At 43.3% G+C, this 144,179-nt stretch overlaps 3 protein-coding genes across 9 annotated transcripts; 1 reads left to right on the forward strand and 2 right to left on the reverse strand.

The window, feature by feature from the left end:
• Positions 1-1,357: 1,357 nt before the first annotated feature.
• Positions 1,358-22,494, reverse strand: LOC141154667 (uncharacterized). Of its 7 annotated transcripts, none has more exons than XM_073640972.1 (8): positions 22,328-22,494; positions 15,465-18,701; positions 13,816-13,987; positions 13,642-13,731; positions 10,147-10,407; positions 8,264-8,307; positions 7,726-7,795; positions 1,358-2,237 (listed from the first exon to the last, which is right to left on the reverse strand). In XM_073640972.1, the coding sequence occupies exons 2-8, from the start codon at positions 18,576-18,578 to the stop codon at positions 2,188-2,190; spliced, it is 3,801 nt and encodes a 1,266-aa protein (XP_073497073.1). In that variant the 5' UTR covers positions 18,579-18,701; positions 22,328-22,494; the 3' UTR covers positions 1,358-2,187. The 7 variants fall into 7 exon arrangements, with proteins under 7 accessions (XP_073497073.1, XP_073497072.1, XP_073497071.1 ...); XM_073640971.1 differs by having other exon boundaries at positions 13,642-13,725; positions 13,840-13,987; positions 15,357-18,701; XM_073640970.1 differs by having other exon boundaries at positions 13,840-13,987; positions 15,357-18,701.
• Positions 22,495-62,302: 39,808 nt separating this feature from the next.
• On the reverse strand, positions 62,303-84,625 carry SNX12 (sorting nexin 12). Its single transcript, XM_073640974.1, has 4 exons — positions 84,355-84,625; positions 65,186-65,281; positions 64,915-65,039; positions 62,303-63,576 (listed from the first exon to the last, which is right to left on the reverse strand). The coding sequence occupies exons 1-4, from the start codon at positions 84,517-84,519 to the stop codon at positions 63,474-63,476; spliced, it is 489 nt and encodes a 162-aa protein (XP_073497075.1). The 5' UTR covers positions 84,520-84,625; the 3' UTR covers positions 62,303-63,473.
• A 9,805-nt stretch (positions 84,626-94,430) lies between these two features.
• On the forward strand, positions 94,431-115,770 carry FOXO4 (forkhead box O4). The gene is made up of 3 exons (XM_073640973.1): positions 94,431-95,168; positions 102,708-103,766; positions 104,043-115,770. Exons 1-2 carry the CDS (start codon positions 94,764-94,766, stop codon positions 103,758-103,760), a joined length of 1,458 nt encoding a protein of 485 aa, XP_073497074.1. The 5' UTR covers positions 94,431-94,763; the 3' UTR covers positions 103,761-103,766; positions 104,043-115,770.
• The last annotated feature ends 28,409 nt before the right edge of the window (positions 115,771-144,179 follow it).

Raw genomic sequence — 144,179 nt, forward strand, 5'->3', positions numbered from 1 at the left:
CTTCTGTACAATAAATGTAATGTCCAATAAAGTATTTATAGATGTGGTGATCCCCGTTTCCATGCAGGTTTCTCTCTTGTTTGATTTGGCATGCCAAAAAGACCAAGCGGTCACGTGACTGCAAGTATGTGATTAGTATACTCCCGGCCACATTCCAACTAGACTTGTTCAGCCTCACTCAATTCACTTGTAATGAGTGAGGCAGATCCTGTCTATTCACCACATGTGCCACGTGACCCCTTGTCTCGGCAGAGACACTGGAGAATCCCGACAGCTTGCGATGCGCACACTGTAAAGATTCAGAGGTCTGCAGGCACATAGTGGTTGTCTGATTGTGTTGTTAAAAGTTTGCATTCACCAACTCTTCAGGACCGAAATGGAGATTTCAGTTGTGTGCAAATTGTAAATTCATGTACCTGACTAGGACTAACATCTTTTAAAAACTCCACACAGGATCAGGAATTTAAAGTTGTACATTTTATTAATTGCAAGTCATTTACAGTTATTTACTTTGCCCTTGTCTACATTGGCATGACCTTCCACAAATTAAGTGTAGGAATTTTATAGCACCTCAGATATTATGCAGCAGAGGGGCCTATCAGATTTAGAATCATTGACATTTTGCAAAGCCAAACCATTGCTAGTCATTTCTGGGAGTTTCACCCAGGTAAATGGGGCGATCAGGAGGTATTGATCGGATTCACCGGGGACATTATAACGAATCTGGCACAGTGCGAGTGTAAGGATTACACTACTGGATACAATTGTTCCAAAAAGGATAGACTGAGCAGTGGGGCTTTTTTTTTTTTTTATATAATAAATCACTTTTCTGTTACAGATAGAAGAAAAAAAACAAAACAAAAGATAATGCATTTCCTCTGCTTCTTCCAATTTTTAATTTAAAGAAATTGTCCAGTACTTTATATTAACACCCCCCCTCCCCCCCCCCCGGGGCCCCTAATACTTTTTGTAAATACCTTGTGTTGCTGATAATGCCTGCGAGTGGTGCTATCGGTGGCCGCTCACAGGCATCACGTGACCCCGCGCTGACATCACAACAAGTGAGGCGTGACTCAGCGCTGGGGTCCACACAGTGGCTGCTGGTTTGTGGGTGAGGTTACCCCCCGCATCACACCCAGCATCCACTGCGCGCTTTCCCAATGAATGGGGAGAGGTAGAGCGCACGGTGGATGCTAAGTGTGACGGGGGTGGGGGGTAATAAACACCACCCACAGCCTGGCATCCACTGTGGAATGCAGAAGACAGACACCCCCCCCCCCCCCCCACCTGCTGCCAGCACTTACCGTGACATCAGCGGCTGCAGCTGGGGGTCACGTGATGCCTGTGAGCGGCCAGTGATAGAAGAGTAATATAAAGTAGTGTACAACGCCTTTAATTTGGGTGGGAGTAGTCAAATAGCTCAGTAATGTCTTCTTGGGGGCATTTTTTTTTACTTTACTAATTGTGCCACAGTATTTTACAAAATTTTAATTTGTCTTTTTCAAAGCTTTTACATCCGATTTGGACAATCCTTTACATGTTGACTGCAATTTGATTACCAACATAGAAGAGAAAAAAAAAAAAAAAAAGTGTAGGTGCTTATGTTCGGCTTTTCTTTATTTTCACTATATTTGGTAAAGATAAAAACACTTACTAGACCAAAAGTTAAGAAAATCTAGTACACTGGAAAATTAAATCAGTGATTTATTTTTTGTACATATTAGAATAAAATAAACATTAATTACAATATTACAGAAGACAGTATATATAATCTTATGTGGATAAGTATGACTGGGGGGAGAAGGGGGCACTCTGTGCATATATAACATAGCAGCTTTTCTCCTAATGCTCATTAGGCAGCTTTGCAAATACAGTTATGTAACAAACTTGTGAACCCGTGCAATGGCGCCTCCACATTGCATTCAGACACCCGTTTGTTAGTCCCGTTGGGTAGCAGACTGTCTTAGTGTTCGCCTCCAGTAGGCAAATATGCCCGAAAACGATGCACGTTTGCTCTGTCGGCACCATTATCGTCTATGGCCCCTTCGGAGCATGACAGAATCCCGTTTTCCGAGAGGGATGCAGACAAGCCCTGACGGGACCAACAAACGGGTGCCTGAACGCAACGTGAAAGCGTGATTATCCTTCATCTAGAGCCGCACTCCCATGTTCTTCCAAGCCTTCATGTTATGTAGCAGCCATATGGGTCACTTCCACTTGAGTATGACATACTTTACCTAAAAGTAATAAGCAGCAATTAATTACAATATCACATGCCTGTGATCTTCAGACAGTTGTAGGTTTGATTTTCAACCATGATACTGATTATAAAAATTCAAAATATAAGACTTTTTAACAATGACTTATTAGCCTAATCCCCATGCAGTCAAACTATATTGCCATATTTAGTTAAGATATTCCATTGTTGAATTATGCAGCTGAAATATAACTTTTTACTGTACTTTCATTTGTGAGGATGAGACGGGAATGGGGCGGATAGGTTGGGAGGGCTAAATTAATCTTATAAGTTATTAGGTTCTTCAGCTACCGTTAGTGGTGTCCGTTTCTGGGAAGGCTGGGTCCTTGAGAAAGTTGTTCCAGGTTAAGTTGATACCCAGCTTTCCCAGGGACCTATACAAGCTCAATGCCAAAAAAGTTGGGATGCTGCATTAAAAACAAATCAGAAGGGGGAGTTATTCTTTTCAAATGATATGGAAACATTTCTAATGTAGAAATTTATGACAGCAACACATTTCAGAAGAGTTGGGACAGGGTTTACAAGTGTCACATGTATTGGCCTCTGGAGAGACTGCTTCTCGAACATGCTCATATACAAAGATGGTCAGAGGGTCACCAATTTGAACACCTGCATCAAAAAAAAATAGTGGGACAATTTTAGAAAAATGGTCTTCATCCAAATACGGCAAGAAGATCCAGGACATTTGAGTAGAGAGAAGCCTACAGACAGACAACATTTCTCTCCCAGACATCAACAATTGGTGTTGCCATTTCCCAGACTGTTGTATAAAGAGGAGATGCTACACAATGGTAGACATGGTCCTGTCCCAACTTTAAGATGGGTTGTTGCCATTTCTAATTTTTTTTTTTTTCTCCCCTTCAAACGAAATTAAGCATTTCTAAACGGTCACCTTCTGATCTGTGTTCCATTGTGAATAAAACATGGCTATAAAGCTTTCTAAAGCAGTGCATTCTTTACATATTGTTTTAACTTTTTTTTTTTTTTTTTTTTAGAATTTAGGTTTTACAAATAACAGCAGTTTAACATAAGTTATATGAGAGGTAAGCTATAGGTTTGTGGCTCCCAGATGCTAACCCTGGTCACCACTACTTTTAACTGATCAGAGTGGTGCAGTCAGTAATAAGACTGCACCACTCTGGACCTTTACCAGTCACTGGTAATTACTGTGATCATAGAACAGAGCTATGGTAGCCACTTCAATGAGTGACCTGTTCTCAATGGTGACAATTGCCGGTGAGTGCATGGTGACATCAGGTCTGGGAACCAGCGCTGCAGCAATCACTGATGAGAGTGCTGCAGCCAGCAGTGATTTGACTGCTCCACTCTGATCACAGTAAGTAGCAGTGTGAGAAAAACTGTAGCCCAGAGTTACAATAAAAGAACACCGGGCTCCACCCATAGCTGTGGACTGGGCATGAAAGATGGCGTACACAGCTCGCATCAGAGACAGCCACAAGCATGGGAGATTACAGTCAAATGACGAACAGTCTCATATGCCCTATATCTACCAGAAATCCACTGAGTGCCCGCAAATATCGTACGCTGACGATTAGACACATTCAAATAAAAATAGCAGCCCACAGTTGCTGAAATATTAAAAAAAATACATACACTAAGTTTTTTAAGCAGCAGCCCTCCCTTTCAGTTAATCATCCAGATGCTGCTGTCCTAATTGACAGTGGCATCTAGGGAAGTTAAAAGGCCATGATCAGTGCCAAAATAGATTGTGGCTAATGCAATTCACCATGTGGCATGAATAAGGTTAAGTTTAAAAAAGTAAAAAACAAGTAGACTTGCCGTTTTGTTTTTTTTTTCCTTCTATGCCTTCCCATAAGAGACTGTTGTTAAGTCACCTGTAACCCAAATGGTGCGCTTGATAAATAAAACAAGCTATCTTATGGTTACATTTAATGACCACTCTATGCAAGTGAAAAAAAAAAAAAAAAAAAACTTTGCGAGAAAGACAAGCCCAAGAAATTCACACTATAGGAGCTCAATTTGCATGTTAGAAGACGTGACATTTTAACCATAGCTGAAAAAGTTCATGATTTATATTATTATACCTGAAAAAAATAAAAATCTTTTCATAAAAAGTTAATTTTCATAATCAGAGTTCTTAACCCCTTAGCGAGAGTCAACTTTCAACCTTAATAACCAAGCCCCATTTTTTTCAAATCTAGCCTGCGTCACTTTATGTGGCAACTCTGGAACACTTCTACATATCCTGATTCTGAGATTGTTAGTGGTAAATAAGTCGATTTTAATTTGTGAATACATCTGAAGTTTGAGGAAAACTTAATGATTTTCAAGCTTTGAATGCTTATATCCTTAAACCAGGTAGTCATACCACACAAAATAACATTTTCGATAGGTTTACTTCTTGTCAGAAATTTTCAAAGTCTTATTTTGTTACCATGTTAAAAAGGTGGAGATCAATTGAAAATAAGCAGGTCGGAAAATGTATTTAATTGATTGGCGGGACTTGGGTTGAACACTTGGTGCCTCATGGTGGAACCAGTCATTCTGCACTGACAGTCCATTTAACATTTGGTTGTGAAAATGAAGAATTATATTTTTTCTCAATACATTTTTTTTACCCCCCCCCCCCCCCAAGCTTGCATTTCTCCGCAAAGAGTAACAGGAGAAAATGGACCCCATAATTTGTTACGCAATTTCTCCTAGATGTGGTAATATCCCATACGTGATCTAAAACTGCTGTTTGGCTCATGGCAGAGTTCGGAATGTAAAGAACGCCATGTGATTTTTGGAACGCAAGTTTGGGTGCACGCCATGTTGCATTTGCAGAGTCTTTTACATGCCAAGATAGTAGAAACCCACAAATGACCAACATTCTGGAAACTAGACCCCTCAAGGAATTTATCTAGGGGTGTACTGAGCATTTATAACCCGCAGGTTACATTAATTTTTTTCTTCACTAAAATAATGTTTTAGCACCAAATATATAAATTCCATGACGTACAGCAAGGCTGTGTGCCCACGATGCGTTTTTAATGCGTTTCTGCAGTGGTTTTGCAGCTGCGGAAAAGCAGTGAAAACACATGGTAGAAGGTCTGCCATGTTCCCCAATGATAATCCACATATGCTGTGCACATGCTGCGGAAATTTCCGCTGCGGATTATCATTGCGGAAAAAAACGCAGCACTACCAATTATTTTGCGGAAGTGCTGCGTTTTCGCCGCCATTGACTTGCATTAGAACGCGCCAATTCCGCATCTGTACTTTTGTAATTGGCGCGTTCTAATGTGCGGATGTACCCGGGTGGAGAGGAGAGTCTCCTCTGGACCCAGGTACCATTAAAAAAAAAAAAATCTGTAAAAAAAATAAAAATGTATACTTACCTTCTGGCGGCCCGAGCTGCGCTCCTCCTTCCTTCCAGGCACTTTGCGGTGGATTGAAGGACCTGCGGTGACGTCAGAGTCATGTGACAGGTCACGCGACGCTGACGTCGGCAGGTCTTTCAATCCAGCGTTGCCGGCAAGGGAGAACGGAGTGCAAAGCAGGACACGGGGGCCATCGGAGGGCAAGTATACATTTATTTATTTTAAACATTCTCTCGGGCCACACTATATAAATCCATGCCGCTTGTCAATCCGCATGCGGAAAGGTCAGTGAATAACGCTCCATTTCCGCATGTCCCTGGCAGGAAAAAACATGTACAATCCGCATGCGTTTTTTTCTGCCAGGGAGATGCAGAAACGCTCAGGAAAAAATCCTGAGCATTTCTGCATCGTGGGCACATAGCCTAAGAGAAAATGGACGCCATAATTTATGAGATTTCTCAAAACACAGCAATACCCCGTGTGGTAAAAAAAAAAATAATGTTTGGGCACGTGGCAAAACTTGGAAAGCAAAGGCCATTTCATTTTTTGGAACGCAAATTTGGAGACCGTGTTGCATTTGAAGAGCCCCAGAGGTGCCAAAAATAGTAGAACCCTCCACAAGTGACTCCATTTTGGCAACTCACTGCTTAAGGATTATCTAGGTGTGTAGTGCGCATTTTGAACTTACAGTTCAAATTTTAAATTTGCAGAGCCATTAAAGTCCTACAATAGCAGAAAACCCAGAAAGTGACCCAGCTTTAGAAACTGCATCCATCAATGAATAGTTTGTAACATCCACGTAAGGTTTTTTTTTCTTTTTTTTTTATTGTGAATTGCAAATTTGTTAGTTCAGTGCCCATACATTTTGTCTCCATACAGTGTAGAGCCCCTACTTAGTTCTAACAGTTCCCTGTACCCTGGGGTCATCAGATGACCACTATCGGAACCCGCGATTACCATCTTGGGTGGCAGATGGTGTTAAAGGGGTTGTTTTAATCCCTTTAATGTTGCTGTTGTGATTGATAGGGGCATTTAGGGGATTAATCGGCCCAGACTGGTTCCAAAGCCAATACCTCAATATGTCAGCTGTCATCAACGGTATTTTTGCCCGCTAAGGGGCAGGCACGATACACCAAATCCTCAGTGCTGTGAAAAAGCGGTTAAGGCCCCCTAATGACTGTTGTAGAAAGTCATATCAGCAGCAGTTAAGGGGTTAAAGCATCTCATTCAGGAGAAAAATCTCACAATACATTTTTCATTTTCAGCTGTCTCTAGTAGTGTTGCCCAACAAATTTGCTCATTTTAAATTCGGGTTAGTGTTTGGGGTTCCGGCTTGTTCGCGCGCAAAAAACCCCCCACAAAGCTCCAGCCGCGAACATCCCCGATTTTCCACGCAGATGTTATTAGGGATGTTAGAGAACGGAGCTGATTTCTTTTTGGCGTGAACAAGCCGGAACCCCGAACACCAATTTGAAATGCCGAACAAATTTGCTCAACACAAGTCTCTAGCATTCTCAGAAGCAACAAAAGAGGCAAAAACAGTCACTAGAAAGCAACAGGACTGTCTGTGTCTGCCCTCCATCACTCTGCTCCTCCCCACTCCATAGATTTCAGTAGGCAGCTGTAATCTGATCCCTCAGTCAGCATGCATTCCAAGGTTTGTGCAAAATGGATTTTAGCTGCATTTCTGATTAAATGACACTAAAGAAGTTGGGTGGGAGGGGGCAGGGATGTGGCTCATAAGTGGAGAAAGAAGCATTTTCTCTGATAAGATATTACAATATTTCCTTGTACTGTTGATTTATGCAAAGTATGATGAAACGGCAGTGACCATTTCACTTCATTTCAGTATAGCATGTACGAGCCTCTGTCAGATGTGGCACATTTACCAAACAAGGTGCAGAAGAGCAAGTTTGAAAATGTTGGAATTGCATAATTTCTCCATCTTATTTTGGAACTTAAGACTTACAATTTTGTACAATTATAGAGGTCCAATCATTTTTTTGGCACAAAATACTTGTTCCCTTGTCTGTTTATTATGAGCTCAGTATTTTACTGAGCATATTTTCTAGCTTTTGCTTTACTGATTCAAAATGACTGAAAAGAATATAGAAGAATACTCACCAATAAGTTTTTTTAGGTTTTCAACCTCCTGCAGAAGCTGAAGATGCCTCTCTTGACAGCATTTACACATCTAAGTATAAAAAAAAAAAAAAAAAAAAAAAAAATATTCAATGCTACGCCTAAACCACGTTCCCAAAAGTTTGTTTTTTTTTTAATAAAAGGAAGAAAAAGCACCACACTTTCCCAGCACTGGGGTGGTTCTACTAAACTAAGGTCCCACCACTTCATGCTTACCTGCCAATGTCTTCACTATTTTTCGGTGCCGCGCAGCGCCATCTTGTGACAGTAGCTTCTGACTGGCCGGAAGTCCAAAGCTACATCACAAGCTCTTAATGTAAGTATATCTATATATATTATACACACACACAGAAGTATGTTGTGTGCACATATACTAAAAAGGGAGACCAGCTAGCAGTGCAATGAGAAACACTGCGGTCATTACAGAAAACACCCAAATGTTTACCAGTCTATAACCATACACACACACACACGTTTGCCAGAGTAATAAACCCTAAAACAAGAGGAGTCAGCTAAATACCTCTAGGTGCCGGCATTGGTCAAGTTCAGAGTCGGCCAACTCTACTAGAGAAAACAAATAGATAGATTTGATTGTTAGACAAATATATAAAAAAAAAAAAAAAAATGCAAATAGTTTAGTTCCCTTTAATACGACACCAATGACTCCCAAGCTAAATAGTGGAAAAGTGCAAGCCTAAAGCGCACCTGTCAACAGGATTGTGCTCAGTAAGCTACATACACTGTCAGGTGGGAGACATTACTCTGATTAAAATGATACCTTAGCTGATGAAATCCATCCTGTGATTCTTGTCTAAACTTTACTTTGTTTGGAGATAATGATATGCATGTGCTTCAGGGAGGCTTTATCTGGTGCTCTGCTTATATATTCCACTGTATGCCTTCTGACAGCTCACTGTGCCTTCACTCACCAGTGTCTCCTATTTTACATACTGCATATAGTATTTTGGGCTTCTAAAAAAAAAAAAAAGTAAATAAATAAATTTTTTTTTCATCCATCAAAAAATGGCACCCCCACCCGTGCAGTACCATCTATTGCTTGCCAATAGGTGTTACTGCGCAAGCACAGCTGATGCAATAGCATCTACTGGCAATCGATAGATGCTACTGTGCAAACGAGCGCCATGTTTCTTGGACCAAAAAAAAAAAAAAAAAAATTTGGCTGCAGCAAAATGGCGCCGTCGGCAGCGCTTGCGAGAGATGCTACTGCGCGGGAGCCATTTTGATGTATGAAATTTTATTTTTTTATTAGAAACCCACAATACTATATGCAGTATGCAAAATAGGAGGCAGGTCACTGAAGGAATACAGTTGAAGCCCACCCCACAGGCCGCCCCGGAGCACAAGCATATTATTATCTCAAAACTGAAAATAAAGATTACACAAGAACCACAGGACGGTTTCATCAAAGGTATCATTTTAATCAGTGTAAAGTCACCCACCTGACAGTGTATGTGGCTTACTAAGCACAATCCTGCTGGCAGGTGCACTTTAAAGTCTACTATTAAAAGGCACTGCATGCAGAGAGCCTTGATGACAGCAGGGCCGCTGAAGATTGCTACCTATAGGACAGACTTAGGGGTGGTTGCCCTAGCAGTGGACAACCTCTTTTCTTGATCTAAATGTTTGGCCCTGAAAAAAAAGCAGTGTCTGCACTCGCTGTCCCACGGCTCCGGTGCTGTTGTAACATGTGACCCCGGCATCCAATCAGTGCTGATGTCACTGTCCCCCGCCTTGTGTTGAATTGAACATGGAGGGAAGGGTGGGTATTGGAGGGAGGGTGGGCTGCAGTTGATCTCCACCTTCCTCTTCATGTTCAATTTGTCCAAATGCGGAGTCAGTGTCGCCAGGGCTGACTGGGCGCTAGACAGCTCACCTGTCACAACAACCACACGGAAGACCCCAGACTGCGCGTGCTGAAATGGGAGGAGAGTATAAGCTTTAATATTTTATCAGTGCCAAGCTGGTGAATGAGAAGGAGTTGTCCAAGTTGTGGACAACTTCTTTTAGACATGCCCACACTTTTTGATGTGCATTTTTTCAGCCAGAAAAATCAACATCTAAAAAACAAATTTGTTTTTGGATCATCCCCTCCCTCTCCCCCTTCCTGACAGAGCAGTAACTTTTTTTAAAGAATGTGCATTAATTAGAATGCAACATCTGCACTATAGGAGTGTTCTCATTCAATTGAATGTTGCAAGCAGATTGTAAGTTGGATCTGATAGTTGGTCTGCTGAGCAGAAAAGGATACACCACTTGTCCTGATTTTTTTTTTTTTTTTTTACCATGTGCATTTCTAGCTGGGCATCGAGGGGATACACGGGGATCAACAATTTACTACTCATACGTGAATCTGAAGTTTGGGCTGAAATCCTCATTACTTACCAGTAGAAATAGAAGGAACACCTGCAACATCAGCTTTTGTGGACAGTGAGCATTGTTCCTTCTCGTGGTTCTCTGCTTTGGTTTGCACGGTCTGGTTTAGAGAAGAACTAGGTTGACTACTCGCTTCAGTAGCGGAGCCTAGAGCAGGAGGGGGCCGTTTTGCAGAGGATCTTACAGCAGATGTGCCTTCGGCTTTGGATCCAATTTCTCTCTGACACCCAAGTGTAGGGATTTCTCTAGGATTTTTCTTGGCAGCTAATCCTGTGATAAAGAATTATGATAAATGAAGTGCATCAGTCCTGATTTGTATAGTGACTAAAATACCATCCAGCAGTGATGGACCACCCTGGCACGTGAGAATTACAAACAGTAAAGACCTTTATTAACCCCCTTCCTAAGTTAGTTTTGAATGAAATTCATGTTACCATTCCATGTACTGGAAAACAAGGCAGAATGGGGAAAAACACCCCTTCCAAAAGTGTGGATACAGAAAAAAGACCCAAACCACGCAATTCTGGAGTTAGAGTTGTTTTTAAGACATTGAGGTTAGATTTTTCCTTTGTATATTTAACTAGTTCCGGACCACCCATAGACAAACAACCGGCCAATCCACGTTCTACTCCGCAGCAGCATTCTAAAACATTATTGTATATAGTAATAAGTGCAGCTGTTGAGTGCAGGCATCCTGCTTTCAGACATAGCCAGACCCCCATAAAGAATGCAGAGACTGTTTATTACCGTCTCTGCCTTCACAATAACTGTATACACAGCTCTAAACAGATACAGCTTCTCTACCAGTGAATATTTTTGAAATTAGAAAGACAAAAAAATTTTTAACTTAATTTGTCACCGCACGGAGGGAGATTTGAATGATTTATTTATTTTTTTTAAAGGGAGCCTGTCAAAAAAAAAAAAAAAAAACACTATTAACCTGCAGATATGGGGTTCATAGCGTTAAAGAAATTGTCCACTATTAACAATGCTCCATCGATTTAAATTGTGGAAACAAGTCTTCGTAAATACCTTGCATGGTCTTTATTGCCTGTGAGCCGTGCCATCACTGGCCGTTAATAGTGGACAATTTCTTTAACCCCTTCACGCCACGGCAATTTTCCATTTTTATTTTTTTGCATTTTTTTTCCTTCCCTTCTTCCAAAGAGCCATAACGTTATTTTTCCGTCAATATGGCAGTGTAAGGGCTTTTTTTTTGTTCTTTTTTGCAATACGAGTTGTACTTTGACACCAATGCCTTTACCATATAGTGTACTGAAAGACTGGAGGGGGAGGCAGTTTCACACTTGTTTTTTTTATTTACCATGTTACTCATATGGTAAAACTGACCGGGCAATAGGATTCCACAGGTCAGTACGAGTACGCAGATAGCAAACATGTATAGTTTATTTTTCTTTAAATAAGTGATGAAGAAAAAAAAAAAAAAAAAAAAAAAAAATTTACTTCTGGCATTTAGATTTTTTTTCTCGGTACATTGTTTATCTATCGGATTAATTTACTTTATACTTTGAGAGATTGGACATTTCTGAATGCAGTGATACCGAATGTGTGTATTTAATGGTTTTATTTTCAATAGGGAAAAAGAGGGGTGATTTGAACTTTGTTTTTTTCTACACTTTTTACTTTAATAGTCCCCTTGACATGAAGCTGCGATCGTCCAATCACCTATGAACACCAGCCACAGGGGTCTTCTGCAGACCACCAGGTGTCATGACAACCCAAAGCGGCGCCTGTCACACGATTGGGATTTGTGATGCGCTTCCGGCTGGCGTGTGAAAAAAATCCTGCTGTCAAATTGACAGCGGGATTTAACTGGTTTACATATAGTCTCACGAAGGATGAAAGGTGGCACTCTCCATCCCATAAAAAACAACTTTATTGAAAGTGTGGATGCAGACAACAAGGACCTTCATGATGCCCACACCCCTCTGTAGCCGATTTGTATGATGTTTGGATAAAGTCATTTTTATGGGACGGAGAGTGCCACCTTTCATCCATCGAGAGACTATATGGACACTGCTTTGTGTGGTGAAGCACCTGATGCTCCCATCAGTCGCAAGGTGCATGAAAACAGTCCTGCATAAGGTTTTTTGTTTTGTTTTTTAATCGTGTCGGTTTATCCCTTTGTATTTTAACTGGTTAACATCCATGGGTAGAGCTCCAAATCATCCACGGCTGTTAAGGCACATGACAGCTGATTAAGGCAGCTCGCATCAAAGTCAGGGACATGACGTAAGTCTACATAATATGTCCTGAAGGGGGGGGGGGGTTAACCTGCCAGGAGAAAATTAACTTTATTTCCCTCAGCAACATTCGGGTTTCAGCCACCGTGCTGACGCGGGGTTCTGTCACCGCTTTGAGTATACGGAGAGGTTGCAACCGGCCCCGACTGACACTCCCTCTGCATTGGGGCCACGGTTACAGAGGCCGCTCTGTATTCTCAGAGCAATTACTGAACCCGCGACAGAACAGTGACTGAAGCCCAAATGCTGCTGAGAGAAATAGCCAAACCCTACTGGGAGAAATTTAATTCTAAGTACAGGAGCCGGGCAGGTTAGTAATGCTATTAAACAGAATTTTTTGGGGTGACCGATTCCCTTTCAAACTTTTTTTTTTTTTTAAGTCCACAGCAGACTTATTGCAGTGTACATAGTATAAGCAATCGGAAAATTGCAGATACTACTGTAAAGCAGTATATAGTAAAAAACATGGTCTCCTGTGAAGGCCAGCCAGCCACTGGTCTTCACAGAAGTAGTCATTGCAGACACTGAGGATTTCAGCAGGTCCCCAGATGCTAAAGCAACCTGTCAACGCATTGCTAGGGGTGGGGCGATGGGCATGTAGTGGCACAACCCCCAGATCACACACTTTAAAACCTGTAGTCTAAGACGGACAGCGGCATTTGAGTAGTAAATAGCAGCAGGTGAAGCTCGACTTGCTGCACTTTGATGCAGGCTTAGTATCTGTTACACAGCCGGCATCTGCCTCTAAGACAGGGACCGAACACAAGACGCATCAATATGTCCAATACCAGGAAGGGTTTAACCAACCTGTGCATGACTTTAAGGAACACTAGGTAAAAAAAATACTCTGTACTTGAGTTAGTGAAGTGCCTGAAGAGCTTAAGTGTAACACATACAATTAAAGAAAATAACTTGTGTGTCGTGCAGCCGTCTGTACTAAAGAAGCTAAATATAGAAGGGCTTGGACAATCTTTGTGCAGCTTTCCTCACACACACTGACTGATGGCTGCTGGAGGAGCATGTGGCCAGACGGGTCCATCAGTCGCCTTTAACATTGAAACATCTCATAGGAAAGCTGCTTTTCTATTGGAGGAGGCAGCTGGACCAGTTGGGTCACATGACCTCCGCCAGCAGCAATTATATGGATAGAAGAGCAAGTCAGCGTGTGGGGAAAGCTGCACTAACATGAAAAAGTAGCAGACCCCTTCAAAACACTACATTTTTTTTTTTTTAGGCTCACCTTGGACTTGAGATTTACGTTTTGGAGAAGTCTTTTGAGATTGTGGAAGAGGGGGGCGTACTGATGTTCCCGGTCTTAGAAGGCCTGTTCCTATTCAAGAAAAATTAAGTTAGAGATGTTGCACTAACATACAAAGTACCATTAATATCAGCTTTGGAAATGCTGTGTTGTCACCTGTTGAGGCTGGTGGACGCACACCTGAAAAAGTCTTGGCACTTGGAGCATCATGCACATTCTGGCCTCCAATAGACAGTTGTCTAGTAGGACCTGGGACCCCCAATCGTGATTGTGGTTTATCAGAAGAGGGGGCAGGTGGTAGTTGTGAATGTGTCATAGTTGGCTTTACCTATAAAGAAAAACTGAAATGATGGGGGGGGAAAAAAAAAAAAAAAAAAAAAAAAAAAACCACACACACACAACAATGGGCAGTCCCATTTACTGATTGAAATTTTTTTTCTAATAGCGTTCCATATATCAGCAAGCACACAGTCATGGAGAGACTGTCCACTGTACCAAAACCCATCAATACTTCATGTGAATGCAGACTTGTGGACACTGCAAGGATTCGCCAGTGTCTGCACCAGGAACGGTAGTAAAGTACAAGATTGCATACTTCCAATCCAGAACCTGTCTAGTGTGTGGCCTCGTTCCATACAAGTGTATTGAGTGAGTCTGAGCCTGTTATGCATACTCCTGGCTAGAACCTGTATCACATACTTAACTGCCGTTCCCAGTGCAGAAACCGTCAAATCCTCAAAGTGGACAGTGCGAGCGCTGGGAGGATTCACAAGTCTGCACTCAGAGTGACTGCAAACTTGTCATTCCAGACCAGACAACCCCTTTAACCCTGGGCCATTTTCTGTTTTTTTGCTCCCCTTCTTCCCAGCGCCATAACCTTTTGATTTTTCAGTCAATATGGCCATGTGAGGGCTTACTTTTTTTGTGGGATGAGTTGCACTTTTGAATGACACCATTAATTTTACCATATCATGTACTGGAAAACAATCCAAGTGTGGTGAAATTACAAAAAAAAAAAAAAAAAAGTGTAATAGTTGCATAATAGTTTCAATAGTTTCCATGGGAGACTAAAAGCTGCGATCAGATCGCTTCCGCTACATACAGCCGATGATCAGATCCCCTGTGTGTAGCAGAAATGCGTCGGCACTCATAGCAACCTGGCAATGACAACCACAGGAGTCTCTTGCAGACCCCAGGTTGTCATGCCAACCCATCGGCGACCTGCGGTCGTGTGACACTGGCACCAATGGGCAGGGTTAGTGCCGCGCTTCCAGTAAGCACGAGTTAAATGCTGCTGTCAGAGATTGACAGTGGCATTTAACAGCCTCGGGTGGTTCGCGATTCTGCCCACGGCTGTTAGGGGTATATGACGGCTGTACAGATAAGCTGTCATGTCCTTGGAAAGGTGTGGGCTCATCGCCCGAGAATGCACCAAAGAGAAACACGACATGTGGAAAGGGGTTAAAGAGTGACGGTCATAACAATCATGTCATAAATCAATAGTGCACAAGAAAATAATCCAGTGAGATTCTATGTAGGGAAAAATTCCAGGAGAAAGAAGCAGACTTCTCGGATATGAAAATAAGACTTTGTAATGTATCTTCTTGTACTATTGATTTAGGAAATAAAGTTATACGGTTGTGCCAAGTGAGCCGGGCAAGTTAGGCATTGCCTACTTATTAATAAATCCTACAAACCTTTACAGCAGCGGCTTTTGGAGTTCTGAGTCGGCTTCCAGCAGAAGATTTGCTTATCATACCACTTCCTGCGCCCTCCATGGCTAGTTTTAAGTTTCCCGGGCTTACCCTTGGCATACTTTGGCGGACCGTAGGGGGGCGGATAACACCTCTTCCTGGTATTCCACTCTTCTGTGCAATTTTAGAGACAGCAGTTTCCCTTGCCGGATTCTGACACAGCGCTAGTGAACGGCGTGCTGATGGGATGCCAGATGTTAAAGCCATTGGTTTCGGCATGGCCTCTGATGGAGGAAACAAGCCCCTCTGCAATCTGAGAGGGATAGATGATCCATGTGACATTTCTAGTTGGTCTTTACAGTTCAATCCCTGTGCATTATGTGGGGTGTTCATTTGCTGTCCTCTCGAGACCTTATTTGCAGACTCATCCAATACAGAGCAAAGGGACAAACTAGGGTTTTGTTGGACAGAATCCACAACAGTTTTTTGATATTGAAAATCATTTAATCCAGGAACAGGCGTTGAGGTGACAAAAGAAAGAGATCCAACAGAAAAGACACTGATATCATGAGCATTTTCTTCCTCCTGGATCATACTACAGGATTCAGAGAGCAATGGTTGATTACCAGATTCTTTGCAGATGTCCACCCCTGTCTGGGAGGCCATCATTCCTGGGCCATAGTTGCTGCCACTTTTCGCAGATCCTTCCAATTTCTGCCCTTCTGTAACAATAGGATTGGCCTGGACAGGTGGACTCACCAGTATACTGGGACCAGTAGCAACACAAGTTACAACAACTGAGGTTTGTGCATTTGGTGCTACTGACAGCAAGTCATTCCCATCATTGCCCACTAAAGCTTCTTGCTTAAGGGCTTGATGATACAGGTTTCCAAACTTGACCCTATTTTCTGCATTTAGGCTATAGTCAGAGTTTGAAATAGACATTTCTGCTTTTGTTCCTGTAGCACCATGGAGGCTTAGGTCACCGATCACATCACTGTGCCGAGCTGGTGCATCCAGAGTCATATTTAAGGAAGGTTGGATCTCCTCTTTAAAGAGGTCACTATGATTATCTGTTTGCTCACAACTTTCTTTAGCATTACAAAGTGCTTTGGGATTAGTGTCAGCACATAGGGTAGCGGTTGCTTCACCCGCTCCTGGAACGAGCACAAAAGACTTCTGCATTCCTCCAGCATCTTGAGTGCAACAGGTTGGAATTGAGTCACCACAACTTGCAGTTGTACCTGGTACTCTATTGGCAGAAGCTTTGGGAATCTCGATGGCTTGGATTATATTGGTTGGTGTTGCTGCCATGTAAACTGGTGCAATGTCCTGTGCATTTACACACAACTGTGGCACCACTTCAATTTCGTGAGTAGTATTGGCCGCTTTGCTCTCATTCGTGAACGGGAGGTCTTGTGTGGTGTTTGCCAAAATTTGTGGTACCACTTCAATTACCTGTGTTGTGATGGCAGCAGTAACTCCCTCATGCACAGGTGTGAGGTCCTGTGTGGTATTGGTAGAGAGCGGCACTGCATCCATTACCTGCGTAGTATTGCCAGAAATTGCATCATCGTGCACTGAGGCAATGTCCAGAGTCGTGTTAGCAGGTGGCGGACATACCATCTCATTAACCTGCGTGGTATTTGCTAGATTCATTTCCTCCTGAATAAATGGTATATCATGTGTTGTATTAGAGGTAGGTGGCAAAATTTCAATCACATGAGTGGCATTTTCTATAGTCATCTCATGTATAGATGTAATGCTCAGCCTCGGGTCAGTCAATGCCTTGCTCTTCTCAAGAAGATGAGTAGCATCAGTTGGTGTCAACGCATCATAGGTTACATCAATGTCCTGTGCTGTACTGGGGCACAGGTTATGCTCATCTGAGTTGCCCATCTGTTTAGTGCAGGTTGTAGAGGGCCCGGGATTATTCATAGTTAACACCAGAGTTTGAGGTGAAGCCTTCATCACTTGGTTGACAACCTGAGCAGAAGACATGCCCATTGTCATTACATTGTCAGAGAGCTCCTGTTCCGTATGTAGTATGTTGGAGAGAACTTGATTTCTCTTTTCACCACTGGCAGCAGCCAAAGGTGACAAGGTTTTCTTTTCAATTACCTTGCAGTCCTTTTTATCAAGTGGATCCGTCTTCTGCCTCTTAGCACATACACCATTTAGCCCATCAGTTAATAGAGAAAGCCCTTCAGCGTCACTCGCAGAACACCCAGTGTTATTTTTCATGTGACATTCAGATTGGTTCCAATCATCAAGTTGCAGATCAGTCTTCTCAAGATCCAGAAGACTCACTCCAAACAGTGACAACTCTTTGTTGACAGGGCTACTTTCCAGAGAGGATATCACTTTGGGCACTTCACAAGCCAGCATTGACTTCATTGGTGTACAGTCAAATGGAGGAGGTTCTGCATCAATGGTAGATGCATCAAGTTCTTCCACTTTACACTTGCCTTTGGTTCTCACATCTGTTTCTATGTTCACGATTTGATTAACTATTTCTTGGCACTCAGCAGCAAAGAAACTTCTATATAGTGGAGTCTTGGTGGGACTTTCATGTGACAAAACATCGGTAGGGTAAGATTTCTTGTGAAGCAGATCTATTCTTGATAGAATGTCTTGAGGTTGGAGTTCATCTGACATATTCGATTCAATATCCACTTCCATAACCGGAGTAAGCCGTTTCTTCACCCTTTCTTTTGACGGCATTGGAGTGCTAAAATATTTGTCTCCATTGATGGAGATCTCTGTAGGATCCTGCTCCTCACTTTCATTGGAAGTTGTACGGTCAGTAAAGTAGGATAGGGACATGTTGGAGACACCAGAAACCGTAGATGCAGAGTAGGAGTCAGGAGAAGAGAACAGATCATCATGTGGCAGGATCTCTTTACTCAGAACAGGAGAGACTACACCATCATTGTGCTTTAGGCCACTTAGTCGGGAGATTTCCATCTTACGAAGAACACTTGCATTTCCTTCTTTATCTTGAAGGGCCAGTGGAGCGTTTGTGCGAAAATTCAGGTTTTGTTCAGTCCTCAAAGCTGCAGAGGAACAATCTAGATCTTGTTCCACATCACCTTTTCCAAACTTTGAGCCACAGTGTAGTGAAGATGGACATCCAGATTCACTCAATCTCCTTTTGAGCCAATTTAATGGCCGCTTCAGTCCACTAGTCACACTAGGTTCATTTTTTATGTCTTTTAGCGCCATACGTCGCAGCTGATGTAAGGGGCTCTTTGTGCCTATTGGCACTTTTGTTTTTTGGGTAGATCCCTCCAGGTTTAAATATGAAAGTAAACGCCGTGTCAAAGATTATTATATTTCTCTTGCAATCTGAAAAAGAAGAAGATCACAATGAGGTGATAAAGGGCACAGGTTTAGTGCATGCCACACATTAAACTGCTATTAGATTGTTGTATTTACAGAAAGGTTATCCAGCTTATAGATTGTTAATTACTACTGCTAATACTGTAAAACAAGGGCATTTCTACTCACCCATTCCCTCCCCCAGCAATCACCCGCATGCAGTTCTCCTGGCATTAGTTATATGCAGTCCACAAGTGGCCATAGCACGTAAAAAGTGGCGGACTACAGACATCATTGTTCTCCCCGTAGCATGGCACATACATCAGGGGTGATTTGCTGCCTACAAGTAAGCAAGCACTTAAAGAGCTGCATAAGTGCGCCATGTACCACTGGGGGGAGAATAGTTATACTTTGGCTGTCCTTCCATATTGCCAGCCTTCTTTTTTTTGTTAAAGGGAAGCCATCATGTCTGATAATGCTATTAAAGTGCAAATATATGGTCAATAGTGTTATGAAGGCACTTGGCCAGCTAACGTACTGCTGAGCCGACTGTCAGTGCTGGTATGTGCTTACAGCCGCCACTCAGTACTGCGAGAATGGCGTACATCTGTATGAATGAAATCCTGTGGCTCCCGGTAGGAGGAAAGTTCATTTCCTCCTGGGTGCCACATTTTCAGTACAGCAGCCGGGCACCTTAACGCCATTAACCCAATATCTGCAGGTTACTAGCGCTATGACAAGATACCTTTAAAGGGAACCTGTCACGTCCTAGCTACTATCTACACAACCCCCATAGCATTGCTAGTGGTGCAATGTGCATCACCAACAAGCTTTTTTCATTAAAATTGTTGGTAGCATAATGATTTTATAACATTATACGAGGGTCAGTCAATAAGTAATGCCTATTTTTTTCCTCCTTAAATAAGGTAGTTATGTTAAATATTCAAATTTGGCACAATTCCTCAAACCTTCTCCAATCCATAGCAATTGCAACTTCCTGCACCAACAGGTGGCAGGACTGTATCCGTTTGCAAAATGTCTGACATCGATGTTCGTATTAGACAACGTTTTGTGATTGAATTCTTGCATGCAGAAGGTGAAACGCCCATTCAAATTCATGAGACACTGAAAAATGTGTACGGTGATGCAACAGTGGATGTCAGTACTGTTAGACGATGGGTTCCTCGCTGTAACACAGCTGAAGGGCCATCACCGTTGGCTGACAAAATGCAGAGTGGCATGCCAGTAACCACAGTGACTCCAAGCAACATTCAGCCAGTCAATGACATCATTCGTGGTGACCACCGGCTGACTGCAGATGAATTGTGTGGCATTATCTGCCTCAGTAAAGGCAGTGTGATGAAAATTATTGGACAACTGGGATACAGAAAAGTTTGTGCACGGTGGGTCCCAAGAATGCTTTTTACCATGCTGGAATACATGCCCTTGTGACAAACTAATCGTTAATGTTGTGGTTTTCAACCTATGTAATTGCATTTAATTTCTTGCCAATTAAAAGGAGAAAAAAAAAAAAATAGGGAGGCATTACTTATTGACTGACCCTCGTATATACTTTGTCCTACCTGCTCATATTCAGTCATAGGGGTGTGATTCTCTCAGTCACTGCTGGCGTCACCCATGTATTTGAGTATTGCTCCCGGCAAGTGCCATTATTGTGGGGCGCATGCACATTTCTACATGTACAGCCGCCTGTGCGGTTACAAGCTTCCGTGTGTGCGCAGTGAAGCTGCAAACTACACAGCCTCACGGCTCATGTGCAGGAACATAGCGTGTGCGCAGTGAAGCTGGTAATCACGAGCAGGCAGGACAAAGTATAGCAAAGGTTATAAGATTGTTGGTATTAGAATTTTAATGAAAAAAAAAGCTTGTTAGTGATGGACATTGCATCACTAACAAAGCAATGGAGGCTGTGTAGATAGTAGCTAGGACGTGACAGGTTCTCTTTAAGCAACTCTAAGTCCTGGATAACATCTTTAGGGTTGTTTCACAAAACATCAATGCAGGGTGTTTTTTTTTCCCCCCATCAAATATCACTAAACCCACCTTGTAGGTTTGGGGGCAAGAGGCAGAAAAAAGATAAAACAAAAAGAAAAAACACATATCCACCAACCAAAAAATAAAATTCTGCGAGTGAAACCACACTTAAAGTGTAACTTTTATTTTATTAATCAATAGTACACAGTACACATGAAAATAAGCAACTTCTGAAATGACAGTTGAGTTTCTCCATAGAACTTTATGAGCTCCAACTGTCATTCCCCATCTTAGTAACAGGAAAATTTTACCTGTAAAGTGAGAATGAAATATCAGTCCAGGAGAAGAAAGTGGATTTTCTATAAAACAAATATTTTGGAGGTGTACCAGTGTGTGTGTGTGTGTGTGTGTGTGTGTGTGTGTGTGTGTGTGTGTGTGTGTGTGTGTGTGTGTGTGATATATATATATATATATTAAAAAAACAGTTACTCTTTAAGGCTTGATTTACATGGTACAGTTATACTATTACACAAACCGTGATCTGACTGCATCCTGTCCATTAGATGGTTCACTAAAATAACATCAATATTTAGTACATGTAAAATTCATCAAAAAAAAAAAAATACACATTGATCTCACAACCCTTCGTGTGTAAACAGACAGCTGTGATGACAACGTGCAAACTGTATTGGAGAAAAGATTGCAGGGCTGTGGAGTTGGTAAGTCAAACCTCCGACTCCTCAATTTCCATGACTCCGACTCCCTCATACATGGCTCATGTTTAAGTGATAAATTTACTGTAGCACAGATTCATCTCAGCTAAAAGTCTAGACCCTTAGATCAGGAATAGGACATTTCATAACTTTCCCAAATTCTTTTGAAAATAATATTCCCCACAAACAGCATTGAACTATTGTACCCAATTTATTATATATTTTAGGAGTCAGAGTCGGTCCATTTTATACCGACTCCACAGCCCTGCCTGTGATCTCCATGACTTTCCCTCCTCGCTGCTGCAATCAGTGTTGTGTAGTTACACCATGTATACATACACTGATTGGAGGGAAGAGAAGACATTCTGTCCAGGCTAACAATACAGGGGCGCACATATCATTGGTGCAACCTGTGCAGTCGCTCAGGGACCCAAGAGTTAAGGGGGGACCATTTCTACCTCTAAAGCAGATGCAATTTAGCATCTTAGGAGCACTTCGGCTGCAAAGGGCCCATATACTGTTCTTGCACAGGGGCCCTTTTCTGTCTGTTTCCACAGGGTAACAATACATAAGAGATTGGCCAAACCTGCTGATGTTGGAGGGACCCGCTGATTGCACCAGGGGACAAGCTAGGGGGGGGGGGGGGGGGGGGGGCAGTGGCTATGTCCATGTTTATCGCCCCACAGCTGTGTTCCTCTGGGGGAGGTGGTACCCACCCTGTGTTCATACTGAGCCCCTCTGCTGCACTGTGACATTGAGGGACCATTACCAGTCACTGCCCGACCCCAACAGCTGTAGATGGGCTGTACTGGTGGTCTCCGCCATACTGGGAGCACCACTGCATTATGCACCCAAGTCACCCGGCCAGCGCCGCCGCTGCGCATTCTTCCTAACACGTGCTAACAGCGCTACAACCTCAAAAGCAGGAGTGCAGTGATAACTCACCAAAGACTGACTGTGAGGAGACGGCGGCTAAGAGGACAGAGCGAGGCACACACCTACACAAGCCGCTGACACCCAGCGATGGCTCCCGAGGCCCGACCTGCACCAACAGCTTCGAATGCCGCGCGCTCCGAAACTGATTGGTCTCTCATTACCATGTGACCAAGCTATAAAGAACGCCCATATAGAGAACAGCCAATCACAGTAGAGACAAACACTCAGCGCGCCAATTAGAATTGGAAGCGGCGGCATTCCCATAGTGGATGACATACGCTATGAAGGCGGAGCTCACAGTGGCGCAGTCTGATTGGTTGAGCTGTGTGATGAGACCTGCGCAGTCCGGCAGGAGTAGTGTATGGGGCGTCTTTTCTAGGTGTTTTGAGAGGCATGCGCAGTAGACCGAGCAGGAGAGTGGAGTTACTTCTGTGAGTAGACGGCTGAGTAGTGGGAGTGAGGAGTTCACCGGAGCCTCCACTGTAGATGCCTCAGTAGTGGGAGTGAGGAGTTCACCGGAGCCTCCACTGTAGATGCCTCAGTAGTGGGAGTGAGGAGTTCACCGGAGCCTCCACTGTAGATGCCTCAGTAGTGAGAGTGAGGAGGTCACCGGAGCCTCCACTGTAGATGCCTCAGTAGTGAGAGTGAGGAGGTCACCGGAGCCTCCACTGTAGATGCCTCAGTAGTGAGAGTGAGGAGGTCACCGGAGCCTCCACTGTAGATGCCTCAGTAGTGAGAGTGAGGAGGTCACCGGAGCCTCCACTGTAGATGCCTCAGTAGTGAGAGTGAGGAGGTCACCGGAGCCTCCACTGTAGATGCCTCAGTAGTGAGAGTGAGGAGGTCACCGGAGCCTCCACTGTAGATGCCTCAGTAGTGAGAGTGAGGAGGTCACCGGAGCCTCCACTGTAGATGCCTCAGTAGTGAGAGTGAGGAGGTCACCGGAGCCTCCACTGTAGATGCCTCAGTAGTGAGAGTGAGGAGGTCACCGGAGCCTCCACTGTAGATGCCTCAGTAGTGAGAGTGAGGAGGTCACCGGAGCCTCCACTGTAGATGCCTCAGTAGTGAGAGTGAGGAGGTCACCGGAGCCTCCACTGTAGATGCCTCAGTAGTGAGAGTGAGGAGGTCACCGGAGCCTCCACTGTAGATGCCTCAGTAGTGAGAGTGAGGAGGTCACCGGAGCCTCCACTGTAGATGCCTCAGTAGTGAGAGTGAGGAGGTCACCGGAGCCTCCACTGTAGATGCCTCAGTAGTGAGAGTGAGGAGGTCACCGGAGCCTCCACTGTAGATGCCTCAGTAGTGAGAGTGAGGAGGTCACCGGAGCCTCCACTGTAGATGCCTCAGTAGTGAGAGTGAGGAGGTCACCGGAGCCTCCACTGTAGATGCCTCAGTAGTGGGAGTGAGGAGTTCACCGGAGCCTCCACTGTAGATGCCTCAGTAGTGGGAGTGAGGAGTTCACCGGAGCCTCCACTGTAGATGCCTCAGTAGTGAGAGTGAGGAGTTCACCGGAGCCTCCACTGTAGATGCCTCAGTAGTGAGAGTGAGGAGGTCACCGGAGCCTCCACTGTAGATGCCTCAGTAGTGAGAGTGAGGAGGTCACCGGAGCCTCCACTGTAGATGCCTCAGTAGTGAGAGTGAGGAGGTCACCGGAGCCTCCACTGTAGATGCCTCAGTAGTGAGAGTGAGGAGGTCACCGGAGCCTCCACTGTAGATGCCTCAGTAGTGAGAGTGAGGAGGTCACCGGAGCCTCCACTGTAGATGCCTCAGTAGTGAGAGTGAGGAGGTCACCGGAGCCTCCACTGTAGATGCCTCAGTAGTGAGAGTGAGGAGGTCACCGGAGCCTCCACTGTAGATGCCTCAGTAGTGAGAGTGAGGAGGTCACCGGAGCCTCCACTGTAGATGCCTCAGTAGTGAGAGTGAGGAGGTCACCGGAGCCTCCACTGTAGATGCCTCAGTAGTGAGAGTGAGGAGGTCACCGGAGCCTCCACTGTAGATGCCTCAGTAGTGAGAGTGAGGAGGTCACCGGAGCCTCCACTGTAGATGCCTCAGTAGTGAGAGTGAGGAGGTCACCGGAGCCTCCACTGTAGATGCCTCAGTAGTGAGAGTGAGGAGGTCACCGGAGCCTCCACTGTAGATGCCTCAGTAGTGAGAGTGAGGTGGTCACCGGAGCCTCCACTGTAGATGCCTCAGTAGTGAGAGTGAGGAGTTCACCGGAGCCTCCACTGTAGATGCCTCAGTAGTGAGAGTGAGGAGGTCACCGGAGCCTCCACTGTAGATGCCTCAGTAGTGAGAGTGCGGAGGTCACCGGAGCCTCCACTGTAGATGCCTCAGTAGTGAGAGTGAGGAGGTCACCGGAGCCTCCACTGTAGATGCCTCAGTAGTGAGAGTGAGGAGGTCACCAGAGCCTCCACTGTAGATGCCTCAGTAGTGAGAGTGAGGAGGTCACCGGAGCTTCCACTGTAGACAGCTCAGTAGTGAGGAGGTCACCGGAGCCTCCACTGTAGATGCCTCAGTAGTGAGAGTGAGGAGGTCACCGGAGCTTCCACTGTAGATGCCTCAGTAGTGAGAGTGAGGAGGTCACCGGAGCTTCCACTGTAGACAGCTCAGTAGTGAGGAGGTCACCGGAGCTTCCACTGTAGACGGCTCAGTAGTGAGAGTGAGGAGGTCACCGGAGCTTCCACTGTAGATGCCTCAGTAGTGAGAGTGAGGAGGTCACCGGAGCTTCCACCGTAGACGGCTCAGTAGTGAGAGTGAGGAGGTCACCGGAGCTTCCACCGTAGACGGCTCAGTAGTGAGAGTGAGGAGGTCACCGGAGCCTCCACCGTAGACGGCTCAGTAGTGAGAGTGAGGAGGTCACCGGAGCCTCCAGTGTAGACGGCTCAGTAGTGAGAGTGAGGAGGTCACCGGAGCCTCCAGTGTAGACGGCTCAGTAGTGAGAGTGAGGAGGTCACCGGAGCCTCCACTGTAGATGCCTCAGTAGTGAGAGTGAGGAGGTCACCGGAGCTTCCACTGTAGACGGCTCAGTAGTGAGAGTGAGGAGGTCACCGGAGCCTCCAGTGTAGACGGCTCAGTAGTGAGAGTGAGGAGGTCACCGGAGCCTCCACTGTAGATGCCTCAGTAGTGAGAGTGAGGAGGTCACCGGAGCTTCCACTGTAGACGGCTCAGTAGTGAGAGTGAGGAGGTCACCGGAGCCTCCACTGTAGATGCCTCAGTAGTGAGAGTGAGGAGGTCACCGGAGCCTCCACTGTAGATGCCTCGGTAGTGAGAGTGAGGAGGTCACCGGAGCCTCCACTGTAGACGGCTCAGTAGTGGGAGTGAAGAGGTCACCGGAGCCTCCACTGTAGAAGGCTCAGTAGTGAGAGTGAGGCGGTCACCGGAACCTCTACTGTAGATGCCTCAGTAGTGAGGAGGTCACCGGAGCCTCCACTGTAGACGGCTCAGTAGTGAGAGTGAGGCGGTCACCGGAGCCTCTACTGTAGATGCCTCAGTAGTGAGAGTGAGGAGGTCACTGGAGCCTCCACTGTAGACGGCTCAGTGCTGAGGTGACCAGAGCTGCTGGAGCGCGGTCCTCACAGGAGCAACAATGGAGACTGCACAGCACTGACAGGACCAGAACGGCGGTGATTGCAGGAGCTCCTCATAGCCTCCAGTCTAGTCTCCTCACTACAGAACGGCCGGAGTACAGCAGTGAGGGGTATTGAGGTGCAGAACTATGACATTACAGGAGGGGGGAATTCTTGAACAGGAATTATACATATAAATGTAATGCTTTCATGGCTTTTAAATGCTTTATTTGGTTATTGCGCAAGTTTTTAATACAGTAAACATCAAAAAATGTACAGAAGGTTTTATTTTTTATACACTTTTATATATTTTATGTGTTTCTGTTCCGCCGACAAATTCTGCAAAATTCCAGATGTTTTTCCTGATTAATAAAACTTGCATTTTATCTTTTCATAATATAAATATTATTATTATTATAATATAATGTTAAGAAACATTCTTTCCAGGGTAATGACTTGTATATAAGGCAAAATAAATAACAGAAAAATAAATGCTCCTCCACACTTTGGGCTATGTTCACACGTAGTGTTTTTGCTGCGTTTTAGCATGTTCGCATTGCTTAATTTATGAGTACAGATCACCGTTAAAATTATGAATCGGTCAATGACTGTATGGAAAAAAGTCAATCTAGATATGGACTGTGGAAGAGATGTATGCTACCAGAATGAACACTCCTTTCCAGCAGATGTTACCATCTAGCACCTGTCACTATTGTAAATGCAGCTAATAGCGGTATTAATAAAGGTATAGAATAGATTTTTTTTTTTGCAGCACGGAGTATAAGGCAATAATTCCTGATTGGATGTGTGTAATACAATATCCATAGTGCGATAGCTCACCCATACACAAATTTCAGATAAGAGAGGTAATATTGTAGAATAAAAAATAGATTTTAACTGGCTCCGAAGAGGTTTTTTTGGTACGTACCAAAAGTTTGGACACACTTTCTCATTTAAAGATTTTTCTGTATTTTCATGACTATGAAAATTGTACATTCACACTGAAGGCATCAAAACTATGAATTAACACATGTGGAATTATATACTTAACAAAAAAAGTGTGAAACAACTGAAAATATGTCTTATATTCTAGGTTCTTCAAAGTAGCCACCTTTTGCTTTGATGACTGCTTTGCACACTCTTGGCATTCTCTTGATGAGCTTCAAGAGGTAGTCACCGGAAATTGTCTTCCAACAATCTTGAAGGAGTTCCCAGAGATGCTTAGCACTTGTTGGCCCTTTTGCCTTCACTCTGCGGTCCAGCTCACCCCAAACCATCTCGATTGGGTTCAGGTCTGGTGACTGTAGAGGCCAGGTCATCTGGCGTAGCACCCCATCACTCTCCTTCATGGTCAAATAGCCCTTACACAGCCTGGAGGTCTGTTTGGGTCATTGTCCTGTTGAAAAATAAATGATGGTCCAACTAAACGCTAACCGGATGGAATAGCATGCCGCTGCAAGATGCTGTGGTAGCCATGCTGGTTCAGTATGCCTTCAATTTTGAATAAATCCCCAACAGTGTCACCAGCAAAGCACCCCCACACCATCACACCTTTTGGCCTGTACTGTATGTCGGATCAACATGGCCATAATAGGACCTCTGTTATTGATGCACCTGCACCTTATTGACCAGTTTCCTTGTTCTTAGCTATATATATATTTATCTGGATATTGATTATTGTATATAATCTCTATTGTTTGATTATTATTACTGGTCCTGATATATATATATACTGCTCAAAAAATAAAGGGAACACTTAAACAACAGAATATAACTCCAAGTAAATCAAACTTCTGTGAAATCAAACTGTCCACTTAGGAAGCAACACTGATTGACAATCAATTTCACATGCTGTTCTGCAAATGGAATAGACAATACATGGAAATTATTGGAAATTATCAAGACCCACTCAATAAAGGAGTGGTTCTGTAGGTGGGGACCACAGACCACATCTCAGTACCAATGCTTTCTGGCTGATGTTTTGGTCACTTTTGAATGTTGGTTGTGCTTTCACACTCGTGGTAGCATGAGACGGACTCCCGGAGACAGGCCAGTACACAAGGAGACGTGGAGGGTGCCGTAGGAGGGCAACAACCCAGCAGCAGGACTGCTACGTCCGCCTTTGTGCATGGAGGAACAGGAGGAGCACTGCCAGAGTCCTGCAAAATGACCTCCAGCAGGCCACAAATGTGCATGTGTCTGCACAAACGGTAAGAAACTGACTCCATGAGGGTGTTATGAGGGCCCGACGTCCACAGATGGGGGTTGTGCTCACAGCCCAACACCGTGCAGGATGCTTGGCATTTGCCACAGAACTCCAGGATTGGCAAAGTCTGTGCCCTTCACAGATGAAAGCAGGTTCACACTGAGCACAAGTGACAGAGTCTGGAGACGCCGTGAAGAGCGATCTGCTGCCTGCAACATCCTTCAGCATGACCGGTTTGGCAGTGGGTCAGTAATGATGTGGGGTGGCATTTCTTTGGAGGGCCGCACAGCCCTCCTTGTGCTCGCCAGAGGTAGCCTGACTGCCATTAGGTACCGATATGAGATCCTCAGACCCCTTGTGGGACCATATGCTGGTGCGGTTAGCCCTGGGTTCCTCCTAATGCAGGACAATGCCTAACGTCATGTGGCTGGAGTGTGTCAGCAGTTCCTGCAAGATGGAGGCATTGAAGCTATGGACTGGCCCGCCCGTTCCCCAGACCTGAATCCGATTGAGCACATCTGGGACATCATGTCTCGCTCCATCCACCAACGTCACGTTGCACCACAGACTGTCCAGGAGTTGGCAGATGCTTTAGTCCAGGTCTGGGAGGAGATCCCACAGGAGACCATCTGCAACCTCATCAGGAACATGCTGTAACGGGTCTGGGAGGCGGAACCTCTGAGCAACTATACAAGGGGGCGGTCCTTGTAAGGAAACGGGTGGCTCCCAGGGAAGACGGGCAAGTAGACACGGCAAGTGACAGGGACAGTCTCTGGGTAGAAGGGCAGGTAGTCACGGCAAGTGACAGGGACAGTCTCTGGGTAGAAGGGCAGGTAGTCACAGCAAGTGACAGGGACAGTCTCTGGGTAGACTAGCAGACAGGTAGCAGGTGGACGCTCCCAGGTGAGCGGGCAAGAGTCTCTGGACGGGCAGGTGGTCACAGCAAGTGACGGCAGAGCCTCCAGGTAGGCTAGCAGGCAGGTAGCAGGTGAGCGCTCCCAGGTGAGCGGGCAAGAGTCTCTGGACAGGCAGGTGGTCACGGCAAGTGACGGCAGAGCCTCCAGGTAGGCTAGCAGGCAGGTAGCAGGTGAGCGGGCAAGAGTCTCTGGACAGGCAGGTGGTCATAGCAAGTGACGGCAGAGCCTCCAGGTAGGCTAGCAGGCAGGTAGGTGAGCGCTCCCAGGTGAGCGGGCAAGAGTCTCTGGACTGGCAGGTGGTCACGGCAAGTGACGGCAGAGCCTCCAGGTAGGCTAGCAGGCAGGTAGCAGGTGAGCGCTCCCAGGTGAGCGGGCAGGCTGGTCCATAGACAGACTGACAGGTGTCGGAAGGCAGACCGTCGGACCGCAGGCTTGCAAGCAGGTAAGCGGATATCAGGCAGGTATCAAGCAGGAATCTGGCAGGTGACTGGCAGGTAACAGGCAGGAATCTGGCAGGTGACTGGCAGGTAACAAGCAGGAATCTGGCAGGTAACAGGCAGGAATCTGGCAGGTGACTGTCAGGTAACAAGCAGGAATCTGGCAGGTAACTGGTAATGGGACCTGAGGGCTGAAGCAGAGTGAAGGTGTAGCGCCCCGAGGGTTCGGCCGCTACAGGGGTATTGCACCTCAGACCGGAGGTGTGATATTCCACTCCCAGGTAAGGATGGAGTATGGACCAAGGCTCAGTTAGCTGCATACAGCACACACACCCCATTTCCGAGGGACAGCTCAACGGTGCTTCCACTAGACATAAGTGCAGGCACGACCGACCGTGTCCCTGCTGGAGTGGGGAGGGAGGGGTGGAACACCCAGTGCTGTAGGGGCAGATAGGGGGCGGTTCCTGAGCGTAGGAAGGAGCCCATTGGTTGCTGGTCTCCTGGGCTCATGGCTAGAGGGAGGTATAAAAGGTGGGCACCATCTTAGATCTAGGTTCTGTGGAGAGGAGAAGACAGGGAGCAGCAGCTCAGGCTGAGTGCTGCTCCAGAGGCAGGCCTAGGGAAGAGGCCGGGGCCTGAGAGGAGAAGGAGAAATGGGCCTGGAGAAGAGGCCGAGGAGGAGGTGAAGGGGAGCTGAGATTCTGGCTCATCTCAGCTCCAAGAGAAAGGAACAGAAACAGAAAGGAACTGTAAAGAAGGAGAGACAGAGAAACAGAAGGGCTCAGGAACAAGAAGGTGGAAGGGACCCTAAGAACCCACGAGAATCCAGGGTGCAGGGTCAGGCAGATTAAGGGTACCGGATCCCAAGTTGGTGGAGGAGAAACAACCCTCAGCCAAAGACCGGTCGTCGTGATCATATATTGGTGCGACACCTCATCAAACCTGCTAGGAAGGCACCATATAGGACAGCGGAGGACGGGGCCCACGTTTAACCGCACAGGTCCGCGGCAGCTGGACAAAAGTGGGTCACTGGTGAGGCAGGCCAGAGAAAGGATAAAAGGGGGTCCTGTGCCATGCTCCTGAACTGCCTGGGAGTTGACCGAGCCCCTCACCTGGTGGACGCAGCACGGCTCGGGCGGTCACTGCTGGCCGAAGTGACCTGGAACAAACGAACTGTGAGTAAAGACCCTGGACTGTAACTTGTTGTCTGTGTGCTCCTTCGCGCCTCCAGCACTATCAGCACCGGGACCCGCACTACCATCACTCCCAACATCCACTACACTGCCCTGGGGCTGCACTCTTCCCGTGGGGAGTCACATCACCTCAGCTGCACCCATCATCAGCCCCAGCGGACTGCCTTGCAGCGGCGGTTCCTAATAACCGCAATCCACGGGTGGCGTAGTCGGACATTATTTGGAGCGCATAGCAGACTACCATTGGCCTGACCACCCTGAGCCACGGGACCGGGCCGCCACTACTACTACCCCCATCGTTCCCCTATCGCCCGGATCCGCGTGCCCCACGGCCCAGGGGGCGAGTCAAAGGCTTTGCAAAAACATTGCTCGGGCACCTCCATTTTGGAGGAGGTGCCTTATATATGGAGAGATCCTCCGGCCATTGGCCGGGGACTCCTTAGGACGGCGCGCGCGGCCCCTGTAAGAGAGGGGGAGCGCGCACGCACGCGCCCTAAGCACAGTGGCCGGGAAGGAGCGCGCGCTGCCAGCAGAGCGGAAGGAAGACGCCGGGCACGGAGCGGAGAGGTGAGGGGAACAGCGTCCCTGCCTAGCAGGAGGCAGGGACGCCGATGCTACACATGCCCAGGCGTTGTAGGGAGGTCATACACAATACTGAGCCTCATTTTGACCTGTTTTAAGGACATTACATCGAAGTTGGGTCAGCCTGTAGTGTGTTTTTCCGCTTTAATTTTGGGGTCGACTCCAAATCCAGGCCTCCATTGGTTAATAAATTTGATTTCCATTGATGATTTTTGTGTGATTTTGTTGTCAGCACATTCAACTTTGTACAGAACAAAGTATTCAATGAGAATATTTCATTCATTCAGATCTAGGATGTGTTATTTGAGTGTTCCTTTATTTTTTTGAGCAGTTTATATTTATTCATTTTCACTATACATTCATGCACAGCTGCACTTTCTTCCAATTTTGGTTATATGTACTATATTAATATATATATATATTTTTTTATACATTTTTTGCACCTATTTGTAGTAAATACTATATACAATATTTTTATATGTATATATATTTGCAACCTCATAGTTGAGGTCTACCTATGATGTCAATTACAGGCCTCGCTCATCTTTGGTGGGAGAACTTGCACAATTGGTAGCTGACTAAATACTTTTTTTCCCCACTGTAGCTCCATTCCATGGAAATTATTGTTCCAATATAGTCTAAACCAATATCACACTTATGTAATAATCAGTAAGATATTTACATCTTACAAGTATAGTGAGCACCATATTACAATACCGCTAATTACTAACCCTACTATCTAATGTTATTGAACCAAAACCAAACATAAATCTGTCATATAAAGATTATTTGTCAAGAATATAGACAAAAAGTGCTGTTGTATCTAGAGTAAGGTCCATGTCCCAGGATACCACTGCCACCAGGACAGCACTCCAGCCACAACAACATGATTCCAAAATAATCAAGTAATCACCCACTACTAGAAATAAAGTGATCAAACAAACCAAGCGTGTCACGGGTGTGTCAGAAGTGACAGACAGTCGCCCTGCAGTTGGTTGCAGGAGATCTCTACGTTTGGCATTACAGACATCTTTCTAGAAGCTGTCTCTTGGACCTAGTGGCTATCTTCCTCTGGCTAATAAAATCCCTGGTTTGGGTGTATAAATACCTGCTGTGTACAGAGGGAGGTGCCGGCGATATTCATTACTCCTTGTGAGACTTCAGCAAGAGCAGTACTTCATCTTCTCTGGTGTTTGAGGAAGTGTGCGCATTTGTCTGGAGTCGTCTAAAAGCTAAGCGATTTCCCCTGTTTGTCCTTCCTTTTTGTCTTTAGAGTTCAGTGGAGATCGACTAGTGCTCATATCGTTCCTTCCCTAGCCTGAGTCTAACGCCAGGGAAAGACAGGACAAGAAACGCGTTCGACGATTGGTTAAGAGCCAATATAGGGTCGATAGTTGAGACAGGGTGAAACTAGACCAGACTAGGAGGTTTCCACTCCCCCCTTTCCCTAGTATCTGGGCTTCCTTTCCCTCTGTGTTGCACTAAGTCTTTCCCACACCTTGCGTGACATTATTGCCGGCCATGCACATTTTGAAAAGGAAAAAGAAAAAAAAAAAAGGAAAACTTTGGGTTTTGTTTTTTTCTCTCTGTGTTTTTGGCATGGACCTTTTTTTTTCCTTTCTCCCTTGGTATTGGTTTAGTTGCAGAGCTCGCAGAGCGACTGCACAGGATGTCTCTGGATGTGAATGACCTCCGCGGTGAGGTACAGCAGCATCAGCGGCTACAGGTCGCCAATGTGTGGGTCTCTGCAGGTAGGCCTGTCCAGCCTGAATCCAAAGTTGCCCTCCCGGACTGGTTTTCAGGAGGTAGGAACAAGTTTTTTTGTATTCAAGGAGGCATGCAAATAGTATTTTAAACTTCGTCCTCATTCCTCCAGAAATGAGAAGCAACGGGTTGGAATTGTGATCTCTCTACTGCAAGGAGATCCTCAGTTGTGGGCGTTTTCGCTACGGCAGGACTCGATTTGTCTCCAATCTGTGGAGGGATTTTTCGGAGCTCTGGCCCTCATCTATGATGACCCTAACCGAGTCGCCTTGGCTGAGTCTAGGCTATGTCACCTTCAGCAGGGGAATCGGTCAGTGGAAAAGTACAGTTCGAAATTCCATAGTTGGGCAACGGATTCCAAATGAAATGACTCAGCCCTTAGAAGTCAATTTTGTGAGGGGCTTACTGAAAGGTTGAAAGATGCCTTGGCAGTATATGAAACGCCACTGTCCTTGGAAGCTGCCATGTCATTGGCCATACGTCTTGATAGACGCCTCTGGGATAGATGGATGAGACCACCTTCTCCGGGGCCTTCTTGCCGGGGTTGTGTACCTCTGCCGGGGGAGCGGTCTGGGGATGAACCAGTACTGGGGGAGGTGGAGGAACCCATGCAGTTAAGGGGGTGTCTCTGCATCATACATCTCCCTGGATATTCGCAAGAAAATAGGGGTATGTTTTTTTCGTGGGAAAAAAAAACATTTTGTTGGGACATGTCCTTTGATTCCTAAACAAAAGGAGACTCGATTAACTCTTGGTAGTCTGGAGTTAGATAAACAAGGGGTGTATTTGTGGCCAAACTGCAGTTCCTGCTTTGTCCTGACAGCAGAGGTGGTGCTAGAGAGCAAAACCGAGAAAATTTCTGTGTTTGTTGACAGTAGAGCCGGAGTCAGCATGGTTGATGCTGAGTTTGTGAAGACTCATGGTCGTGCTTGCGGTATTTTAGATAAACCTATTTCCATTTTTGCCATTGACTCGGTGCCACTTGCACAGAAAGAATTTACTCAGATTGTACATAATGTAAAACTGAGAGTGGGGTCAGTTCATTGTGAAATAATCTCTTGCTATGTCCTGGACAATCTTCCCACACCGATTGTTTTGCATATTCCATGGCTTGTTAAACATAACCCGTTGGTGGATTGGCAATCTGGGGAGATTATTGAATGGGGAGATTACTGCCATGAGAACTGTTTAGATATTTCCCTTGCTACTGTCCCCACGGAAATGTTACCTGCTTTTCTGTCTGGTTTTGAGGATGTTTTTTCTGAGAGGGGGTGTCAGGATTTGCCGCCTCATCGTGCTTATGACTGTCCTATTAACCTCACCCCCGGAGCTAAACTACCGAAGTCCAGATTGCATAATCTTTCTGGCCCCGAGAGACAAGCCATGAAGGATTTCATTGCGGAGAGTCTGGAGAAGGGACATATCAGACCCTCATCTTCGCCCGTGGTGGCAGGGTTTTTCTTTGTGAAGAAAAAAGATGGCGGTCTACATCCCTGTTTAGATTTCCGAGAATTAAATCAAATTACTATCCGCGATTCACACCCTCTTCCTCTGATTCCTCATTTGTTCAGCCAGGTTGTGGTAGCCAAGGTATTCTCCAAGTTGGATTTAAGGGGAGCTTACAATCTGGTTAGAATCAGAGAAGGGGACGAATGGAAAACAGCGTTCAATACCCCGGAAGGACATTTCGAGAGTTTGGTTATGCCTTTTGGTTTGACCAATGCACCGGCGGTATTCCAGCATTTCATAAATTATATTTTTCATCATTTGGTGGGGAGGTTTGTGGTGGTCTATCTGGATGATATTTTGGTTTACTCGCCTGATTTTGAGACACATATTAAGTGACAACAAACTTTATGCCAAGCTGGAAACATGTGTTTTTGTTGTTCAGGAGGTGCAGTTTTTGGGGTACTTGTTGTCATCTTCGGGTTTTTGGATGGATCCGGAGAAGATCCGTGCAGTCCTTGATTGGGAACGTCCCAAGAACCTGAAGGCTCTACAACGCTTTCTAGGCTTTACTAATTTTTACCGGAAATTCATCCAAAATTACTCTGTAATTGTGAAACCCCTTATTGACATGACTAAGAAGGGGTCTGATTTTTCCAAATGGTCGGATGCCTCCCTCCAGGCTTTTTCTTCCTTAAAGAATCATTTTGCCACTGCACCTATACTCAGTCAACCCGATATTTTCCAACCCTTTATTGTGAAGGTTGATGCGTCAGATGTCGGGGTTGGGGCTGTGGGGTCTCAGGGTCCATCCCATGGTAAATGGCGTCCATGCCTTTTCTTTTCTAAAAATTTGTCTTCAGCTGAGAGAAATTATGACGTGGGAAATAGGGAACTTTTGGCAATCAAATTGACATTCGAAGAATGGCGATATTAGTTGGAGGGGGCTGTCCATCCTATTACTGTTATTACTGGGTCAAAAATGTCAAGACTGATGCTTTGTCCTGGAGCTTCCCTCGTGGTGGTGACCATGAGAACCCTGCCCTGATATTACAGAAAGGGGTGGTCATTTCGGCACTTTATCCTCAACTGGAGGGTGAGGTGTTGGGGGCACAGGGGGACGCCCCAGTCTCCTGCCCTTCAGGAAAGTTATTTGTACCATCTAATCTGCACCGCAAAGTAATTAAGGAACATCATAACTCGGTGCTTGATGGGCATCCAGGTGGTAAGGCAACCGCAGACCTCCTCTCTCGTCGTTTTTGGTGGCCAGGGTTGCATCAGGATGTAATTGAACACGCAGCTGCTTGTAGTATTTGCGCGCGTTCTAAGGTTTTGCATATCCGTCCGTCTGTTACTTTTCTTCCGCTACCTATCCCTAGTAGGCCATGGACACACTTGTCCATGGATTTTTTTACTCAACTACTGATTTCTGCAGGCAAATTGGTGGTTTTGGTTGTTGTAGATAGGCTCAGTAAAATGGTTCACTTCGTCACATTACCTGCACTTCTAAATGCCAAGACACTTGCTCAGGTGTTCATAAATGAGATTGTGAAGCTTCATGGGGTTCCCTCCGATGTAGTGTCAGATCGGGGGACCCAGTTTGTTTCCAAGTTCTGGAAGGCATTCTCTTCTCGACTAGGGGTGCAGCTGTCCTTTTCCTCTGCCTTCCACCCTCAATCGAATGGACAGACCGAGCGTGTCAATCACAAGTTGGAGACCTCCCTCAGGTGTTTCGTCTCCGAAAATCAGGAGAATTGGGCATCCTACTTACCGCTGGCAGAATTTGCCATTAATAATCATCGTCAAGAATCCACTGGCAGGTCACCGTTCCTCAGTGCATACGGTTATCACCCACAGTTTGGTACCTTTAGTGGGGGAGGAGCTTGAGGAGTTCCCGAGGAGGAACAGTTTGCTTCGTTGCTCTCCTCGGTATGGCAGGGTGTGCTGAGTAATTTAAAGATTATGGGAGACAGGTATAAACGTATGGCTGACAGAAAACGCTTACCAGGTCCGGACCTGAATGTGAATGACTTTGTGTGGTTGTCTACCAGGAATATAAGATTGAAAGTTCCTTCTTGGAAGCTCTGACCTAGGTTTATTGGTCCCTATAAAATAACTGCCGTCATTAACCCAGCAGTGTTTCGTCTTGAACTTACTCAGACCCTTAAGGTTCACAGCGTGTTCCACAGGTCCTTACTCAAAAAGTATGTGGAACCTCCTGAGCCCTCACCTCTACCACCGCCCCCTGTAATGTTTGATGGTAATCTGGAGTTCCAGATTTCGAGGATTGTAGATTCTCATCTCCAACGTCGTTCTCTACAATACTTGGTGCACTGGAAAGGCTATTGTCCAGAGGAGAGGATGTGGGTTTCTGCATCAGAGGTGAACGCTCCCAGGTTGGTTTGTTCATTTCACGCCTCTTATCCAGAGGCTACTCGTAGAGGGGGGGGGTACTATCAAGGGTGTGTCAGACAGTCACCCTGCAGTTGGTTGCCGGAGAACTCTATGTTTGGCATTACAGACATCTTCTTAGAAGCTGTCTCTAGAACCTAGCAGCTACCTTCCTCTAGCTAATTCATTCCCTGGTCTGGGAGTATAAATAACTGCTGTGTACATGTAGTAGAGGCAAGAGAGCCTTTAAGGGAATTCTTGCAGGATGCTTCAAAGATGGAGAGAGATTGCCATCTGCTGGTCAGGCACAGTCAAGTGGAACCAAGATGTGCAAGGGAAGTTGAAGGGGGAGCAGATTTAGATGCTGGACCCAGTCAGGTGACTTCCAGGAAGGAGTTCTTGGCTATAAGAGGCCAGCGCGCCAAGCCTGAGGTGGTTTTGGCGCCAAGCAGCAGAGAGGAGCCGACGTGCTCCCTACGTGCTGAGAAGCCCTGCGTGGCAGGCCTAAGCCAGAGACCTGCGAGGTGCCACAGCCGGACATCGATGGATGAGCTCCAAATCCCTCGCAAATGTGCCCCGAGTGCTGTGTCTACTGAGGAGAGTCGGAACCTGCTTGCGGTGCTGAGTGAGTTCGCAGAAGCCGACGTTGCCCGCCAACAGATGAGGTCTCGATCCCCCTATCCACGGCTTCAGAGACTGCCTCCAACAGCCAGGAAGAGAGGAGTTGGGAGACGGCTGCGCCAGGAAAGTCACGCAAGTGAAAGCAGACGAGCTGCATACGTGAACAGGGCTGTCACTTCTACTGTTCACTCACGGTACCGGGGCCAGTTGGGTTTAGGTACTCAGGTTAGGAGGGGAACGGTTTAGGTGGAAGAAGCTAAACGTGATTTAATTGACTTTGTCCGGAAAAGACTTTCGGCCTAGAGGGAATAACTGGTGACCCCCGCTAGGGCCATATACAGAGTTAAAGAACTGACGTGGTGACTCCCATGTGTAACATCCCTGGCGGCGTGCTGGCATGGCTTACCACCTCCCACCATGCAAGACCGCCATCTTACCTATCCATCCAGGCTGCACACTTTGCTCCAGCACCTGCTGTGTCTCTTGTCTGATTGCTTAGGGCGGCGGCGCGGCTACTGCCTGATTCTTATAGTTACTGTGTGCGCACTCCTAATGCCTCCCCAGCCTATTGCTGTGAGTCACTGGATACTTAAACCCCCTCCACCCAGTAGGAGGTGCCTGAGCAACACTTTCATTCAGTGTGTTCTGTGCAACTGAGTTGCCAGGTCCTGTCCTGTATCTTGTCTGTTCCCGCCACCCTGGGGGCTGTATACCCAGGCCTGTTGCCTGTATCTGTGACTTCTAGTCTGTTTCCGCCACCCTGGGGGCTGAGTTCCCAGGCTCGTTCCTGTATCTTGTTCCTGGTTCAGTTCCTGTCTGAACAGTGTCCTAGCCTGTTGCCTGTTTGTCTCTGTGTCCATACCTTCCCTTTTCCTGCAGTGTCTGAACCTGCACCTAACTCCAACTCGTTGTCTCTGTACTTCTGTTTGTGAGTTTTGTGTCCACTCGCTACTTAATTGTAAGTACCTTGTGTGTATCTGGTTTTGCTTTCCTGCCTCCATATCTACCTCCTGTGTTCTAACTATCGTACTGTATTTTCCAGTCTGTTCCATGTGAACAGAGCCCTTTCCTGTCTGCCTGCACCTTCTTCTCTGCTTGTTCACCGCACCTGCGGTTCCGCTCTGCTCTGCTTGTTCACCTCACCTGCGGTTCTGCTCTGCTCTGCTTGTTCACCGCACCTGCGGTTCCGCTCTACTCTGCTTGTTCACCGAACCTGCGGTTTCTCTCCACTCTGCTTGTTCACCGCACCTGCGGTCTTGTTCTGCTCTGGTTCTTCACAGCACCTGCGGTTCCGCTCTGCTCTGCTTGTTCACCGCACCTGCGGTTCCGCTCTGCTCTGCTTGTTCACCGCACCTGCGGTTCTGCTCTGCTCTGCTTGTTCACCGCACCTGCGGTTTCGCTCCACTCTGCTTGTTCACCGCACCTACGGTCTTGTTCTCCTCTGCTCTGCCTTGTTCACCGCACCTGCGGTTCTGCTCTGCTCTGATTGTTCACCGCACCTGTGGTTCTGCTCTGCTCTGCTTGTTCACCGCTCCTGCGGTTTTGCTCCGCTCTGCTTGTTCACCGCACCGGCGGTTTCGCTCTGCTTGTTCACCGCACCTGCGGTTTCGCTCTGCTTGTTCACTGCACCGGCGGTTTCGCTCTGCTCTGCTTGTTCACCACATTGGTGGTTTTGCTCTGCTCTGCTTGTTCACCACATCTGCGGTTTCGCTCTGCTCTGCCTCGCTTGTCCTCCGCACCTGCGGTTCTGCTCTGCTAGTCCACCGCACCTGCGACTCCGTTCCTGTGTCCCAGTCTGTACTGGTCCCTATCCTGCCTGCGTTCCTACCTGCCAGTACCCGCCTGTCTGCACGCCAGCCGTGCCTGCCAGTGCCCACCTGTTTGCATGCCAGCCGTGCCTGCCAGTGCCCACCTGTCTGCATACCAGCCGTGCCTGCCAATACCCACCTGTCTTCATACCAGCCGTGCCTGCCAGTACCCACCTGTCTGGATGCCAGCCTAACCTGTCTGTTCCTGCATTCCCCGGTGTGGGTCAACAGCTGTGACCGGGGTCTGACCTGGAGTAGCACCTGGTCCCGCTGCTCGGTTCCTCCCTGGTTCACGGAGTCGACTGAGCCGCCATGTGACCTTGGTCGGACCGAGTTGATACTTAGTTACGCCCCTCCAGGCACTCCTCGGTTCATGGTCCAGTGGGATCACTAATCAAGCTCACGCCAGTCAGTCCAGGCGCGAACGTAACACCATGATTGGGTGTACCACACTACCTTGAGAGACTTCGCATCTTATTAATATTTCAAATTACCGTTAATTACCCCTGTTGCCATTCCCTTGTTCAGAATACCTGTTATATCTATATATAAACTGACTGTCCTCGCCTTGTGTCTCTGTGTGTTGCATTCCGGCACCTGCATTAGATACAGAGGGAGGCGCCGGCGTGCACACATGCTAGTCCGTGCACACATGTGTGAATTCAGGCTTATGCATATGATTACATATCAAAGTATATGAACACCATGAAGTGTATATAGAATAAAATGGGTAATTATATCATATGCATCCTTGTAATATCATAATACATGGTCTGTCCGGTTTAAAAGTGTACTGCTCCATAGGGTGGCATACCTATAAAATAATCACAGCTATTCTCACGCTCCAAAGATCCAGCTGCCTCTCCACCAGTCTTTATTAATAGATGAGTAATTGCAAGCGCACTGACATCTAGTGGTTAGTATAAATTTGTTCATGCAGCCCATAGCCACTATTTGCATGTTCTTTCACTCCTCAACATTGAAATTGCAACACCAAGAAGAAAAAGCGGTGGAATTATGGAACTTACAGGATGGATAGACACATTACTGATATGTAAATAATTAAAAAGTGGAATCAAAATTTTCACAACATCTCGATTTATTCAGTGTCGAGTATGAGGGTTACATGCAAAAATACCCTCATTTACACACCTTGGCTGCTATCAGTAAGGTCATTAATGGTTGTTTGAGGAATGTTCTGCCATGCTGAATGCACTTGGGCAAATCATCAATATCCGCTGCTGGCAGTTCCCATTTCATTTGCTGACCAATGACGTCCCAGATGTGCTCAATGGGAGACAAGTGCAGAGGCGCTGCAGGCCATGGTAGAATGTTTGGACGACGCAGGTCTTATTAAATGGTTAAGAACTAAATCTATTATTCTAAATTCAATATTAATATTTAATGGAAAGGGTGTAGGAAAAAAAATTATTTTAGACATATAAATAATAATAATTTTTATTTATATAGCGCCAACATATTCCGCAGCACTTTACAATTAAGCGGGGACATATACAGACAATAAATTCAATACAAGCTAAGACAGTTTAAACAGTTACATTAGGAGTGAGGGTCCTGCTCGGAAGCTTACAATCTATAAGGAAATAGGGGGGACACAATAGGTGAAAAGTGCTTGTTATTTCCGGTCTGGCAATTATAATAAATAGAGATTTTCATATAAAGTTGCATGATCCGGTCATCAGCCACTATTTTTAAGTGCAATACTCAAGTATCGAGTGCAGTTATTGTGTGCATGGAGGGTGTGGAGACAGATGAATAGGAGGGAGCAGATTCTGAATAATATTTAGAAGGAGGGGACGGGGAAGTTAGTTTACTGACTTGAGGTGGTAGGCTTGTTTAAAGAGATGGGTTTTTAAAGCGCGCTTGAAGACATGGGGGCTAGGCATCAGTCGGATCGTCTGGGGTAGTGCATTCCAGAGAACCGGCGCAGCACGAGAAAAGTCTTGGAGACAGAGGTGCGAGGTTCGGATTATGGGGGATGTTAGTCTTAGGTCATTTGTAGAATGGAGGGCACGTGTAGGGCGATAGAGATGAGAGAGGAGATATAAGGTGGTGCAGAACTGTGGAGAGCTTTGTGGGTGAGAGCGATGAGTTTATATTGGACCCTGTAGCGAATGGGCAAAATTGTGTAATTTTCATTACTGAAACTCTTTACTAATTGGTATCTCTCTAGCCAAATTTTCTCCTCTCCAGTCGGTCCTGAAAGCGATAGCCGGGGTCATATATTTGTCCAGCTGCTACACTAATGCCTACACCTTGTGCCAGTCATTGCACTGGTTACCCATCAACTACAGAGTACAATATAACTCATCTTCTCCCTCATCTCTATCCCCCTACCCGTGCTTTCCGTTCTGCAAAAGATCTAAGATTATCATCCTTCATAATCGGAACCTCGCACCTCTGTTTCCAAGACTTACCTCTTGCTGCTCCAGCTTTCTGGAATGCACTACCTCGGACTATCCAATTAATAACTAGCCCCCACATTTTTAAGCAAGCTTTAAAAACACATCTCTTTAGACAGACCTATCACCTCACTTCACTAATCTAACTCTCCCTTGTTCCACCTTCTAATTTTTCCTCAGAATCTGGTACCTCAAATTCATCTGTCCCCACATACTCAATGCACCCAATAGCACTTGGTAACTGTACTTGGACCTATACTGGCTGATGCCCGGATCATGCAGGTTTATATCATAACCTCTATTTATTATAATGATGGCTGGACCTTACATGACGAGCACTTTATACCTATTGTGTCCCCTCCCTATTTCCTTATAGATTGTAAGCTGGTGAGCAGGACCCTTACTGCTTCTGTAACTGTTGAGCTATGTGTTGCTTTGTATTGTCTTTATTGTCTGTAAATGCCCCCCTCAATTGTAAAGTGCTGCGGAATATGTTGGCGCTATATCAATACAATTATTATTATTATTGATGCTTTTTTGTTTAATCTATATACAGTTTATGCTTTACACTCACCTGATTTATTATACAGGATGGGCCATTTATATGGATACACCTAAATTAAACGGGAATGGTTGGTGATATCAGCTTCCTGTTTGTGGCACATTAGTATATGGGAGGGGGGAAACTTTTCCAGATGGGTGGTGACCATGGTGGCCATTTTGAAGTCGGTCATTTGGGATCCAACTTTATTTTTTTCAATGGGAAGAGGGTCATGTAACACATCAAACTTATTGAGAATTTTATAAGAAAAACAATGGTGTGCTTGGTTTTAATGTAACTTTATTCTTTCATGAGCTTTTTACAAGTTTATGACCACTTATAAAATGTGTTCAAAGTGCTGCCCATTGTGTTGGATTCTCCCACTCTTGACACACTGATAGCAACACCACAGCAGAAATGCTAGCACAGGCTTCCAGTATCCGTTGTTTCAGATGCTGCACATCTCGTATCTTGATGGTATGGTGTGGTATATGGGGTACAAAGAGAGTGGGGCCATTCTTCATCAATGGAAACCTCAATGTCACTGGATATCTGAAATTGCTGAAATGGCCCACCCTGTATATTCAGTTCAAACAGGTAGTTTAATACCTAATATGTGTGCTTTTTTCTTTCTTTCATGTATTAAAAGTGCCAGTGTTTATTTTATACTACATACAAGACAAACCAACTTAGAATACATGCATAAAAGTGCCGCACAACAGAACTTATACATTTAGAAAAAAATCTTTATTATTCACTGATTCCTATACATGAGTAATATTCACACAACATAGACTAGGTTAAAAAAAATAATGTTCCCAATTGGAAACAGTTCCACACACCACATATAAGGGAAATTCCTCGTATCACCAATACCCCCGATGAAGCCAATGTAGTAGCGATATGTGGGGGAACTCCAACACACACACATGGAAAAGGGCATCCATTCTTTTACTCCTTTTTTACCTCGAGTTGAAACTGCATTAGTTATATATTTATTTTTTTATGCTATGACTTGTATTTGAGGTCATTTATTTTCTATGTACTATGTTGTTTATTAATCTGTACATACTATGGGTAGCTTTCTTTCATTATCATGGCCTAGCGCATACATGCCAAACACTGACCCGTGAGCCAAATCTGGCCCACAAAGTGGTTTTATTTGGCCCACGACACTAGAACTACTACCTCTATGTGAGGCCCATTATTCTGTATGGAGGACTATGTGGGGCCCATTATTCTGTATGGAGGACTATGTGGGGCCCATTATTCTGTATGGAAGACTATGTGGGGCCCATTATTCTGTATGGAGGACTATGTGGGGCCCATTATACTCTATGGAGGACTATGTGGGGCCATTATTCTATAACGAGGCTATGTGGGGCCCATTATTCAGTATGGAGGACTATGTGAGGCCATCATTCTGTATGGAGAACTATGTTGGGCCCATTATCCTGTATGGAGGACTATGTGGGGCCCATTATTCTGTATGGAGGACTATGTGGGGCCCATTATTCTGTATGGAAGACTATGTGGGGCTCATTATTCTGTATGCAGGACTATGTGGGGCCCATTATACTCTATGGAGGACTATGTGGGGCCATTATTCTATAACGAGGACTATGTGGGGCCCATTATTCAGTATGGAGGACTATATGAGGCCATCATTCTGTATGGAGAACTATGTGGGGCCCATTATCCTGTATGGAGGACTATGTGGGGCCCATTATTCTGTATGGAGGACTATATGGGGCCATTATACTGTATGGAGGACTATGTGGGGCCCATTATACTGTATGGAGGACTATGTGGGGCCATTATTCTATATGGAGGACTATGTGGGGCCCATTATTCTGTATGGAGGACTATGTGGGGCCCATTATTCTGTATGGAGGACTATGTGGGGCCCATTATTCTGTATGAAGGACTTTGTGGGGCACATTATACTGTATGCTGGTTGGCCTGTGACTTTGTCCAAGTGTTTCATTTTGGCCCTCTGTGTGTTTAAGTTTGCATCCCTGGTCTAGAGTCATATCACTGTCTGTAATACCGTAACTTTACTCATATATAGAAATTAATGCATAAATGGGGTTTTTGAATGATATTTTTTTATGTAGAAGCGAATATTGTGTGGGTAAAAACAGTGGGGAAAATAAGTATTTGATACACTGCCGATTTTGTAAGTTTTCCCACCTACAAAGAATGGAGAGGTCTGTAATTTTTATCGTAGTAACTCCGTGCAGTACACGGAGTGACGGACCACCAGGTATTAACACATGTTTATTTGATGTAAAGTGTATGGCTGATGCAAATGGCAGGTTAGGAAGTTCAAAGGTTGTACATAGGAATTATTTATTTGAATGGATTGCAAGTCTATTTTCAGTATCATGTGCTTTGTTGCCCTTTGGTCATTGACCATATACACAATTAAAGTTTGATAGGGCCACTCTGTACTTGCCTCCATATGTACATTTTTTAAGTAATGGGTGCAACACAATATATCCCATATTTCCTATGCAGCATCAGTGTGCCATGGTGTAATTGTGTCCAATGTCTCTATGTTTGTATTTTATATCAAGACAGTATATGTTTTTTATAAATCCGTGTCTGCACTTTTTCTCTAGTGCCACCAAGAACCTATTTTTGCAATAAAGGTGTTCTAGTCTGACATGATGTTTGGCTAATTCTTTATTTGTAATTCTTTATTATGACCTGGATGTTCGGTTTGTTTTGTTTGGGGTTACGATTAGTTTTCCGAATAGTCATTTTATAGTCCGGCACATATGTACAGTGCAGACCAAAAGTTTGGACACACCTTCTCATTTAAAGATTTTTCTGTATTTTACATGACTATGAAAATTGTACATTCACATTGAAGGCATCAAAACTATGAATTAACACATGTGGAATTATATAGTTAACAAAAAAGTGTGAAACAACTGAAAATATGTCTTATATTCTAGGGTCTTCAAAGTAGCCACCTTTTGCTTTGATGACTGCTTTGCACACTCTTGGCATTCTCTTGATGAGCTTCAAGAGGTAGTCACCGGAAATGGTCTTCCAACAATCTTGAAGGAGTTCCCAGAGATGCTGAGCACTTGTTGGCCCTTTTGCCTTCACTCTGCGGTCCAGCTCACCCCAAACCATCTCGATTGGGTTCAGGTCTGGTGACTGTGGAGGCCAGGTCATCTGGCGTAGCACTCCATCACTCTCCTTCTTGGTCAGATAGCCCTTACATAGCCTGGAGGTGTGTTTGGGGTCATTGTTCTGTTGAAAAATAAATTATGGTCCAACTAAACGCAAACCGGATGGAATAGCATGCCGCTGCAAGATGCTGTGGTAGCAATGCTGGTTCAGTATGCCTTCAATTTTGAATAAATCCCCAACAGTGTCACCAGCAAAGCACCCCCACACCATCACTCCTCCTCCTGCATGCTTCACGGTGGGAACCAGGCATGTAGAGTCCATCCGTTCACCTTTTCTGCGTCGCACAAAGACACGGTGGTTGGAACCAAAGATCTCAAATTTGGACTCATCAGACCAAAGCACAGATTTCCACTGGTCTAATGCCCATTCCTTGTGTTCTTTAGCCCAAACAAGTCTCTTCTACTTGTTGGCTGTCCTTAGCAGTGGTTTCCTAGCAGCTATTTTACCATGAATGCCTGCTGCACAAAGTCTCCCCTTAACAGTTGTTGTAGAGATGTGTCTGCTGCTAGAACTCTGTGTGGCATTGACCTGGTCTCTAATCTGAGCTGCTGTTAACCTGCGATTTCTGAGGCTGGTGACTCGGATAAACTTATCCTCAGAAGCAGAGGTGACTCTTGGTATTCCTTTCCTTGGGCGGTCCTCATGTGAGCCAGTTTCTTTGTAGCGCTTGATGGTTTTTGCAACAGCACTTGGGGACACTTTCAAAGTTTTCCCAATTTTTCGCACTGACTGACCTTCATTTCTTAAAGTAATGATGGCCAATCGTTTTTCTTTACTTAGCTGCTTTTTTCTTGCCATAATACAAATTCTAACAGTCTATTCAGTAGGACTATCAGCTGTGTATCCACCAGACTTCTGCACAACACAACTGATGGTCCCAACCCCATTTATAAGGCAAGAAATCGAACTTATTAAACCTGACAGGGCACACCTGTGAAGTGAAAACCATTTCCGGTGACTACCTCTTGAAGCTCATCAAGAGAATGCCAAGAGTGTGCAAAGCAGTCATCAAAGCAAAAGGTGGCTACTTTGAAGAACCTAGAATATAAAACATATTTTCAGTTGTTTCACACTTTTTTTGTTAAGTATATAATTCCACATGTGTTAATTCATAGTTTTGATGCCTTCAGTGTGAATGTACAATATTCATAGTCATGAAAATACAGAAAAATCTTTAAATGAGAAGGTGTGTCCAAACTTTTGGTCTCTACTCTATGTCACACAATGTGCCTTACGGTTGTAATATGAGGTATTAAGTGTATGGACGTACATTACATGTGTATTCTAGGAATTGTTCTAATTAATTTTTATCGTAGGTACAGTTCACCTGTGAGAGACAGAATCTTTAAAAAAAAAATCCAGAAAATCACATTCTTACATAAATAATTAGCATTTTATTGCATGAAATAAGTATTTTATACAATAGGAAAACAGAACTTGATATTTGGTACAGAAACCTTTGTTTGCAATTACAGAGGTCAGTCATTTCCTGTAGTTCTTGACCAACTTTGCACACACTGCAGCAGGGATTTTGGCCCACGATCTCCGGATCGTTCAGATTTCAGGGCTGTCATTGGGTAACATTGAGTCTCAGCTCCCTCCAAAGATTTTCTATTGGGTTCAGGTCTGGAGACTGGCTAGGCCACTCCAGGACCTTGAAATGCTTCTTACAGAGCCACTTCTTAGTTGCCCTGGCTGTGTGTTTCAGGCCAGTGTCATGCTGGAAGACCCAGCCGCGACCCATCTTCAATGCTCTTACTGAGGGAAGGAGTTTGTTGGCAAAAATCTCGAGATACATGACCCCATCCATTAACCCTTCAATACAGTGCAGTTGTCCTGTCCCCTTTGCAGAAAAGCACCCCCAAAGTTTGATGTTTCCCCCACCATGCTTCACAGTTGAGATGGTGTTCTTGGGGTTGTACTCATCCTTCTTCTTCCTCCAAACACGGTCAGTGGACTGGATACCAAAAGTTCTATTTTGGTCTCATCTGACCACATGACCTTCTCCCATGCCTTCTCTGGATCATCCAGATGGTCATTGGTGAACTTCAAACAGGCCTGGACATGTGCTGGCTTGAGCAGGGGTACCTTGCGTGCCTGCAGGATTTTAATCCATGTTGGCGTAGTGTGTTACTAACAGTCATCTTTGAGACTGTGGTCCCACCTCACTTCAGGTCATTGACCAGGTCCTCCCATGTAGTTTTGGGCTGATTCCTGACCTTTCTCAGAATCATCCTTATCCCATGAGCAAGATCTTGCATGGAGCCCCAGACTGAGGAAGATTGACAGTCATCTTTTGTTTCTTCCATTTTCTAATAATCATGCCAACAGTTGTTGCCTTCTCACCAAGCCGCTTGCCTATTGTCCTGTAGCTCATTCCAGCTTTGTGCAGGTCTACAATTTTGTCCCTGGTGTCCTTAAAGTGCACCTGTCAGCAGGATTGTTCTTAGTAAACCACATACAGTGTGAGGTGGGCGCCGTTACACTGAGTAAAATTATACCTTTGTTGATGAAATCCGTCCTGTGGTTCTTTTATAATCTTTATTTTCATTTCTGCTATAATGAGATGCTCGTGCTTTGGGGTGGCTTTTGGGGAGGGGCTGTAACTGGTGCTCTCATTATGTATCCCTATCTTTGGCTTCTGAGCGGTCACTGTGCTTTCAGTGACCTGCCTACTATTTTAAATACTGTGTTTGCAATTTCTGTGCCAAAGTGAAATTTATATGCCCCAAAATGGTCACTGAAACCCGCGCATGCGCAGTAGCATCTTTCGGTTGCCGAGAGATGCTACTGCGCGGGCGCCATTTTGCTTTTGGAAAAAGAATTTGGCTGCAGCAATATGGCGCCGCGCATGCACAGTAGCATCTCTCGGCAACCGAGAAATGCTACTGCGCAAGCACGGGCTGCGGGGGCCATATTGCTGCAGGCAAATTTTTTTCCTCTAGCAAAATGGCGCCCGCGCGTGCGCAGTAGCATCTGCAAGCTATGAATGCTACTGCACACGCTCCATTTTGATAGAGGAAAAAGAAATTTGCCTGCAGCAATATGGCCCCCGCCGCCTGCGTAGTATCATTTCTCGGTTGCCGAGAAATGCTACAGCACATGCGTGGTGCCATATTGCTGCACCCAAATTCTTTTTCCAAAAGCAAAATGGGGGATGCAAATTTCACTTTGTAATTTCTGTGCCAAAGGCAGTATTTAAGATAGTAGGCAGCTCACTGAAAGCACAGTGACCTGTCAGAGGCCAGAGATAGGCATACATAAGCAGAGCACCAGTTACAGCCCCTCCCCACAGGTTGCCCCGGAGCACGAGCATCTCATTATAGCAGAACTGAAAATAAAGATTATAAAACAAACACAGCACGGATTTCATCAACAAAGGTATCATTTTACTCAGTGTAACGGTGCCCACCTGACAGTGTATGTGGTTTACGAAGCACAATTCTGCTGACAGGTGCACTTTCAGACAGATTTTTGGTCTTGACCAATGTGGAGAGGTTGGGGTGTGATTGATTGATTGTGTGGACAGGCGTCTTTTATACAGGTAACAAGTTCAAACAGGAGCAATTAATACAGGTAATGAGTGCAGAGAAGGAGGGCTTCTTAAAGAAAAACTAATAGGTCTGTGAGAGCCAGAATTCTTGCTGGTTGGTAGGTGATCAAATACTTATTTCATGTAATAAAATGCAATTTAATTATTTAAAAACCATACAATGTGATTTCCTGTTTTTCATTTTTAGATTCTGTCTCGCACAGTTGAAGTGTGCCTACGATAAAAATTACAGACCTCTCCATTAGTATCAAATACTTATTTTTTCCACTGTATGTAATAAACACAGTAATTTTACTATATATAAATCAATAACCAATAACAACTGATATATGAAAGAGAAACAATGTATCTGTTTTGTGCAGTACACTACAGAAAATATCGCAAGACACACAACAGATCAAGAGGGAAAGCAATGGAAGACTAAGATTACGCTTTTTTTTATATGCTTTTTATTGCGTTTTTTTTTAATATTGCTACTTTATTTTTTTTTAGATTGTCCTGGTATTTAGCTTTGACAAAACTTTATTGATATAGTCATGTCCAGATTACATGTTTTTTTTATGCTTTTCCACTGCGGAAATGTACTAAAAACACGTGTTTTTTACCTATGGATTTTCTGCATCAAATGGACATGTAAAGTTAAAAAAAAAAGCATAGTGGGCATGAGATTTGTATAAATCCCATCCACTTTATTAGAACTGTAAGACGCTTGTTTTTTTGTGCAGCGTAAATGTAATATAACTCTCTGCTAATGAGCCATGCATATGTATATCTCTTTTAGGTCACAGCCCCACTATCAGTATTCGGTCAGTATTTTTTCTCAGGAGTGGGAGCCAAAACCAGGTGAGGAACAATCAGAGAAAAGGTATAATAGAAACAAGTCACCAATTCTGCATTTATCACCCACCCTTGAGAAAAAATACTGACCCAATACTGATAGTGGGGCCGTGGCCTTACAAACTTGACTGCACCTGCCCATGTGCCTGATACTACTGGAGCTTTGCTCTTTTGAATTGTGCTCTGCCTAAATCAGGCGCTCGTACTTTTTTTTATTCTTTTTTTGCATTAAAACCACAGGCTATGGCAATAAAACCACAGCAGAAATAACGCATATTTTTTGATGCTAATGATGTTGTTCTCAATAGGGAGAAACTGCAGTAAAAATGTTGAAAAAAATTGACATGCTGCATTCTTTTAACCTCTTTCTGATGTGAGGCGTCATAATACGTTCCTGTGCCCTGGGCCTTAATGACCAGGTACGTCTTATTATACGTATTATACGTATTACTATGTCTCATGGATGGTGCTCATACACAGGCTGTGTGGGCGCGATCCCCACCGGTTGTCAGCTGATTCTGACAGCTGACACCCAGGACTTTAAACGCTGCGAACGCTGTGATAGCAGAATTTAGCGAGCGAGAAGAGAGACAAAAGCCCCTCTACTTTTGGATCGGAGACCCCGCAATGTCATCGCAGGGTCCTGATTGTTGCCATGGTGACCTGTGTTATGATGACATCCGGGTCACCAGGCACTAGCAAGGTAGTTTGATCATGCACAGTGCATGATCAAACTATCTTGTGTCTGCAGGGCTGACAGCTATAAGGTATAGCAGTGATGCTGCACTGCTATACCATATAACTGTGATCAGACTGCAGTCAGTGAAAATCCCATAGTGGGACTAAGTAAAAAAAATGGGAAAAAAAAAAGTAAAAATAAAAAGTTAAATAAAAAAAAAAAAAAAGCACAAAATTATATATATATATATATATATATATATATATATATATATATATATATATATATATATATATATATATATATATACACACACACACTACCGTTCAAAAGTTTGGGGTCATTTACAAATTTCATTATTTTTGGAAGAAAAGCACATTTTTTTCAATGAAGATAACATTAAATGAATCAGAAATACACTCTATACATTGTTAATGTGGTAAATGACTATTCTAGCTGCAAACGTCTTGTTTTGTTTTTATTGCAATATCTATATAGGTGTATAGAGGCCCATTTCCAACAACCACCATTCCAGTGTTTTAATGGTACATGGTGTTTGCTAACTGTGTAAGAAGGCTAATGGATGTTTAGAAAACCCTAGAAAACCCTTGCAAAAGTATGTTAGCTCAGCTGAAAATGGTTTGGCTAATTTGAGAAGCTATAAAATCGACCTTCCTTTGAGCTAGTTGAGAATCTGGAGCATTACATTTGTTTGTTCTATGAAACTCTCAAAACGGCCAGAAAAAGAGAACTTTCTACAACGGTGTGTACTACTCCCTTCAGAGGAGAGCACAAACAGCCTCTAACCAGAGTAGAAAGAGAAGTGGGAGGCCCCGCTGCACAACTGAGCAACAAGACAAGTACATTAGAGTCTCTAGATTGAGAAATCGACGCCTCACAGCTCCTCAACTGGCAGCTTCATTAAATATTACACGCAAAACGCCAGTGTCAACGTCTACAGTGAAGAGGCGACTCCAGGATGCTGGCTTTCAGGGCAAAGTGGCAAAGAAAAAGCCATATCTGAGGCTGGCTAATAAAAGGAAAAGATTAATATGGGCAAAACAACACAGACATTGGACAGAGGAAGATTGGAAAAAAGTTTTATGGATGGACGAATCAAAGTTTGAGGTGTTTGGATCACACAAAAAAACATTTGTGAGACGCAGAACAACTGAAAAAGATACTGGAAGAGTGCCTGACGCCATCTGTCAAGCATAGTGGAGGTAATGTGATGGTCTGGGGTTGCTTTGGTGCTGGTAAAGTGGGAGATTTGTACAAGGTAAATGGAATTTTGAATAAGGAAGGCTATCACTCCATTTTGCAACGCCATACCATACCCTGTGGACAGCACTTGATTGGAGCCAATTTCATCCTACAACAGGACAGGACCCAAAGCACACCTCCAAATTATGTATGAACTATTTAGGGAAGAAGCAGGCAGCTGGTATTCTATCTGTAATGGAGTGGCCAGCGCAGTCACCAGATCTCAACCCCATTGAGCTGTTGTGGGAGCAGCTTGACCGTACGGTACGCAAAAACTGCCCATCAAGCCAATCCAACTTGTGGCAGGGGCTTCAGGAAGCATGGGGTGAAATTTCTCAAGATTACCTCAGCAAATTAACAGCTAGAATGCCAAAGGTCTGCAATGCTGGAATTGCTGCAAAGGGGGCATTCTTTGACCAAAGCAAAGTTTGAAGGAGAAAATTATTCTTTCTAAGAAAAATCATTATTTCTAACCTTGTCAATGTCTGGACTATATTTTCTAAACATTTTGCAGCTCGTTTGATAAATAAAAGTATGAGTTTTCATGGAAAACACAAAATTGTCTGGGTGATCTCAAACTTTTGAACTGTAGTGTATATATATATATATATATATATATATATATATATATAGTCACTGGTATGATTTATGAGGGGAGGTATGTTGCTAGCCTGTTGCTAACCAATAAAGTTTCTGCCAGCATGTTATATGCTGGAGGGTTAACTCACTTAAAGGGTGTGGTTTTAGGGGAATGACCTAGAGATGGGAGGGACATCATTCCCCATACCTCCCCCCCTGGGTGTGGCTGAGCATCGTTTAAATGTTCAGTCCTGTTTTTTTTCTCAGTGTTGTGTTTGGAGAGGCATGGTCTCCAGACTGGACCGCCATAGCTCAGGAGGGAGCTGAAGGCTGGACATAACCTGTGTGGGCAAACTGCACACATATATGTGGACTCTGCTACAGTTTATCTTTTGTTTTGTTGTTTTGCCAAGTAAGGCTGTGTTTATTTTGCTGGAGTGCAGAGATTTATGCTATTAATAAAGCCTGCAAAGAAAATCCAGGTTCCTGAGTCTACTTCTTGAAGTGGCCGAGCGAATCGTCCTACCACAGTTGGTGTGAGAGTGCTGGCAAGATTCCAGGAACACATGTACCTGCCACAGAGACCGGTGGATGTCCTGGGTGAAGGCTGCCAGCCAGCCAGAGCAGTCCGGCAGCATGGAGGAGCTCATTAAGCACCTGGTGCAGAGCCAACAACAGATGCACCAGCAGCTCTTGCAGAGCCAGCAGAGCATGCAGCAGCATCAGGAGACAACCAAACTGTTGATGCAACAGATCCAGTTGCAGCAAAAGTCGCAGCAGCAACACCAGCAGGAGCAACAAAAGCACCAGCAGGAGCAGCAACAGCAGATACAGCTTCTGGCGGACGCCATCCAGGGCAGAGCAACCGCCCCACCCACAGAGCCGACTCATGACTCCCACGTCAGGAAGGCGGTAAGACGGGCCATGCAGAAGATGACCCCCGGGGATGATGTAGAAGCCTTTCTGACAGTCTTTGAGAGAGTGGCTGATTGGGAGAGACTTCCACCAGAACAGTGGGCAGAGGTTCTGGCGCCATATTTGTCAGGTGAACCCCAAAAGGCATATTACGACTTGGCACTGCAGGATGCCAAGGAATACGCCAAGCTAAAGACAGAGATCTTAGCACGCCTGGGAGTGAATATGGCGTGAGAGCCCAACGAGTCCACCACTGGGCGTATGCCAGTGACAAACCCCCTCGCTCGCAGATGTTTGACCTACTGCATATCATTCAGAAGCGGTTGCAGCCAGAGTGCTCCACTCCGGCCCAGATGGTGATTGATAGATTCGTGCACTCCCTTCCCAAGTTGGTACAGACTTGGGTTGCTCAGGGCGATCCCCTGAAAGCAGATGACTTCATCGGCCTGGTAGAGAGGTATCAGGTGGTTGAGAAATCCCTCGGGAAACTGGATATAGTCACTTCGCTGTACTGGGATACCCAAAAGGGGGCGGGTTCACCACAGAAGGGGTCTAGAGCCACCACTGGGGGGCGTCCCACTCCCACTGAAGGTACCACAAGGACTGTTGCTAAAGATATAGTCTGTTGACGGTGTCACAACCCTGGACACGTAGCCGCCCGGTGTCATATGTCCTCTGAGCCCATGGACTGCAGCCTAGGAAGACGGGGTTCCTATTATGCTTATCCAGCCTGCAGTGCGGACTGTCGACCCGGCGAGGGGCTGCAGGCATATGCCATATCCATTAATGAAGTAAAGGTGCTTGGACTGTTGGACTCTGGTGACCTTAATCAGAGCTACCTTTCCCCACCAGTTGATCCCTTTCAAAACTGTGGGCATTCGGTGCATCCATGGCGACGCCAAGTACTATCCCGTGGCCCCAGTGACAGTGGGAACAAACCATGGCGCCCAGTCTCACGAGGTCGGGGTGGTGAAGGATCTGATACATCCTGTCATACTGGGCCGTGATTTTTTTTTATTTTGAGACTTGTGGGGGAAGGGAACCGGACTAAATAGCATGGGAAAAAGCCAGGTCCCTGGAGAAAAACCCCCAACGAAGTCTCAAGTGGATGAGTTCCCACTGTATGTCCTTGCCGTCGATGAGGGCGAGACGGTGGCCGAAGAGGCCGACCTCCCTGAGTTAGATGTGTCTGGAGAAAACTTTGGGACTGCTCAAGTTCGGGACCTGACCTTAAAGGGGGCATTTGACCAGGTTACTGTATGTAATGGGGTTGCCCAAGAGCCGGGGACCGATACCAGGTTCTCCCACTTTGCAGTTCAGGTTCAGGGGGAGTTGCTGTATCGGATGGCTAAACTAAGGGGCGGTGAGACAGTGGAACAGCTGTTAGTGCCAGGATCATACCGACAGAGGGTACTGTATATGGCACACTCACATATTCTGGGGGGACACCTAGGGGTGGAAAAAACTCAGGAGAGAATAGTGAGGAGGTTTTATTGGCCAGGATGTTATCGGGAGATCTTAAACTATTGTAGTTCCTGCCCCACCTGCCAGATAACCACGCCCACTTCCCACTTCCGTAGCCCCTTAGCTCCACTACCTGTGATAGAAGTTCACTTTGAGCGGATTGCCATGGCCCTCGTGGGCGCCTTAGTTAAATCGGCCCGGGGCCACCAATATATCTTGGTCATCATGGACTATGCGACCCGGTACCCCAAAGCGGTACCCTTAAGGAACTCGTCCAGTAGGAGCATAGCTCAGGAACTTGTCCACATCTTTGCCAGGACCAGCCTGCCAAAGGAAATCCTGATGGACCAAGGAACCCCATTCATGAGCTGTCACTGGTGTGTCAGAGGTGACAGTCGTCCTGCAGTGGTTTGCAGGAGATCTCCACGTTTGCCAATGCAGACAGCTGCCTAGATAGGAAGCTGTGTTTAGGACCCAGCGATTACCTCCCTTTAGTCTGGGTGTATATATACCTGGTGTGTCTAGGTGGGCGTCACCGGTTATACTCATTCCTACTCGGAACTCGGCTGAAGCAGCATCACGTCCTCGCTGGAGTCTTGAGGCCGTGTGCCCTGTTGGAGTTCTTCTAAGCTAAGTTGTTATTCCCGTGTTGTCTTCCCCTTTTGTCTTTAGAGTGCTAGCGGAGGTTGACTAGTGCTCATCTCCTTCCACCCCCAGCTAGGAGCCTTACGCCAGGGATAGTAGGGCGAGGCACGTGATCGGTGACAGCTGCGGAGGCTGTATAGGGACGTCAGGGGGAGACAGAGTGACGCTAGTCCAGATTAGGAGGTCACCTCTTCCCCCTTTCCCTAGTGTCTGGGCTCCCTTTCCCTTTCCCCTTTATGTTGCACTCACACCTGGCGTGACATGAGCAAGGTGATGAAGGAGCTGTGTAAAGTGCTTCGAATTACCCAGCTGCGAACCTCTGTTTACCATCCGCAGACCGATGGCCTTGTAGAGCCAAATGAGACAAAAATTGAGCTCTTTGGAATTAACTCAATTCGCTGTGTTTGGAGGGAGAAGATGGATGAGTACTACCCTAAGAACATCGTCCCAACCGTAAAGCATGGTGAGGGAAACATTATACTTTGGGGGTGCTTTTCTGCAAAGGGGACTTTACTACTGCACCATACTGAAGGGAAGATGGATGGGGTCATATATCGCAAGATTTTGGCCAACAACCTCCTTCCCTCAGTAAGAGCATTGAAGATGGGTCGTGGCTGGGTCTTCCAGCAAGACAATGACCCAAACATACAGCCAAGGCAACAAAGAAGTGGCTCAAAAAGAAGCACAGTAAGGTCATGGAGTGGTCTAGCCAGTCTCCAGACCTAAATCCCATAGAAAACTTATGGAGGGAGTTAAAGCTCCGAGTTGCCAAGCGACAGCCTCAAAATCTTAATGATTTAGAGATGATCTGCGAAGAGGAGAGGACCAAAATTCCTCCTGACATGTGCGCAAACCTCATCATCAACTACAAACAACGTCTGACTGCTGTGCTTGCCAACAAGGGTTTTGCCACCAATTATTAAAGGGAATCTGTCACCCCCCCTTGGCGATATCAGATCTCTACTATGGGCATACAGGGTATAGAAAAGTAAATCTATACTTACCTGTATGGCCCATAACAGAGGATTCCGCGGCAATTTCACGCCTATTGATTTTCATTGAAACGCAGCAATTCCGCATGCATAGATATTCTACCTGCGGATTTGCTGCAATTCAATGCAAGTCAATGGGTGCGGGTTCGCCGCGGAATCGCGTTAGAAATGGTAATGCTGCGGATTTTACCGTAATGGTAATCCGGAGCGGAAATTTCCGCATCATGTGCACAGCACATGCGGATTACCATTGCTATACATGGCAGACCTATTTAACATGCAGTTTTAATGCGTTTCCACGGCGGAAAAACCGCAGTGGGAAACGCATAAAAACCGTATCATGTGCACATAGCCCAAGTGTTGTTTGCCAGAGGAATCAAATACTTCTCACAGCAAAATGCAAAAAAATGATCAAATTTATACAATGTGATTTTCTTGATTTTTTTTGGATATTCTATCCCTCAATGTTAAAATTAACCTACCCTTAAAATTATAGACTGTTCATGTCTTTGTCAGTAGGCAAACTTACAAAAGCAGCAAGGGATCAAATAATTATTATAATTATTTCCTTCACTGTATATATATATGTACAGTGAAGACAATAACTATTTGATCCCTTTCTATATACGAGTATATATATATATATATATATATATATATATATATATATATATATATATACATATACACACACACACACACACACGAGTATATATATATTATATTATATATCCCATACTTAAATATTATGGAAAAAATAAAAAATAAAAGCACACATATTTGGTATTGCCGCATCCAGAACAACCTGACCTATAAAACCACTAGTTAACCCCTTTAGTGAACACTGTAAAAAAATAAATAAACAGCGAAGCAAAAAACGGTGCTTTATCATCATGCAGGCAAACAAAAAGTGGAATAAAACACGATCAAAAAGACAAATGTTAATAAAAATGGTACCGCTGAAAATGTCATCTTGTCCCACAAAAAATCAAACCGCCATACAGCTCCATCAGCTGAAAAATAAAAAAGTTACAGCTCTCAGAATAAAGAGATGCTAAAAAAATATTTTTTCTATAAAATATTTTTTATTGTCTAAAAGCGGCAAAACATAAAAAAGATATAAATACAATAATCGCTGTAAACATACTGACCCGAAGAATAAAGCTGCCTTATCAATTTTACCAGACGTGGAACGGCATAAAAAAAATCATAAAAACAATTCCTTAAATGTTTTTTGTTTATTCTGCCTTCCAAAAATTGGAATAGAAAGCGATCAAAAAATGTCACATGCCCGAAAACGATACCAATAAAAATGTCAACTTGTCCCGCAAAAAACAAGCAGTCACATGACTCTGCCAGCTGATATATGGAAAAATTATAGCTCTCAAAATATGGCAATGCAAAAATGAGTTTTGGCAAAAATAAAAAACGCGTCTTTTAGTGTGTTACCGCAGCCAAACATGCAACCCGATATAAATCTGGTATCGCTGTAATTGCACCGACCCGAAGAATAAAGTCGTCTAATCACATATACTGCACATGGAAAGGCGTAAAAAATAAATAAAACCAATTCTTCACCTGCTGCTGATTTTTTCATTCTGCCTCCCAAAGATTGAAGTATGGCTCGGCTCAAATTTATCCTGCGCTTTGCGCTTACACCGGGTTTTCCGTGTGAGTCTCTGAAATACGTGATTCTGACAGAACCCCCGGCGGAAGATTCCCTGTAATGAGGAAGATGGAGGCACTGTGGACGCCGTCTGGCCTGTGATTCGGCAGTGCAGTCTTTTTATCAGGCGTACATAAAAGTGCCATCGGCCACAGTTTTGTGAACCGCTGAAAAAAAGGACACCACTAAACAGAGGCCAGAAGGGGTCCAGAGTAACTCTGCTGCCTCATTTTAGTGAATGGATCCCTCAGGGGTTTCATCTGAATTACATCACTTGAAGATTTAAATGATGTACATTACAAAGTTATATTGTGGTACCGTGTTAGCCAGAAAAATTGATGTAAATACTTTTATGCCCAAAAATGACAAAAGTATTCTTGAAGTGATACCTTTATTGGCTATCCAGAAAATAAATATAAATATATATATATATATATATATATATATATATGCCAGCTTTCAGAGCACAGAGGCCCCTTCTTCAGGCAATATTACAAATTAATTGATAAGGCACAACATTTAAGAGATGTTACAGCAAGACATTTGTTCATGAGGTGTAAAGGGTGATGCCTCCTACTGATAAGTCAAGGAGATCAAATTAGGGTTTTTTGTTGCAAATGGAGAGGCTGTGGGAATGTTTAACTATCTGCCGTCCTTGTGGTGGAAGTGTGAATTGTGTCCATGTTGTGAGTCATAAATCCAGGTGTTAGATTGAGTCCTGTTGTAAAGGAATTGAAATGGCCCTTGCACCCCAAAAGAAATTCAGGAAATTCTGTAGCGATGAGAGCCCGCCTAATTTATGGGTGCATGTCTCCAGAATCATGAGCTGGGCACAACGTACTGGTCACTACAACTGCAGTTTGCAATTTTCACTCAGTAACATCCACTGCTGCTTGTTTCTGGAGAACACACATGTAGTTAAAATCCTCACTACACCTGTAGATAAATTCCCAAAGGGGTATAAATTTCCAAAATGGGGTCACTTGAGGGGGGATTCTGCTCTTCCAGCACTTAGGGTCTCAGTATATGAAGTCTGCATACTATTCTAGGAAAATGTGTGCTCCAGGAGACAAATAGCACTTCGTCCCTCCCGAGTCTCACCATGTGGTTAAACAGTACTGCGCAGCCACCTATGTAGTATATCTAAATTCAGCAAAAATTGTGTGACAAATTTTGGTGGCATTTTTACCCATTTCCCAGTGTGCAAATGTAAAATCTGGTGCTAAAACAAAACTTTTGTGGTAAAAATTGAATTCTTTCTTCACCGCCCAATGGTGTAAAATTCTGTGATGCACATGTGGTGTCAACATGCTCATTGCACCCCTAGATTAATTCATTTAGAGGAGGAGTTTGTAAAATGGGGCCTCTTATGGTAGGTTCTGCTATTCTGGCACCTTAGGGGCTCTGCCAATGTGACATGGCACCCTCAAACCAGACCAGCAAAATCTGAACTCCAATATGGCACTTCCCTTCTGAGCTTTGCACTGTGCCTCAAAAGTAGTTTTCAACCACATAAGGGGTATCGGCGTACTCAGTTGAAATTGCACAAATGTTGGGGGTCCATTTTCTCCTGCTATCCTTGTGAAAATGAAAATATTGTGAGCTAAAACAACATTTTTGTGGGAAAAATTTATATTTTTTCATTTTTACAGATCCACATTGTAAAATTCTGTGAAGCACCTGTGGGTTCAAGGTGCTCACCACACATCTAGATAAGTTCTTTAAGGGGTCTAGTTTCCAAAATAGGGTCACTTGTGGGGAGGTTTCCACTGTTTAGGCACATCAGGAAACACGACATGACGCCCGCTCTCAATTCCAGCGAGTTTTGTGTTGAAAAAGTCAAATGGTGCTAAGCTCCCTTCTGAGCCCTGCCGTGTGCCCAAACAATGGTTTTCCCACATGTATGGTGTATAAATGCATGGTCGGAGTATGAGTGGCTCTTTCATCAGTATTTTACACCTATGCTGTCTCCCCGCCTTTATCATGGGGGTCTGCTGCATCCTGTAGTGCATTAGTATTGTGACTTGGTGTTGGTAAATACAGCTGCTTTGTTCTGTGATGTTTTTTGGAGAGGGATGATGCATTTGCTTGGTATTTACCTATCACCAGTCTGGCGCTGCAGCTTTTATTTAAGCCCTTCCCACATTAAAGGAGTTGTCCACTACTTTCACATTGATCCCTTTTGGTAGGATAGGGCATCAATGTATGATTGGCTGGAGTCCCGCACGCGGCACCCCCGCCGATCAGATGTTATCAGTGCCAGCGGCTGCAGGCTGGAAGTCCTTATCTGTGGTGCTTGGCCGTCCATCTGTAGTGACCTCAGCGGGGTACTACACATCCGCCTCCCATTCAACTGAATAGGAGGTGGATGTGCAGTAACAAGCGCCGGCCACTACAACTTGACGGGCAAGCACCGCAGGTAAGGACTTCCAGCCTGCAGCCGCCGGCACTGATAACAGCTGATCGGCGGGGGTGCCACGTGCGGGTCTCCAGCCAATCATACATTGATGCCCTATCCTACCGAAAGGGATCAATGTGAAAGTAGTGGACAACTCCTTTAAGATATGAATTAACATTCTTGTAAGGGGTTCACATGTGTGGAGTGGGCTTCGAGGCTGAGCTCCCTCTACATGCAGCTGATGCTGGATATATTATATAATCAACATCTGTCTTTAACAGCTGCGGATAGAGCGGAGCTCCAGTCTTGGCTGTTAAACATTTACATATTGCGATCAGCTGCATTGAGGCAGAACGTGCGCTGGTGCTTGTGTGCATTGGCCCCCAGCAATACAATCACAGAAGAGTGATGGCAACTGGGAGTCTTCTAAAGCCCCCCTGTGCCGGTCATCCATTCTCAATACTCTTGTGAAGCTCAGCAACTAAACTAAAAAATACTGTAACCTTTATTTAAAAAAAAAAAAAAAAAAAAAAACACATTAAAATCATTCCCCCCTCTTCTCCCGTTAAAAATATCAGAAGAAAAACCCATTTGGCATCGCCGCATTCGTAAAAGTCTAATCTATCAAAATATGGAATTAATTTACCCCTATGGTAAAGACTAAGGAGAAAAAAAAAATCAGAACACTAGAATTGCGTTTTTTTCGGTCACTGCATCTTCGTAAAAGAAAAATTGAATAATAAGCAAAGTATTCCATGTACATAAAATTGTTATCAATAAAAGCAATCAGCTCGCCATGCAAAAAAACAACTTTTTTTTTTTTTTTTACACAATTTTATCCAACTTTTTATCATTCAAAATAACAGCTTATCCCTCGTCGAAGCAAAAAAAAAGAAAGTTATGGCTCCTGGAAAAAGGTGATAAAAAAAGAAACTGCAAAAAAATTCACTGGTTCTTAAAGAGTTAAGAAAAAATTGGTCAGACATAGACAGGTGATAATTAAAAAAAATCAACAATTAGGAAAAGTCCCTAATTGACCTCTAAAGAACTAGAAAAACTCTTGTCTGAACATCTGGGTGGTGGGATTCCAGCAAGCAGTGCGGGACGCTAATAACCTCCACTGCTCTTCTCACTCTCTGTACTAACCCAGCACCGCAGCACACTTTACTAAGCAGACGGTAATGACATGATCGTTTGCTATCTGCTTGGTAAAGAGCGCAGCAGTGTTGGATTTGTGCAAAGCGTAAGGAACTCGCTCTATCACAGTGGGGAGGGCATGTCTGAAAAAAAATGGACAGCACTCAGACCAATGTTATACAATGGGGCAGTGCAGATCACTTTTGCTTTCACTGACAATCTGTGTGCGAAAGAAGTCGCAGTGTCCACTAGTTTCTTCTGTAAATCGGATGAGATTCACCCCTTTAAATCTATGGGATAGAAAAAAAAAAATCAGATGCCAAGCGGAGCCACAGTACAGCATCCGATTTTTACGGATACATTGCAATTCTGTAACAAAGGACACTGTAAATGATTAATAGCTGCTGTAAAAAAAAACAGATTGTATACAGAAGACAAGTGAGAAAAAAATCCTCCCACTTTTCTGGATGAAAATCGTAATAATTTTTTATACGTGCGTGTGAACCTGCCCTAAAAGTCTGAAGCATATAAAAAAAAAGGTGTATTCTCATGTAAAGAATTCAAGGCTTTTCTTAATGTTATTCCATAAGTACACATTTCTTTACAGAGGGGATCAAAACCCTTGAGGGGGATGCAAAACAGAAATTGCACAATGGTGCACAAATTAGTGACAATGTCTTATGTGTTAATATGAAATATTTATCATGTATAAGTCGATGATAAGTAAAACAGGAGAAGCAGTGACAACTCACAGCCAGAATATGAGATATAGATATTTATATACACAGACATGGTCTCCAGCACAAGGACACAGGCAGCATAGTTGCTTATAAGCCCAGGTCTGAGTGTGTTATAACTGGTCAGCACATGCAGGAGGTCACAGTATCCGCTATGACACCTCGAATTTAACATTTAACCAAGAGCCACCATGACCTCCAACTCCTAAGCTGATCATTAATAAATACGCTCCCCCTTCCCTACACCCCTACTAGGGCCTCCCCCCACATACATGGCTAAGCAATGAAAGTTTGGTCGATGATGCCATCTTTAACCAGAACTGGTACATAGGTACTCCCGTACTTTGACACCTGATAATGTATATATTCCCGGAAACAGTCATAACACAATGCTGCAGCTCAAGAACTCAGAAGCGTCAGTGTCATGGAGGCTCCCGGAAACCAGACCAGTCTTCACCAGTAGATCCAAATGCTCTTCAATGCCAGTGTTTATTCTTCTCTTTGCTCATAATAGTCCTTTTCTGGATTCAGTCGGAGGGGTGTGATCTGTTATAACCACTTACATATCAGACAATACACATTTTTGCTGCTGTGTTGTGCAGCAGATAGACGCCTATACTTTATCTGATGTCTGTACTTTGAGCGTTAAATATACAGCACGCTTGTGGTGATAATCAGGGAGGGCAGGGAGTGCACACTTGCCTGATCACTCCGAGACCTGGGACACAAGTTACAGACTGTGTTAAAAGATCTGACAGTCGTGTAAACGTAAAAAGGGAAGAAAAAAAAGTTTTTCACTTGAAATAGCACTCCAGGGCGAGTATGAATATTCACTCAAAACAGAAGTAGTCTGGTGGTGGGTCTTCTGAAGCTGAGAGAATAATGCTTGGATGGAAAAGGATCTATCAGTAAAGCTTGTATGTATCAGAGCTAACAATTAAGAGGATAGGGGTCAAATAGGAAATCTCCCCAACTCCGGGCAAGGGAGAGGATGGAAATGAACATGAATAAGTTTACTAAGCTGTAAAGAAGATGACAGTGATATAAACAGGTAAAAACACAGGATAGCCTCATGAAGGACAGCATGGGGGTCTTGAAAAGAGGGGACAATTGGAGACTTAGTGTAAAAATAAATGTAATTTAGCAGGCAATGGTGCGTGAGGGGCAAGGAGAAGATGGATGTGCCTAGAATTCTCACTGGCGTACTTTGCCTGGCACATAATTTCTATCGATTGTTTCGTCCTGCAAGAACATATGCAGACAACGCTCATTCTGAGCAAGAGGATGTCCGGCGATCCTGTAAAAGAAGAAAGAACTGCTTATGTCACAAACTTATTCCAAGATGCAGAAATTTAAAAGAGAACCATCAGTCCCTTCATGGTGTCCTCCTCTCTGACGGCAGCAAAGAGTAGTGGCAGACCTGCTAATTTCATTGTGTTAATGTACTGTAGTTCTGGAAAACTACAATGCCAGCACTCTGAAGCAGGAATACAATGTATTCATTTGATGCAGACTCCCATCGTCCATCCACCGATATCATGTTATAATTAATAAGACTGCGGGTTCTCCAAAATAACGGCACATTCACACATTGCGTCTGTCACTTGCTGCCCTTGGGGAAACGACAGATTCCCCCCCCCAAGATTGAACTACAAAGCTATTATTTCTGGTCTGTAACCATGGAAAGACAATGGTCTGCATAGATGCTGTAGACCCAAACAGGAAGACAACCAATATTAATTTCATTAGTCTATGTACTAAGCAGCCGCAGACACCACGTATGGGCTACACCTTTGTATTAGGAGTCGTCGTAGATGTGACGCCTCAGAGTCCCCAGGTGTGGTGGTCCGCTAGCTGCGAGACACAGTAACGCTGTACAGCAGTTTAGGGCACCTGCTAATCTGTTTATTAGAGGACGTTCACATGTACACCAGGGTTTGTTGAGGACGTACTCATTCTATGCAATATAGGTCAATTTCCTCTCTAGAAAAGTTTGCGTGACATGCTGGTCAGATCCCTCCCAACGTGCAGGCAGATCACAGTATCTGCCTTGTGTGAACATTCCCTTACACTATATACTTAAACCTAAAGAGGGCCAGTTCTTTTTGAGAAAAAAACTTATAAAGTGACAATGGATGAAATGAGACTTTTTTTTTTTTTTTTTTTTTTTTTACAATCCTTATCGGTAGTAAATCTAATGATATCCTTAAGTAGTAAAGGCACACAGATTTGCATTTCATGTTAGCACACAATGGGGCACATTTATAAAAAGCTCACAACAAGAGAAATGTTGTTGCCCATGTAATCACAGCACAGGTTTCATTACACCAGAGCTGTTTAAACATACCCTCAAATAATAACTTCTTGCTTTGGCAAATATCTCATATGCTACTGCAAATTGGAAATGGTCCTTGGCAACGGGTTTTATTCCCAGTCCGTCGTGTATTCAGCTGCTGGGAGCTTCCACCCATACTAATGGTGTCTGAGCGTATGGGACGGGATAATGGACCAGACGGCATCATCCTTTCCCAACAGAAATGGTTGCAGACTGTTACAGGAAGCAACATGGTGGCTTTGATATAGTGACAAATACAGATCCATAAACTAAACACATACTGAAATCAATCGATCTTACTTATTAATAAACTGCTCTAGTCCTTGCCGTCGCTCTTCAATGAAAGACTCTTCAAAAATGCCCTCATCCCCTCGGAACGGAAGCTGTCTCTTCAGTGCTTTTCCTGGCAATGGCGGTACAACAATCTATAGGAATGATTAAAAACACAATTACATTTTAATAATACGTTTCTTATGCTTTATACATAATATATAGAAAGTGATTATAGGTTCAAGAACTTTAAGGTAGACTCAATGTTCCCCCAAGTGATGTCATTTCCCGTACGGCTCACCTTACTGTCTCTCTCAAGCTCATTCTTCAGCCACTCAAAGTCACTGTACCTCCTTCTAACAGTGGAGTCCTTCAGCTTAAAGATCGGAAGATTTGTCTAGTGAGGAATGAAGAAATAGTAATACATTCATTGTATAGTCCAGAAAACAAAAATGGAAATATGGATCAAATATCCAAAACAGAGAAATAGCAGCAAGATATCATGCGGTATAAAATGGCAGGTGACACATCGAAGAATGCTGAAAGTAAAGAAAGCAGTGCTGCGCCTAAGTAAGTAACGTCCACATCTCAGGCCCCCGACTCAGCGCCTTCCAAGAACAGAAAAAGTCACAAAATCACCCGCACTCTGAAAATCGTGGAGAAAATTTAGGTACTTTACCCAAATCTGTGCATGGCTATAGATGAATAAATATACCTCCCTTTTCCACATGATGTTTCGGATGTTGATTGTTTTGTGACTCTTTAGAATCATTTTTAGATTATAAAATCATTTTATATTCTCACTTTTCTTACACAATATTTTTTACAATTTGACAATTTCTTGCATAACTTTTCACTACTTATCTAGAAAAAAAAACAAAAAAAAAAACAACAACAGCATGTCATATGGTGCTTTTATGATATTATGAAACTGTTATAGTAGAACTAGGTATCGAGGTATAGATGAGAGGTTTAACTAGCAGACTATTGAGAAAGTAGCGATTTACAGACCTCACAATGTCACCTTTGGATTCAGCATACCCAAGATACTAAGTTCATTAAAACATCAATGAGAAATAAGCATTTTTTTTCTTGGGGGGGGGTAGGTATGGGTTATCGAAGCATGTAAAAGCCCCTTTAAAAATGTGGCAAGTTGAAGGGGTTCATCAGCAAAGTCCACAGCATTACACTTTCCTCTTTTTTATTCCCACAAATTTGATTTTATTGTAGAAAGAAAAGGTAATAAAATATTAATAAACTATACATATTTGGTATTGCAATGTCTGAAACGACAAACTATAAAATGATCACGCTAATTTTTCCACCTAGTAAATACCACTGAAAATGTAAAAAAAAAAAAAAAGCCAAAATTGCTGTTTTTTTTTTGTTACTTGACTCATAAAAAATGGAGTAAAATGTGATGAAAGAGTCTCACACATTCCATAATGGTACCAAGAAAATACTACAACTTGTCCTGGAAAAAAATAAGCCCTCATATAGTTCCATCAACAGAAAAATTAAAAAGTTATGTCTCTCAGAATAATATGGCAGCAAAAAAATGTTTTTTATTTTTTATTTAAAAAAGAAGCAATTTATTGTACAAATATAGTAAAACATAAAACAACATATATTTGTTGATGCGTTAATTGTACTAACCTGCAGAATAAAGTTAATATGTCACTTATACCACATGGTCAAGGCTGGAAAAGTAATTAACCCTAACTGGAGAGAAATTTTCATTTTTTTTTTTTTTTTTTTTTTACCACGCATTTATTTTTTGAGGAAACTTTTGGGCTCAAAATGTTCAGTACACCACTTGATAAATGTTGAGGAGTATAGTTTCCACAATGGGGTCTGTTCTGGTGAGGGTTTTCACTGTACTAATATCTTAAGGGCTCTGCAAAGGCAATAAGGCAACTAGAAAAATGAGTCAGCTTTCCTTCTGAGCCTATTGTACGCTCAGATAGCAGTGCACCACCCCATGTAGGATAATTCTATACTCGCAGAAATTACTTAAAGGGGTTGTCCATTAATCGGACAACCCCTTCTCAAAGCCTATACTCCCCCATGTAGAATAAAAACAGTTCATACTTGCTTCCAGTGTCGGGTCTCAACGGGCTCGTGTGACATTATTATACCACGTCAGCCCTGCAGCAGCCGGTAATGGGCCGCTTCATTCTCACTTTCTTCAGATAAAACGGACATCTGGAGGAAGTAAGGAGCAGAAGTTCTGACTTCTTTCAGATGTTACTTTGATGGAAGGAAGCAAGAGTAAAGAGGGCAGCAATTGGCTGCAGGACTCTCACGACATATGCTATGTGAGCCCCTGGAGACCCAGTGCAGACATCACTGGAACAGCTCCAGCATCGGAAGAGAATACAAGCTGTTTCTATTTTATATGGGGGAACGTAGTAATTGAAAAGGGCGGACAACTTCTTTAATATATATTGTGGGTACCTTTTTTCTTAAAATTGAAGATGCTGGGCTAAATCTACAAAAATTGTAACAAGCGGAATTTTTAATTATCATAGGTCAATGGTAAAGGAATCTTTGAAACACCTGTGGAGTAAAAATGCTCACTACCATCCCTACACAAATTCCTTATGGGGTATAGTTTTTAAGGAGGTGTTATTTATGCGAGGGAAGTGTGTGTGTGGGGTTTACATGGTTTTGGTACCTTGGGGGACCTGCAAAAGCAATATGGTGCCCAAAAGTCAATCCAGCAATATTTGCCCTCCAAGAGTCAAATGGTGCTTCTTCGTGTCCGACTTCTCCTGTGTTCCTAAACCATAGTGTATGACCACATATAGGGAAGGTATTGTCGTACTCAGGAGAAACTATGCAATAAATTGTGGGGTAAGTTTCTTCATATTATCTCTTGGGAAAATTGAAAAAGAAAAAAAAAATTAAATGGAAAATAAGGTTACCAATATTGAATAAACCCCAAGGCTGTGTGCCCACGATGAGTTTTTGGCCCTGCGTATTTTTGCTGCACACAAATAAAAAACAAAACAGTATCTTAGTGTATGTTCACACTAGGCGTTTTTTTTTCTGCACCAAAACCTGATCCCTTGGCAGTAACTTTTCTGCCTCCAAAAAGCATGTTTTGCTTGTTTTTTTTAGGTTTTTTTCACTGTCCATTTGTTTCTATGCATGCTGACAAAGTTCAGTGAAAAAAATAATTACCGATTAAACTTCGTAACGTTTTGGCACAAAAAAAAGCAGCAAAACCTGATACCTGCATTTTTGCAGTGTTTGTCACCACCCATTACTTTCAATGGGTGAAAAAAACGCTGAAAGAAGTGGCATGCTCTATTGTGCAAAAAAAAATGCAAACCACAAAATCCTGATGACACAAAAACCAATGTGTGGGCATGAGATTTCTGAAATATCATAGACTTTGCGGGTACTGTAAAACACAGGTGAAAATGTGCATAAAAAACGCCTAGTGTGAAGATACCCTTACAGTTCTTGCCAAGTACATTGGGTTTACAGTGGTGGCCAAAAGTATTGGCACCCCTGCAATTCTGTCAGAGAATACTCAGTTTCTTCCTGAAAATGATTGCAATCACAAATTCTTTGGTCTTATTATCTTCATTTAATTTGCTTGCAAGGAAAAAACACAAAAGAGAATGAAGCAAAAATCAAATCATTGATCATTTTACACAAAACTCCAAAAATGGGCCAGACAAAAGTACTGGCACCCTCAGCCTAATACTTGGTTGCACAACCTTTAGCCAAAATAACTGCGAACAACCGCTTCCGGTAACCATCAATGAGTTTCTTACAATGCTCTGCTGGAATTGTAGACCATTCTTCTTTGGCAAACTGCTCCAGGTCCCTGATATTTGAAGGGTGCCTTCTCCAAACTGCCATTTTGAGATCTCTCCACAGGTGTTCTATGGGATTCAGGTCTGGACTCATTGCTGGCCACCTTAGAAGTCTCCAGTGCTTTCTCTCAAACCATTTTATAGTGCTTTTGGAAGTGTGTTTTGGGTCATAGTCCTGCTGGAAGACCCATGACCTCTGAGGGAGACCCAGCTTTCTCACACTGGGCCCTACATTATGCTGCAAAATTTGTTGGTAGTCTTCAGACTTCATAATGCCATGCACACGGTCAAGCAGTCCAGTGCCAGAGGCAGCAAAGCAACCCCAAAACATCAGGGAACCTCCGCCATGTTTGACTGTAGGGACCGTGTTCCTTTCTTTGAATGCCTCTTTTTTTTCCTGTACACTCTATGTTGATGCTTTTTCCCAAAAAGCTCTACTTTTGTCTCATCTGACCAGAGAACATTCTTCCAAAACGTTTTCGGCTTTCTCAGGTAAGTTTTGGCAAACTCCAGCCTGGCTTTTTTATGTCTCGGGGTAAGAAGTGGGGTCTTCCTGGGTATCCTACCATACAGTCCCTTTTCAGTCAGACGCCGACGGATAGCACGGGTTGACACTGTTGTACCCTCGGACTGCAGGGCAGCTTGAACTTGTTTGGATGTTAGTCGAGGTTCTTTATCCACCATCCGCACAATCTTGCATTGAAATCTTTCGTCAATTTTTCTTTTCCGTCCACATCTAGGGAGGTTAGCCACAGTGCCATGGGCTTTAAACTTCTTGATGACACTGCACACGGAAGACACAGGAACATTCAGGTCTTTGGAGATGGACTTGTAGCCTTGAGATTGCTCATGCTTCCTCACACTTTGGTTTCTCAAGTCCTCAGACAGTTCTTTGGTCTTCTTTCTTTTCTCCATGCTCAATGTGGTACACACAAGGACACAGGACAGAGGTTGAGTCAACTTTAACACCTTAACCCCCGAGGGTGGTTTGCAAGTTAATGACCAGCCCAATTTTTACAATTCTGACCACTGTCACTTTATGAGGTAATTACTCTGGAATGCTTCAACGGATCCCCCTGATTCTGAGACTGTTTTTTCGTGACATATTGTACTTCATGATTGTGGTAAAATTTCTTCGATATCACTTGCGTTTATTTGTGGAAAAAAACGGAAATTTGGCGAAAATTTAGAAAATTTGGCAATTTTCAAAATTTGAATTTTTATGCCCTTAAATCAGAGAGATATGTCACACAAAAGGAGTTAATAAATAACATTTCCCACATGTCTACTTTACATCAGCACAATTTTGGAACCAAAATTTTTTTTTGTTAGGGAGCTATAAGGGTTAAAAGTTGACCAGCGATTTCTCATTTTTCCAACAAAATTTACAAAACCATTTTTTTAGGGACCACATCACATTTGAAGTCACTTTGAGAGGTCTTTATGACAGAAAATACCCAAAAGTGACACCATTCTACAAACTGCACCCCTCAAGGTGCTCAAAACAATATTTAAGAAGTTTATTAACCCTTCAGGTGCTTCACAGGAATTTTTGGAATGTGGAAGAAAAAAATTAACATTTAACTTTTTTCACAAAAATGTTACTTTAGACCCAATTTTTTTTATTTTCACAGGGGTAACAGGAAAAAATGGACCCCAAAATTTGTTGTGCAATTTCCCCTGGGCACGCAGATATCCCATATGTGGGGAAAAAACACTGTTTGGGCACACGGCAGGGCTCGGAAGGGAAGGAGCGCCATTTGACTTTTTGATTGTAAAATTTGCTTGAATAATTAGCGGACGCCATGTTGCGTTTGGAGAGCCCCTGTGTGCCCAAACATTGGAGCTCCCCCACAAGTGACCCCATTTTGGAAACTAGACCCCCCAAGGCACCTATCTAGACGCATAGTGAGCACTTGGAACCCCCAGGTGCTTCACAAATTGATTCGTAAAAATGAAAAAGTGGAAAAAAAATACTTTTCCATTTTTACAAATCAATTTGTGAAGCACCTAAGGGTTCCAAGTGCTCACTATGCATCTAGATAGGTGCCTTGGGGGGTCTAGTTTCCAAAATGGGGTCACTTGTGGGGGAGCTCCAATGTTTGGGCACACAGGGGCTCTCCACACGCAACATGGCATCCGCTAACAATTTGAGCCAATTTTCCATTCAATTTGTTAGCGGACACCATGTCGCGTTTGAGAGCCCCTGATGTGCCTAAACAGTGGAGCTCCCCCACAAGTGACCCCATTTTGGAAACTATACCCCTCAAGGATTTTATTAAGGTGTATAGTGAACATTTTGAACCCAGAGGTACGACACAGAATTTGATAAAATTAGGTCATCATATTGAATAAGTTTTCATTAGTCTTGAGCGCAAGTGCTCGCTACTTGAGTTTGCATCGGGTACTCAGGTATGCACCATGTACTGCGTGTGCTCGAGTGACACGCTCGAGTCCCCGCCCGGATGTTTCACGGTTATTAGACACCCAAAAAAAAACATGTGGGGATCGCTCGTGCATGGCAGGCAATCCCCGCAAAGTTTTTTGGGCCGTGAAGCATAGGGGGCGGAGACTCGAGCATGTCACTCAAATACCCACGATACTCAATGCATACCAGAACACCCGATGCAAACTCAAGTAGCGAGCACTTGCGCTCAACACTAGTCACCATATAGTCATCTTTTTTTCTTACTTTTGAAAAAAATCCCAACCCCAGCCCTAACCCAAGAGTTTATTTTTGACGCCGTTCCTCATGCGGTATAAGTGATTAGACGACTTTATTCTTCGGGTCGGTGCGATTACAGCGATACCAGAATCATATGGGGTTTTTATGACTGACAGCTGTCACACACTAAAAGTCGCATTTTTTGTAAATCTAGTTTTTGCATCGCCATATTTTGAGAGCTATAATTTTTCCCGATTTTGGCAGACAGTCATGTGACGGCTTTTTTTTTGCGGGATGAGTTGACGTTGTTATTGGTGCCATTTTCAGGCACGTGACATTTTTTGATCGCTTTCTATTCCGATTTTTGGGAGGCAGAATAAACAAAAACCAACAATTCATGAATTGTTTTTTTTTTTGTTTTTTTTTATTCTGTTCCACGTGTGGTAAAATTGATAAGGCAGCTTTATACTTCGGGTCAGTACGTTTACAGCGGTACCACATTTAAATCGTATTTCTATGTTTTGCACTTTTACATAATAAAAGCAATTTTATAGAAAAAATTATTTTTTAGCATAGCTTTATTCTGAGAGCTATAACTTTTATTTTTCGGCTGATGGAGCTGTATGGCGGCTTGTTGTTTGCGGGACGAGATGACGTTTTCAGCGGTACCATTTTTATTTATATTTGTCTTTTTGATCGCGTGTTATTCCATTTTTTGTTTGGCGGTATGGTGATAAAGCATTGTTTTTTGCTTCGTTTTTTATTTATTTTTTTTACCATGTTCACTGAAGGGGTTAACTAGTGGGACAGTTTTATAGGTCAGGTTGTTCCGGACGCAGCGATACCAAATGTGTACTTTTATCGTTTTTTTTTTTTTTATAATATTTATTGATGGGTACATTATTTTTATTTTTGGTGGATTATTTTTTTTTCCACTTTCCGATAGTTTTTATACTTTTTTACTTTGTCCCACTCTGGGACTTTCACTTTTTTTTCTCTGATCGCCTGCATGGCACAGGAATGCAGCACCATCCCTGTGTCATGCAGGCTGTCAGCGCTGGACAGGGAGAAGATTGTTTGGAGATGCACTGCGCATGTCCAAAAAATCTTCCTGCTGTCTGGTGATCCGGATGTTGTCATGACGACATCGGGTCGTCATGGCAACATCCTGGAAGCCACGGCAGTCAGCGCTGGAAGAGGAGGTGAGTATCTGCGATCACCTCCCCTTGCCTCTGCAATGCTGCGATCGGCTGCGATCGCAGCATCGCGGAGGTTAATGTGCACATAGTACCGGGTGTCAGCTGTGACAATCAGCTGACACCCGGCGGCGATTGTGCCCGCACAGCCTGTGTGCGCGCGCGATCGCCATGACGTACTAATACGGGTCTGGCTCTTAAGTCCCAGGGCACAGACGCGTATTAGTACGTCAAATGTTGTTAAGGGGTTAATCCATATTAACTGGCTGCAAGTGTGATTTAGTTATTGCCACAGGTCAGTTACAGGTGCTGTTAATTACACGAATTAGAGAAGCATCACATGATTTTTCAAACAGTGCCAATACTTTTGTCCACCCCCCTTTTTTAGGTTTTTGTGGAATTATTTCCAATTTGGCTTTAGGACAATTCTTTTTGTGTTTTTTTCATTGAAGACAAATTAAATGAAGAGAATAATACCAAAGAATTTGTGATTTCAATCATTTTCAGGAAGAAACTGAGTATTATCTGACAGAACTGCAGGGGTGCCAATACTTTTGGCCACCACTGTATAGAAATCTCAAGCCAGAGGCTGTCAGAAGGAATAGTTAATTTCCTCCCGGTACCTGGGGTTTTAATGCGCTGGCCACACCACTTCAGAACGCTATTAACCTGCAGATTAACCCTACGTCTACAGATTAATGGCATTTTTGACATGACCGCTTACCTTTAATAGGTGCAGAAATGCTACATTAAAAACTCACCAAATATTCATTGTGGGTATGTACAGATAATCACACCATAGAAAAGGGCTTATGTATTAGAAGCCCCACAAGAATCAACCCCATTTGAAAAAAATGCTCCCCTTAAAGTAGTATTTAGGAAGTTTGTTAACCCATCAGGTGCTACACAGAAATTAACAATCTGAAATGAAAAAATAAAAAATAAAAAAAAGTTATTATTTCATTTAAATTATGTTTTAGTGCCAATTTTTTTTTTCATTTTCACTATGAATAATAGAAGAAAATGCCCCCACAACTTGTTACCCTATTTCTCCTGAGCACAGCAATACCCTTCATGGAGTTGTTCACACAGCAGGCTCAGAAGGGAAGTCGCGCTATAAGGAGAGCAAATTTTACTGCAATAGTTTGCTGTTGCCATTTTACATTTGCACAGACTTTGAGGTACCAAAAAGTGACCCCCTTGGGGAAACAACTCCCTTCATGGAATTCACCTAGGGGTGTAGTGAGCACTTTGACCCTACGTGTGAAACTGAAAAGTTCTGTTCTCAACTAATATTTTTTCCATTGCTCTCCTCTTGATCTGTTGTGTGTCTTGCATGTTTTGCTGCAGTGCACTACACAATTATTGGTTATTATGGATAGTAAAATTATTCAGTTTATTACATAATTACCCACACAATACTCGCATCGACATAAAAAAAATTACAATTGGAAATTCACATTCACTTTGCTGAAACTGTAAAATACTGCTTTTTTTGGCGCACTGAAAATACCCAGCATCAAAAACTCCCCAAAAACTAATTGTGTACACACAGCCTTAAAGGGAACCTGTCACGTTGTTCTTAGCTGTTAAACTGGCTGCTGTGCGTTGTTAGTGATGCAAGGTGTATCGTTAATATGGCTTTCTCAAAGAAAGGCTCCCAGTATTATGTTTAAAAAACACTTTCTATCCTTAGGGGATTCCCTCGCATACCTTTTCTTTCATTCATTCATAGGGGTGGCGCTTTTTATCGTTTCAGTCACAGATCAGTCATGGTCCTGTTCAAATGATGCACGCCAGTAAGTGAAATAAATAAGAACTACCTAGTTCGAAACGCGTCAGATCTACTGGAGTTACTGGGTACAGTCCCAAATTTGTTTTTCTCCCTTTTAATGAATTCATAATAAAAAAAAATTGTTTGTAATCACGCTCTTCCGGACCTGTTGCTGGATACTCACCTCTGTCACTTACTGGTCTGTTGCTGTCATTATGATAAAATGTTTTCTCTCCTGAAGATCTAGCAGTGATTGGCAGCTTTCTGTGTACACTGTGCATACGCAGAAAGCTGCTAATCAGTGGTGGGGCGGGTTTATACACAGCAGATTACTAGGGGGTACAAGACACCTTGTTCTCTAGGGATAATCTCCTGCTGATGAACACGGAATTTATTGAAATTACAGCACACTGCTTAATAAGTGGCACATTGTTGGAATCAGGCTCTCAGTCCCTACATCATGCTGTTCTCAGATTACATAGCAAAAACCTGCTGCCAGATTCTTTTTAATAGGGTAAAATGTAGTCCGGCTGCCTTGAAGGGACTGTCAGCACAGAGTGACTGTTCAAACCAAGTTCAGGCGCTCGGTGCATCATGGCGGGGCCAATCATTTGAGTTCACCTTCCCACCTGCTTGTTATTCCTCTATCTCCACCTTCCCCCCTCTTCTTTGAGTCTATGAAGCCAGAGCTGTCAATCAGAGAAGGGAGAAAATAGATGAAAACCAAGCAGGTGAAAACAGGCACTTAAACGTTTGGCTATGCCACGATGCACTGAGCGCCTGTACTTGGTTTGAACAGACATTTTGTGCTGACCGAGTCCCTTTAATGAAAGCACTGCTGACGGGAGAGAATTAACTTTTTCCTCCAGGGAGCCGCCGGCTTTCTGTCATAGGGGCGGTGCTTGGAGTGGTTACAGTCACAGCACTGTAAGTATGACTTGGCACCTTGACAGCTCGCTCAGCACAGATACGCAGCAGAGCGAGCCGTCAACGCTCCGTGGTAGGTTTATATCTGCTGCTCACTGTGTACAGAGCGGTAACGGTGGCTGCCCCAGGCACGCCTCTACAACGGGAAATCGGCGGCTCCTTGGGGGGTATAAAGTTCATTTTCTCCCATTAGCCAGGCTTTCAGTAAAGCTGCTGAACAGCATTGTAATGCTAAAAATTGCACATTAACCCTTTATCTGCAGATTAAGTAGTATTTGCAGACATGACAGATTCCCTTTAAGAAGTCAAGTTGATGATCTTTAACCCCTTAAGCCCCACGGGTGGTTTGCACGTTAACGACCGGGCCAATTTTTACAATTCTGACCACTGTCACTTTATGAGGTAATTACTCTGGAACGCTTCAACGGATCCCCATGATTCTGAGATTGTTTTTTCGTGACATATTGTACTTCATGATTGTGGAAAAATTTCTTCGATATCACTTGAGTTTATTTGTGAAAAAAACAGAAATTTGGCGAAAATTTTGAAAATTTTGCAATTTTCAAAATTTGAATTTTTAAGCCCTGAAATCAGAGAGATATGTCACACAAAAGAGTTAATAAATAACATTTCCCACATGTCTACTTTACATCAGCACAATTTTGGAACCAAAATTTTTTTTTGTTAGGGAGCTATAAGGGTTAAAATTTGACCAGCGATTTCTCATTTTTCCAACAAAATTTACAAAACCATTTTTTTAGGGACCACATCACATTTGAAGTCACTTGGAGAGGTCTTTTTGACAGAAAATACCCAAAAGTGACAGCATTCTACAAACTGCACCCCTCAAGGTGCTCAAAACCACATTCAAGAAGTTTATTAACCCGTCAGGTGCTTCACAGGAATTTTTTGAATGTGGAAGAAAAAAATGAACATTTAACTTTTTTCACAAAAATGTTACTTTAGACCCAATTTTTTTTATTTTCACAGGGGTAACAAGAAAAAATGGACCCCAAAATTTGTTGTGCAATTTCCCCTGGGCACGCAGATACCCAATATTTGGGGAAAAAACACTGTTTGGGCGCACGGCAGGGCTTGGAAGGGAAAGAGCGCCATTTGACTTTTTGATTGTAAAATTTGCTTGAATAATTAGCGGACGCCATGTTGTGTTTGGAGAGCCCCTGTGTGCCCTAACTTTGGAGCTCCCCCACAAGTGACCCCATTTTGGAAACTAGACCCCCCAAGGCACCTTTATAGATGCATAGTGAGCACTTGGAACCCCCAGGTGCTTCACAAATTGATTTGTAAAAATGAAAAAGTGAAAAAAAAAACACTTTTTCATTTTTACGAATCAATTTGTGAAGCACCTGGGGGTTCCAAGTGCTCACTATGCATCTAGATAGGTGCCTTGGGGGGTCTAGTTTCCAAAATGGGGTCACTTGTGGGGAGCTCCAATGTTTGGGCACACAGGGGCTCTCCAAACGCAACATGGCGTCCGCTAACAATTTGAGCCGATTTTCCATTCAATTTGTTAGCAGACACCATGTCGCGTTTGGAGAGCCCGTGATGTGCCTAAACAGTGGAGCTCCCCCACAAGTGTCCCCATTTTGGAAACTATACCCCTCAAGGATTTTATTAAGGTGTATAGTGAACATTTTGAACCCAGAGGTACGGCACAGAATTTGTTTACATTAAGTCATCATATTGAATAAGTTGTCATTAGTCTTGAGCGCAAGTGCTCGCTACTTGAGTTTGCATCGGGTAGTCAGGTATGCACCATGTACAGCGTGTGCTCGAGTCCCTGCTCCGCATGTTTCACGGTTATTAGACACCCAAAAAAAAACATGCGGGGATCGCTCGTGCATGGCAGGCAATCCCCGTAAAGTTTTTTGGCCGCGAAGCATATGGGGCAGAGACTCGAGCATGTCACTCAAATACCCACGATACTCAATGCATACCAGAGCACCCGATGCAAACTCAAGTAGCGAGCACTTGCTCTCAACACTAGTCACCATATCGTCATCTTTTTTTCTTACTTTTGAAAAAAATCCCAACCCCAGCCCTAGCCCCAGCACAACCCTAGCCCCAAACCCAGCCCTAACCCTAGCCCAATCCTAACCCAAGAGTTTATTTTTGACGCTGTTCCTTGTGCGGTATAAGTGATTAGACGACTTTATTCTTCGGGTCGGTGTGATTACAGCAATGCCAGAATCATATGGGGTTTTTATGACTGACAGCTGTCACACACTAAAAGACGCATTTTTTGTAAAATCTAGTTTTTGCATCGCCATATTTTGAGAGCTATAATTTTTCCAGATTTTGGCAGACAGAGTCATGTGACGGCTCGTTTTTTTGCGGGATGACTTGACGTTGTTATTGGTGCCATTTTCAGGCACGTGACATTTTTTGATCGCTTTCTATTCCGATTTTTGGGAGGCAGAATAAACAAAAACCAACAATTCAGGAATTGTTTTTTTTTTATTCTGTTCCGCGTGTGGTAAAATTGATGAGGTAACTTTATTCTTCGGGTCAGTACGTTTACAGTGGTACCACATTTGTATCATTTTTCTATGTTTTGGCGCTTATACACAATAAAAGCTATTTTATAGAAAAAAATATTTTTTAGCATAGCTTTATTCTGAGAGCTATAACTTTTATTTTTCGGCTGATGGAGCTGTATGGCGGCTTGTTTTTTGCGGGACGAGATGACGTTTTCAGCGGTATCATTTTTATTTATATGCGTCTTTTTGATCGCGTGTTATTCCACTTTTTGTTTGGCGGTATGGTGATAAAGCATTGTTTTTTGCTTCGTTTTTTTTTTTTTTTTACCGTGTTCACTGAAGGGGTTAACTAGAGGGACAGTTTTATAGGTCAGGTTGTTCCGGACGCGGCGATACCAAATATGTGTACTTTTATTGTTTGTTTTTTTTTTTTTTTATAATAATATTTATTGATGGGTACATTATATTTTTATTTTTGGTGTATTATTTTTTTTATTTTTTTATAATATTTTTGCACATTTTTTTTTTTTTTTTTTTTCCCACTTTCACACAGTTTATACACTTTATTACTTTGTCCCACTCTGGGACTTTCACTTTTTTTTTTCTGATCGCCTGCATGGCACAGGAATGAAGCACCATCCCTATGCCATGAAGGCTGTCAGAAGTGCACAGTGTGAAGATTGCTTGGAGATGCACTGCGCATGCCCAAGCAATCTTCCTGCTCTCTGGTGACCCGGATGTTGTCATGACGACATCGGGTCGTCATGGCAACACCCGGGAAGCCTTTGCAGACTGCGCTGGAAGCCGGAAGAGGAGGTGAGTATAGCCGATCACCTCCCCTTGCCCCCGCAATGCCGCGATCGACTTCGATCGCAGCATCGCAGGGGTTAATGTGCTGGGAGCGGTGCAGGACCGCTCCCTGCACATAGTACCGGGTGTCAGCTGTGACAATCAGCTGACACCCGGCGGCGATCGCGCCCGCACAGCCTGTGTGCGGGCGCGATCGCCATGACGTACTAATATGGGTCTGGCTCTTAAGTCCCAGGGCACAGACGCGTATTAGTACGTCAGATGTTATTAAGGGGTTAAAGGCAATCTGACTACTGATTCATGCTGCCCGCCCCTCTCCACAAGAATCACAGTCATGGCCGAAAGTGATGGCACCCTTGAAAAAGTATTTCTCCCAGAAAATTATTGCAGTTACACATGTTTATTTCCTTTGTGTGTATTGGAACAACAGAAAAAAAAGAAAAGGCAAATCAGACATAATTTCACACAAAAACCCAAAAATGAGCTGGACCAAATTGTTGGCACCTTTCTAAAATAGTGGGTAAACAACTTTGTTTCATGCATCTGATGCTCGTTCAAACTCACCTGTGGCAAGTAACAGGTGTGTGCAATATGAAAATCGCACTGGAAACCAGATAAAGAGGGGAGAAGTTGACTCTTGAATCTTTGAATTGTGTGTCTGTGTGTGCCACACTAAGCATGGAGAACAGAAAGGAGAAGAGAACTGTCTGAGAACCAAAATTGTTGAAGAACTGTCTGAGAACCAAAATTGTTGAAGAATATCAACAATCTTAAGGGTACAAGTTCATCTCCAGAGATCTTGATGTTCCTATGTCCACGGTGCGCAACATAATCAAGAAGTTTACAACCCATGGCACTGTAGCTAATCTTCGTGGACAGCAGAGAAAAATTGATGGTAGGTTGCAACGCAGGATAGTCTGGATGGTGGATAAGCAGCCCCAATCAAGTTCCAAAGAAATTCAAACTGTCCTGCAGGCTCAGGGTGCATCATTGTCAGCGTGAACTATCTGTCGACATTTGAATGAAATGAAACGCTATGGCAGGAGACCCAGGAGGACCCCACTGCTGACACAGACATAAAAAGCTAAACTGCAGTTTACCAAAATGTAAGTAAGCCAAAATCCTTCTGGGAAAGCGTCTATCTTGTTTTCCTATGTCCAGTAGAGCTTTTTGGTAAAGCACATCATTCTGTTTACCAAAAGTGGAATGAGGCCTACAAAGAAAATAATACAGTACCTACAGTCAAATATGATAGAGGTTCAAAGATGTTTTGGGGTTGTTTTGCTGCCCCTGGCACTGGGTGCCTTGACTGTGTGCAATTCATCATGAAATCTGAAGATTACCAAAGGGTTTTGAATCACAATTTAGTATCCAGTGTCAGAAAGCTGGGTTTGCGTCCTAAGTCATGGGTCTTCCAGCAGGACAATGACGCCAAACATACTTCAAGAAGCACCCAGACATGGATGGAAAAAAAGCGCTGGAAAGTTCTGAAGTGGCCAGCAATGAGACCGGATCTAAATCCCATTGGACATCTGTGAAGAGATCTTACAATTTCTGTTGGGAGAAGGCGTCTTCAAATATGAGAGACCTGGAGCAGTTTGCAAAAGAAGAGTGGTCAAAAATTCCAGCTGAGAGGTGTAAGAAGCTTGTTGATTGTTATAGGAAGAGATTGATTGCAGTTACTTATTCCAACAAATGTGCAACCAAATATTAAAGGGGTTGTCCACTACTAGTACAACCCCTTCTTGAACTAACTGTTTGGCGAGAAAATAAAAAAGCCTATACTCGCCTCCCGTTCTGGTGCTGCCGTTCCAGTGGTGTCAGCACTTGCGGTCCCGGTGCCCCCATGTGGTTTTTGTGACACGTGAGCCTGGCGCCCAATCAGTGCTGGCATCACTGTCCCTGCCTTCTGTCAAATAGAACATGAAGAGGAAGTCCAGGCTGCAGCTGATCTCTGACTTCCTCTTCATGTTGAATTTGTCTGAAGGTGGAGACATTGACGCCGATTGTCACAACAACCGCACGGGAGCACCGGGACCGCGAGTGCCGACACCGCTGGAACAGAGCCGGCACGGGAGGGGAGTATAAACTATTTTATTTTAAATCGGGCCCAAGCATGGCGTATGTGAAGGAGTTGTCGAAGTAGTGGTCAACTTCTTTAAGTAAAGGGTGCCAACAAGTTTGTCCGGCTCATTTTTGGGGTTTTGTGTGAAATGATGCCCAATTTGCCCTTTTTTATTCTTTTTATGTTGTTCCAATAAACACAAAGGAAATAAACATATGTATAACACAACATGTGTAAGGCCACGGCTCCACTATCAGTATTTGGTCAGTATGTTTTCTCAGGAGTAGGAGCCAAAACAGGTGAGGAACAATCAGAGAAAAGGTATAACAGAAACAAGTCACCAATTGTATCTCCCACTCATGAGAAAAAATATTGACCAAATACTGATAGTGGGGCCGTGGCCTAATTTAAATAATTTTCTGGAGCACTTTCAAGGGTGCCAAAACTTTCAGCCATGACTGTAGATTGGGAGAGACCTGTCAGTATACAGGAGTAGGGCAGAGATATACTGCCAGGCACCGGCCTCTTGGGACTAGTTATCCGAGACGAGTCCATGGAAGGGCTTTTACGGCTGTGGTTCAAGCAGCATGAATCAGATGACAGGTTTCTTTTAGCCTATGTTCACATGTTGCATTTTTGCAGTGTTTTTTATTCAAATTTTAAGCTGTATTTTACAGTACCAGGAAAGTCTGAGATTTTAGAAATCTCATTTCCCTGACTGATTTGGCAAAATGTCACTTCTTTCAGCGTTTTTCACCTATAGAAAACAAAGGGTAGAGCAAAAACAATTTTTTTTTTTAAAAGATATACAATGAGATACAAATAATTTAAAAAGAATTAAGTCAATACTGAGGATGCGACAGTCTATGTTATAATCTTATTCTGATTTTTTCACAGCATGTGGCTGTGGCAATTTGAATTCTACTCTGATCATTGTACACAACTAAAACCTGCAGTGAATTTGTCACATGAGGACGGTTTCACACATCCTGATTTTTCCGGTACTGGAAAAACCCGTACCCGAGATATCCGTGTCCGTGTATGGCAACTGTGTGCCGCATCAGGAGCGCATGTACCGGCGCCTGGAATCAGCGGTACAGTTAGAGCTGTTCCCAAGTGCCAGGTGCTGAATGCGGCCCTCATCATTGTTCCCTGCCGGCACTGTGATCATCACGAACAAGGGACAATGTTGGGAGTAGTAGTGTCTGATCCTGTAGTGTCCATGTGTAAAAATAAAAATAAAATAATAAAATCCTTATACTCACCTGGCCGGAGATGTCTAAGGATTTTATTATTTTATTTTTATTTTTACACATGGACACTACAGGAGCAGACTACTACTCCCAACATTGTCCCTTGCTCGGGCTGATCACAGCGCGAGCAAGGGACAATGATGAGGGCAATCTTAATATTTTTTATGTTATATTTTAGGCCCCCTTGGGGTACTAGAACCTGCAATTATTTAACCGCTTAGGTTAAGTGCCCACGATGCAGAAATGCTGCAGATTTTTTACGCATCTCCCTGGCAAGAAAAACGCATGCGGATTTTACATGCGTTTTTCCTGCCAGGTAGAAGCGTTTGTCAAGCGTTTTTGCATGCATTTCTGCATGCGGGTTATCAAGCGCTTTTAGCATCACTTGGAAAAGTACTTGACAACTTGGTCACACTATATAAATGCATGCAACCGGGATGGATTTATATAGTGTGACCAAGTTAATAGGTTAAAAAAAAAGAATAAAAATTGTAGAAAAAAAACAAAACAAAACATACTCACCTTCTGATGGCCTGCGGTCTTTTCTTCGGTGCATCCGGTCTCTTGTACGGCTCGCTGTGGTGTAAAAGGACCTTTCATGACGTCATTTAGTCATGTGACAGGTCACGCGACCGCCGACATCAGCGGTCGCATGACCTGTCACATGACTAAATGACGTCATGGAAGATCCTTTTACACCATCACGAGCCACCGGGGAGCCAGGACGCACAATACAGGAGACCGGGGGACGTCGGAGTATATTTTGTATTTTAAATTTTTTTTTTAACAGGTACTATGGTACCCAGGTCTGGAGGAGAGTCTCCTGTCCTCCAGACCCGGGTACCATCCGCACATTGAATCACTTAATATCCACATGTGCACATGTAGTCATGCGGATATTAAGCAATTCAATGCAAGTCAATGGCGGCAATTAAGCTACGTGTCCGAAAAATTAATGGACATGCTGCATATTTTTCTGCAATGATAATTTGCAGCGGAAATTTCCACAGCATGTGCACAGCACATGCGGATTATCATTGGGGACCATGACAGCGGCATTCTAATAATTAAACAGCAGTGATCGAGGCTAGCTCTGCTCAGTGATGTTGCAGACTGTGTATTACAGCCGGCATCTGACAGAAATGGTGCAGAATGGGTTCCTGAGCCCACTACATACATTCACACCCTCACTGGCACATACAGTTACGTCAGGGTGTGTTGGGAAGGAAGGAAGAAAATGTAATTGTTTTTCTAATCCAGTGCAACTCTTGCAGAAAACCCTTTAGGCCACATTTTCAGTTTTGAGGCTGTAGTGTGGCCTCATAGCTATGCACGCGCTTTCCTTCTTTGCTTCTGTCGGAGGTATACTTTGGCAGTGTTCCTGATGTATGCCTCGGACGTATGACACGGCAGAAGAATACCGTGGCCATGTCCGCCATTGATGCAATGTCAGCACAGCATAATACTTTTTAATGTGGTATTTTTTTTTTTAATTAAAGGATTATCCCTAAAAAGCTGTCACCTAATCACCACTGGGACCCTCACTAATCCGCTACAGGACACTGAAATTCTCCAGTCATTGTTATCTCTGGCAATCCCACAGCCCGCCATCTCTCTCAGTCCCATAGACAATGAATGGAGGTATCCGTGCCCTGCTGTCAGGATTGGTGAGGTCACAACTTGATAAGATGGGAATACCCTCCAATAGCTGTTCCTACTGACACCCCCCTCCCCATACACATGGACTTGTTTCAGATGAGTGCGCACGTTTCCATGGGAAGAGGGGAGACGCATTTTCCCTGGAGAACACATGGCTCTTGGCGCACGTCTGCACCTTTCATACCACCGGCTTCTATCCAGGCAACCGGTCACACATTCAAGGAGCCGACATACAGTGAGCGCCTACGACCGACCATAGGTCCCATCCCACTGATAAGAGCCGATCATTATCATACATCTCCATGTATTTCAGAGCGGGCATGCTGCCATATATGTATGTGTGGCATAGTCTCACCTCAGGTGTCTGACCACTGTGGCCTCCCGGGCTCCCATTAGCCACAAGAGTGGAAATGGCAAAAAGATATTTTGTTTTTTTCAATTCAGCGATGTTTTCTGCAAGATCCTTATGTCTCTAGTTCACTAGAAGCCGAATTATACTGGGCAAGATGGTGACTGTGGAGCGACAAGCCACAGGCTGCTCACTGGATGATGGGCAATCATATGCCCACTGCACAAATCATTGGGGCACATAGATGCAGGCCATGGCATCACCACACTTGTGCCCACTGTCCCCTATTCCTGGCAGACACTGACCAAGGGGCATGGACCTCAGGGCACAGTACCCCCACGCTGGCAGCTCTCCGGGTGACAGGCTGGTGAGTGCTCTCAGCAGGTGGCATGGGCACCCTTGTGTGGTGACACCCTGCAGTGCACACGGCGCAGCACTCACCCTCATGTGGACCTCGTACACCGTATACCGGTTTCGTCCCACTCCCACTGTCTGTGGGTTGAAGATGTCAATCTCCAGGAAGTTGCTGGGCGGACCGTACGCGTCTGTCAGATCCTGAGGTTTAGAGTTTAGACGGCGGGTATCCGCCACCGAGGCGTCCGACATACTGACCGGAAACCAGAACCAATAGACGGCGGGACCGACACACCCGGCCCAGAACCCACACAGCACATGCGCAATACGTACCGCTGCGCGTTCTCCTAGACAGAAGCTTCTAAGTCCGTGTGCGCATGCGTGGCTGTGTTCCGTCGTATCCCGGTGCAGGGGCCGGAGCAGGCGCTGTGGGCAGAGCTTGCCTGTACGCAGATCATCTGCTCGGAGACTGAGCCGTCACACACCCGGGATTCTCACCCGGTATCGGCTCCAGCTTCCCGTGCTGTGTTGTATTGGTCAGAACAAGCACAGCACAGCCGAGGGTGACATAACAAGTCTGGGTTTAGCGTTTATGTATCTATATGGTTTCAGACCTCAAAGATAACTCCGGGTCCAGCGTTGCCCCTGCGCCGCTGCTGCTCTGGGCTTTCATTGATTGGCTGCATCATCATTGTATACAGTGCACATCACCGCTGCGGACAATCACTGAGCTCAGCAGCTTATGCTATCTACATTTGAGTAACAGCTGAGCCCAGTGATTAGCTGCAGCAATGATATGGGCTGTATGTGACATAACCGCTGCAATCATTTAGCTACAGAGTAACAGCTGAGCCCAGTGATTGGCTGCAGCGGTGACATGAGCTGTATACATGACGTCACCACTGCAGCCTATCAAGAAAGAATGGAGGAGAGGCAGCGCTAGACACAGTAGCAGCTATGATTGTAATTTCATAGATAGGGAATCTGAAGTAGAGCAACCCTTTAACCGTCACTTTCTGGCTTAGTAGTCCCTTTAGCTGAGCTAAGACTAAAGAGAAGGGAACAAAGGCATATGCATGTTAAAATCCAACATGCCTGTATCTCACTTTCCCCAAAGGCTGATTTCAGGGAACAATCCTTCACATCCAGACACAGAAAATTGTCAGTCACCATGTATCTAATGTGCATAGCCAGACTGTATTTCAAAAGTCTTATAAAGCCCCACTCCAGCGGGGTTTTTATTTCAGTGCTGGAGTGGTGCCACTAATCTAAGTTCCCTGACCCTAGTCTCATACTTACATCTGCCGTCTTCTGCTCTTCCCAGCACCACTCCGGTCCTGATCTGCCATCTTGTCACTGCAACTTCTGACTGACCGGAAGTCAGAGGTAACAGTCACATGCTCTCAGTGTAAGTCTATGAGATCCTCGTTGTTGCCACATTCTGGCACTGAGAGACTTACTGTACACTGAGAAGTGACTTCCGGATCGTCCAGCAATCACTGGAGCAATCCGCTAGGTCACAACCTGCTGGAAACTGACCGGAGCGAAGCCGGGAGCCAAAGAAGGCTACTACTACTGCAACTTTCTTTTGATCGGTCTCTCTCTAAACAAACTCTCTCCAATCCATTCTGAATGCAGCAGCCAGGGTTGTATTTCTATCAGACCGCTTTACCGACACCTCTACCCTGTGCCAGTCATTGCACTGGTTACCCATTCACTACAGAATACAATATAAACTCATCTCACTCACCCACAAAGCTCTCCACATCGGCCTATATCTCCTCCCTCATTTCCATCTACCACCCTTCCTGTGCCCTCCATTCTGCAAATGATCTAAGACTAATATCCCCCCATAATCCAAACCTCGTACCTCCGTCTCCAAGACTTCTCTCGAGCTGTGCCAGTTTTCTCGAATGCACTACCCCAAACGATTTGACTAATATCTAGCCCCCATGTTTTTAAATGTGCTTTAAAAACACATCTGTTTAGAAAAGCCTATCACCTCAACTCACCAACCTAACTCTCCCCTCTTCCCTCCTAAATGTTAATCATAATCTACTCTTGACTATTCATCTGTCTCCACATCCTCCATGCACCAAATAGCACACGGTAACTTCACTTAGACAGATACTGGTTGATGACCATGTTCTACCTATTGTGTCCCCTCCCTATTTCCATATAGATTGTAAGCTTGCGAGCAGAACCCTCACTCCTCATGTAACTGTTGAAATGTGATACATTGTATTGTTTATATTGTCTGTATATGTCCCTACTTAATTGTAAAGTGCTGCGGAATATGTTGACGCTATATAAATAAAAATTATTATTATTAAAGAAGACGGCGGCTGGTAAGTATAAGACTAGGGGCAGGGAACTTACATTAGTGGCACCACTCCAGAGGTTAAATAGAAAAAAAAACGCTGGAGTGGGGCTTTAAAGTGAATGTGTCATCATTAAATGACCTATCCCATGTGGATCATTCGTATCACATCTGACTTTACAGACACATTGCAATTATTAAAATAGGAAGCTGAACATATACAGTTATATGAAAAAGTTTGGGCACCCCTATTAATCTTAAGCTTAATGTTTTCTTAAAATTGGTGTTTTTGCAACAGCTATTTCAGTTTGATATATGTAATAACTGTTGGACACAGTAATGTTTCTGCCTTGAAATGAGGTTTATTGTACTAACAGAAAATGTGCAATCTGGATTCAAGCAAAATTTGACAGGTGCATAAGTATGGGCACCATTATCATTTTCTTGTTTTAAATACTCCTACCTACTTTTTACTGACTTACTAAAGCACTTTTTTTGGTTTTGTAACCTCACTGAGCTTTGAACTTCATAGCCAGGTGTATGCAATCATGAGAAAAGCTACTTAAAGTGGCCACTTGCAAGTTGTTCTCCTGTTTGAATCTCCTCTGAAGAGTGGCATCACGGGCTCCTCAAAACAACTGTCAAATGATCTGAAAACAAAGATTATTCCACATAGTTGTTCAGGGGAAGGATACAAAAAGCTGTCTCAGAGATTTAACCTGTCAGTTTCCACTGTGAGGAACATAGTAAGGAAATGGAAGAACACAGGGACAGTTCTTGTTAAGGCCAGAAATGGCAGGCCAAGAAAAACATCACAAAGGCAGAGAATAACAATGGTGAGATCAGTCAAGGACAATCCTCAGACCACCTCCAGAGAGCTGCAGCATCAACATGCTGCAGATGGTGTCACTGTGCATCGGTCAACTGTACAACGCACTTTGCACAAGGAAAAGCTGTATGGGAGAGTGATGCGAAAGAAGCCGTTTCTGCAAGCACGCCACAAACAGAGTCGGCTGAGGTATGCAAAAGCACATTTGGAGAAGCCAATTTCTTTTTGGAATAAGGTCCTGTGGACTGATGAAACCAAGATTGAGTTGTTTGGTCATACAAAAAGGCGTTATGCATGGCGGCAAAAAAACACAGCATTCCAAGAAAAACACTTGCTACCCACAGTAAAATTTGGTGGAGGTTCCATCATGCTTTGGGGCTGTGTGGCCAATGCCGGCACCGGGAATCTTCTTAAAGTTGAGGGATGCATGGATTCCACTCAGTATCAGCAGATTCTTGACAATAATGTTCAAGAATCAGTGATAAAGTTGAAGTTACGCAGGGGATGGATCTTTCAGCAAGACAATGATCCAAAACACCGCTCCAAATCTACTCAGGCATTCATGCAGAGGAACAATTACAATGTTCTGGAATGGCCATCCCAGTCCCCAGACCTGAATATCATTGAACATCTGTGGGATCATTTGAAGAGGGCTGTCCATGCTCGGCGACCATCAAACTTAACTGAACTGGAATTGTTTTGTAAAGAGGAATGGTCAAAAATACCTTCATCCAGGATCCAGGAACTCATTAAAAGCTACAGGAAGCGACTAGAGGCTGTTATTTTTGCAAAAGAAGGATCTACTAAATATTAATGTCACTTTTCTGGTGAGGTGCCCATACTTATGCACCTGTCAAATTTTGTTTGAATGCAGATTGCACATTTTCTGTTAGTACAATAAACCTCATTTCAAGGCAGAAACATTACTGTGTCCAACAGTTATTACATATATCAAACTGAAATAGCTGTTGCAAAAACACCAATTTTAAGAAAACATTAAGCTTAAGATTAATAGGGGTGCCCAAACTTTTTCATATAACTGTATATACTAGATGGTGGCCCGATTCTAACGCATCGGGTATTCTAGAATATGTATGCGGCCGACCGGGCGCGACTAATCAGTGAAGGAGTGTTTAAATGGGTTGTGCACTACTTTAAATTAACCCCCCAATGTATCTCCCCGGGGCCCCTAATGAATTTTGTAATTACGTCATGTTGTCAATACTGCTTGTGACAACATTGCTGACCACGCGGCAAGTGTGAAGCGAGGCCGCCGGTTGGGGTACTTCTGCTGCGAGCAGCCGCGAGATGACCGGCTAGCACCGGTCATGTCCCGGCTGCGTCGCCGCTGATCTCCCAACGGTGGCCTGCGTGTTTCAAATCCGGCGCCAATTCGCAGCCGGGCTGCGGCTGGCCGCGACCAATCAGAGAAACAGTGTTTTAAATTTTGCGCCAATATCGCTGATTGGTCGCGGCCGGGCGGGTGCGACCAATCAGCGAAGCGTGTTTCAAATCCGGCGCCAATTCGCGGCCGGACTGCGCTCGTTGCTGATTGGTGGCGGCCGCTGGATGTAAGTTGGATGATTTTTCATACGCTCACCTGAACACGGCCTACCACAGAGGGCCGCTACATCCTCAGTTAGGCCACAGCCCCACTATCAGTATTTAGTCAGTATTTTTCTCAGGAGTGGGTGATAAATGCAGAATTGGTGACTTGTTTCTATTATACCTTTTCTCTGATTGTTCCTCACCTAGTTTTGGCTCCCACTGCTGAGAAAAAATACTGTCCGAATACTGACCAAATACTGATAGTGGGGCCGTGGCCTTAGAATTAAAGGGGCATAGCATTCTATATCTAATCTTTATGAAACACCCACCAACGCCCAACGACCCCAATTCGAGTATGGAAATTAGGCCATGAATCTAGAATGTGGTGCCCCCCATTTCTGTACCATGTAACTATTATTATAATGTCATTGCGATATGGCAGAATAGTCAATGTAAGAACAAGACAAGTAGTAAATAGTCAAGTAACCAATAAATAGCCAATGTTACTCATTATCAAAGCATGTAACCGCACCTGATGCCTGGGGCCGCACAAAGGTTTTGTAATAAGACATTTTTCATACTGTAGTTAAAACATTAAGGCTATGTGCCCACGATGCAGAAATGCTGCATATTTTTTATGCTTCTCCCTGGCAGGAAAAACGCATGCGGTTTTAAAATGCGTTTTTCCCACCAGGTAGAAGCGTTTGTCAAGCGTTTTTGCATGCATTTCTGCATGCGGGCTATCAAGCGCTTTTCCAAGCGATTTTAGCATCACTTGGAAAAGTGCTTGACAACTTGGTCACACTATATAAATCCATGCAACCGGCATGGATTTATAGCAGTGTGACCAAGTAATAGTAAAAAAAAAAAAAAAGAATGAGAATAGTGATAAATAAAAAAATAAAGATTATACTTACCTTCCGATGGCCCCCGGTCTCCTTCTCCGCTCTGTCCGGTCTCCCCGGTGTCTCGCGGTGGTGTGAAGGACCTGCGATGATGTCATTGAGTCATGTGACAGGTCACGCGACCGCCGACGTCAGCGGTCGCATGACCTGTCACATGACTCAATGACGTCATGTCAGGTCCTCACACCACCGCGAGCTGCCAACACACCGCACGCATCGCTGTGGAGACCGGGGGCCATCAGAAGGTAAGTAAAATCTTTATTTTTTTATTTTAAATTATTTTTTTTACAGGTACAATGGTACCCAGGTCTGGATGAGAGTCTCCTCTCCTCCAGACTTGGGTACCATCCGCACATTGAATCGTGTGATATCTGCATGTGCAGATGCAGTGATGCGGATGTCACGCGGTCCAATGCAAGTCAATGGCGGCGGTTACACTGCGTGTCCGCAAAATTAATGGGCATGCTGCGTATTGTTCCGAAATGATAATCCACAGCGGAAATTTCCGCAGCATGTGCACAGCACATGCGGATTATCATTGGGGTCTTTGGGGCACGTATTACCAAGCGTTTTTTAAGCATTTTAGCTGCGGAAATTCCGCGGCAAAAACGCTTGAAAAACGCATAGTGGGCACATAGCCTAAAGGGGTTTTCCCACAAACAAAAGTTAATTTTAATCAATGTCTGTGTCTGACCGTGCAGGAACATGGTCTGATCATACCACAGCTCCTGGGCAGGGGAGGAAGTAAAAGAGTATACTGACAGGACAGCAGGGGATCACAGCTGATTCTTTCTTTGAAGTAAAACATTGTTTAAAAACAGGCAGGGAAATGTTTTACCTCACAGAAAGAATCAGCTGTGATCCCTGCTGTAATGTCTGTATACTCTTTTACTTCCTCCCCTGCCCAGGAGATGTGGTATGATCAGACCATGTTCCTGTACGGTGAGACACAGCCATTACACAGTACACAGCAGGGGCTCAGCGCAGGGACATTTTATTTGAACACGATCTATTGATTAAAATCAGCTTTCGTTCGTGGGAAAACCCCTTTAAAGATTTTTTATTGTTTTTTTTTTTTTTTTTCAAAAGAATTCTTATTACTCTTTGGAGGGAAAAAAAAGCAGCTACTGCTTCCAGCAATTCCATCAAATAGCGATAGAATTAAAAAAAGAAATTGCTTTTGGCTCCTGCATTCATGAAGATAGTCATTTCTGAAGTGGAGCCATAGCTTACATGGACACTTTTTATAAAGTCCTATGCACCCACATTTTGTGGTGATAGCTGTGCTGAACATGAAAATGTGGAAATAAATAGAGAAAAAAAACAATAAACGACTACTACTGATTTGATACTATAAGCCACCCAGTATTACACAATCCACAGTACATCTACTAATATGGCAGCAAACCACAAAGACTTAGTTGACCACCGTCTCTTACTACAGATTTTCTCTTCCTTTGGCGTCATAGACCTTGCCCTCTCCTAGATCTCCTCATACCTATCCAACCGCACATTTAGCATCTCCCACACTACCTCCTCATCCCGCCCTCTCTCTGTTGGAGTCCCTCAAGGCTCAGTCCTAGGACACCTACTCTTCTTCATCTATACCCTTGGCCTGGGACAACTCGTAAAGTCCCATGGCTTCCAGTAGCACCTATACACTGAAGACACCCAGATCTATCTCTCTGGCCCAGATGTCACCTCTCTGCTGTCCAGAATCCTGGAGTATCTATTAGCCATATCCTCCTTCTTCTCCTCTCGCTTCCTCAAGCTTAATGTGAACAAATCTGAACTCATTATCTTTCCTCCATCTCGCATATCTTCCCCACCTGATCTATCTATAACAATAAATTACATCACGCTTTCCCCTGTACCGGTAGTCCGCTGCCTCGGAGTAACCTTTGACTCTGCCCTGTCCTTCAAACCCAACATCCAAGCTCTCGCCACCTCCAGCTTAAAAATATTTCCAGAATCCGTCCTTTCCTAAACCCTCAGTGTACTAAAATGCTTGTACATAGCCTCATCATCTTCCGCCTCGACTACTGCAACATCCTCCTCTGTGGCCTACCTGCTAACACTCTCACACCTCTCCAGTCTGTCCTTAACTCTGCTGCCCGACTAGTTCATCTCTCTTCTCGCTACTCCTCTGCTACCTTTGCAAATTTCTTCATTGGCTCCCAATTCCCCAGTGTATCCAGTTCAAACTACTAATACTGATCTACAAAGCCATCCATAACCTTTCTCCTCCGTACATCTCTGAACTAATCTCCCGATATCTTCCCTCATGTAATCTCCGGTCCTCCCAAGACCTCCTTCTCTCTTTCACACTTATTCGTTCCTCACCCAATCTCCTCCAAGACTTCTCCCGAATATCCTCCATCCTCTGGAATTCTGTGCCTCAACACGTCCGATTATTCGCCACATTCGGATCCTTCAGATAGAACCTGAAAACCCATCTCTTCAAACAAGCTTACAGCCTGCCATGACCACGCTGCATCCTCACCACCGCCGGAGCTGCTGCAACCCCCCCAACCTATTGTCTCCTTCCTCACCATCCTGAAGAATGTAAGCCCACAAGGGCAGGCTCCTCTTCCCTCCGTACCATTCTATCATTGTTAGTTCATTTACTGTAAGTGATATCTGTATTTGGTATGTAACCCCTTCTTATGTACAGCGCCATGGAATCAATGGCGCTATATAAATAAATAATAATAATAATGGGGAACTTCATCTTCTATTAATAGGAAGCTAAGCTCTGTGTAGCTAAGGGACTAAAGGCATTACCTCATTAGAGATAAAGTGTTTTAAAAAGAACTTGAATGGTTGTCCATATAATACATTGGTTGCCCCACATTTCCCCTCTCAAAGTAGCTCCTACTTCTGTTTCAGAGAGAAGTCGTATGCATGGAAATTTGCACACTCTCCTTGCCTAGTAAACTGGCCACTGTCATAGACTGCAAAGGTGGCAGGTAACCTAAGTAATGAGCAGTAAAATGAAGAATGAAAAATAACTCTGTTCTTGACAACGGAGAGGATTTTTAATAAGAACTAAATTGAAAAGATGCTTGTTTTTGTGACTTTAACCATTTAAGAAGTTGATACAACCCCTTTATTAATATCCAATATCCTAACTGGTGCTTTAGCTAGCTGGAGAGAATTAACTTGTGTACTAAATGTTAAAGGGGTGGTCTGAGGGTAAAACAAAGAAAACAGAAAAGTAATAAAATATACAACACACAACTCACTTTATAAATGTTCTGCTGATTCGGTGCAGCTCCTCTGGTGTTCCCAAAAAACCTGATATAATACAGAATGTACCATCTGTCTTTTAATAGGATTTCTAGAGGAACCACATGATGTACAATACAAAGTTATATTGTGGTACATTGTTAGCCAGAAAAATGTATGTAAATACTTTATATCCAAAAATGACAAAAGTATTCTCGGAGTGATACCTTTATTGGTTAACCAGAAAAATATATATATTCAACCTTTCAGAGCACAGAGGCTCCTTCTTCAGGCAATATTACAAATTAATTGATAAGACAAAGGCACAACAATTAAGAGATGTTACAGCAAGACATTTGTTCATGAGGTGTAAGGGGTGATGCCTCCTAATGATAAGTCAAGAGATCAAATTAGGGTTTTTAGTTGCAAATGGAGAGGCTGTGGGAATGTTTAATTATCTGGAGACCGTCTGGTGGAGGTGTGAATTGAATCCATGTAGTGAGTCATAAATCCAGGTGTTACATTGCGTCTTGTCAAGGAATTGAACATTCTTATAAATTTGAATACCCAAATTTTCCTCTCTCTGTCATCCTTGAAATTACCTTTTAGTATTAAGAGTTTTGGCCCGGGACACTGTATGACAGATCTAAAAGTCTTAATACTAAAAGGTCAGTTGGGCAGTAATGCCACTGATGATTGGGCAGTGATAGCACTGATGATTGGGCAGTAATGCCACTGATGATTGGGCAGTGATAGCACTGATGATTGGGCAGTGATGGCACTGATGATTGGGCAGTGAACGGCACTGATAATTGGGTAGTGAACAGCACTGACTATTAGGCAGAGTATGGCAGTGATGATTGGGCAGTGAGGGCACTGATGATTGGGCAGTGAGGGCACGGCTGATTGGGCACAGTATGGCACTAGTAACTTTTCTATCACTGATGCTGGGCCCTGGGTGACTTACTATATTGAACTTGGTGAAAATAAATCTGAACTTGTAAAAAAGTGTTTTTTCTTTTATCCTAGATGTGACTTCTTGAGAACAGCCACCATGAGCAGACATGTAACAACCACGATTCCACCACTATGCCAACTCCTCGCGAACTCTTACATAACCCAAGAGGGCACGTCACACCTCGCCGCACAGAATCACGGGACTAGTAGTCCACCTCAGACGCCACAACCGCGACCCAGCACTCTGCTAACACGCAAACTCTGCTGGGAATTGAAGTTCTTCGACCTTCACAACCTGACGCCTTGGTCCACCTAAGAAACTACAACACCCACAATGCAAAGTGGCGTAGCGAGTGACGCCATGTTGCGCATGCGCACTAGGTCCTTCGCAGCCCCTGGTAAACAGAGACGTCAGCTAGAAGTTTTGTGCTGTCCAAAACAAAAGGGAAAGTGACATTTACCACACGGAACCGGCACACAGACAGCGGGAGCCGCAGGAGCGAGCCAGGAGGTTCCCTGGAAGTGGCTGCCGGCCATGACCGCCTAGGCAGCCGGAGCGGGAAGCGCTCACCTGGCCGCAGCCGCCATACACCTGCGCCGTGCCCGTGTCTGTGCAGGCAGCATGGCGTGTACGGGCTGAGGAGCGCTCACCTCTGAGAGAAGCCGCTGCACACAGCGCCGTCCCCGCCGGTCTCACAGGCCTGCAGCTATGGAGGGAGCCGAGGCGCCTCCCGTGGACATTGACCCAGACTTCGAGCCTCAGTCCAGACCTCGGTCGTGCACATGGCCGCTTCCCAGGCCCGAGCTGTCCGTAGTGCAGCCCGCCGCCCCCTCCGAGGAGAGCAGAGCGGAGCCCCCGGACGCCCCCTCTCTGCTGCCTGCGGAGGCTGAGGACAGAGGCCTGGCTGATGCGCTACTGGGCGCAGCGACCCCCAGGAAGGGGGGCTCCAGGAGGAACGCGTGGGGCAACCAGTCTTATGCGGAGCTGATCAGCCAGGCCATCGAGAGCTCCCCCGAGAAGAGGCTCACCCTGTCCCAGATCTACGAGTGGATGGTGAAGACCATCCCCTACTTCAAAGACAAGGGCGACAGCAACAGCTCTGCGGGCTGGAAGGTAAAGGTGGCACCGGGCTGGGAATGCTGGGGGACAGCGGTGCGTCTGCGTGCAGGTTATCCCATACCAAATCCGCTGCAGGCTTTTACATTCTCTGTTATGGTCGCTGATTTTTGCACTGCAACAAATTCCAATTTTCCAGCAGATCTGGGTCTAAATCTACAAAATCCACAAGACCAGATGTGTGTAATATAGTCGCTCCTCATCTCCATTGCCGTACAGAGGCCAGCGTGGCACCAGGGGAGGTGAGAATAGTGGGGAAGTTTATTTCATCTCATCTGCTGGATTTGATGTAGATTCGTGCAGAAAAAGTCAGCAACAAATCCTCTTCTTGTGACCCTATAAGTGGTGATGATGCAGCTCACAAGAACAAGAACGCTAGGACTGCACATGTGTCTTGCGACCAGCAATGTATGCAGCTGATCTGTGACTTGCTGTCGCGCAAATATTTTAGAGCACAGATTTTGCTGTGAAGAAAAAAAAAATGCAGTTAAGTATCTTATTACTTGCACTGAAGCCTATGGCAAGTGAGTCGCATGGGATTCACCAGCGTCACAAAACCTAATACATTTTAATACATTGTAGATTTTGCCGCAGGTGGTTGCAGGTCGTAATGTGACACCAGAAGAGATGATTAGGTACGATGTTGCAATGCGACTTCATTGTCACACTACTTCTGTCGTCGTGTAGCCCCCTCTTCCCACAGCCTTGGGGTATGAGCCCTTGGCACGTGCACATATGTCTGGTGTCCAGTGGAGAAGGGATTTGAGCCTCTACTGTTAAAACATCGATTTCTTCCAATCTGTTCTACTAGTCAGATACTTTGGTTACTAATCATAATCTACAGTCATGGTGTCTATCTATAAATGACCGTCAATTTTCCATATAATCAAAATGATTTGCCAGCAGGAACTAGTTAGGTGGTATCAATCTGGATGAAATTTTCTGACCTGGCCGACCTTCTGATGTGTATGGGGGTCTCACGACTCTCCCAAGAGAGAAGGCTCGGACTGTATGAATTTCTGCAGCCTGTCCTTTTGTTTTCAGAGGAGATGGAAGGATTGGAGTCTGGCAGCAACTTTCTCCTCTCTTCCTGTTCTAAACACTACATTTGGCTGAGTGCTCAGGTGTATGAGGGAGTCCAACAACTGCATGAAAACCTGGCTGTGGCCTCACTCTAAGATGGAAAGCGTTGAAGGGAACCAGACATTAGATTCATGCCGGCCGAACCCCCGGACGCATGAAGCAGAGCCTGACTGTACGACTGCTGTTTTTTGTTTTTCTCTGAAACGCTGAAGATAAAACCTAGTTCGAAAGCCGATCAAAGACTATAGGAAGAGCCCAGAGTAGTCTTATGAGGCCCTTGGCAGGCTTCTCTCTACCATTCTCCACTTCACTGACAGGTCTCACCCTATATATACACATGAGGGGGAAGACCGGTCAATCAACTGAGGCAGGGAAAAGTTGTGTGGGGCTGGATCTGGCTAATCTGGTCTCCTTGTAGTCCCCAGCTGGGTTTTGAAACTGACTGTTCTTTCAAGTGTTTCAGAGTAAAACACACCTGGCTGCAATCATGCAGGTAGGCTGTGATACTTGCTGCCTGTAGTTCGGGCAGTATTAATCTTATGACAGGTTTCCTTTTTAAAGAAAACCTTTCACCAATTTTTTCATGTTGGACATTGATACACCATGTAATAGTGAAATAAAACTTTTTTTTTTTTTAAAACTTCGCCTCTCCATTGCAGAAACATTCGCAATCAAAGTATTTGAGAACACCCACTGGGACTTAAAATTATCAGATAGCTTTCACTAGGAGCATGTACTTCTACCTTTATGATGCTGACCAATCCTAAAAGGCAGTAACACTCAAAGGAAAGAAGAACACGACCCCACTATAGTTTAGAGCAGGTTTCTTGGTGTGTGAGATGTAATGATGCAGCCATGATCTCCTGGTCTAACCTCCTGCAGAAAGCATAGACGATTAACGCCTTTCAGATAAGGTCTCTGTAGGGGAAGGAGTACAGCTGAGTTTAGCTGAGTCACAGTACAAACCCTTCTGTCCACATGCCTCCTCACCTAGCACTGTCAGCTCTGCTGTACTGCCTTTCCCCCACACTGCCTGTTACAAAGGAGTAATTGAGAACAGGCACATGGATCCTGTGTGGATGTAATGACAGCCCTGATGTCACTGCAGAGTGATTGTTGCTTGAGCTCAGCAGACATAACTGAGCGTGTCCTTAATCACACTTATCAGAAGAGCTAATAGAAGAATGTGACTTGGCTAATCTCTGCTGCACTGCCCCTCCACCCCACACTGACTCATGCAGGAGGTTAGACCAGCAGATCAGGGCTGTTTGTCATACATCTCACATGCTGAGAAACCTGCTCTAAGCTGTGGTGGGGGCGTGTTCTATTTCTGCTGTGTTGCTGCCTGTTTGTGATTGGTCATCGTCATACAGAGAGAAAAAGTACACGCCCCCATTGAAAACTCAATAATAACACCCACTTGGATTTAAGAAAAAAAAGTTAACTGTTGAGTGCCTAATACCTTTTGACTGATATCTCTGCCATGGAGAGGTAAAAAAAAAAAAAAGTTTTAATTGCTCTCAGCTGTTCAACTTCAAAAATTTTGTGAAAGCTCTTGCTTAATCATAGCCAACTCTATGGGCTTTTTTTTATCCTTGACATTATAAAGTGCCATATGCCTTAACTCCATGTAATTATTTCTACAATACCTTGTTAGGTACTGTTCTGTCTGCAAGCTCTGGGGAAAAGGTAATAAGGGCTGAGTGTCGTGAACAGTAGGAACCAAGATAACAACATTTTCAGTAGCTATGAGAGATTTTATATATAGGAAACTCAAAAAGGCCAGTATTACAGTATTGGGTTTCTCAGCTTTAGGAGCTTGTCAAGTAGTGTGAAAACACTTGCTTAGTTATCACTTCGGGCACTCAGCAGTCTCCCAGTAGATGAGGGGCAACGACTATTCAGGGTATTGTTTGCATTAAAAATTGTATGAGATGGATGGACAAAGTCATGAAAATTTGTGATTGCAGCTGTTATTACTAAATTGCACATGTATTGTCCTATTTGTGGGTAATAATTAGTGTAATGAGACTCTAAAAGATGCATAGTAGAGCAGGCCAAATATTTGTTCGGCAGACTGCTCTTTCTTTTGATTCCACCATGCCTGTGAGCGCTGATCTTGGACGTGCGTTCATCTTGCAGCACCTTTTCTCCTCCGAGGATAAATGTTTCAAGAGTTGAAATGCCAACAAGACGACTATTTTCTAACCCAACATCATCTGCCAAGAGGCACCCATACACAGCAGATGGCCGACGGGTCCTGACAAAACTGGCTAGTCTAACTTTCATCTAAAGGCTTATGCAGACCCCCGTGGATCTTGGGCCGATCATGGATCGCAATGCATGGACTGGCCTCAGAAATATATAAAACTATCATACTGGGGTCGGGAGGCTGTAACCAGTCCTTTATCGGCCTGAGATCCACGGTTTTCTGCATGATCCCTTATTTGTATGGGGCTTTGACTTTCCGTTAAAGATAAATTTTTTTAAGTCTTGCCCTATCACCATATGTTATTTGTTATCTAGGAGTGCTTGTATATAGTGCTGCATTTACATTTTCTATCTGTCCATGGAAATAATCCGTATTTTTGAAAAAAATTGCGAAATTAGATTTGACGCAATGGGGACATGCATGTTGTTGTTACCGTATATATACATGTACTGTAACTTTTAATATATTCCTATGGCGTCAAGTGAAATGTTACGCATATAAGCAATGTATGCAGTTATCGGGAATGGATAATTTGGACTTTGTCTCGACCATGACAAGCTTTTACCACATTCAGGAGAAGACTCAGCGGACTGTTATATGCACAGGATTACTCGCTGTTCACTGCTTACTCACGTTTGCATGTTTCTGGTCAAATGTCTGACCCAAGCAGAGCCTCAGAGACGCAACACTTCCTAAAAATAAAAGTTCCGGCTGTGTAAAGTTCATATGTCATGTGTACCTCTGCCTATACACTCCTACACAGTCACCAGAACAAATGGACCAAAAATCTCCAAAATACCGATGCCAGTAAACCTCTGACTCTTAAGTCATTAAATATCCCGACAAGGTGCAAGAGTTGATTGGCAACTATCAGGCAAATATGGAGATGCCATCCATTACCTTACTTAACTAACTTTTTACTTTATTCCCTACACAACAAAGATTTTGGGGTTGACCACTGACCCTTCTAACAGGTCTCAGGAGCACTGGTTGGGTACAAGGGACCTCGTACTCCCAACAGATGCTCTAAATAAAAGGGCAATGGCTTTGCTTAAAACGCCTTCATGGATCTTATTCATGATGATTAACATAGCTCGATAAAGAAAGTCTTCCTGTTTATGGGACTATATTGGGCTAGGTTCCCATACAGTGCTTTCCTTTGGGGTTTCCATTGGAATCCCCCCCCCCCCCCCCCCTTCCAAAAAAAAAAGTGCGACAGAGCCATTCACTTTTATGAGGCTGTCTGAGTCACTTAGGACTCCATATGGCCTCCGTCCCTGCTATGTTCATGTCTTTCAGATGAGCATAAAAACATGTTATCAAGTCTCTGTTCACATCTGAAAAAGATACTGCTGGGATGGAGGCCATATGGAGTCCAAATTGACTCTAAAAGTGAGTGGCTGGACAGAAAGAGCTGGAAACTTGTCACTCTAGCCTTGTACAACATCAAAAATAGCTCTTTAGATAGGCCCATAATCTATTAAAGCAAGTGCATGTTATAATTTAATTCTGATACCTAAGATGACATTAAATTTACAATTATTCACAAACTTCCTGATCGGAGAAATACTTGGCATATTATCATCCAGTACCTCAATGATACAAGGGAGGACTTTGTGACCTCCGTGCATCTCAACCAGGGACAGAAGGAGTTGAGTTGCGGGACCAGAAATGCATGCACCCTGGTGCTCAACTCCGCACCCTCCTAGGTATCTGATTCCGGAGAGAGAGTCTGCACAGGGGAAACTGGTGAAAAATGTTATATAATGACCAGTATTTCTGTTATTTCTCTTGTACAAACACTATGACTTATTCTCAAAAGTTGCCTGAAATGACCAGTTTTAGGTGTGCAGTAACTTGTAACTACACACATAGCATGAAAGAAACTAGAGTAATTGGGGTTAGATTTACTGATAAATTGTAGATTCTTTCATGTGTGTAATTATCTCAAGTTACTGCACACATAACATGGTTAAATGTAGTGGTATGCACCGTCATGGTTTAGCACTGTAATAAATTTGGAGGAGTTGACAAAGTTTGGTAGTTATGCTTCACATAACAAAACTTACAATTATATTGATTTTTATTTAGTTTCAACCATTTTGCAAAATTGGCAAAAGGATATGCAATCGTATTAAGTGTCACATATAAACTGGCTTCTCGGCAAGTAATAAAACCAAACCAAACCAAATTACAGGCAACGCTAGTCCAAAAGTTGTAATCGCAATGGCTGAACTTCCTGTCCTCTCTATTGCACAAATGGCTGCCGCAGCTCAGTAGGAGATGTTCAGTATTTCCAAGTAAAAGAAATTACTTAGATTTAGGTTTATGTCCGTTGTTAGGCTTTGAGCAGAATATTTCTTTTAAAGTGTTACATGTTATAAATGTCAAAAACTAGCCATTCTAGTTATCTATCTATCTATCTATCTAATCGTCTTATCCCGTCTGTCTGTCTGTCCAGGAAATCCCGCGTCGCTCATTGGTCCGGCAGCGGCCAATCAGCGCCGGGGGATTTCAGAAAAAAGATGGCGGCCGTTAGCGGCTCATCTGCGGGACGGAGCTCAGCGGCGATGCAGCCGGGAGATGACCGGCGCGAGGCGATCATCTCCCGGCCGGCAACAGCAGAAGGAACCCGACCGCCGGACCCATCTGCGGGACGGAGATGCAGCCGGGAGATGAGCTGTGCTAATTGGTCGCGGACGCCAGACGCGTCCAATCAGCGAGATTGGCGCCAAATTTAAACAACGCTCTGCTGATTGATCTCGGCCAGCGACCGCGATCAATCAGCAGTATTGGCGCCAAATTTAAACAACGCTCTGCTGATTGGTCGCCGGCCGCGACTAATCAGCGATTTTGGTGCCAAATTTAAACACGCTCTCCATTCCTCACTAACACGGTTCGCTGATTGGTCACGGGCGGCGGCCGCGACCAATCAGCGATTTTGGCGCCAAATTTAAACACCGCTCTGCTGATTGGTCGCGGTCGCCGGCCTCTACCAATCAGCAGAGCGGGGTTTAAATTTGGCCCCAAAGTCGCTGATTAGTCGCGGCTGACGGCCACGACCAATCAGCAGAGCGATGCAGAGCGGGGTTTAAATTTGGCCCCAAAGTCGCTGATTAGTCGCGGTCGCCGGCCTCTACCAATCAGCAGAGCGATGCAGAGCGGGGTTTAAATTTGGCCCCAAAGTCGCTGATTAGTCGCGGTCGCCGGCCTCTACCAATCAGCAGAGCGATGCAGAGCGGGGTTTAAATTTGGCCCCAAAGTCGCTGATTAGTCGCGGTCGCCGGCCTCTACCAATCAGCAGAGCGTTGTTTAAATTTTGCGCCAAAATCGCTGATTGGTCGCGGCCGGTGGCCTCGACCAATCAGCAGTATTGGCGCCAAATTTAAACACCGCTCTGCTGATTGGTCGTGACTAATCAGCGATTTTGGTGCCAAATTTAAACACGCTCTCCAGTCCTCACTAACACGGTTCGCTGATTGGTCGCGGCCGCCGCCCGCGACCAATCACCAATATTGCCTCCAAATTTAAACACCGCTCTGCTAATTGCGCCCCGTCGGCCGCATACCTATTCTAGAATACCCGATGCATTAGAATCGGGCCACCATCTAATTATAGATAGATAGATAGATAGATATATAGATATAGTGCAGCAGCACTCCATTATGGCCAAGATAGATAAAGACAATAAAACCATTTAATTTAAACTGTGTTATTACTCAATAAGCTTTACTTACAAAAAATGGAGGTTCTTAGCGCATAAATTGGCCAATTCATGTGTGCCCATCAACCGCTGCAAGGTGACCTCCCATCTGATGGGTACTACTCTGCCTACATGCCTCTCTTGGGCTACAAGCCTATAACTCTGGACAGAACATGTCACTTCTGGGCTAAAACACCTACAATTTAAATGGGCTGGTAGAATAGAATATACATCACCTGCTGGTTAAATGGGGGGAGTGCAAGGTCAAACAGGAGGCTTATTGAGTAATAACACAGTTTAAATTAAATGGTTTTATTGTCTTTATGTATCTTGGCCATAATGGAGTGCTGCTGCGCTTTCTTTTTATATATCTTATGCAGTTTCTGCAGCTTGCACCTGTTCACATTTGGGATGTGCTGGTCAGTTTTTTTGACACATATATATTTCCTCCCCCCCCCCCCCATCATTACTTTGCGTTTTGCACACTTATGGCGTGCCCCCGTTCCCTCTAGTAAATTATTGTGTTTTCTTTCTGCAGAATTCAATCCGTCACAACCTGTCTTTGCACAGCAAGTTTATTAAGGTTCACAATGAAGCAACTGGTAAAAGTTCCTGGTGGATGCTGAACCCGGAAGGAGGGAAAAGCGGTAAAGCACCACGTAGAAGAGCAGCCTCCATGGACAACAGCAGCAAGCTCGCAAAAGTCCGAAGTAAAGTTTCTAAGAAAAAGGCTCAAAGTCCTGGAGAGTCAACTGCAGGAAGCCCTGGTTCACAACCCCCAAAATGGCCTGGCAGCCCTTCTTCACGCAGTGATGATCCTGATGTGTGGACCAGTTTTCGACCACGCACAGGTTCCAATGCTAGTAATCTTAGTGTTCGTCTATCCCCTATTTTGACAGAACCTGATGATGTTGGCGATGAAGACCTCCACTCTTCACTCAGCTTCTCTAACAGTGTACCCCCTACCGTCTCGGAGGAACTGGAGCTTATCGACAGCTTAACAATGCTGTCTTCAGGAGCACCACTACCTGCACCACAGCCTTTGATGCAAGGAGCCCCCAATTTCTCAATGCATCCACCTCAAACTCTGTCTTTTGGTAACTCTTTGTTTGGCCCAAATGATAGTTCTCCTGTGCGGGGTCTTTCTGGACACTTTCAACGTCCTCAGACTCTAGAAGCCCTTTTGACCTCCGATTCTCCTCCACCTAGTGATGTTATGATGACACAGGTTGATCCTGTGCTGGGGCAGAGCGGAGGACAGAATCTCCTAATGCTAAGCGGTTTGAGTAAAGGCAGAACGCCTGATCAGCTACCTGTTTCTCTTAATGCCTTGGTGCCTCCAAACACTCTTACCATGATAGGGCTTTCTTCAGCCTCTTCTATGCCTCAACCCAAACCAAATTCCTTTGGTACACCTTCGGAACGTCTTCCTACAGATTTGGACATGGACATGATTCTTGAGAATCTGGAATGTGACATGGAATACATAATTAACAACGAGCTGATGGATGAAGGTGGTCTGGATTTCAACTTTGAGCCCATACATCCTGGCGCCAACCAGAACAACAACCATAGCTGGGTACCAAGTTAAGGACAGGTATACTTATTCATGAATGTTTGCAACTTGGCTGCACCAGCAAGCTATGCAATATGTCACAAATAGCAACTTTATTTAATCATTGATTAGCCTTTCTAAAGTTATGAATCTTTGTCATATACTTAATTACCTTAATTTGCTTTCCTCTATCTTAACACTGTTGAAAGTCCTGTCTTATCTGCCTAGTTTTTGCTGTCGTGGTAGCTGATTAGAACTGCAAGACTAACAAAGACTCCTTAACAATATTTAACTTGCATAACTTTTTTTTTTGTGCAGATCCAGTGTGAGACTTCTCTTTATTGTGGATCCCATGAAGAGTGCTGGTGTCATGGACATGGTGTGTAGACATAGAAGGACCTTTGAGCTTTGAGCTCTCCAGCCAACAGCCCTATATAATGCCTCAATATGGCGCTATACACATGTTCACCTGGGTTCAAGTAGCGACAAAGCTGACGTGCATTGCATATGTTGTTCTCCCCTCTGCCATTCCTACGGTTGCATAATATATTTCCTGCCATATGTGTCACAGGTGCAAAAATACTATTGCCACAAACACAATATGGTGCATCATAAAATTTGATTACAAACCATAATGGATGTATACAAGGATTTTGTGCAATCCTTGCAAACAATATTCACAACTTTTCATAGTAACTAAACAGGTTCTTGAATCTTAAGTAGGTATTGCAGAACTACAACCCTGCTCACTGAAGCTTTTACAGTTGCCAAACCGTTGCCCTCCTGTTTTATGCCATAGAGCTTTGTGCGGAGAGGTGCCGGCACCAACACATATGTAGCCTACCCTACAATAGAAATGTATCTAAGAAACTAATTATTTTAATTTAAAAAAATTATAATTTTATACTAACTTTTTAATTCTCAAGAAGGTACTTTCTAACTTGTGAAAACACTAAAGATGCAGATATGGAAGAAGGGGGGCACAATTTCCAGTCATTCATTTTTTAATTTTTTTTTGCGCAGCACCTTCTTTTTCCTTGATTTTCTTTTTTTTTTCTTTTTTGACTCATTTCAACTCTTATCCTGGCACAATACCAATATTAATAATCCATTTTGCCTATTAGAGAGTTTTTTCCAGGACTACAGTATTGTAGCGAAGGTCATCGGCATCCAATTGGCGGGATTCTATTTTAATGTGTATCTGTCACCAGATTTCACAATGCTAGCTGCATAAATAATTAAAAAGGTCTCCTAGATTTGATAAGTCTTGTTATAAAAATCTATGTAAAAGTGGTAACGTAATCTTTTCTATTCTTTTTTTTTTTACAGTGTTCCTGGCTATTAATAAAGTACTAATTTTTTATTTCAGGATTATACATCTATTCTGATGTGGATTTTCAAAGTAAATACGCCAACCTCAACAGGTCCAAGAGATCCATTTAAAAGTGTATGCAATTTATATTGTGAAATCTGGTGACAGATCTACTTTAAAGGGAACCTGTCGCCTACAAGAAAAAAAAAAAAAAATGCTCTTTACCTGTAGATATAGTGGTCATCTCCAGGTTAATAGCATTTTAATTATTTTTGGCTGGCTTACTGGAAGCTTGGCTAAAGGGAGAAAATGGAGTTATATTCTCCCTGCAGCCACTCACTTGCAGTCATCAGAGTGTAGCATGGGGTTGTAACAGTCGCCGCTCACTACACAGTGAGCGCCTAGTAATTGCTTCCACTTGCAGTTATAACTCCAGCTTCTCCTCGAGTGACAGCCAGCTCTACAGCATGTGTGCAGAGGAGGATGTCATTACTATGTCGTGAGCGGTGACTTTTATAGCTCCTGCACTGCTCCGATGAGTGGAAGTGAGTGGCTGCAGGGAGAATAACGCTTTGTTTTTCTCCCTGTAGTTGCTGTTGCAGTTACACTGCCAAAGATTATTAACCCCTTAACGACCGATGTACATTTTCAGCATTGGTCGATAATGAATGTATGAGGCTGGCTTAGGAACTGATTCTGCCTTATACCAGGTAGACGGCGTCTGAGTTAACATAGCTGGCATCTGCCTGTAACTGTAGTGGTCGGAGTACTCTGATTTCCTGTCGCTTAAGCTCTTAAATTCCTCAATCAGTCTGTGACAGTGGCAGTTTAATTAAATTAGTGGTGCTGTGAACAGTCGCCACTTTCCATTGGCTCCCCGCAACTTGATCGCTGGGAACAGATGAGTTACTAAGGCCATGGGCTGAGCTCGGTAAGAGAACCGTGATTTCCCTGTGTACTGCAATACTGTACACATACCTCAAAACGATATCAATAAAAATGGCAGCTCAACCCGCAAAAGGCACAACCTTTTACAGCGCCATGTACAGCAAAATAAAGTTACGGGTATCAAAACATAGCGACAGAAACAAATGGGGTTTTTTTTGGAAAATTTCACACTTTTTTGCCTCTAAAATAACTAAGGAAACTGGATGATTTTAGTATCACCATAATCATCCTGACCTGGAGAGCCGTGTTGCCTGGTGATTTTTACCACACAATGAATGGTGTGAAAAGTAAACCAAAAAAAAAATGGCGTAAATTATGTTTTTTTTCCACAATATCACTTGGAATATATTTACCCTTTTTTTTTCCAGTAAATTGAATGGTGGTATTTAAAACTAGAACTTAAAGTACAAAAACAAGTCCTGATTAGGGTTAAGTCAGTGGAATAAAAAAAGTGATGGTTCTCGCAAGAGGGGAGGAAAAAAAAACGAGGCTGTAAAAATGAATAATTCCTGGGTTGTTAAGAAGTTAAAGCTACTCGCCTACAGATTACCACTATATCTACTGATTAAATAGCGATTTTTGTAGGTGACATGTTTCCTTTAAGTCCCGTTGCATATAAATTTAGCCACATGGTTATATTTTTATAGGTACAGAATATAATATTTTCTTTAAGGATTGACTTTACCTAAATAGGGATGTATTTGTATCTTCCTGTTATATGGGTGTCACATTGCCAACAGTTTTTCCGCCTAGGAATCAGCCCCGTTATAATATTACATTGAAAATCTGATTTCTCAAGAGCCGCCTTCTATTCATAGCTGCCTTACACATACCCCAAAGAAATGAAATAGGGCTGTCGTGACGCTAAAACCAAGTTTACTTGCTCCTGGTGTCACTGTTTTTATAGTATATACCATATTCATGCCAAGATCATGTTTTTAAGGTTTTTGCTTTATTAAGGTATGTTTTGAAGCAGTGGGTGTTCACATTTTAAGTGGATTCCCCTTTTAAATGTTTGTCCTGTATAATGCAATGAAATAGCCTTAGTTGTTCCTGAGTCTAGTACCTTGAACTATGAGCTCTGTCAGAAGCTACATCAGGGCAGCCTGTTTTGCTCTTTTTTTTTTTTTTTTTCTATCCTGTTTTTAATATTTTTTTTACTCTTAGGCAGCATTTTCATTAATTTTGTTTTACTTAAAGAGGTAAACAGTCCCATTTTGCTTCACTGCACCAAAGAACTTGTTAAAAACACTAAGATGTGTATTTGAACCAGCTTTTATCTGATTTAAAGGGGTTGGCCAACATAATAGGGTTGTCCGGTCCAATTGATGAGTCTGCAGTTCCTGTGCACTGCAGCAATTTGCTGGTTTCTGAGCCGGGACTAGAGGGTATGTATGCTTTATACATACTCCCGGCCGAAGCCTTTCCAGTGGGTGCGGCCTCGCTACATACAGTTGTATGGAGCAAGGCTGCGCCCACTGGACGGCCGCGCCACTAGTTTTTAGCGTGGTTTTGCCCCAACAAGTGTATGGAGCGAGACCATGCCCACTGGACGGGTTATGGCCGGGAGTATGTATGTCTGTAGTCACACAGAGTGACTGCAGACTTATAGATTTGGACCAGACAACCCCTTTAAGAAGGAAAATCTGCAGTCACGCACTGTGAATGCACACTGCTGAATTGTGATAGTATACGAGGCACATACGGTCACGTTTAACCAGTATGCCCTGAGTGGGTGGGCCGTCATGTGACCGCATGTTTCGCAATTCACTCGTGGCCACATTCCGACTAGTCTCATCCAGCTTCTCTCAATAGAAGAGCGTTCAGAGAAGCCAAATAAGATTAGTCGGCATGTGACTGCAAGTGTGCAAATCGCATACAGGGGAAACATGACAGTGTGTATCTGATTCTCCACTATTTGGTCACTTAGCGATTTCAGACTTAGACCGGGCAACCTCTTTAAGATGAAGAACAGAAGAAATACAGCCATAGTTACAGATGAGAATTTCTCTCTAAAACAAGTTTACAAGTTGTTTTCATTTGTGCTACTTTAGATCTTGCAACAATAGCACCATGCTTCAAAGTTACGCAAAATCATGTGCCTGAGATTTATGAACATTTTCATAGAACATATTTTTTATAATCAGCTGAATTGCATAAATAAGCAAATACTATTTTAAAGGGTGTTCTAGGATTCTTATTTTTTATTTTATTTGCAAGTCCCACGACTCGTTATTCAAATACCCTGATGTTTAAGAGCCACATTATCAGTCATATGAACAATGTGTGAGACCTCACTGCAGGACCAGGTAGGAGTCCCCGAGCCGCTGTCCTGGAACACCTTTTAAAAGGTGAATTACAATTATCTTTTCGTGGTTGTTTTTTTTTTGTTTTTGCCTGCTTTTGGGCTACTTTTATAAAGTCCCAGACAACCCCTTTTACGATTTCTAATTTAGTATAGATTAAATTTTTTTTTTCTAAACTAGATGTAATAGTACTGCAATTTATTGCATGTGTTACAAGAAATGTATTTAAGGTGTGTGATGGTGTAACTTTTGTGAAATCTAGATATGAGATCTGGCCTTATAAAAGCTACAGATTTCATATTTAAAGGATGTTGGAATCGCATTAAGGCTGTGTTAATTAACCTAATGAATAGCACTGGAGCCCCATGAACCCTATTTACATCTATTTGGATCCAGCTGCTGTGGGCTCTGCCATGGGTTGTGGAGACTGCCTGCTGAGACCCTGAATGTAGCCTCAGACAGAATAGTAAACAGCCTAAAAACTGTATAATAATCTGCTCCTTAGCTTTCTCTCCAAGGTTGAGTAATAGGACTACATTCATTGTTAAAGGTCTAACAGGCAGGTAGTTGGTAACAGATGCAACTCCCTGCCTGTTGTACCCGGCGCCGGTCATTGACCGCTCCTGCCGGATATTCAGCTGCTCCCTGTCAACAGAGAGGCAGTTTTTCTTCCTGTTGACAGGACGGGACTACTGGTGTCATGCTGATTGACAGCCGGCTCCCCCCTAATTAGGCAGCGGGAAGCCAGTTACCAATCAGCATGACGCCAATAGACCCACCCTGACAATCGGAAAACAAACGGTCACTCTATTGACGTGACGTCAGCGGAAGTCTGTGCTGGCGGAGAACAGCATCGGTCACTCACAACAGGCAGGTAGGTAGGTAGCAACTACCTGCCTCTTAATTTTTAGGCTCTTTTTTTTTTTAAGTCCCGGATATAATGTAGTTGAGAATTAGGAGGGCGCGCTAATGGTCACATTGTTAGATGGATATGATTGTCGGTCTGAGAACCATGTGTTTTCTGGGGATATTGGGATCCTTATAGTAAGGAAAACCCTTCCTATTCATTAAGCAGATTTCTCCACAATTCATCTGTGTGATTAACCCAATAAGGAAAGATTGAAATACCTACTGCATCTGCATATTTCATTCTCTCCAGCCTCCTTGGATTAAAGTTGTAGTTCTGTTCGAGCTTCAGAGGCTTTTGCCATTTTAGGGACTTCTTTATTCTTCTAATAAACGTCCATACCTGAACACCATTTCTTCTTTTTTTTTTTTTTTTTTTTTTTTTTAGTATAGGTAGATCTAGAATTATGTGCTGATTCATTTAGAAATGAAATTTCAGTTAGTTGGCTCTGTTTTTCTAATATAAAGCTACAAATCCCCCTCATAGCCATTAAGATGAGTGATTGCTAAGGAAGCTGAACAAAAGTAATTTATTTGGCACTTGGTGCCGCAAACACCTTTTTTAGCATCCAAGAATCTGCTTCCTACGTTACCCCTAATGTTATACTTCATTCATTTCAAGATGGTTGAGTTTAGAAGAGTTTTCCCCAATACGTGTTACATGTCCCACCAATAAGACAATGATATGTGAGGATCTGGCAGCTCTGAGCTGCTCTGCGGGCTCCATCATTGACATGCATTTCATCTGAGAGTAGCTGCACTTACATCTGCGTGGGGAAGTCAGCAGCCAAATCCCCAACATCTGTTTTATTGACATGTCATATGACACTAAAACTGTTAAGAAATATGCATTATAGAATCTATGAAGGCTTTACAGCAATATGCCATCCCATAATTAAAAATATTTATTAAAAGCTCCGGGAAAATTAAAAACTGTAGCAGGTTGTGGTGACCATTAAAACTATAAATTTATATTGGTTCTCCAAAAGAGTAACAGCATTCACAGATCTGTGTGGTAAGATCTTTAGAAATCTTATGGCATTACATTTAATATTTTACATTTTTATTCACAAATCACATTCAGAGCTATATGCTAAGAGGTTCTCACTAGCAAAAAAAATTGCCTAAACCTGTACTTATGTCCCGTATTAATAAAGGTAATGCATATTCCCCACATCTATGTTGGGACTTAAGAATGTCAGAAGGAGACCCATTCAGGATATCCCTCTATGTTGCAAGCTACCAAGAGCTTACTCTATAGGAGCACCACTTGTTAGACAGCAACAAAGTAGGCAGGGATTGCCTGTGATTGTCAGGCAGTCCTCACATGTTTTGCGGCAGTCTAACAGCCGCAAAACATGTGGCCGCGGGGACTCAAACATGTCACTTGAGCACCCGCGATACACAGTGCATACCCACCCTAGGCAAGCTCGAATAACGAGCACTTGCGCTAATCACTACTTTTTATTATATATTTTTTAATACAAAGCACAACAAAAATATCCATGATACAGTTTGAAAATATTTAGTAGCCATAAGGACAACAATGATTCTTATAGTGGAGGAGGGAGGAAAGAATATGGCACAACCACCCATGGATATGACGATGGTTGTTCCGGATTCCTTCCTCCCTCCTCCTCTTCATGGCTGTGCCTTACCAGCAGAAGCGGCACCCTCTACGTGCATCTCCATCCTGGACTTCGATTACTTTGCAGCGTAGTGAGCTCCATCCATTTTCCCTTTTTTTTCTCAACGTATGATTCTTATACTTTGTATCTACTTCCAAAAAGGATATTCCATATAATTCCATATTATATTCCATATAATATAGCAGCAGTATAACAAATCGATGAGAACCGTAGGAGAAAAAATAAAAATTCCCCCTTCTATCTGTCGGCGACATTTCTACAGATGGTGAGCCAGTACAAATTGTAGCTCTCAGGACTGTGCACATTCATACAATACCGAATATTCATTGTAGTAGATGCCATGTAATGTATCATTTCTGCATGGGAAAGCGAAATCACTTGCCTTCTTCCCCACAAGAAGATTCTTTTAACGGGTGGTTCACACAGAGAAATGTGTTGGTTTTTTTTTAGACAGCCTTTCTTTTTTTATTCCTTTTTATATATTTTTTTTAGAAGTATACATTATCTGAATTTTTTCATATTATGTTAGGAATCCTATTCTATAGAATATTACTTTTTGCCAATTTTGAAGCCTTTTTTGGGACTTTTTTCTTTGGCTATAGTCAAGTGAATGGGGCCAGCTGTGGTTCCCTGTGCACCCAGGCAGGCAGATGTGCCACCGAGCAGGGAATTCACTGGCTGCAGATATGGTTGAGGAAAGTTCTGCAACTGCCCCATTCATATAGATCAAACCAGTTTTCAGTCACAAAAAATTCCGGAATCTGTGGTGTGGAAATTCACCTTAAGGCCTACTCGGCAACATGTGTCACGCAACAGCAACTCTCAGAAAAGTCATGCAACAAAAACATCTGTGCAACTTGTTGATCATCTATTTTACAGCTCTGATTTTGCAGGAAATAAAACAGCCAAGTTGCAGACAAGTCACATATCATATGCAGCTTCCATTGAAGCCTATGGCAAATGTGACATAATCCATCACATTTGCGACTCTGTGTTGCATTATGTCGCAGATCGCAATGCGACACCATAGGAAGTCATTACATGCAGTGTTTCAATGTGTCTCTGCGATTTGAGCATTATGTGACATCTGTCGCCATGTAGCCCAAGCCTAAATGTGCCGCAGAGCTGAATCTGCACCGCGGCTCCCTCATTCTTAGAATTGGTTGGATCTCAGAGGTCGGATTCTTGCCAATCATATACTGATGGCATATCCTAGTGATATGTCATGGTGTTTATATAATGAGAACACCATTTTAGGCTAAAAGTAGTTGCGTCACTAAGGAGCATAAATGTTTGAGTCCTCTGTGTAATGCGCCAATTCTCTTTACTGGAGACAACGTTTTAGAATATACAATGAAAGTGACATTTTCAGAAGGTTTTTCTATGAGTGGATTAATAAATGACATTTCAAATTTATAGAAAAAATACTAAAAGAATAAAACATGAATGTTTTACTGCTCTTTTGTAAAGCCACTTTTATAGGATTTATGGTGATTTTGGTAGATTTTATTTACTATCTGCTTAAGTGTAAAGGTGCAGTTACACTGAAAGATTGTGCGTTCCTGGAAACCGCTGTTTCACAATAATCTTGCAGTATAAACAGGCTGATAATCACGTGACAAATGAGCAAAACGCTCATAAATTGAGTAAAATGATCTTTTGTGCTGCACATAAGATCATCGTTCTCGGCAGCACAGCGTCTTGTGTCAACAGTACCTGCGCTGTCGAGAGCAATGGCAGCCTATGCACACTGAATGATCTATTAGAGTGTGCTCTGATCGGCGATTATTTAGTGCCGCTAGTCTGGTGTAAATGCATCTTGAGAAAACCGTGCTTATTGTATGTATTTCCTTATTGTACTGTATGTATCATATTACCTGTAATATGAAAGTAGATATAAGCTTTGCTTAGCATCCTTATTGCTTTCTTTGTGTGTTTTTATCCATTTTAAAGGAAAATGACCCTTTTTACTAATGGGGAATATATTTTTCTTTGAAGTGAACTAAATAATTTTCCTATCTTTACACTTGAAGATTTTACTTTGGGGATCACTGTATCTTCAGAAATGCATTTCAGTGTATGTATATAATAAACATAGATATATAAATATATATATATTGTATAGAGAATTGGTTTTGGTACTTATGTATACATGGATAGATTTTTGCAGAGATGGGTATTTTTTACTACAAGTCAAGTAATATCAATTAAAGAATATTACCTTTATTTGGCCACTTTGAGCGGTGTTCATCTGTGACTAGAAAAATTGTGCCTACAACAGATGTGTAAAGGTATGAAAAGGTGGCCCGCTATAGTCTGTAATGATGTAACAGGCTTCCATATTTACTTTTGATCATATTTACTTGTAGATTTTGTGATAATCTTCACCAGCATTAAAACTTATTGAAACTGTGATTTGATGTGTTGCGATAAGGATTTTTTTTCGTTGCTTTTGTGTTGTGAAGTGAACATATCACACACTACACACACAAACTGCTGGATCTGCATAACCATTTGAAAAGGTTACTTTTCCATTAATAGATCGGCGCTTGTTAGCTTTAGTCCCTATGGATATGTCCACACAGTATTTGATGAGGAATTTGGAGCAGATTCTGCTCCAAAATCCACATGACAAAAACACTACAGATAGCCTAAAGAGTGTTCACACTAGGCATTTTGTTTTTTTAATCAAAATTTTCAGCTGCGTTTTACAGCACCAACAAAGTCTGAGATTTCAGAAATCTTGTGCACACAGCTTGGTTTTTTTTGTCTTCTATATTTTGTGCTTTGCATTGTTTTGTTTTTTTGCACAATAGAGCATGTCTTTTTGCGTTTTTTTTCAGCATTCGGTTTTGCTGCAGAAAAAAGACGCACCAAAAACTCCCTGTGTGAACATACCCTTAATAAGCTTCTTGCTGATTTAATTGGGAAAATCATATTGCTGTTCATACAGTGGAAAAAGTCATATTACTTATTTGATGTGCATTATTTGTGGAATCTTCGTCAAACTTTACGCTTATGTCAAAGAGCAGCACAAAAGCTTATGGCACAAAAATGTGTCAACTGAAAACCGCTTTCAAAAAACAGATGGCTTTCTGACCATAGATTCCAATTGAAAACCTTGTCAGTTTTTACCACTAAAACACAAAACAATTTTGAAAATACCTTTTAGGCTCTTAGCCAGAGCCATGTACACTGTGTGCAGAATTATTAGACAATATGTAGTTTTGATTTTATTATTGAACCAGTTCAGTGCTGTTCCGGTAGATCCAAAAGTTTAATAAACCTGAAACTTGAATATTTAAAAAAGTAAAGTGAGGTTTTGTCTTAGTGTGCGAAATTAACAAACTCAAAATGTACAAAAAATACAATGCTGTTTGGAAAAAAAAAAAAAAAAAAAAATTGGTGACCAGTATAGTCGCCCTTCTTTTCACTAACTGTCATAAGTTCCATCTATGGAGTTTTGTTAGTTTCTTAATCTGTTGACTATCAACTTTTTGGGCAGCACCGACCACAACCTCCCAGACCACTGTACTGAGAGGTATACTGTTTTCCTTCACCGCTATAGATAATAGGCATCGAAACGGTGCCAAAACACTGGCGACAGGGCGACCATCTAAAACTTATGTCCCGGATTGAAAGTCAATGGATTTTCAATTTGAACACACTAAAACTGAGAGGACTGAATAGTGAGATTGAGCTATTTGCATTTAATGATTAAAAAGACCGCCCACATCAAGAATTAGCATATATAAGAAGCAGAGACACCACTTAGGACCATCCCTGAAGGAGGAAACCGCAATTGTTTCCGAAACGCGTTGAAATATTGGTCCTTTCAGCTACCCTTAGCTGCTTCATCACATGATAGTCACGTGACCGTGACGTCACGTCAGGTCCTGCTCGTCCAGCCTGCCTCACCACAAGCAAGCGCGCCAACGAGCTACACACTGCTGAAGCACGAGTCACCGGCCGGGACTCTGCCTATCAACACCACCAGCCACCACCTCACGTGCCTCCCCCCAGGACTCTTGGACATCGCCGTGGAAAACCACCTCTATGGCCAAGCCTTGACGGCACATCTACTGAAGCAGCTGCATCCTATTCACGCTTCATTAAGGTACTGCAAGCACTATAAACGCTACACACGGACAGTGTACTACTGGAGGTAAGACTCTTTGCACAGGCTGCACCAATACTGATGACCGCATATTTTATCTAAACCGCGGCATCTTATATTTGAAATTTCCCCTATGTGCCTCTTTCTTTCCCACAGCAGCTGCAACAATATACGCTGCTACAAGGGTCTGCCAGTAACAATTCATGCTCACACTATCTATCCAGCTCTGACCATCCTGGAAACAGGGCCATACTATATTGACTGAACATATTTTCCAAAACATTTACAAGGATCCATGCGGATCACCTCAGTATAAACTACTGTCTACAAAGGAGGAAGCCTAACCATTGTAATACCTTACCAGCTTACTATACACTATTGCATATACAATCAGGTATTAATATCACTATATCAATAGGCACTTTGCTACAGACACATCGCTATACCCTATTTTATAACAGCTGTACCCTTCATATTTCAGTTTTCAGCACAATTGCACGGCTTTGCAACAAACAAGCACCACTACGGGGATCTTCCTCCTAATACTACCCCATACGGGTAAGTAACCACGTGCTTTTACTTAGGCCTCTTATCAGGACAAATCACTTTCCCTATATCTAAAAAACTTATTCCCTCCATCTAGGGCCTACTACCAACCACCATTACTTCAAATCCACAGCACTACTTCTAGCAATAGGAAGCCGGACACACCCAACATAGGAGGACTACTTATCCTTTTTTTAGTTTTTAATTATATTTTACTAATTTTGGCTGTACTATTTTATACTAATAAAGTGTCTTTTAATTATTCATTTTAATTATTTAATCTCTATGTATACAGCAGTTCAGCGTGAATTCAATATATCATATTTTATTCATTTACCCTACCTTTTGGGCAAACTGTGGTATTGCCTCTGAATTCGCAGCAGTCCTGCTGGCAAGATCCTTTAGCGCCACTGTCATACATCCCTTTGGTTTTCCTTCACCGTAAATCTCACATTTGAGAAAGGTCCTCAAGTTCTCAATAGGGTTTAGGTCAGGTGAGGAAGGGGCCATGTCATTATTCCTTCATCTTTAAAACATTTACTGGCAGCCGAGCAGTGGACACTCTGATGCTGCGATTGAGCATTATCCTGCATAAAAATCATGGTTTTCTTGAAAGATGTAGATTTGTTTTCCTGTATTACTGGAGAAAGTCATCCAAAAACTGGCAGTAGGTTTGGGAGTTGATTTTTCAGTTTTTCAGTTTATCTTCATCCTGAAAAGGTCAATCAAACTCTTTAATATTACTGCCAATATCGGTGCCCACCTCCATCTTTTTGGTATCTGAGTTGAATTGAAGGTCTTTGCCTGTTATTGATCCAGCCACAGGCCCCAGGTCCGTCAAGAATCACTCATCTCCTCAGTCCATAAAACCTTAAAAAAAAAAAAATCTGTTTTCAGATATTTCTTGGGCCAGTCTTGACATTTCAACTTCTGTGTCTTGTTTAGTGGTGGTCAGGTTTCAGCCTCCCATGTCTCTGAACACCTTGTACTTCTGAGCTCTCCAGGGAGGTTACAGCACTGGCGGATAATGGGCTCCTGGTTGCTTCACGTCTGATACTTCTCAAATTTTTACCAGTTAATGTCTTCTCAGCACATTTTTGATGACCCTGTTGATTATTTGCAACAAAACTTTTGATTGTTCTGTGATCACACCCCAATATCTTGGCAATTTCAAGAGTGCTGCATCCCTCTGTAACACTTGACACAAATTTTGACTTTTGAGAGTCAAGATAAATCTCTGTTTTGACCCATTTTCCCTGTCTAATAATGCTGCACACCTTCATAATGTTGATATCCTTAGGCTGCACCCTTCTCATTACACAAATACACATCACCTGATGTGCTTCATCCATTAATCATTCAAGGTTATACAGGTTGGAGTTGGAAAATCTGTATAAAAATGATATGGTCAAAATATTCTGTTGTCTGATAATTGTGCACACAGTGTATGCAGCACCAAGCATGCAATTAGATCCCACCTTGTAAAATCATGAAACATCTCTGACTCCAAATAGAAGTCTCATGAACAGAGGCTGATGAAATCAAATGAACTTAGCATCTGCAAGTGGCAATCTACTCTTTAGATGAAGTTTTTAACAGCTACATTTTAAGAACACAACAAAAAAAAATTAATTTTATCTTTTTGTAAAAAAAAGTTCTGCAATCTGCTTTGGAGACTAGGAAAATTTTAAATCACAATATTGATCTGTGCCAGAATCCAACTCTTGCATGTACTGAAACCCATATTGGAATATATACTCTGCTACTATGATCAACTATGTTTAGAACTTGACCTGGTGATTGTTGGTTAAAACAACAATTTCGTTTCATTACCGCAAGAAGAGAATTTGGATTTTACACTTAAAGAATACAGCAAATGCCATATTTTATATGTGCACAACCAACTACCACTTCGTCCGTTGGATCATATCTTATTTTGAATCTTACTATAATTGTAACTATTTGGTATTAGCTATGTCTCTAAAATTAATACTCTTCAGGTAAGGAAATGTTTGTCTTGTGTGGTCTCCAGTCTACTAGTCCCCTGGATTATCTGTTCTTCCTCTAATGATTTTATCAATTACCAAATTAATTATATACAGGTTAATTGAGTTAGGAGAGTAAAGACATCTAGTTACACGTAGGTACCAATAGATGTTCTCTGCAGGGTCCCAAAACTTTTCAGGACCAACATTTTTCTAATCCACCACATAATATAGAGTGAGCCATACTTTTTCAAGTACCGTATTTACTTTTTTTTCTTCTTCATATTCTTGACTCTGATGGTCTAAAGATCCAGATTTTGGTGAGTCAACAGTCTTTCCCATGATTGTGGAGCCTACTGAAACAGACTAAGGGACCTTTTTAAACGCTTAGGAAGCCTTTGCAGGTGTTTTTTGTTAATTAATTTACTGAGAGAATGACTTGTGTGTTTTCATTGGCTGTAATCCATAATCATCAACATTAACAGAAATAAACACTTGAAATAGATCACTCTGTAATGACTCTATATAATGAGTTTCACTTTTTGTATTGAAGAACTGAAATAAATTAACTTTTTAATGAAATTCTAATTTAGCTTGCAGCTGAAGATACGAGAATCTTTGAGGCAAAAAGAATGTGAGCCGTGCATAACGCATAAGTGTTGTCTGCTGTCCTGACCACGTCATCTTACTTATGTCCCATATGTGGACGAGCCTTCAAGGCCCGGATTTGCCTCATCAGTCACCTCCTGACACACAGCCACTGATCTTCCTTTAAACCCTAAAGTCATTGTCATCTTCGACTACGAAGGACGAACAGTATTTTTACCTCCTATTCCTACTCTGTACAAGCATAAAATGGACTTCTTGGCCGGCACCCTGCTTGGCTTCAATAGACCATGTGATGTGACATCTGCAAGCCATAATGGGGTAGACAGTGTCTGCTGAAGACTCGGAGAGCAGGCCGAGTTAGTCAATGTGTGAAATAGTGGTGGGAATTTCTTTAGCTATTGCCCACAAATTAAATTTACAGAGTGTTCGAATTCGCGGGGACCTATGAATTTCAGGAAATTTGACCTGGAAGTTATTCTCCGTGGCAGCTTGATGTGGATGTGTATTGAAGGGGTTGTCTGATGAACAGAAAAGAAAACCAAAACTGTAATTGTGCAAGTTCATTGGACAAGATTGGCAACCAATAGCCATTAATGAATTTCTTAATTTTGTATGCCGATATTCTTCTTCGTTTCATTCACCAAGGCAGCCAGTTGAAAGCTACAGAACCCTTCATCCTCTTTACACTATGCCTTTAATCAGCCATCATGTGCCTTTAATCAGCTAAACTCAGTTTCTCTTATATACTTTGCAATGTTAATCACGGACAGTACACAGATTGTACACTGATGCCATCCTTGTACTGTCAGTGATTCTCACAGGTCCATAGACTTGTATAGCTGATTATAGAAGTTACAAGAAGTGGACCTGTGTTCTTGAAAATATTTATATCTATATTTTATAGAGTATTTTAATATAAGTATTTCTTTTTTTAAGGGAACGTTTTATTGAACAGAAAAATGAACATTGTACCTTGTACATTCATTTATTACAGCAAAATGCATCAGAGGTTACATACATTTCATAAACCAATAAAAATTGACTCTATACTATGCTTCATTTGCAAGGCAGTAAAAGCATATTCAGTTTAATCATTCTCTCCAGTCTATTTGCCATTATATCTTACAATATTTATCAATTACACATTAAATATCAGGAACAGTCTTTAAAAGGTTGGTCTGAAGTCCAAGTAAATTTCATTCTAAATCCCTATCTATTTAATGCCATAATCTAAGCTATTTTCTTATATACTTGCATTCAAAATTTCCTACCATTCCCTAACTACACTAACTGCTATTCTATTTTTTTTTTTCACTTCCTGTGTGATGATGCTTCATCTGAGTATCACCAGTGCATGCTGGGATACTTAACCCCTTCACCACCTTGGGTTTTTGTGTTTTGCTCCCCTTCTTCCCAGAGCCATAACTTTTTTTTATTTTTCCATCAATATGACCATGTGAGAGCTTCTTTTTTGCGGATCGAGTTGTACTTTTGAACAACACTGCTTTTACCATATCTTGTACTAGAAAACAGGGGGAAAAAATTCCAAGTGCGGTGAAGTTATAAAAAAAAAGTGCAATTCCACAATAGTTTTTTTTTTTTTTCTTACCATGTTCACTGAATGCTAAAAACTAACAATCCATTATGATTCTCCAGGTCATTGAGAGTTTGTAGATACCAAACATGTATAGGTTCTTTTTTACTTAAGTGGTGAAAAAAATCCAAAGTTTGTAAAAAAAAAAAAAAAAAAAAAAAAAAAAAAAAAATTTGCCATTTTCCGAGACCCGTAGCCAGGGATGGCGCCAGCACCCGGCGCACCCAGGCAAGTGCCGGGGCCCTGAGCAGGCGGGGGGGGCCTACTTGCGGTCGGGCACCCCGCCGGGCTATGGACGGAGGAGAGTGGTGTCAGCGCCCGCCCTTCTCCCGCTTGCTCAGGGCCCCGGCAGCCGGATACTTACCTCTCTCCGTGCCTCCACAGATCCGCTGTCTTCCTGCTGTGCACTCCCTGTGACGTCTCAGGTCAGAGGGCGCGATGACGTCTTTACACCGCGCCCTCCCCTGTGCAGTCACAGGCAGCGCAGAGCGGGAAGACGCCGGCGACGCTGGAGTCCGGACCTGAGCAGCGGCAGCAGGTGAGAAGTAAGGTGAGTATTTGATTTTTTTTTTTTAATGTATGGAGGCATGGGGCATAATATGGGGGGGTGACATCCTGCATGGGGCATTATAAAGAGGGGGGGTGACATCCTGCATGGGGCATTATAAAGAGGGGGGGTGACAGCCTTCATGGGGCATTATAAAAAGGGTGGGGTGACATCCTGCATGGGGCATTATAAAGAGGGGGGGCGACATCCTGCATGGGGCATTATAAAGAGGGGGTGACATCCTGCATGGGGCATTATAAAGAGGGGGGGTGACATCCTTCATGGGGCATTATAAGGGGGGAACAGCCTGCATGGGGCATTATAAGGGGGGGGGGGAGACAGCTTGCATATGGCATTATGTGGGGGGGAAACAGCCTGCATGGAGCATTATATGGGGGCTAGTATCCTGTATGGAGTGCTATATGGGGGCCACTATTCTGTATGGAGTGTTATATGGGGGCCACTATTCTGTATGGAGCGTTATATGGGGGCCACTATTCTGTATGGAGCGTTATATGGGGGCCAGTATTCCGTATGGAGCGTTATATGGGGGCCAGTATTTCGTATGGAGCGTTTTATGGGTGCCATTATTACGTATAGAGTGTTATATGGGGGCCAGTATTCCGTATGGAGCGTTATATGGGGGCCAGTATTCCGTATGGAGCGTTATATGGGGGCCCGTATTCCGTATGGAGCGTTTTATGGGGGCCAGTATCCTGTATGGAGCGTTATATGGGGGCCATTATTCCGTATGGAGCGTTATATGGGGGCCAGTATTCCGTATGGAGCGTTATATGGGGGCCAGTATTCCGTATGGAGCGTTTTATGGGGGCCATTATTCCGTATGGAGCGTTATATGGGGGCCATTATTCTGTATGGAGCGTTTTATGGGGGCCATTATTCCGTATGGAGCGTTATATGGGGGCCAGTATTCCGTATGGAGCGTTATATGGGGGCCAGTATTCCGTATGGAGTGTTATATGGGGGCCAGTATTCCGTATGGAGCGTTATATGGGGACCAGTATCCTGTACGGAGCCTTATATGGGGGCCAGTATTCTGTATGGAGCTTTATATGGGGACCAGTATTCTGTATGGACCGTTATATGGGGGCCAGTATTCCGTATGGAGCCTTATATGGGGGCCAGTATGCTGTGTGGAGCGATTCGCCGGTTTCGGAGCTATTGTAGAATTTATAATAGATATCGCTCATGTAATGTAAGAAGTGAAATCTTTGCATTGTACTATATCTATATTTCTCTGCGGTATCTGTGCATCATGACTCGTGTTATGTGTTAAAGGGGCCCACTGAGACTCTTTCGCCCCGGGCCCAGAAAAACCTGGAGCTGGCCCTACCCGTAGCATCTCCATTTTTCGGGAACTGAGGCTGGGTGACTGCCTTGTTTTTTGTGCGTCGAGCTGACGTTTTTACTGATACCATTTTGGGGTAGATACGATGTTTTAATAATCCGTTATTGCATTTTATTGCAATGTTGAGGCGACCAAAAAAACTTAATTCTGGGGGTTTGATTTTTTTTTTATCATTACGCCATTTACCGATCGCATTAATTCTTTTTATATATTGATCGGGCGATTCTGAACGCGGCGATACAAAATGTGTATTTTTGATTGATTTTATTGTAATTGTTTTATTTTGAACTGGGCTAAAGGTGGAAGGAATTTGAACTTTTTATATTTTTGTTTTTTAAATATTTTTAAAAACCTTTTTCTTTTTTTTTTTTCTTTACCTGCTTCAATAGTCTCCATGAGGGGAGACTAGAAGCTGCGATCATCTGAACGCTTGTGCAACACATAGCAGGGCTTCAGAAAACAGACACCGGGTTTTTTATTGCAGACCCTGCAATGTCATGCCAACCCATCGGCGACTCGCGATCATGTTGGGCGGAGCTAATGACGCGCTTCTGGTGCGACCATGTTAAATGCCGCTGTCGGAGATTGACAGCGGCATTTAACATGTTAACAGCCGTGGGTGGATCGCGATTCCACCCACAGCTATTAGAGGCACTTGGCAGCTGATAAGCTGTTATGTGGTTGAAAACATGCAGGCTCAGTGCTGGAGCCCGCATCAAAGGGAGGTGACCTATGACGTACCTATTGGTAGTAAAGGGGTTAAATGAAGTGTCATCATGTGGCAGAGGCTGTAGTCACTGCCGCAGCCCCTGACCCTCCCTGAAAAGAAGTGTCAGCATTGACACTCATTTTAGGGGCCAGGCTAGTCCCTGCGCACTGTGCTATGGGCACAATCACAGTGCACACTCTGTCGGCTCAGCTACGTAACCAGCCAGCAACAGAGCGGTGTCAGAATATCCGGCCTGTAGGAGACCAGTGACATCACTTGCGCAGGCGGTGTTGGTCTCCTGCAGGCCAGGTATCGGGACACCGCTCTGTTGCCACCTGGTTACTACTGAGCAAAGTCAACAGAGTGCGTTCTGATTGTGCACAGCGTGGAGGGACTAGCCCCACCACTGAAATGAGCGTCACAGATGACACTTCTTTTCAGGGAGAGGGCAGGGGCTGCGGCAGGGACTGAGGCCTCTTCCCCCTGATGACACTTTCTTTAAGTATCCCAGCATGCACTGGGATACTCAAACTAAATGTCATCACACAAGAAGTAGAAAAACAGTGTAGTGAGGGAATGGTAGGGAACTTTTAATGCAAGTATATTAGAAAATAGCTTAGATTATGGCACTAATAGGTAGGGATTCAGAATTAAATTTACTTTGACTTCAGAACATCCCTTTAGTTTAACTGTTGGTGCTCCAACAGGAGGCGCAAAGTATTGTAGAACAATGTGTGTGTATAGGGGATTGTACATTATGACTGATTGCAAAAGTACTTCATAGATACGTGGTAGGATTTACACTGTTCCAAATTATTATGCAAATAATATTTTCTCAGATTTTCCCAAATTACCTTTATGAATTACAGTCATTGTAATTTTCCAGTCAAATAACTATTAGAGTACAATTGAAAGGTTTTTGTACAAACTGCCTATGATAACAGTATATTTAAAAAAAATAAAAAACTCAAACTGCACTCAAAATGCATGTTCCAAATTATTACGCACAGCAGAGTTTTCAAACTTTTTAATTTTAATAAAGAACAAAAAAATGGTCATTTTTGAAATTATAAGCATTAGCAGGTTATTACAAACTGAAATCAAACAGTTTTCAACTCAAAACTTTATTCTAGGTGATGTTACATTTGCACATAGGACCCCTTGATCGAAAGGAGCTTCTGAACGCTCTCGTCCATTGAATATGTCAGGTTTTGGATGGTTTCTGCTTTAATTGTTTTGCATGAGGACAGAATACCCTCCCAGAGCTGTTGCTTAGATGTGAACTGCCTCCCGCCATCATAGACACTCCTTTTGATGATGCTCCAGAGGTTCTCAATGGGGTTGAGGTCAGGGGAGCATGGGGGCCACACCATAAGTTTCTCCCCTTTTATGCCCACAGCAGCCAGAGATGCAGATGTGTTATGTGCAGCATGAGACCCGTATCTCCGGTTAGATTGTTAACAAGTCCAAATAAGCAGGTCTTGGGGTGCATTATTCTTGGAGCACCAAGATGGGCCTCCATGAATTTAAATAATTTTTGCCAGTAGTCTTGAAATATTCTACATTCCCAGAACATGTGCAACACTGCTCCAGTTGCAAATAGTTACCTCAGGCACTACGCCGACCCTAACCTACCCATGTTATATAGGCATGAAGGGATATAATAAATCCTGTGTAAAATTTTTGTGCCTGCACAAATTTATCTATAGCTTCATCAGGTAGATAGTCGTTTGCCATACTTTTTAGGGCAGGAGTCCCCAACCTTTCTTACCTTGAGAGCCACATTCATGTCTGATGGTTGCAAGCTACATTCAGAGGGACCTATCCCACTTACACCACAGTGATGCCAAGAGCCCCACAGTCCCAATATGACAGCCAAAACTTTCCCACACAAAGCACACTAAAACCTTGTGCCCCTTCCCTTATAGGCAGTATACTTGCATCCAGAGGTTCCCACTTTACCCTCTTTCTGTTTTCTTGGATCAAGCATATTCACCACACTGTTGTACCCAGCTTCAAGCACCCCCTCTAACTGGGAGTACCATCCTATCTCCAGTTTACTATATCATCTCATGACCACCACTATGCACACATCCAGATCTGTTCTTCTGTGCAGGACAAATCACAAAAGTCACCAACTGGGGACTTTCTTTTCAAAGCAGTCACATGTGGCTCCTGAACCACAGGTTGGGGACCCCTGCATTAGGGTGACCATCATTGGAGCAGGGATATCTGGGATTATAAATGTTGGACCTCTCAATAGAAATTCCCTTAGTGTTTGTTCTGGACCCATTATCCCATGTTCGTTATCACATGTTCTAAAAGTACCTTTCAGGTTATACTCTGAAGCATTCAGCCAACAATTCACATAGACAAGTTGGTTGGTCAAATAATAGTACCAAAACAGGGAAGTGCAAATTCTCCCACAGTCCAACAGGTAGTAAAAAGTGTCTAGTTTTATTCTGAGAGTGGAGTTTTTTAAGAAGCTCTCACCCATAATGTCTTTAAGGTGCTCTGTATGAAGAGCTGTAAAGAAGCTCTTGGGGACCCATACTGGAGAATTCTGAAAAATATATAAGGGGTAACGTTTCTACTTGTGGAGAGTAACACACCGGCTCTGGCATGCCAAGGTAAGGAGGCTTATTCACAGTGCAATGCTCCTCTGGGAAATTTAATTGCCTCTTCAGAGAAAAAGAGGACTTGAACTCTATAGCGTCACCTATTGGAAGCAACAATCCTACAAGTCACAATCAACCCTTTAACGAGTCGTGCAATATGACTTAGGATAAAAGCCAAATCTGAATCTCAATTTGCAGACATGGTGCTTCGGGCTGTTGGCCCTCGTCAGTGCAAGGTATAATAATAGAAATTTTGGAAGCAGCTTCATTGTGCAAGGAGGACTCCAGATATTGCAAAAATAACAATATCATCTACATACAACACTACACATTATTCATCCCCACTGAAGCCATTAAGAGATCAGGAAGAGCAATCTGGATTGCTAAGGGTTCAATGGCAGTAACAAACAAGGCAGGGAAAAAAGGACATCCCTGACGAGTACCTCCACCTAGAGACATGTATAACCCGGATTTTAATATCATTATTGAGTGAAATAGGTGTTCCCAGGCTTAGGGATGACAACCACTTAGCCTTCCCGTAGGGAGTCTGGTAGTTGACAGGATTTCGAAATGGACTTGTAGGGCTTAAATAGGTAGTCCACTACCTTGACAACCCCTTCTTAAATTAAGTAGTCGTCCTTATAAAGTAAAAACAATGTATACTCCTCTCCCATACTGGTGCCATTCTAGTGATGTAGGTACAGGGTCTTGCATGACATTGGCAGCAAGGCTAACGTGGCCGCTAATGACTGCCGCACCCTCACTCCTTCCGTTTGTCCAAGGTTTATCCAAAGGCATGAACCTCAGACTAACAGAAGAAGTGAGACTGCAGCAGCCATTAGCGGAGACCAACAAGGTGACCTGTCCATCCCAGATGGGATCCAATAATAAATATGATCGCCTCTTTGTGAATAAGCCTCATAGGAATGTGGAGAAAATAAGGATATCCAGCTATACTTTATTCTAATTAAAATAGCCTTGGACAGGTGGTTGGATATAGTGCAAAACAAAAATGGAGACAGCCTTACCACCAAATACACAATGCATAAAAGCGAGAGTGGACGGACTGTACTTCCTATTGTATTAAATGAATACACAGGTGCATGTATGCCATGGCTATACTACAAATGTAAATTTAGGCACAAAATGATACAGTGCCCTGGAAACATTGACATGTCCCATGTTACAGAAGGCCTAACTAAATATGATTCACATCTGAAATATACTAGGATTCCATGGTTCTTCTTTCAGAGGTTAATGTACATATGCTAATCTACTATAATATGACGTTCTTATTATGGTGTCAGCAAATCAATATTCTTTGTAAAATAAGCTTTAAACCTGTCTGATATACCCTGTATCAAATCATCACAGATTTTAAGATCTCTTCTCAGGTTCTTATTAAACTTGTTCAAGTCGAGATCTTGAAAACTTGAGACTTTATTACTGAAAGTTGCATAACATTAGTATTAAAAGAATATTTGTTTTTGCTAGGACCAGAATACTCTCTTAAATGAGGCACAAGCCTAAGTTAGGGCTTAGACCAACTTCCATCTGAATCCCATTAAATTCAATTAGGCAAACAGAGTCCAAAACCTAAAACTTTAGACTCCGTCTTTTTAGCTGGATACTATAGCATAGATACCATGGCTTATCCTGGCCTAATTGCTAAGGAGTTACTTTCACAGTCTAGTAAAGAGAGTCAGACATATCATTTCTTAACGTTATACTTTGTTGCAATTTCTAAACACTGGGGAAGATTTACTCAAATTCTGGTGCACATACCAAGTGCCACATTTATTACAGGCTTTAGAAACTATTTAAAACTCACTAGATAAAATTAGAAAATGTGTGACAATGTGGCCAGGGGTGTTAAAGCAATCCAAATTTACTAACAGTGTGCTCCTATTATTTGGCTTAAAAATCTTAAAGTAAGCCAACTAATAGATGTTGTAAACATAGGATTCATTTTTAGATTGTCCCTTATCATCCTGCATGAGCCATTGTAATAGATTTGGTGCATTTCAAGAAGGTTTAGTCTGTTTACATTGTAACAATTCCAGGGAATTAGGTAACCTGTCACTGTATATTATTCTATTGAAGGTTATATTGTGTAAAAGTTAGATTACAGCTTCTTGATGCCTGATTTATTGTTGGTTAGTGCACATTATTATATTGTTAGCATACACAATATGTCTAGTCTTACAGCATCCATGAATCATCAGATCTACAATGTTGTATATATATAATTAATTATTTGTGTCTGTCTCTTTGGAAAGTGCCTGAAAATTTTCCCCGCTGACTGTGTGTCTCTTCTTAATTCTGACATTTCTTCTTCAGATGATTTTACTGATCCCAGATTCTGTAGAAATATACTATTTGTGAGTCCATGTTACATAAAGATGACAGAAGCATATTCAGTGGGTGAAATAAGTATTTATGCCTAAACGACAGTTATAAAATATATTAAAATACTTACTAATTGCTGGGAAAAAGCATTAGACGAATGGGAAAGCAGATGACGAACTGTTGGCTGACTAGACTTGAGAAGCTTAAGGCGACTCTTTTCCAGAAGGTCACACTGGGCCCTTAATGCATCTATAGTATGAAAGTGACAAGTAGGTGAAGAACAAATCTTATTGTTATCACTTCGCTAACATATTAGTAATATACATTCTAGGCAGATGTACATACCTGTGAACTTGGGATCTGGACTAGACTGCATGAGTGTTATCTCTTGGTAGCAATATCCATGTTTGGAGCCTAATACATACAATAATGGAGTAAAAAGTTATCTTATGTGTATTCCAGAATTCAGAAAGTAATCATGACCAATGTGGCTCTATGCCAGGCCTGCACAACATGCAGCCCTCCGCAGGATGTTGTCCAGCCCATGAAGCTGTCCAGGAGACGCCACTCCCTCCTTCGTAATTCCAAATATATTTACGTCTTTCAGATGCAAATACATTTGAACACTGCGGCGTCGGGACTGGAGCAGTGCAGCGCTCGTCAACCCCGGCCCTGATGTGCATCGGCGTGATGAGGTCAGCACGCTGTTACATCATCACACTGCTGCTGGCACCGTGTCGCAGAGGTGGTGAGGACTCGGTGGGCACGGTAAGTGCTCAAGGAGGAGCCAAAGATGAAGTGTTTTTTTGTTTTTTTTTGGTGTTACTTTTCAGGGGATATTATGGAGCAATGGGGGACACTATGGGGGTCATTATGGGGAAATGGGGAGCATTATGCGGCAACGGGGAACATCACAGGGCAATGGGGGACACTATGGGGACATTATGGATCTATGGGGGACATTATTGGGCAATTTGGAAAATTAGGAGGGATTGTGAAAGGGGGCATAGTATAGTGTATGGGGGGGGACTTTATGCAGTGAGGTAGTGTGGGCAAGATATTATGGAAAGGTACAGTTTGAGGGGGAACATTATGGAGAGGGGGAATGCGTGGGAGACATTATGGAGAAAGGCTGTGTGATGCAGATATTGTAGTGAGGGGCAGTGTGAAGGGATGTTATAAAGAGGGGTAGTGTGTGGGGGGGCATTATGGAGAGGGACAGTGTGAGGCAATTATTTATTCAGGGTTGTGGCATGGAAGATATTTTTATTATGGGACAGTATAATGATACTTTTATTTCTAAAGGCATTGTGTTGGGAAGTGCTGCTGAAAACAGAGAAAAGGGAAGTCTGCAGAGACGAGCTCTAGGCGTGAAATCTCATCATGGTGTCTGTACTATATGGAGACAAAAGAGATGGAAACAACTTGAATCAGAGAAGATGTCACCTATAAGGTACCTGGATGTAAATGTTTATTTGTGATACTGCCTGCGTCTCATCTGTGGTTCTTGTATGGTCCGATGATGGCTGGTAACAACAACTCCCAGCATCTTCTTAGTATTATTAAGAACATACCGGGAATTGTAGGTTCAAGCAATACAATTATATTTGGGGCTGACCTGACATTACAATTGATGGCTGTACTAAGCTTGGTGCTGTATACATGTACTAATGGTGATTCAGGTGCTGCGTTCATTAACTGACGGGGGTTCTGATGCTATATTCATGTAATGGTGGTGCTTCTGACAGTGCATTCATGTACTGATGGTGGTGCTGGCTCTGCATTCATGTGCTGACGGTGGTTTTGGCACTGCATTCATGTGCTAACTCTGGTTCTGGCACTGAATTCATGTACTGATGGTGGTGCTGGCGCTGCATTCATGCACTGATGGTAATTCTGCTGCAATGATTTACTGACGGTGGTTCTGACGCTGCATTGATGTAGTGATGGTGGTGCTGGCTCTGCATTCATGTGCTGACGATGGTTTTGGCACTGCATTCATGTGCTAACTCTGGTTCTGGTGCTGAATTCATGTATTGGTGGTGGTTCTGGTGCTGCATTCATGTGCTCACAGTAGTTCTAATCTTGTACACATGTAGCAATCCAAAACGTGCTTCATGGCTATGTTGAAACTTAAGAATCCTCAAAACGCTAGTTTCTGCTCCAACAACTTAGTGTAAGTTAATGTATGTCTACATCTATTTTTTGGAGCAGAAACTGAGCAGAATCTCTCCAAATCTTCCTCAAATACTCAAAACATGGTTTTGTTGATGTATTAATGCACTGATGGTGGTTCTGATGATGTACTCATGTAAATACCCCTTTAAATTTTTTTGCGGCCCTTGCAATTGGTTCAGCATGACATTTCGTCCCTAGGACCAAAAAATGTTGTGCATCCCTGCTCTACGCACTTGTATTATTTAGCAAGGTTCAATATGCTGCTTGCTGATTTTTGGGGGGGGTTTTACAGTTAATTTTTTTTCATGAATTTGATCATGTACCCTCCATATATACAGTCATGGCCGAAAGTGTTAGCACCCTTGAAATTTTTCCAGAAAATAAAGTATTTCTCTCAGAAAATGATTGCAATTATACATGTTATATACATGTTTATTTCCTCTTGTGTGTATTGGAACAACACAAAAAAACAGACAAAAAAGGCAAAGTGGCCATACAGTGCAGTTCATCATTATTGGTACCCCTTTATTTTTTTCATTGATTGCCATTTATTTCTGAAGATATTATACAATGTACCAAAGTTATATCCTCAGGATATTTTAATTAGTGGTCCAAAGTACTACAACAATAAAACATTGTTTATCAACTTCCATGTTGTAATTTCAAAGAAAAAGCAGAATAAACAGCATGTGCAGCAATAAAGGCATGCCTAATTAACCCCTTCCCGACGTGCGCCGTACATGTACTGCTCTGCGGGAGTTGCATTCCCACAAAGAGCATACATGTACGGCGCGGTAATCGGACGGGCTCACGCTGAGCACCGCCACGATCACATGCAAGTGTCAGCTCTGTGTGAGAGCGGACATCCCGCAGCAGCGCCCACGATCGGTGCTAGCACCGATCACGGGCATTTCACCCCTCTGATGCCGCTGTCAGTAGTGACAGCGACATCGCAGGGCATCGCAGAGGGAGAGAGCTCCCTCTGTGATCCCATCAACACAACTCGATGTGATCGCGATGTGTTGATGGTCTCCATGGTGACCCCCGATTCCGAGATGGCCGTGGGCTTCTTCAGGAAGGTGGCCTGTCAGTGCCTGCTCAGAGAGCAGGAGCTGAGACGCTCCTATCTGCCTGTCAGATGCTGCTCTGATGCTCTGCAGTGCAGATGCATTGCAGAGCATCAGATCAGCGATCTGAAAGTTTGATAATTATGTCCCACCCTGGGACAATGTAAAAAAGTAACAACATTTAATAAAAATTATAAAAATATATTTTTTAAAAATCGCAAAATAAAGAAAAAAATAAAAAATATTAATCCAATAAATATATTTACCGTATTTGTTGGACTATAAGACGCACCGGACCATAAGACGCACCCCAAATTTTAGGGTGGAAAATAGGAAAAAAAATATTTTTTATAAGATGGGGGTCAGTCTTATAGTCTGAAAAGTATCTTACCTGGGGGGGCGGTGGAGCTGGGGTTACAGGAGGCAGGGTCCTTCAGGACGCCAGCGGAAGTGGAGGCATGCTGGTACCTGGTGGCTGGGGGCCTGGTGCCCTGGTGCCTGGGGTGCTGGTGCGGGGGTCTGGGGTGCTGGTGCCTGGCCTGGGATGCTTGTGCCGGAACAAGAGGTGAGGCGAGCCGATATCTGGCTGGGGGCCGGGCCTGGCCGGGTACCAGGGCCGGTGTATTGCTGTGAGCGGAGTTTGCAGAGCAGAGTGAGTGGCTTCCGGTGGCCGCGGCCATGTTCCTGAAGCTGTGCTCTACAGGAAAATGGCCGCCGACTTGGCACAGTGCATGCGCCGGCGGCCATTTTCCTGTAGAGCACAGCTTCAGGAACATGGCCGCGGCCGCCGGAAGCCGCTGACTCTGCTCTGCAAACTCCGCTCACAGCAATACACCAGCCCCAGTACCCGGCCAGGCCCGGCCCCCAGCCAGATACCGGCTCACCTCTTCTTCCGCGCCCTGCGATCCCGCTCCACCACCACCGGTAAGTTGCGTTCGGACCATAAGATGCACCCCCCATTTTCCTCCCAAATTTGGGGGGAAAAAAGTGTGTCTTATAGTCCGAAAAATATGGTATCTGTGTAAAAAAAAAAAAGAGAATAAAAGTACACATATTTGGTATCGCCGCGTCCGTAACTACTCGACCTATAAAACTGTCCCACTAGTTAACCCCTTCAGTGAACAATAAAAACAAAAAGGTAAAAAAACATGCTTTATCATCATACCGCCAAACAAAAAGTGGAATAAAACGCGATCAAAAAAACACCTGTAAATAAATATGGTACCACTGAAAACGTCATCTTGTCCCGCAAAAAACAAGCAGCCATACAGCTCCGTCAGCAGAAAAATAAAAAAGTTATTGCTCTCAGAATAAAGCGATGGCAAAACAATTATTTTTTTCTATGAAATAGTGTTTATTGTGTAAAAGCGCCAAAACATAAAAAAACTATATAAATGGGGTATCGCTGTAATTGCACCGACCCGAAGAATAAATCTGCCTTATCAATTTTACTACACGCGGAACGGCATAAAAAAATCCCCAAAAAACAATTACTGAACTGCTGGATTTTGTTCATTCTGCCTCACAAAAAATGGAATAGAAAGCGATCAAAAAATGTCACGTGCCCGAAAACGGTACCAATAAATATGTCAACTCGTCCCGCAAAAACAAGCAATTACATGACTGTTGGTCAAAATATAGAAAAATTATAGCTCTCAAAATATCGCGATGCAAAAACTTGTTTTTACAATAAAAAACGTCTTTTAGTGTGTGACAGCAGCCGGTCATAAAAACCCAATATAAATCTGGTATCTCTGTAATTGCACCGACCCGAAGAATAAAGTCATCTAATCACTTATACCGCAAGAGGAAAGGTGTAAAAAATATATAAAACCAATTCTTCACCTGCTATTGATTGGTTCTTGGTGCCTCCCAAAGATAGCAGTAAGGCTCGGTTCACATTTATCCGGCGCTCTGCGCTGAACGCTTACACCGGGGTTTCCGTGTACATTTCTGAAATATGTGATTCAGACAGGACCCCCGGTGGAAGATTCCCTGTAAAGAGGCAGATGGAGGCACTGTGGACGCCGTCTGGCCTATGATCCCACGGTGTCCGTCTTTTTATTAGGCGTGCATAAAAGTGACGTCGGCCAGAGTTCTGTGCACTTCTGAAATGAAGGACGACGCTGAACAGAGGCCAGACGGAGTCCAGTCTAACTCTGCTGCCTCATTATAGTGAATGGATCCCTTGGGGATTTCATCTAAATCACATCACTCGGAGATTTAGATGGAAACCCCGATATAAGTGCTCAGCGTAGACCACAGGAAAAAAGTGATCCAAAATGTTATGTAAAATGTTCCCAATAGAAGTTTCAACTCCATTCACAAAAAAAGCCTCCACTCAGGTCCGTCATCTGTTAACGATAATATAGGGGCTTCCACATCACTGGTAGCACAAAGGCTCTAGAAAAACGAAATGGCTCCTCGCCCTCCAAAAGAAATCCAGCGAATTCTGCCCTCCCAAATCCAAATGTCCCCCTCCATTCTGCACTCCAGTGTGTGTCTAAACCGCAGTTAATGTCCACATGTTTGGACTGTAGCAATGAGAGCTACATTCCTGTAGCAATGAGAGCCTGCCTAATTTATGGGTGCATGTCTCCAGAGGAACGAGCTGGGCATAATGTACTGGTCACTACAGCGTACTGGTCACTACAACGGCAATTTGCAATCTTCACTTAGCAACATCCACTGCTGCTTGTTTCTGGAAAACACCCATGGAGTCAAAATCGTCACCACACCTGTAGATAAATTCACAAAGGGGTATAACTTCCAAAATGGGGTCACTTGACGGGTATTCTGCTCTTCTAGCATGTAGGGTCTCTGTATATGGTGTCCGCAAACTATTCTAGGAAAATCTGCGCTCCAGGAGGCAAAAAGCGCTTCGTCCCTCCCGAGCCGTGTGGCTAAGCAGCACTGTACAGCCACATATGGGGTATTTCTACATTCAGCAGAAATTGTGGGACACATTTTGGTGCCATTTTTACCTATTTCCCAGTGTGAAAATGTAAAATCTGGGGCTAAAACAAAATTTTCGTGGTAAAAATGTAATTATTTTTTCTTCACTGCGCAATGGTATAAAATTATGTGACACACCTGTGGTGTCAATATGATCACTGCACCCCTAGATGAATTCATTGAGAGGTGTAGTTTGTAAAATGAGGTCACTTATGGGGGGGGGGGTTCAGCTGATCTGGCACCTCAGGGGCTCTACCAATGTGACATGGCACCCTTAAACCAGTCCAACAAAATCTGAACTCCAATATGGTGCTTCTTCCCTTCTGAGCTTTGCACTATGCCTCAAAAGTAGTTTTTGACCTCATACAGGGTATCTACATACTCAAGAGAAATTGCACAACAAATGTTGGGGTCCATTTTCTCCTGCTATCCTTGTGAAAATGAAAATATTGGAGTCTAAAACAATATTTTTGTGGGAAAAATATATTTTTCTTCATTTTTACAGATCCACGTTGTAAAATTCTTACACCGATGCTCACCACACATCTACATAAGTTCCTTAAGGGGTCTAGTTTCCAAATTTTAGGGTCCATTTTCTCCTGTTACCCTTGTGAAAATGCAAAATTTTGTGCTAAAAAATATTCTTGTGGGAAAAATTAGCTTTTTTTTTTATTTTGACGGCTCAATGTTGTAAACTTCTGTGAAGCACCTAGGGATTCAAAGTGCTCACCACACATCTAGAAAAGTTCCCTGAGGTGTCTAGCTTCCAAAATTGTGTCACTTGTGGGGGGATTCCACTGTTTAGGCACATCAGGGGTTCTCCAAATGCAGCATAGCGTCCCCTAATTATTCCAGCAAATTTTACATTCAGAAAGTCAAATGGCACTCCTGCCCTGCCATGCGCCCAAACAATGTTTTTTCCCCACATATAGGGTATCGGCTTACTCAGGAGAAATTGCACAACAAACAGTATGGGGCAATTTCTCCTGTTACTCTTATGAAAATGCAAAATTGGGGGCTGAAAAACATTTTTGTGGGAAAAATGTGAAAATTTTATTTTTACTGTTCAATATTATAAACTTCTGTGAAGCATCTGGGGGTTACCCATCTAGATAAGTTCCCTGAGGGGTTTAGTTTCCAAAATTGTGTCACTTGTGGGGGGTTTCCACTGTTTAGGCACATGAGGGGCTCCCCAAACACGACATGGCGTCCGCTAATTATTTCAGCAAATTTTACATTCAAAAAGTCAAATGGTGCTCCTTTAGTTCCAAGCCCTTCTGTGCGCCCAAAGAGTAGTCTTCCCCTACATATTACGTATCTGCGTACTCAGGAGAAATTGCAAAACAAATTGTATGGTGCAATTTTTCTTGTTACCCTAGTGAAAATGCAAAATTTGGGGCTGAAAAAAACATTTTTGTGGAAAAATTTTATTTATTTTCACGGCTCATCGTTATAAACTTCTGTGAAGCATCTGTGGGTTCAAAGTGCTCACCACTCATCAAGATAAGTTCCCTGAGAGGTCTAGTTTCCAAAATGGTGTTACTTGTGGGGGGTTTCCACTGTTTAGGCACATCAGCGGCCCTCCAAACACGACATGGCGTTCGTTAATTATGCCAGCAAATTTTACATTCAAAAAGTCAAATGGCACTCATTCCCTTCAGAACCCTGCCGTACGCCCAAACAGTGGTTTTCCCCCACATTTTGGGTATTGGTGTGCTCAAGAGAAACTGCTCAACAAATTTTGGGGTCCATTTTCTCCTGTTACTCTTGTGAAAGTAAGAAAAAATGGGTCTAAAGTAACATTTTTGTAAAAAAAAGTTAAATGTTTATTTTTTCCTTCCACATTCCAAAAATTCCTGTGAAGCACCTGAAGGGTTAATAAACTTCGACTCAAACCAAGTTTTCTTACAATAATTCTCGGATTTCATGATTCCTGTGAAATGGTCAAGGACGCCAGTACCTGACGCAGCAAAGCAACGTCACAGTATTATGGATCCTCCACCATGCTTAACTGTTGGTAAGGTGTTCTTTTACTTATAAGCTTCATTGCGGCATCTGTAAACAAACTGTTGCTTTGCATTGCCAAAAAGTTCTATTTTTGTTTCATCTGTCCACAGAACATTTTCCCAGAAGGATTGTAGTTGTCAAGGTACTCTTTGGCAAAGATCAGTAATTTCTTTTTATGTCTTTTCTTCAGCAATGGTTTCTTCCTTGGCTTTCGTCCATAATGCTCTGCTTGGTTTAGTTTGCGGCGTTATATACTTGTTAAAACCATGACCCCAGACTGTTCCAGGTCGGCCTTGAGGTCTTTGGATGTTTGACGTGTTTTTTTCCACCATTCGCAACAACTTTCGAAGAAATCTCTTGTTAATTTTCCTCTTTCCCCCACGTCTAGGGAGGTTATTGACGGTTCCATGCTTGGCAAACTTCTTAATAACATTGTGCAGTGTTGAAACTTTGATACCAAGGTATTTGGAGATTGCCTTATAGCCTTTGGAAGTCTTATGTTTGCTAGTAATAGCAGTTCTGTTGTCCTCAGACAGCTCCTTTGTCTTCACCATTGTGACAAAGGAACAGGGCCTACCATGTGGCTTTTTAAAACACTGAATTCATCATTCATTGGCTAATTCATATTACATGGGCACCGACAATTAATCACAGGTGAATCTCTTGTGATTTACCACAGGTGAGTCAAAATGTGTTTCCATACTAAATTAATGTAAAGGGTGCCAATTCCAGTGACACAGCAAACTTTAGGTTTTTCTATCCCCCCCTCCCCCAATTGCTTTTTGTTTTAAATTATTATCATTTGCTCTTTCGTATTTAACACGAGTGCTCTATACGAAAAAACTGTTTCACTTGATTCATTTTTTTCAGGAGATATTCCACATTATATACTTAAACGTCGTGGGTGCCAATAACGATGAGCAGGACTGTAATTTCACACACAACCCCAAAAGTGGTCAGTACAAAATTGTTGGGACCCTCAACTTAATATTTGGTCGCACGGACTTTGGAATAAATAACTGCAATCAATTGCTTCCTATAACCATCAACAAGCTTCTTACACCTCTCAGCTGGAATTTTGGAGCACTCTTTTTTTGCAAACTGCTCCAGGCCTCTCATATTTGAAGGGTGCCTTCTCCCAAAAGCAATCTTAAGATCTCTTCACAGGTGTTTAATGGGATTTAGATCCAAACTCATTGCTGGCCACTTCAGACCTCTCCATTGCTTTGTTTCCATCCATTTCTGAGTGCTTCTTGAAGTGTGGAGTCATTGTCCTGCTGGAGGACCCACGACCTAGGATGCAAATCTAGCTTTCTGACACTGGGCATAACATTGCTCCTGAAAATCCTTTGGTAATCTTCAGATTTCATGCTGCATTGCACACAGTCAAGGCACCCAAGGCCAGAAGCTGCAAAATAACCCCAAAACATCTTTGACCACCCTTCACCATATTTGACTGTAGGTACTGTTCTTTTCTTTGTAGGCCTCATTCCATGAGGTAAACAGTAGAATGATGTGCTTTACCAAAAAGTTCTATTTTGGTTTCATCTGTCCACTAGATGCTTTTCAGAAGGATTTTGGCTTGCATACAATTTGGCAAACTGCAGTCTTGCTTTTTTTTTGTCTCTGTGTCAGCAGTGGGTTCCTCCTAGGTCTCCTGCCATAGTGTTTCACTTCACTCAAATGTCGACGGATAGTTCGCGTTGACACTGATGCACCCTGAGCTTGCAGGACAGTTTGAGTTCCTTTGAAACTTGATTGCTGCTGCTTATCCACTATCCAGACTATCCTGCATTGCAACCTTTCATCAATTTTTCTCTGCCGCCCACGTACAGGGAGATCAGCTACAGTGCCATGGATTGTAAACTTCTTGATTATGTTGCACACCATGGACAAAGGAACATCAAGATCTCTGGAGATTAACTTGTAACCTTGAGATTGCTGATATTGTTCTCAGACCGTTTTCTTCTCTCTGTTCTTTCTGCTTAGTGTGGCACACACATACATATAATGCAAATATTGAGTCAACTTCTCCCCTTTTTATCTGGTTTCAGGTGTGTTTTTCATATTGCCCACATCTGTTACTTGCCACATGTGAGTTTGAACGAGTATCACATGCTAGAAACAAAGTTGTTTACCCACAATTTTGGAAAAGTGCCAACAATTGTGTCTGGCCCATTTTTGGGGTTTTGTGTGAAATGATGCCTAATTTGCATTTTTTCTCTGTTTGTTTTTGTGTTGTTCCAATACACACAAAGGAAGTAAATGTCTGTAACAAAACTTGTGTAATTGCTATACTTTTCTGGGATAAATGCTTCATTTTCTGAAACAATTTCAAGGGTGCCAGCACTTTTGGCTTTGACTGCATATGTGATCACGTGTATTGTAGAACACAACTGACAGATGTTTATAAAACAGTCAATATTTATTGAATTATTTTTTAGCAATTTATTAAAGAAAATCCATTCCAGCTCAACAACTGCTCACCCAGAGTTGCACAATAAAACCATACTAAACCACTATTATATTTAAGGATATAAATTATATCCAAATATTCAAGATACATGTACAAATGTGTATTCAAGTCAATGGTCCAATTAACATTTTCTATCAAGAATAATAAAGGGAGCATGCCGTATTCCAAAGATGATATTTGGTGAGCTAGAGTAGTCAGTTCGGACCAGTCTAGCTTTAGGGCCCATAGTAGATCGGATTTGTTGCCTTGTCCTCTTTTTGTGCATACAGCCTTTTCCATGCTAAGTACCCATTTCAACATATTGCTATTGAAACAAATTGTTAACAAGAAGCTGGGTTTTTAGCTGTATATTTCCAAGCCTGGTATATGAATCTTGCAATGGTGGCCTTAATACTCCCCTTAATAGCTATTATTCTGGTAGATCTTAAAAGACACAATAGAAAAATACTAAATACACAGCCACAAAAGACAACAACAAATGGTGGATGAACCAAGTGTGCTGCAAAGTAAATGAATAAATACAGCGTGATATAGAAGACAGGCACATCAGTAAGACAGATTAAAGTTAGCAGTAAAGTGCAAAAGGCGAGGTCAGCGAGATGTGTATAAAGATTAAAAAGAAGAAAGATAGCCTGCCTAGGGGAGAAAGTTAGAAAGGCACAAAGGCCTGAAAGATTAAACGGAAACAGCAGATTAGACCAGTTATAGAAAACCAAATGTTATACAAAGATTCAGTCATCATCAAACACCTGAAACGCGTCTCACCAAGGGCTTCATCCGAAGTCAGTGATGGAAATGTGTAGATTTGACAATTGCTAAAACACTGTATGGACAAAAGTATTGGAACACATCTTGATCATTGAATTCATGTTTTTTATTCTGTCCTTAATATTCCAGGATCAACTGTGAGTGATATTGTTGAAAAGTGGAAGCATTTAGGAGCCTCATCAACTCAGACACTATGTAGCAGACCACATAATTGACCTAGAAGTGTCGCTGAATACTGAGGTGCATATTGCATTAATGTCTCCAATGCTGTGCTGACTCAACTGCTCTGGAATTTACATCAGCACAAAAACTGCCAGTAGGGGGGGGGGTTCATAGCCAAGCAGCTGCATGCAAGACCTATATCACCAAGCACATTGCCACGTTTCGGATGAAATGGGATAAAGCATATCTCCACTGGACTGTGGAGCACTGGAAATACAGTGGGGAAAGTATTTAGTCAGCCACCAATTGTGCAAGTTCTCCCACTTAAAAAGATGAGAGAGGCCTGTAACTGACATTATAGGTAGACCTCAACTATGAGAGACAAAATGAGAAAACAAATCCTGAAAATTACATTGTCTGATTTGTAAAGAATTTTTTTTCAAATTTTGGTGGAAAATAAGTATTGGTCAATTACAAAAGTTCATCTCAATACTTTGTTATATATTCTTTGTTGGCAATGAAAGAGGTCAAAAGTTTTCTGTAAGTCTTCACAAGGTTGGCACACACTGTTGCTGGTATGTTGGCCCATTCCTCCATGCAGATCTCCTCTAGAGCAGTGATGTTTTGGGGCTGTCGCTGGGCAACACAGACTTTCAACTCCCTCCAAAGGTTTTCTATAGGGTTTAGATCTGGAGACTGGCTAGGCCATTCCAGGACCTTGAAATGCTTCTTACGAAGCCACTCCTTCATTGCCATGATGGTGTGCTGGGATTATTGTCATGCTGAAAGACCCAGCCACGTTTCATCTTCAATGCCCTTGCTGATGGAAGGAGGTTTGCACTCAAAATCTCATGATACCAGGCACCATTCATTCTTTCATGTACACAGATCAGTTGTCCTGGTCCCTTGGCAGAGAAACAGCCCCAAAGCATGATGTTGCCACCCCCATGCTTCACAGTAGGTATGGTGTTCTTTGGATGCAACTCAGCATTCTTTCTCCTCCAAACACGACAAGTTGTGTTTCTACCAAACAGCTCTACTTTGGTTTCATCTGACCATATGACATTCTCCCAATACTCTTCTGGATCATCCAAATGCTCTCTAGCAAACTTCAGACGGGCCAGGACATGTAATGGCTTAAGCAGGGGGACACGTCTGGAACTGCAGGATCTGAGTCCCTGGCGGCGTAGTGTGTTACTGATGGTAGCCTGTGAAACGTTGGTCCCAGCTCTCTGCAGGTTATTCACTAGGTCCCACGTGTGGTTCTGGTATTTTTGCTCACCGTTCTAGAGATCATTTTGACCCCACGGGGTGAGATCTTGTGTGGAGCCCCAGATCGAGGGAAATTATCAGTGGTCTTGTATGTCTTCCATTTTCTAATTATTTCTCCCACAGTTGATGTCTTCACACCAAGCTGCTTGCCTATTGCAGATTCAGTCTTCCCAGCCTGGTGCAGGGCTACAATTTTGTTTCTGGTGTCCTTCGACAGCTCTTTGGTCTTCACCATAGTGGAGTTTGGAGTGTGACTGTTTGAGGTTGCGGACAGGTGTCTTTTATACTGATAACAAGTTCAAACAGGTGCCAGTACTACAGGTAATGAGTGGAGGACAGAGGAGCCTCTTAAAGAAGAAGTTACAGGTCTGTGAGAGCCAGAAATCTTGCTTGTTTGTAATTGACCAAATACTTATTTTCCACCAAAATTTGAAAAAAATTTCTTTACAAATCAGACAGTGATTTTCAGGATTTGTTTTCTCATTTTGTCTCTCATAGTTGAGGTCTACCTATGATGTCAATTACAGGCCTCTCTCATCTTTTTAAGTGGGAGAACTTGCACAATTGGTGGCTGACTAAATACTTTTTTTCCCCACTGTATGTTATTAACACTTCTTTATCTGTTAGTTTGATGAACGGGTCTAGTTTTAGTGAATGCCAGAATACCTGCCTGACTGCATTGTGATAACTGTAAAGTTTGGTGGAGGAGGGATAACACTATGGGTTTATTTTGGGGGTTGGCCTAGGTCCCCCCTGTTCAAGTGAAGAGAAATCTTAAAGGAATTGGCCCTACTTTATTCCCTCTAAAATATACAAGGTACAAAGCAATGTGAAGATTGGCAGAAAAGGTATATAGAATTCTTTTGAGGCATTATCCTTAGTCGTTTATGGCAAAACATGAATTGAGTTATGGTAGTGGACAACCTTCTTAATGCTGCAACTTGCTGAGACAATTTGAACAATTGTTATGCTTCCAACTTTGTAGGAACAGTTTGGGGAAGGCTCTTTTCTATTTCCCATGATTGTGCCCAAGTGCACAAAGCAAGGTCCATAAAGGCATAGTTGGGTGAATTTGGTGTGAAAAAACTTGACTGTGCAGATAGAACCCAAACCTCAATCCCATCAAACACATTTGGAAAGAAAAAGCCTTTCTAGCCATCGTCATTCTTTCTTATTGGATCTCACATTTTCTAGATTTAGAAAGTCTTCCCAGAAGAGTGGAAGCTATTCTGACTGTGAAGGGGGGACCAATTCAATATTAATGTCTACAGATTTGGAATGTGATGTCCTATATCTTTTGTATGTGTAATGTGTAGGTGTCCAATACTTTTGTCCATTTAGTGTATATTCATTGCGACATTTTGTTTGGTAGTTTAGTCTAGCATTCTATCTTGAGTCTTATCAGCATGTAATACCTGCAAATAATGACCATAGTAGTTGTCTAGGGTGTGTAAATCCTGATTTGTATGCTTTATGTATGTATGTATGTATAGCATTGATTCTGTAATGCCTTTGTACTTTTATCATAGATAAGAAATAACTGTGATGATTTCCAAAGTTCAAAACCTGTCAGCTTTCCTAACTCATATAATCATGGGGTTAACCATATAGAGGTATACAGTGCATGGCATATTCAGAAATGTCCATGCTTCTTCATCATTTTTCTAATCAATACAGGGCAGGCAGAGTTCTGGAATTAATGCGAACAATGTGGGCCTTCAGAGCCTCCAATAAATTGCCTCTACCAAACTAATGTCAAATAATTGTTCATCACATTGAAAAAGGCACACAGCCACAGCAGCCCTGGAGGCCTTTGATGGGTTCCTATGGCAGTTGGGGGGGTCTATCAGCTGAGATAACATCATGGGTCACCAATGACAGAGTGACCCCTCTGCCTTTTGTTTTACTTGTAAATATTGTGGCCCTTAATGAGGGGCTTCATGGCCGCAGTACTGAGCGAATACTGAGTAGGGGTTTGAGATGCTAACCAGAGTTTAACTATTCTGTATCTAATACCTTACCTCTTCTTGTGAGTTTAATTCCTTTTATACTATTCACCTTAGTGGTGTAACTAGAGTCCGATGGGCCTCGGTGCATATTTTGGACCTGGGCCTCCCCTGCATGTTGGTCACATGTTTGTGCCCTTGTAGCGTTCTAAATCCTATAAATACATATATGAGTTTGCCCCCCCTTCATTATATATGGGCCCCTCCTAGGTATAGATGTCTCCGATCTTGGGCCCCTTCCAGGTATATATGTCCTAAATTCTGGTCCTCTTCCTGGTATATATGTCTCCCATTCTGGTATACAGTACAGACCAAAAGTTTGGACACACCTTCTCATTTAACGATTTTTCTGTATTTTCATGACTATGAAAATTGTACATTCACACTGAAGGCATCAAAACTATGAATTAACACATGTGGAATTATATACTTAACAAAAAAGTGCGAAACAGCTGAAAATATGTCTTATATTCTAGGTTCTTCAAAGTAGCTACCTTTTGCTTTGCACACTCTTGGCATTCTCTCGATGAGCTTCAAGAGGTAGTCACTGGAAATGCTTTTCACTTCACAGGTGTGCCCTGTCAGGTTTAATAAGTGGGATTTCTTTCCTTATCAATGGGGTTGGGACCATCAGTTGTGTAGTGCAGAAGTCTGGTGGATACACAGCTGATATTCCTACTGAATAGACTGTTAGAATTTGTATTATGGCAAGAAAAAAGCAGCTAAATAAAGAAAAACGAGTGGCCATCATTACTTTAAGAAATGAAGGTCAGTCCGAAAAATTGGGAAAACTTTGAAAGTGTCCCCAAGTGCAGTTGCAAAAACCATCAAGCGCTACAAAGAAACTGGCTCACATGAGGACCGCCCCAGGAAAGGAAGACCAAGAGTCACCTCTGCTTCTGAGGATAAGTTTATCCGAGTCACCAGCCTCAGAAATCGCAGGTTAACAGCAGCTCAGATTAGAGACCAGGTCAATGCCACACAGAGTTCTAGCAGCAGAGACCTCTCTACAACAACTGTTAAGAGGAGACTTTGTGCAGCAGGCCTTCATGGTAAAATAGCTGCTAGGAAACCACTGCTAAGGACAGGCAACAAGCAGAAGAGACTTGTTTGGGCTAAAGAACACAAGGAATGGACATTAGACCTGTGGAAATCTGTGCTTTGGTCTGATGAGTCCAAATTTGAGATCTTTGGTTCCAACCACCGTGTCTTTGTACGGCGCAGAAAAGGTGAACGGATGGACTCTACATGCCTGGTTCCCACAGTGAAGCATGGAGGAGGAGGTGTGATGGTGTGGGGCTGCTTTGCTGGTGACACTGTTGGGGATTTATTCAAAGTTGAAGGCATGCTGAACCAGCATGGCTACCACAGCATCTTGCAGCGGCATGCTATTCCATCCGGTTTGCGTTTAGTTGGACCATCATTTATTTTTCAACACGACAATGACCCCAAACACACCTCCAGGCTGTGCAAGGGCTATTTGACCAAGAAGGAGAGTGATGGGGGGGCTACGCCAGATGACCTGGCCTGCACAGTCACCAGACCTGAACCCAATCGAGATGGTTTGGGGTGAGCTGGACCGCAGAGTGAAGGCAAAAGGGCCAACAAGTGCTCAACATATCTGGGAACTCCTTCAAGTTTGTTGGAAGACCATTTCCGGTGACTACCTCTTGAAGCTCATCAAGAGAATGCCAAGAGTGTGCAAAGCAGTCATCAAAGCAAAAGGTGGCTACTTTGAAGAACCTAGAATATAAGACATATTTTCAGTAGTTTCACACTTTTTTGTTAAGTATATAATTCCACATGTGTTAATTCATAGTTTTGATGCCTTCAGTGTGAATGTACAATTTTCATAGTCATGAAAATACAGAAAAAATCTTTAAATGAGAAGGTGTGTCCAAACTTTTGGTCTGTACTGTATATAATAAACCAGTGGAAGATTTAAAGAGACAGTGTTTGTTCCTGTGTCTACCTCCGTGTGCAGCCGAGTGAGCCGATCT

This window comes from Phyllobates terribilis, unplaced genomic scaffold, assembly GCF_046119375.1.
Source record: "Phyllobates terribilis strain yellow unplaced genomic scaffold, ASM4611937v1 Scaffold_7__3_contigs__length_470593459, whole genome shotgun sequence".
NCBI classification, from domain to species: Eukaryota; Metazoa; Chordata; class Amphibia; order Anura; family Dendrobatidae; genus Phyllobates; species Phyllobates terribilis.

Excerpts from the sequence above, each read along its gene's own strand:
- FOXO4 (XM_073640973.1), top strand. The coding sequence starts at position 94,764 with ATGGAGGGAGCCGAGGCGCCTCCCGTGGACATTGACCCAGACTTCGAG. Across the intron at positions 95,169-102,707 it reads ACAGCTCTGCGGGCTGGAAG|AATTCAATCCGTCACAACCT; the intron begins GTAAAGGTGGCA and ends TTCTTTCTGCAG.
- SNX12 (XM_073640974.1), bottom strand. The coding sequence starts at position 84,519 with ATGTCGGACGCCTCGGTGGCGGATACCCGCCGTCTAAACTCTAAACCT. Across the intron at positions 65,282-84,354 it reads TGTACGAGGTCCACATGAGG|ACAAATCTTCCGATCTTTAA; the intron begins GTGAGTGCTGCG and ends ATTCCTCACTAG. Across the intron at positions 65,040-65,185 it reads AGCTTGAGAGAGACAGTAAG|ATTGTTGTACCGCCATTGCC; the intron begins GTGAGCCGTACG and ends TCATTCCTATAG.
- LOC141154667 (XM_073640966.1), bottom strand. The coding sequence starts at position 18,578 with ATGGCGCTAAAAGACATAAAAAATGAACCTAGTGTGACTAGTGGACTG. Across the intron at positions 10,408-13,641 it reads ACGTAAATCTCAAGTCCAAG|GATTAGCTGCCAAGAAAAAT; the intron begins GTGAGCCTAAAA and ends TCTTTATCACAG. Across the intron at positions 7,796-8,263 it reads ACCAATGCCGGCACCTAGAG|ATGTGTAAATGCTGTCAAGA; the intron begins GTATTTAGCTGA and ends TTTTATACTTAG.